At 31.8% G+C, this 144,179-nt stretch overlaps 1 protein-coding gene and 2 long non-coding RNA genes across 13 annotated transcripts; 2 read left to right on the forward strand and 1 right to left on the reverse strand.

Moving 5' to 3' along the window:
- Nucleotides 1–5,664: 5,664 nt before the first annotated feature.
- Nucleotides 5,665–76,657, forward strand: LOC145313514 (uncharacterized). The gene is made up of 9 exons (XM_080152950.1): nt 5,665–6,097; nt 16,200–16,287; nt 17,264–17,290; nt 18,738–18,840; nt 44,877–44,956; nt 72,558–72,669; nt 73,307–73,366; nt 75,362–75,500; nt 75,917–76,657. Exons 1-9 carry the CDS (start codon nt 6,058–6,060, stop codon nt 76,372–76,374), a joined length of 1,107 nt encoding a protein of 368 aa, XP_080009076.1. The 5' UTR covers nt 5,665–6,057; the 3' UTR covers nt 76,375–76,657.
- LOC145313511 (uncharacterized) lies at nt 23,030–23,906 on the forward strand. The gene is made up of 2 exons (XR_013877350.1): nt 23,030–23,149; nt 23,647–23,906. It is a non-coding gene; the product is annotated as an uncharacterized LOC145313511 (long non-coding RNA).
- LOC145313512 (uncharacterized) lies at nt 28,319–33,490 on the reverse strand. Of its 11 annotated transcripts, none has more exons than XR_013877359.1 (6): nt 33,390–33,490; nt 31,914–31,969; nt 31,041–31,100; nt 29,679–29,804; nt 28,819–29,056; nt 28,328–28,380 (listed from the first exon to the last, which is right to left on the reverse strand). It is a non-coding gene; the product is annotated as an uncharacterized LOC145313512 (long non-coding RNA). The 11 variants fall into 11 exon arrangements; XR_013877361.1 differs by having other exon boundaries at nt 28,329–28,380; nt 28,819–29,018; XR_013877360.1 differs by having other exon boundaries at nt 28,331–28,518; nt 28,819–29,018.
- Nucleotides 76,658–144,179: the final 67,522 nt, after the last annotated feature.

Here is a 144,179-nt window from a genome sequence, read left to right on the forward strand (position 1 = left end):
ACATGCCTACCTTGATTATGTAAAAGCTTTATTTAAAAAAATATTTCTGTATCAATTCAATATCTTAGGTATTGTTAATAAGTATTTTAATTTTACAACCTTAGGGTGTAATTCCCTTGATTAGTTGAGTGTACATTTATGAACAAGACTCATCACTCATTACCAGTCAAATACACATACAGGGTAGAGTGGGACCATTTTTGGGCTTATAGGGAAGAAATGTGGACTAAAAGTTCATTTTTCTTGCATATTTTAAAAATATAAAAAGACTGAATTTATTTTTAAAAATAGCTTATATTTGTTCCAAAGATATAGGCATAATTGTGAGTCTTTGAGACTTATTTTTTATCTGATACCCCACCTATATCCTATTGAAACCTTCGGTAGTAAGTGGGTGTTATGTTGTTTTAAGACTTTTTAAATAGCAAAGCTATTCTACAATTAATATAGACTTGCCAGATACTGTTGGAGTGTGGATGGAATGTCTACAGATAACAAAATGTCTAAATTGGACAAAAAATCTATGGTTCAGAATAAGGAAATGAAAACGGATAATCTGAAGATTTTAAGAATTTTAAATTATATACAAGGATAACAACATCCAGAAGCACAAAATAAAGGTTGCAAAAGCAATTAAAGTCAGTTTCAGAGGGTTCAGTATCATAAAGCACTTTTAACAGTTATAAATCTATCTCAACCGTAACATTTATAAATTAGTAACTACTGCTGCTTCATAACGAAATATATTTCAAAGAAAAAAATCTTCATTATCAATCGCATCTGTAATAGAAAATAACAACATAAATAAATGAAAAAAAAGCATTAAGAATTATACAAAAATAGTCAAAATGTTAAAATATATCATAAAAAATAAAAATTTTAAATTCACAGCTACTGTTTAGATCTTTACTATAAAGTATTTTATAGAAAGTAGAAAATCACAAAACTTTTTTTTCATAAAATATGTATAGGTCTTACGTAGCAGTACCGAAGGTCCAAGTAAATCAAACACTGGGTGCTCATTAGAAATGAAAATCTTCCAAAATTGTTGAGAATTTTATCTTGAATAGCAGCCAAGAATTTCAGGTTTTCACCATACCGTTTCTAACAGACAGACGGTCATTTCGAACAATAGGGTAGCTTCGCTGCAAAATTAAACTTTACAGTGCAGAAACACACTTTTAAAATTGTCATAATTTTGTTGCAAGTATTTGGCCTTGTTTTACAAGAATTAGAAATGACGAATATTTATTTTTAAATGACAAGTCTAAGAGCCATCTATCTATCTATCTGGATTGCTTTAATGAATATATCTCTTTAAAAAATTTATGGCAATGTTAAGTGTCATTCTGTTCATTTTTATGAGTATTTGTGCATTTTTAAGGCTTAAAAATATAAATATTGCATATTATTTACTTTTAGAGATTTGTCGTAATTTGTTTTCTAAAAATTGGCAATTTGCAGCTAATTTCATTTAGAATGAAAAATATTTTTTAATGGCGAAGCAACTCATTTATTAACTTTGCCTGTCCAAACACTATGGAAAATGTGGTTTGCTTGGCTGCTAATACTAATCTAATTTTTATATATACATCTACTCAATTTTTCGGTCAGTTACGAGATAACTGGACAAAGTATTTCAAAAATCAGCCACGTGACGTCATAAAATTGAGGGAAATGAGAGGAGAAGTGAGAAAGACCCCCCCCCCCCCTTCAAAAAAAGAGATATATAATTCCTCATTTTATGACGTCACATGGCTGATTTTTTAGACACTTTGTCCAGCTACGTTACGACGAATATTTCTATAAAAGAAATATAATTCACGGAAGATAATTTATGAAATTTTTATGACAAAGGTTATCTTGAACAATGAGCATATACTCTTTAACTCCTTTTATTCCGTTTCGTTGCCTGATATAGATTATTTTGGACGTCGAAACATATGAATGTGTTCAACCTTGTTTACTAGAATTGCATCCTTCTAATATAAAACTGTATACTAGGTGAAAAAAGTATAAAAAAATAAGTAAATTATAATAAAAGTTGATTGACAAGATATTAAACAGAATATCATGCATTGCATATTGTCATTTCTAAAAAAAACTTTTTTAATCTGAAAACACACTGAGTGATTTTATATCGATAACACAAGTCTGTATATCCTTTTTAATCTTTTAAATAAACAAAAAATCAAGTTAATTTATGTCTTATTCTGCTGGGTATTATGTCATACTCATTTGACTAAAGAAGGTGTATCAACTTTTTCACTTTTTATTTAAGATAGCTAGCTGGCTCTTTTAGTAAGTAGTAGATGTAAAATTTTTCATAGAATTCAGATATGCAATCGGTTTTTTTGTAGACCTCTTATTTTTGAAGTAATTTAAGTTTTTAAAAAAATAATTAAGTCGGTTTTAAGGTACTAAAACGCAACAAAATAAAAGAAGAAAATGGCCAGTATGAACAAAAATAGTAAGATCTTTAATTTGACACCTTACTTTTAAAATTCTGTTGAGTAATTATTGAAAAAATAAATTTTTTAAATCTCGGTTTAATAAAAACTTTAAACCTAAATATTTTATCAAACAGACATAAAAAATATGGGTTCATATATACCTTTAGAATCAGAAAAATATTACAAATCCATTCTAAGCGAAATTGAAAAAGTTTTAAAAAATTGTAATAAAAAAAATAAAAAGTTTATTTTAAGAATTTTAACTACTAAACTAGCCAATCACAAATCGCGAAAATTGACGAATCGCGAAGCTTAACCTATAAAGTTAACCAATAGAATTGCAAAAAAAAAAGGAGAACGTTCATACAATATATACAATAGATACTACAATAAATATAGTGATATTACAGAACATGTAAAGAATGAAAAATTATGAACAAATATGCATCAGTCTGTTTATAAACTTCAAAACAATGCAGTTGCTAATAATGTTTGCTAATGTGGTATGGGTGAGTTGCACCTGGACTGAACAGTCAACTTGTCAACTCAAGGCCAGACTCTTGGTCCTTCACCTCATACCCGTGGTACAGTACATTACAGACAACCAACTCTCTGTGATGCACGACCTTTGTCTGAGAAGTCCTAACTGTGCATGGTAACGAGTTGCGCCTGTTTTGGGCCAAGGCATTCCCCCCACTCTTTCTATTTACGTCGCGCATCTGACATAGTAGCAGTGGAAACCATTTTTAACGTCTTTAGTTATGACGCGGTGTTGGACCGAGATTCGAACCTAACACCTTCCCGACGACGAGCGGATGCGCTACGTGTTGAGCCACGGTCGCGGGTTGAAAAAACAAAAAAAAACAAAAAAAAACAATGCAGTTAAAAATACATTATTGTTTCTTGTGTTTAAAAAATATCTGCTACATTGCATTGTCTTTTGTTTAGGTTTTGTTCAGGTTTTATTCAAGCTAACCCTTTAAAGCCGAAAATTATGATTCTTGAAATAAACTTATATTTTTTATTTTAGTTTTATAAAAGTTTTTCAATTTTGCTTAGACTGGATTTGTATTATTTTTCTCATTCTAAAAGTATGTATGAACACATACTTTTTATGCCTGTGAGAGGATATTTTTAATTTCAAAGTTTTGATTAATCCGAGGTTAACAAAATAGATTTTTTCAATAATTACTTAACAGAATTTTAAAAGTAAGGTGTCAAATAAAAGATCTTACTATTTTTGTTCATACTGGCCATTTTCTTCTTTTATTTTGTTGCGTTTTAGTACCTTAAAACCGACTTAATTATTTTTTTTAAAAACTTAAATTACTTAAAAAATAAGAGGTCTACAAAGAAACCGATTGCATAACTGAATTATATGAAAAATTTTACATCTACTACTTACTAAAAGAGCCGGCTAGCTATCTTAAATAAAAAGTGAAAAAGTTGATACAACTTCTTTAAAAATATTTACACCTAAAATAAAGGCACAATTTACATGAGGGAAAATTAAATTATGCCTATAACATTAGGTTAAATGAAACAAGAACATTAAAATTTAATTTGCAATAATCTAAAGTCATGATTAATAAACTTATAATATAAACAGATTTTAGTTAAATAATTAAGAGGGAAAGGATATGATAATTTTAGAGAATCTTTGCTGCAAGCGTATACTAACTACTATTTGTATGTGTGAGTATTTTTGTATGTGAGTGTTGAAAAAGAGTTCTGTTCAAAGACTTGTGAAAACATCTTATTAAAGTAGTAAGGTTTTTTTGTTTGTCCGTTAATATCTCGCTAACCACTGCACATATTGAGTTCTTAATTTCAGGGAAGCTTGACCTAGTCATGGAATGGTCTAAATGCAATTTTACGGCCGCACAGCCGCTAGTAGTAAGGAAGTTATGCATGGTATATTTTTAGTAGAGAAGCTACTCTATAATTCACAATGTCCGTCCGTCCGTCTGTCCGTCCGTCATGAGACAGAATAGGGGAAACGTGATTTTCTCGGCTCCTATTAAAGATAGACAGCTGAAATTTTTTGACAACATATTAAGGAGCACGATTAACTATAAAACATCAAGGGCGGTCGGACCGCTTTTTGGCAGGTTTTAGGCTATTTTTGTATTTTTCACATTTTTCTCCATATCTTCAGTGTTTATGGTCCGATTTTAAATTTTTTTAATTTTTCACATTTCCACCATATCTTCAGTGTTTATGGTCCAATTTTCAAAATTTTTTCAGTTATAGATATAAGAATTAAATTTCCCGTCGTTTAAAGAAAACAACCATGACGGCCAGACTGCCTGTTTGCAGGTTTTATGCTATTTTTGTATTTTTTCACATTATTCTCCATATCTTCAGTGTTTATGGTCCGATTTTCAAACTTTTTTCAGTTATAGATATCAAAATTAAATTTCCCGTCGTTTAAAGAAAACAACCATGGCGGTCAGACTGCCTTTTATCAGGTTTTTGGCTATTTGTATATGTTTTACACATTTTCCCATATATTTGGTGTTTTTGGTCCAATTTTCAAACTTTTTTGGGATATCAGTATCAAAATATTTTTTCCCATTGTTATGAGAATCTTTTATGTAATCTACTTTGACCGTCATCATCATTAAAAATAAAACAAGGTTTCGTGTTTATTTTCTCCAATAAATCTATTCTTGTTTTTAATAAATACACTTTAAATCTACTTTTACGTATTTCCATCCACGATTTTTTGTGCTTCGCTACTTATGGATGTTGTCATCCTTGTTAAATTTTAATTTACAGCGAACACACGTCCCAAAATGATATATTAAAGCAGATACGAACATGGGGAAAAGGCTGAGATAAAATAGGAAAGGATATAAAAGGCCCAATTGATAAAAAACAGGTAAAATAAACACACTGTAAACTCATCAAAGTAAATGTAAACAAAAAGTCATTAATAACAAAAACAAACTAAAAATTCAGCTCCCCTATTTATATTTATAGCTTTTAGATTAAATTTTTGGTTTCATTATTATGAATTTACTTTTTGCAACTGTCGGAGCTTTTATATTTTAATGGTTGGTTATGAATATATTCTTTAGATTGATATATTTGTGTTTCCCGCAAGGCCACTGCCGTGACTGTACAACAATAATTCAATATTGCACACACTAACACACACACACACACACACACTTGGAGTCTGTGACTTAATATATATAATACAGTAGTTTAGGCCTTGCACCATAATATAGTTTTCTATTCATTTCTACAAGAAGATTCAGTATAAAGCTACGGCTAGCCCATAACAATACAAACAGTGACATAGTGTCTTCCGCGCAAAAATTATCAAACTCTAGAAATGCGCGAAAAGAATTGGTAAATAATAATGGCGCCAATATTTAGATAAGAAGTGAGATATATTGTGTTTATATTATAGAAAGACATCTGTTTATAATAAACATACCTTTCATATATATACATTCAGAAAGAAAAAAACATGATAAAAATCTGATAAAGTGATCATGTAAAAAAAGTTATTGAAAAAAAGTGAATCCTTATTTTGAATTGTAAAATTTAGAAGATTATTGAAGCACCCGAGAAAAAAATAAAATCTTGAACAATGTTTAAAAGTTTGCTATTTGTGATTTTTTCATCCACAGGCCAGTTTTACACACACACACACATGCATTTAATCATTTATGCAATTAGCAAAAATAAAAATACATCAACAATGGACAAGGATATTTATTCTGAAAAAAATAATCAAATTTACTTATAAATTTATTTATGTAATTTCTCCTTTTTAAGCTTCATTTTAACCCCTATCTTAAGAGACAATGGAAGATAAATTTATTTACACCCAAAATTTTTAATAAACTTCAATATTAATATAAAATTAAAAAATAGGTTTAGTATTAGATATCCATATTAAATCAATTATTTTAACCTATACTTAAGAAGGTACAGCAATGTTAGGATATTTCATAAAGCCAAAAACAAAAATACACACATATATTAATTTTTAATAAAATGCAATGTTTAAAAAGTTTTGTATTGCATTTAGCTTTCTCTACAAATAAACATATCTATATACTCCCTGTTTAACTGGAATCCGTGTATTGACATTCCATTTAGGCGACGAATTTGTATATTTTCGTTTACATTATTATCTAAATTAATAATCTGTAATACAAACATTCTATGAACAATATAAAAAGATATTTTAATGAATGTATAACATACGTGGATATTATTCAATTTAGTTTGCATTCATTGGTCAGTTTGTTCATCTAGTAGGAGGAGATGGGGTAAAGGGGGAGGCCCTATGAGTTTTACTTTATAAGTGAACAGGAAAATCTGGTGTAAGGTCCATGTAATAATTGATATTTTAGTTTTTCGATAATACATTGATATAATATCAGCAACAAAGTTTAATAGAGGTAAATGTTTAATTTGAAGGTGGATTTAAATTCAGGTAAAGTTCCCCGTTGAGTTAGTCATCCTTAATTGAAATTCATAATTTTGTTTAGATATAATCATTTATGCAGGGGTCTTAAGGGATAAGACATTGGATGCTAAATTAATGTCGACCTCCAAATTATGATAATCAAAATTACCCCCTATTTTAGTCAACGAATAAGAGATTTTGAATACAAGTCCAATGTCCCCTTCATCCCTGCATTCATGTTACTTATAAGGATAACAATATCTATAGGTAGCGCAGCAAGTTTGATGTAGTTTTATTATTTATGTTAATTTTAAGGTAAGTAATATTTATTTTAAACAAGTATATGTTCAAAATGGAAGCCCACTCCCCCTCCTTATAAAAATATCTCAATAAAGGTGGCAAGTTTGTTGTTAAAATTGGAAACGGTAAATTTGCAATGGTTTGGTGAACCTAATAATTAACTAAAATTGCCAACTTTTTACATATAAATATTTACATGATAGATTTAGAAATTTACACCAAAAAACGGTATGAACAATACTATGTCATAGTGCAATGTATTTTTTAAGTCTTTAAAATCATTTCGTTTTAGAATTATTTTATTTTGTTCTTTATTAAGATAGATACAAAATTTACAGGAAAAGATATATTTTTATCTATTTACATTTTACTTTTGGGAAAGCTAGAGGGTGAATAGTTTCCTTTTTTGATTGAATTTCCCTGTTCATTTGAGAAAAAATTTTTAAAAATGACATCAAATGAAGATGAAAATTACATTTCTTTCAACAATGTAAATAACAATCAAAAGTTATTCTATCTATATTAAATAAACTTTTATACTTTACAAGTGCGATTTTATTATTCTAGTCCTCATTCTTTCAAGTAGTTTTTAATTAGTTTCATGACAAGATTTGGTTTAATTAAAACATGTAATCTTTTTATTACTTAACACTTTTTATACAATTTGAAATAGAGAATTTGTCTGTTGAAATCAAACTGTTGAAATATTTTAAACATGTTATCTCCTTTAGGGCTCGGCAGCCGCATTTTTTTTGCCAAAGTCAACACTTGAAAATCTACGTACACCCTAGTAATCCGTCAACCACAGCAATATACCGCTAAAAAAATACATACTACTTAAACGCTGATGATATGATATCTAAATTTTATAAATGTAACCAAAGCTGCATAAATTTTCTCTAAATTTTTCAGCTGCCTGTAAATCAGCAGCTTGGACGATCAGATCGCAGCCAGAAACCGTAAAATATTGGCGGATGCCGAGCCCAGATCTCCGTGTACTTGTTGTCATGTGCTTGCAAGTATACATCTAAACTTTTTATTTTATTTTAATGGAATAATTGGCCAAATTTTCGCTAGTTGGCATATTTGCAAATATTCTTTTCTTAACGAAAATACTGAAAATTTTGCAATGTTTTAAGCAGGAAAGCAAAAAAATAATAAATTACCCTGAAGAAAAAATCATAGAATGCCACTTTACAATAAAATAAAAATGCATTTTGTCTAAATGAATATTTGTTAATTTTTGGTTGATAATTAATGTAGGATGTTACTGTTTGATTTGTTTTAGAAAAAAAAATATTTGTCACATTGACAGACAAAAATGATGGAGGCAAATTAGTTTTTTCCACAGACAATTTTACGAAAGACATTTTTACAAGTTTATTGAGTTTTCTGTACTTTAATCTATAGCTGTCCTTTTCTGTAGTTTTTGATAATAGTAATTCCAAACACTGAAAGCAAGTTTGATTGTGCATGTGCTTAACTAATTATAAAGTATTAAAGGCGTAAATAAGGAGTGGTTATATATTCATAACTTTCTTCGGCAAAATCCTTTATAAACACTGCAGTTAGTTGATATCCCACACCTAAGACCTAATACATTTTTTCTACCTAGTTAAGTTAAGTTATATTTAGCTCGACAGGCGTCTACGCATGTTTTAATGTGTTCTAAAACATCGAAACTGCCTTCATGAAACACCTTCAGAATAGGGTACAAACCAAACAGCGGTTAAGAATTTATTAGGTATTAAAGGGGGTGTAATAATTCTCTACTTGCAAAATATAAGATTTACTCGTAGCTTCTTTAAATTTGGAAACAGGATGTTTATAATAAAAGTAAATATAGACACAAATTAATTGTTGTCAAAAATTAAAGGGAGGTAAAAAAACACAGTAAATTAACATGTATCAACAAATTTATGATATCATATAATGAGACTCTTATCATACATTTATTTTGATGTCTGTGTACGTGTAATAAGATCTCAGAAACATACAAACCTAAAAGTTCACTATTTCAATCAAAGCCAAGTAATGGAATGAAGCCTCTAGAGACTGGGTGTGCAACATCTTCTTATAAGTAGCGAAGCTGATCTATAATTTAATTTGTCTGTCCTTCTGGTAGTCAGTCAGTCCGTAACGCTATGGTAGAAATGTGATTTTCTCAACTGCTATTCAAGATAGACAGCGGATTATTGTTTTTTTTTAAGAGTACCTATAACACTGAGCATCCTGTATGCAATTTACTTTGTCCGTCTGTTTGTCAGTCATGCTACAAAATATCATATATTTAAAAAATATATAAATAATTGAAAAAGTTTTCGGGTTTTTTCCCACCAATATTTTTCTATTCCTGATTTTAACAAAAGGTTCTTTAATTAAATCTCCTTGTCCACATTCCCATCTCTGATTTTTTTATGCTTCACTTTTTATGGATGTGGCCATCCTTGTGACTATCTTATGCATAACGTTGCATCATAGATATTAAAATCCTCTTTTTGTTGTTTAACTATTTATGGAAAATTTATGTCTTACTTTCAATCTAATAATTTGTTACATAGTAAAAGTTATTATTATTGCATTTCTTTTATTTTTTTTTTCTAAAAAACTACTTTTTTCTGAAAACCAATTATTTTGAAGAAAAATAATTTAATAGGTACTTTGTACAGCTATTAAAACAAATAAAAAGCAAACAAAAAAAGCAACAATTGTATTCTTGTCATTTGCACAATAGTATACATTTTAATACAAAATTAATTTATTTTTATAAAAGCGAAAATCTTCCTTGATTTTATAATTATAAAATTTGAAAATAGAATTTATTAGTTTTATGGTTTTCTAGATCTAATAGGACGTCCCCAATTATTCACACACCCGGTATTTAGAACTTCGCACTGATTTAACCCATTGTGATTTGTCCTTTCTTTATTCAGATTGCAAGGATTGATATGCAAAAATTTATTTATAGCAACTATTATTCATAGCAATCATAAATCAAACAATCAATTTTAATTTTTAGTTTTTTAGCATTTTTATTGAATTTAATTTGTCTGTATCAGATTTTATTGTTTTTATTTAAAAAATAACAAGGACAAAACTGTTAAAAGTCTACGGCATTGATTTGGTCATTAAATTTATCTCATTTGAGAGGGAAAAGATATCCTCCTCTAAAATAGTTATAAAAATAAAAGAATAGAGTGGACAGGGGTAAAATAACTGTATGTTCACGGGGTAGGGACCCTGTGCCTACTTTCATTTGGGTCTTTGAATATCAACCAATAGCGTTGAAAATATAACAACTAAGTCGCTACAAATGAGCAGAAAGTAATTTGCTAGCAGACGAGATGCTCATACATTTATTGCTCCATTAGAAAAATGAGGAATTTTACTGAGATATTTGTATCTCGTCTGCATATCTTTTGTCTAACCCCATGCTACAAAGAGAGTTTAATCAATGCAGCAAAATATTAATAATTACAATCAAAAGCATATGTCAATAATTCAAATGTAAGAAAATAAAATGAAGTTGTTGGATTAGGGTTTTATGTTATTTTTTTTGTATTTATATTGTCTTTTGTCAATTCTATCCAACTCCTCATCTATGATATAAAAATGTAAAAACAGTTCTTCTGTGGTTTTAATTTAACACCATTAGATAAAAAAAAGTTTAGCATGAATTTGTAGAAAAATTCTGTTAATGACCTGTTTACATTACTTCCACTACTTTTATTGCCTTAAATTCTTAAACAATTTTCCATTTTTAACAAAATTTATTATATTTTAGATAACCTTTGAAATATAACAGCAATTAAATATTGTGCTATTTTCATTCACTAATAGCTTCGACACTAGCCTCTCGGGGTTTAGCTCTAAAAGGACCATATAGTTTTTTTTTGGTAAATTAGGAGGATTTTCATTAAAGAGTATTTTTATCTTCGGGGCGACATTCCTAGAGGGCTTATAGTACCCCTCAGCTCCGTGAAATACCTAAATCAAAACTAAACTGTAAACCGGTACAGCCGTATGTGAGATCGTACTGAACTTAAATACATGCAAATGCACAAACAGACTGCCTAATATTGTATTTCAACTTTCATAATTTTTTCATAATTATCCATTACTAAGATTTATCATATAAATACTTAGCTTACAGAATTTGAAGTATCTATAATACAAAGTAGAACGATGTCTGTCCGTCTGTCTGTCCGTCTGTCCGTCTGAAGTTTAAGATCTCGGTAACCGCTGAACCGAATGGGCTCTACTCTTCAGGGAATGTACCTATTGGTCCTGCGGTGGTTTTAAGCTATTTTCTTGATTGGTAGGACACCCCCAACCCCCCCAAAAACAAAAAAAAATCCCCCCCCCCCATTTTTTTTTTATACAAATTTTACGAATTTTATGAATTTTACGAATTTTACGAAATTTACTAATTTTACGAATTTCGCGAATTTAATCGCAAAATGTTTTCCTGCTGGGTAGGTGCGAAAATTTGTGATCCGTTCTGCTGGGTAAGTAATAGAAGATGTAATTATACCTCTTGGGGCAAAGCCCCTAGAGGCTAGGGGCGAAGCCACTAGTTTTGTATAAAGTATCCTAAAATATTGAAAATCATTGTCAAATACTGAAACACAGAGAAATTTTTATGTAGCAAGCAAAGTTAGTGTAAATGTACTGTTTTAATTAAATATCCAGACAGACGGATGTTTAATTAGGTCAACTGGATATTTAGCAATTAAAACAGATGCAATTTTACTTAGATTGTATGTATAAAAGTCTAAGTTAAAATAATTTTTTTTAAACTTATTGTATTATTTAAAATTTAACTTAAACTCATATAACTACTATAAACCCAAAGTTTTAAAACAATGTTATCTTATTCATTGGCTCAAACAATACAGGTACTTGTGTTGAATTTGTTCAATTTGTTCTAAATAATAAGTGAACAAACTTTTCATTCAATAATCTTCATCTAGAGAAGGGGTAATTTTGTTTATTTTCATTTAGGACGTATGTTATCAATATATCTCCATTGTCTTCTCCCTCAAAATCCCTGATAGTATCAGTTACAAATTACTCTGATTCCTATCTTCCGGATTAGAATGAATACGAGAAATTGCTATATGACTAAGATAGTCCTTTAAATCTTATTAATACAGATTTACAGAATCACATTTTAATTGTAATACCTATATTTTAATGTTCTAATGTTAATAAAAAGGACTATACTTTATAGAAACCATTCTTTAATTCTGCTAATACAGTTTGTAAAATCGCCAATAGATATATAATAGATAGACTGCCCTTTAAAAACAATTGAGTTTTTGTTTTATCTGGATATTTGTAAAACATTTATTATCATTTAGTAAATAACTAAGCATTAAATTAATTGAGGGAAGTATTAAAATATTAAAAATCTTTAAAGACGTAAGTACAAAGACAGAAAACCTTTTTTTATGTGCTCTATGCCTGAATATGCTTTTCAGTCCTTTAACGTCTTTTCAGTCATCATTACTTTAAGTCTATTTTGGGTAGACTTCTGTTATAGTAGGGAGTAGTAAAGAGATTTATTAATTCGGACACGCCCTTAGACATCAACCTCATTGCCCTTTACATTAAATACATTTTAGGCCTGAATTTATCATTTTCTCAAAAATCTTCGGCCCTAGCATATAGTTTGAGGCATGCATGAATAGGTCAATTATTATAAGTGGAAAAGTCATTTAAGACTGTTTGTACTGCTGTCAGGCATCCGAAATAAAAAACTACAAAAAGAACTTCAAGTAAAAGTCGTGTAATCAAAAAAATGTTAATTTTTTAATGCTTACAGCGGCTGTGTCTGTATATTATCGAACAATAGTGCTTATTATTCGAACTTGGACAGACAATATTAGATTTTTTAGATGAAAAATCTGTTTCACAACTCTTACTCTCTGAGTCTCTTCTTTGATGTAATAATTATTTCAATATCACGATTTCTTTCAATCTAAACTGAAATTTGAGATGATTTGAAAATTGTTTGGATTACTCAGATTGAAATTATTAATACATTTAATTATTATATACAGATCAATGACATAATCTTTGTGATCAATTACAAGGTTGATCCACGTGTAATACCGTGGCCAGGAAAAACTAATCATAGTAAGAAAAAATTTAAATTAATTAAAAAAACTGCGTAGCTAATTTATTTGTATTGTATTTTTTTTCTTGGGTATTAAGAATTACATTTTACCACTTTAGTGCATTAAGTAAGTTGAAAGTGTTTCCACCGACAATGTATCATTTAATTGGTAAAATTGGTAAAACTATGACCGACAGACGAACAGATTTTATTGTAAATTGTAGAGAAAAAATTTGCCTCGAAAATACTTCTTTCCTGTTTACTTTTCTGATTCTTTTAATGATTTAACTTTTATTGAAACTCATTGTTTTGCAGTACACAGTTTCTAGGTTAGAAAAATAGACTTCCAAACAAGAATGAATGATATCAAAATACGTTAAGTTAAAACAGTATGAAAGACAGACAGCGTTATGATTGCAAAGTTTTCAAGTCGCGATTTGCATTTCTTCAGTTTGCTCATGCAAAATTGTAGGGGGTCGATACATCCCCAAGGGTTTCAAACATCTTTTTAGGGGTCTACTATGCATCCTCCTCATACGCCCTTCTGAAACAGCTTTACGGATTTTGGTTTAAGGGGGTGAAACCATGAACATGCTACTGCTCTTAAATGTACAATTTGTTATGATCTACTTTATTTCATTTTCTCGTATTCATTCGAATCCGGTGGATAGGAACCGGTTCTCATCCATACGAAAAAACTATGTCTAGCATCGTATTATATCCAGCTTTCTACGAATACAAAAATGTACAATCATAAGATTAAAACCAGTTTTTTTAGCCGGTGCCTTCGGCACCTCGGGGCTAAAAAAACTAGTTTTAAACTCATAATTGTACATTCTATATCGAAAGCCGTTTATAATACGATGCGAGAAATAATTATTCTCGTATTCATTCGAATCCGGTGGACAGGAACCGGTTCTCATCAATACGAAAAAACTATGTCTAGCATCGTATTTTAAACAGCTTTCTACGAATATAGAAATGTACAATCATAAGATTAAACAATTTTTTTAGCCCGTGCCTTCGGCACCTCGGGGCTAAAAAAACTGGTTTTAATCTAATAATTGTACATTCTATAGCCGCGGAAAGCAGTTTATAATACGATGAAAGAAATAACTATTATTCCCTTAATATTATTGTAATTATTTAATGTTGTTAATAAAATGACGTGGAAAGTAAAGTAATTGTGAAACAAACACACACCATGACCTTTTCTAATGTTATTACAACGAACTATTTTACACAAATTGAAAGTGGAGAGGAAAAAATGAAAATAAAAGGAGATTTGCAATTGTAACAAATGCAAATACTTCCACAGAAACGAAGCATTTAAAAGTAAAATAGGCAGTATGAACAAAGAGAGAGAAATAGTTTACGGCCGTTGCTTAGATAGGGAGGGACTATTGTAGTGTAAATTACAATGGCATCCAAATTTATAACCAAGTTATCTTATTCGTTATCTCAAAAACTGTAGGTTCTTTTATTACCTATTGAAAATATAATTATACACACTTTTTAACCAATTACTTTAATCTGTTGAAGCGATAATTTCGTTTATTATCTTTGGAAATGTAAATTAATTCATCGTCGATTGCCTTATCCCTTAAGAACCGTGATTGCTTGCCACTTAATTATTTAGTGACTAAAGGCATATTAACGCATGAAGGAAGTATTTAAGAGTCAAAGAATATCAATGTATTGCTTAATAATTGAAGGAATTTAAAAAAATGCACGTTTCAAAACCTTAGCGTTACAGACAGACTGATAAACCAGGCATAGAAAAGCTTCTTATTAAAATAACATTCTATTTTTTATCTTTACTTTCATCTATTGCTATGAAAATATCAAAGCTAGGAACATATTAAGGATGTTTCTTTTTAAAGATTTATACTTAGAAATTTAAATCTTTTCCTATCCTTTCTTTACTTAAATAAACTCTATTGCAATGTACTAAATTTGAGTTTGTATATAAAGATAAACAAGTCATAAAGAAACCGCTGACCTATCAAAATATATACCGTACAATAATTCTCTAAAAGCCCAGCTACTTTTTTACTAAGGATATCTTGTATTATCAAATATGTAGATCATATTTTACACAGGGAACACTATATTACAGATATCTTTTAAAACAATCATAGAAAGCTTAAACTTTCATGAAAGATTCACATAAACAGATATCACAGTGCGCAATTGAAAAATGATATTACAAACATACATTGTACAATGTACAGTCATTTAATCTTTGATTAAGAGATCTCAACAATAATCACCCCTAACTATAAAATTTCTACACTATTTGCTAATTTCTGACCATCTTGAAAAATTGTAAATTTACAAATCCTTATTTATAAACATTTAAATGCAGGGTTTTTTTTCATTTCTTTGTTTGTCTCTAAAGTTCTAAAAGTGTGTATATGTGTGCATTTTATGATTATGACAATAGTTTATATACAAACTTTGTTTAGGAATAAAAAGATAAAACTTTATCTAAGTTTTGGTACATTTAAACTTATCCCCAAAATTTAATAAAACTTTATGATCATAACGTTATAGTATATGTATATAACAATTTTGATTTCAGAAGTAACGCTTCTTTACATGTCATCTGCTGTAGGTCAATCTTTCGGTGACTGTTTATTTATTTGTTAATTATGGACTTACAGTATTGTGCTAGTAGTTGCTTCACCTCTAGTCTCTATGGGAGGGTAGGGAAAGTCAGAAAACCCCAAATCCCAAACCCCCTCAAGATATTTTAAACCTTACCTGAAAAGTACAAAAATAAAGCTCTCTACTTTACATTTTAAGATAAAAGAAATTTTTAGAAATTGTTATCAATTGAAAAAATACACAAACCTGTTAAATGTGTGTTGTAAAACTGACTCTCTCCCAGTGACCTCTGGTCGGAGTCGACACTCAGGAGGTCATGAGTGTACACAAGAACAGCACCATCAAATGCAGACAGATTTCTCGGAATGCAGGTAAGAAAATGAACAAATTTTTTCGCACAAAATTTATCCGTGTTTATTTTCTCAGTATTGCTAACATTGGCTGTCTTAGAGGGAGTCATATCATTATCTCAGTTGATATTGAAGAAACATGTCTAATATTTCTTGTGATGAATCCCAAGACAACTTTCCTGTGCTCTTCAGCTGTCAATCTATTTCGCTGTTCTTATTTCACTCCCTATGAATATTGTTATCCTAGTCTTTCTTCTATTTCAACATTAATTTCTTACAATTTTGGCCCCACAATGTCTGTCCTTCTAGAAAATTCCATTATGCAACATATTATGAAGTCATGAATCATGTGATGAATATATAAGTATTGTATAGTGCCACATTTTTACCTGCATGTTAACAAGGATAATTACATCTAAAATATTTGAAAAGAAAAAAGAAAAATCAAACAAATTGGAGTTTTAGAAATAATACCAAAAATTCAGTATCAACATTTTAAGCCTTTTTTCACAAGATGCTGTAAGAAGGGAATAGAGTGCTAGAGAGGAAGCAAATCATAGTGCTTAATAAAAATGACATCATAGAATACAATTGACCAATGATAGGCCAATATATATTTATATTGACCAATAACAAAATGTACACTGGCCCATCATTGGTCATTTTTTATTAGGCACCATAAGCTGTTTCCTAGTTAGACACAAAAACAGGAAAGAGGAAAAGCGAGTAAGGAAGCACTATTTCTAAACATCAGAGTTCTTAGGGGATAAGACAACTGGCGGTAACTAAAGTATAAACTTGGGTTTAGTATGATATAGAGTCCAAAAATACCCCTATCAAACCTACTAACCTTATAATAGGTTCACATTTAGAAAAGTTTCGCTTCTTAAAAAAACTTTACATGTGTTTTTTGTTAATTACGCTTCTTATCCTAATTTATCAGTAACACTCTGAACACAATAAAAATTGTTAAAGAATTTAATTTGAATTTTTTCAGGGTAAACTTCAGTGACCAGTTCTATAACAGGGAACATAATATTCAGTTTTTATGTTGTTTTTTATTTTTTTATTAAATTTATAAAGATATGCTAGATTTCTATCATAAATTCATATTTCGGTCGGCAAAATAATAATTCATCAACGGATGTTCATAGAAGGTTTGATGCGAATTACTCTGAAACCTAGCTGCAATCTACATAGTTTCAAAATAGTTGGGCCTTGCAGAAGAAAATAATGGTGTTCCTCTAGCAGTTTGTAACAAAAATGCATTGAAATTTTCGGCTAGAGCTGCAAACTTTACCTTAATAAGTTTGCACATCTGCAAATTGTTGACTTACTGGCGGCTGACAGCTGCATGCTCGGCATAAAAATTAAACGAAGAATACTTTATAATAGAATATTAAAGCACATATAAAAAAAACATATCTTTGCTGAAAAAAAGAAACAGAATAATTTCATGAAGTTCTAAAAAGCTTTACTCTCTCTGCAGTGCACTTTTCTGAGCAAATTTAATTTCCTAAAATGTGTCCTATGTAGACAACAGACAAGTTTCCCTAATAGTTATTTCTTTCATCGTATTATAAACGGCATTCCGCGGATATAGAATGTACAATTCTTCGGCATCTCGGGGCTAAAAAAAACCGGTTTTAATCTTATGATTGTACATTTCTATATTCGTAGAAAACTGGATATAATAAGATGCTAGTCATAGTTTTTTCGTATGGATGAGAACCGGTTCCTATCCACCGGATTCGAATGAATATGAGAAAATTAATTAAACAGGACAAAAGAAATTTTAAATAAATAATTTTGGATATATGGCAGATTTCATTATTTATAGTCCTCCTAAACACAGCCTAACACCAGATTACCTGTCTTGTTAAAAAATTGTTTAGACAGTTTCCCTTAAAGGGCCTAGTTCAGCACAGAAATACTGTTATTTTCATTTTGAAATTACTTTTAGTCCCAAGACACTTTGAGAGAGAGCATCACTGTTTTTCAGAAAACTTATCTCTGTTCCTTTTCCTCTGTAGCAGTGTAGGGTTTCACTTTCATTAATTTTATTAAAAATGACACAAAACAAAAAAAATCAGACTTTTCAAGTTATTGCAGATATAGAAATTACATTTTTTCATTTTATGTTCTTCTATTCTACAGTTTGAAGCTTTTTTATGGGTAAGCTTTGATTTATTTGTGAATGTTCGTATCATTCAGAGAAATCTTATTATTTACCTTTACTCAGGAAATCTTTAATTTTAATTTTGATAAATATCAAAAACTTTTGCAGCCTACAGACGAAGAAAGTATTTAATTTTCTATTTAGCCACGGCATTCTTATCATAGGGATGGAATTTATGCATAATCTGGAAAAGATTCTGTAAAGCATCAAGGGACTTTGTGACATGTTTTTAAACAGCTATCACCGACTAACCCTAATCTGGAAGGATGAAATGAATATTATGTAATGACTGCAGACAGCTGAGATCTATCTGTACACTGTTAGACAAAGAATTGGAGATCTGTGCTGAAATCTGGAATCAGTGCCATGATAAACATGAAATACAACGAATGAAGGTAAAATATTTTATAGTAGCAACTTTTTAAGCATAACATTATATATAATGTTCTGACTTTAATTGATAATTGTTGAAAATAAAAAAATTTCTAATGATAATGATTACAATAACAAAAATTTATCGTTCTATTTATGTTAAATTACACTGAGCCAGAACATAGAAATAGTGTTTTCAATAGAAAAAATGAATCCCAGATATATAAAGTTAAATGTTACCGTAAAACCTTAAAATGTAGCGTTTGCTTAAGGGCGAATATAGGTTCGATATGATATGAGCTTATATGAAAGGTGCCATTTCATACTTTTAGAATATAATCTATGCCAAATTTAAAAATTCAAAAAAATCCTTAAGTAGATTTTGCAATTTTCTGTTTCAATTGAGCATATGATTGACGACAAACCATTTATTTTAGCCCTTTACAAGACTTTTTTTTGACTATTTTGCTTAAGTTTGATTGACTATTACAATGGCACACATCTTAAATGATAATTTAAATGTTTATTATTTTAGATTATATACTCTTTAATTCAATTTTTAAAAAGCGTAAAAATAATTTGCGTAAAAGTGCGCCAATAGTATTGACTAGGGTAAATAATACGTCTTAAAGTTTATTTTCTGTACAAAGATCATTGGTTAATTCTTGAAAATATAAATATCCTCAAGTACGCATTTTCAACACACACACACACGAACCTTAAAAAAACAGGGATTTGAAATCATTCTTCCTCCAAGAAAATTTTATCCATTATTTTTTTTTTACTTTTTACATTATTTGATGTTTTTTTTAACTTTTAAATATTTTACTTTATATAATTTGTATGAAGGTAGAAGATGGGTATATTTACCCCTGATTAATTGGTTTCCACGTTATTACGACTATCCTTTAACGAAAGCTTTTTAATTCAACCTTCCCACGAAGCCTTGTGTGATGCTAGGGTGTTTGAGTTCTTAGGGAACCACACTAATTACATAATATTATCTTGAGTTTGACAGGTTTTAAGCTATAAACAGACTTATACAATTAGATATGTCAATATCTTTAAGTTATATATAATCTATGGAATGGCACGATTTTTTTGAGCCCATATCATATTCAACCTATATTCGCCCTTTAGTTATGATGACCTCCACTGTCATCAAATAATTTGAAAATGTGTAAATCCTTGTAAAAACACATACAGGGCATTTTTAATCCATCCATTTGTTACAGAGAATATATTATGTCTCTGAAATCAAGAATAATTGTTTCCCACATACTTTATATATCAGGGATACAGGGATAGCACGTGTCTATAATGTATTTTTTCTTTCAATGTTCTGCTTCTTCTTCTTTATAATACAATTAACATCCTTTCATTCTCTGAATGTTTTAAATAATCTTTCCCAAGGACATCCAGGATAAAAGGTCGTTTACCACCAAAAACTTTTTTTCGAAGAAAAAAATAGTTTTTATCCTCGCTGCTAAAACTTCTAACCCCCCCCCCCCCCTCAGAAAAAAAAAATTTATAGCCTTCGTGCCTTACCCTTATTTAAAAAAGGTCTTTTTTCATTTTACTCTCAAAGTATGTGTTTTAACTCTCGTTCTCCCCCGAATTTTTTTATACATAATTTAGGGGGGGGGGTCATTCCTCGTGTTAACCCCCCCCCCCCCACCCTTCAATAAAAATTACCCATTCTATTCAGATTTTTCACCTTTACAAAAAAGCCTGGATGTCCTTGTTCTCTCACTTACATTTCTTACCCCTCATTTACTTAGTGCAACAAGGTAATCAGTGCTAGCGCAAAACATTTGGCACTTATTATCCCTAGTATTCCTGAAGTGTATTGTTGAGAGATGAAATAAAAGATTTGATCAGGTCAACTCACAGCAACACAAGCATAAATCACTCTCTTTCTGCCTTCATTGGACATTTAGTATCATAAACAAAAATGTTTATAACAGATCATAAACTAATCAAAATTTGAAACAGAAACTTAATTGAATCCAATAGAAAATTTTTACTTTATTACACTCTCAGGATTCAAACTCCCCAGGTTAATCCCTTATAAAAATGTGTTTCATTATCAATTTGTGATCTTTAATTTTTGTTTTGATTACTAGAATACATGTCGCATGTTTTATAAAGACGATAAAAGTTACTTATCTGTTTTATCTTATTTATATCAACAATGCAAGTCATATAAAGATAGGCACATTATTTACGAAAAAAACATTTTTCTGCATGAGGTCTCAGATTTTGATAAAAACTTCCAGTCCCCTTCATTTGGTCATAAAACTAAGGGCTGGGTGATTTTTAACCTTTTTAATCCATTTAAAGTCCGATTTTTTGCGCATTTTCTCATTGTGGTGTTTTCACAATGAAAAAAAGGCATTTTTTCATGATTTTCAAGTTTAAAATTTTTACATTAATTTTTAACTTACATACATGTTTTATATATCAAATTAATCACCCAGATGGGTACAATATAGAATTTGTCTTTAAAATCACAAAAATCATGAATTACAGGGTGTCCCAAGAAAAATGTCAAAACAGGTTTTTTAAACTTTTGACACTGTCAGGAAACGAAGTTTGCCCATTTCTTGCCTTGAGAGTGAATATCATCCATTTTACAACACATATGAAGTAAATTTGGCGTGGTAACTCCAAATTTGGACACCTGAGAAATTTTTGAAACACCCTGTAAAAGTGATTTTTGCGTCTGTAGAGCTAAAAATTGGTCCAAATTGATTATTTTTTTCAAATTAGCATACAAAGTATCTAAGTGTGTTAGGCCATAGTGTTTTCTGACCAGATTACAATTTTTATATTTTTTGGACACCCTGTATTTTCAAAAAAATGAGAAATTTTTTTTTTTTTTTATTTATTTTTTTTTTTTTTAAGTTACCTAAAACTGTCATATAGATACAGATTTTGACTAATAACAATAATATTTGCCTATTTTACAAAGAACCACGTACATCTTAATTTTGAAATATATATTTTCCCTAACAGGCATAGAAGTGTTTAATATAGAGGGTTATCCATACTTATTTTTCATGTAGATTTAAAATCTGAAGCCAGATTTTACAAAGGGGTTGCTGTTTTAGAGATATAAGGGGTAGTAAAATGCCCCTAAGTAAAAAAATAACGATACCGAGAAAAAGCCTTTTCATTTTCACAAGAATAAATGCTTAGTGTAAAAATAATAAAATCAATTTTATTGATTAAAAAAATTATCAACATATTTTGTGTATTTTACAAAAAGCCTTTTAATAATATTGCCAAGGAATATAGAAAGATATTTGTTTACATTATGCAAACAGCTGTTTAAATATTTGTTTTCATTATTCAAAACAGATGTTTTATAAAATAATATCTGATATGATATTTCTTGGCAATGTAATACTTAAATACGAAGGGGTACAGTAAAAGAGGAGATTGTACACTGTATGTATATCTTAAACTAAGGCTACGCTCATGAGTACACTTGACTGAAGAGGGAAAGGGGAAGTCTACCCTCAACTTTAAATTGTGTTTTAAATGAGATAAAAATGGGAGGGTTATTTTTACTTTAACAGAATACATCCCTTTTTTCTGATTTATAAAAAGCAAAAGAATTAATCGAGTATGTATCATTAGATTTACTACATCCAAGCTTACTTTCCTTGATTAGCAAGTGTGTACAGTACAATAACTTTATAAAGAATAGTGAATAAAATCAATTTTTGATTTCATCAGCGAGTACTTTATAAAAAGGCAACGTCCCTAGAAGCCTCTAGTTACCCACTCACTCCAATTCATAACTTAAGTTTAAGTAAAAAAAATATATAAATAATTTCTCTTTGAAAGGTAATGGTACCCTGCCCCAAAATGATTATAAACCTTCCCAGGACCTATAGAAAGCTACACCGTAAAGGAGAACCATATCAGTTTAGCAGTAAGTGAGATCTTTCGAACAGACAGACGCACACTCAGAGATCCTTTTACCTTTTGATAAGGACTAAGATGCGCCCCTTGCATCTAGGAAGCTCTGTATTCAATGAGGTGTAGATGTAAGACAAAAAATAGCCTTAAACCATCCCTATGATTAAATCTTAATTATAATATAAAACCACCCCGTGAATTATGTGAAGCTTCCCTATAAAGGATAACTCTTATCAGTTTAGTAGTTATTGAAATCTTAAGCTTCATACAAATAAACCTTTTTTTTAATATAACAGGATAATGTTGAATTTTAGATAAAATTAGTAAACGGGATATTTTTTATTTCAGAAGATTAAAATGTAACCTGAAACATCTCACCAACATTATCATAGAGAAGTAAAGGTAAGGTTTAAAGTTAAAACTTTAAAGCTAATTAGTTATTGAAATCTTAAGTTACAGACAAAAATTTTTTACCAATATGCACATGCATACGTCACACATATACATTTGATTGATACACTACAGCAGCAAATCTTCAGTTGTAAATAGATCAATTTTAGAATGCAAAATTTTAACTCTAAATTTTACTTAAATGTAAGTTTGTCTGTCTGTTTGTTCCTTATGATTTTGTTAACCGCCAAACCGATGGAATATAATGATAAATTAATTATCAAGGGAGTAATGATTTTTAAAATAAACCAGTTAATGCCATGCCAGACACCCATTACTTAAAAAATAAAAATACTCGTCTAAATGTGTATATGTATGTATGTGTATAGGATGTATAATTGACCGCGGATAAATATATGAGAAATTTTAGAATTAACAGATTTTTTTGTCTTGAAATGCTGAAATATTAAACAAGGATAAATGTATTAAATTATTTTTTTGTTTTTTAGGAAACCATGATGTTGCAATGCTGTACAGGAATGAGATACACCCGTAGAAACTTCTTACTTTAATACTTCATTTTGTTTTCTTTCTTTTTCTTCAAATTGGAATATGGGTCGTTTTTTGATAATTCTTATTTTTACAAAAAAAATAGTTACTGTATAAAGTGATACCACGTTTACAGGGAATTAAGGCACTATTTTTTTAGTTGTGTTATGTCCATATTTAATTGGGGTTAAACACATTTTTTGCTCAAAGAATTATAAAATCATTATTCTTTGTTCATGTAGTAAGGGGGGAGGAGTTCTGACACATTTGCGTAAACCTGGTATATAGGCTTTATCTTTGGACTGAGAGGATAGGTTATTAAAGATAAAATCATTCTTATATGATGAATTTTCCCAAGTTTTAAGATTTTTTTGATAGGCCTCCAGGTTCCGGAGCTCCAGGCCTCCAGGTGGCCTCTGGACAGGTGAAAATGAAAAAAAAAAATTTTAAGAGTTAGAGATCAACTTATAAAACAAAATATGCATCTTTTTGAATGTTATTCACATGTTTGAAGAAAAATGTGCATATTTTGTTTCATAAGTTGATCTCTAACTCTTAAAAAAAATTTTGTTTTCGTTTTTACCTGTACAGAGACCACCTGAAGGCCTGAAGCTCCGGAACCTGGAGGCCTATCCAAAAAATCTTAAAACTTGGAAAAATTCATCATATAAGAATAATTTTATCTTTAATAACCTATCCTCTCTCTCAGTCCAAAGATAAAGCCTATATACCAGGTTTACGCAAATGTGTCAGAACTCCTCCCCCCTTTGAATGTGTATCTTAATTATATGTGTTAATACGAATTATTATTATTGTAAAAATATTTGTACTGCATGAAATTAAATGTGATATAATTTCTTCAAAATGTATGAAAATTGTAACTCATATTAACAAATTATTAAAATTGTAGGTACCTTTCGAAAAATAAACCAATCTTCAGTCTATATTTCTAGTAGTTTCATAAAGGTTTTAGTCGCAAAATTACTCTATAATTAATAATTATGTGCACACTTTTATAAATGATGTTCCTTTAACTGTTTTTCTATTTTAATATGCTGCTATTTTAGTTAGTTTATTAGGCTACCAGCAGCTACGCCCTAAGGCTCTAGGGGCCTTTAAAAGGAATTCGGAACCCCTCCCACTTTCAATTTTAGTTTCAAAAAGAAAGGTGAAAATATTTGGGGTGTAGCTATTTTGTTATAATGGCGATTTCTCTTGGGAGGATGCTAGTTCCTTCCCCAACAATAGTTATATACCTTATTAGGACATATGGTACGGTACCTTTAAAGAAAGAACATGTAGGTTTAGTGATTAGCGAGATCCTTCGGTACAGAAAGACACATACAAATAAGAACTTGTTACTGTTATATAAGGATTTGAAAGTGACTGTTGGGCATCCACTTGTTGTTAATGAAGATGATAGAATCTAAACTCAGCTCAAAACCACGTCATAATTAAAGGGTTCAAATGATGCATTTGCGAGGCATAAATAGTTATAAGTATGAGTGAATGCAATGGTCTAAAACAGGCAACAAAAGGTTGATTGCCTCATTCTACCGTTTTCAAACATACAAATAGGGTCATAGTGTTTAAAGGAAAAGGCTATTTAGATCTTGTGCATTTTTATTTATTTGTATTAGAATTGTCCTATCCATTTCAAACTTTGTTGATTATTCTTACAACAGTTAGGTCCGATTTATGGAGCATATCAACACTATAATTGTTACCAGTAAGTCTGTATGTCACTTGATATTTTTTATTTTAATTCAGGCATTATGATTATTATTCTTGTCACAATAAGTACAATATAGAAAACGTAGTAACTCATTATAACAGGACATATGTTTGCCTGTGTTATGAAGGATCTTGCTAACTGCTGAACCGAATAGATTTTCAATACAGTGAAGCATCCTGTATGTCTGGTGAAGGTTATGCTAGTTTTCTGCGGAAATTGTTGCATTGTGATTCAAGGCATTTTCATTCTTATCATAGGAAAAAAACAGCTGACATATGACTCGTACGTCATATTAAAGGGGTAGTTACATGAAATGCATATAAAATTGAATTTAGTGAACTGCATATTTTTTAATGTTAAATAGCTTAAACTACATTTTTAGGCATATATTTGAAAGAATTTCAATTTTTTACCATGTAGTTTTGAAAAAATCAAGACTTTAAATTATTCTATGAAAATAGCTGGCTTTTTTTCATATAAACAGCATGATGACTAATTTAGTGATGTCTAATCGTTTGAATTTATTGTATTACGAATAGAGGGGGGGTTTATGCAACCATCTCGTAATCAATGATTAAATGGCACTTAGAATTCAAATTTTGATCTGAAATTTTTCATGTGTAATCCTTGGTAGGTCTATTTTCCCAAAATCAAAAAAAAGTTGGAAAGTAACTGCTGGTGACTCAGCCGTTTAGCCGGGTTTTTTTGCCTATTATCAGGAAAAATTAATCATTGATTATGTAGGAATCAACTTTTTAAAACATATTTTTGGTTTAATTCATGTTAAATGATAGCAATAACCATTTTTAAAATTTTTAGTACCAACAGCTACTGGCAAGAACTGCTTGATAAGGTTTTAGAGTATTATGTGGAGAGTTTCGTGACTAATTTACTCTTAAGATAGTTAAAAAATGGTAAAACGGCTGACCCGCCAGCCGTTACTTTCCCAACTTTTTGTTTGATTTAGGGAAAATTGACCTACCAAGGATTATTCATGCAAAATTTCAGATCGAAATTCGGGTGTTTTGACAGAAAAGGAGACATTTAGCTCCCCTTAGTTATCCTGCCATTGCGTTTGAGTGTCATTGACAGCATTCCCGCCCGTATGAGGTAACCCTTATTCAAGAATTAATAATGATTCCCTGACAATAACTACCAACAATAATTCAGCAGTTAATGAGATCTTAAGGTTTAAATAAACCATCTGATGAATTTGAATAGGCAAAAATATGTCCTTTACTGTAGCATACAGGTTTTACACCCCTGTTCAGTTAAGAATCTTTTTATTCAAAATGTGTCAAATGCTTTGTTGAGTTCAAATTGTGTATAATAAAATAACTGAAAAATAGAGACAAGATTTCACCAGCAATTACTTCAAATAATTTTTCTAAGGAGGTACACGTGTTAAAAAAATACTTAATGGAAATAATCAATCAAAATTCAGGTGCCAATTCTTCTTAAACTACAAAGCATTGCTATCAAATTGTAGACTGAATTAAACAAGAATAGTTTTCATGAACAGAAATGGATTCTTTTTTTTAAAAAATAGAGTCGCTGGTAAGTCAGTAGAAAATTATTTGAATAAAAAAAACAGCGGCGGTACCACGGCTCCTGCCGTCTAACGCCGCCGCCAAATTGCCTAATTCAGCGAGAAATTCATTATTTTTTTTTTGGCGGCAGCTGAAAATGGCGGCGGACGGCAGGAGCGGCGTTACCTCTGCCATTTTTTATTTAAATCTTTTTTACTGACCTACCACAAAGATTTTGTTTCAATATCTTTAAAAGCACAGGAGTAGCACTGAATTTAAGAAATACCTTGATAAACACGAATTTGAAAAAAATGACTAAGTTGCAGGGTTGCTTTTAAGGGGAAAATTTTTTGAAAATAAGCATGGTCTCAAATGATTCCAAATTGCCTAATTCGGCGAGAAATACATTAAAAAAAAAGTTTTTTTTGGCGGCCGCGGAAACCGGGGGTGGACGGCGAAAGCGGCGGTACAGCCGCCATTTTTTATTCCAATATTTTTACTAACCTACCTAAAAAGATTTTGTATCAATATCTTTAAAAGCACAGAAGAGGCACTGAATGTAAGATATACCATGATAAACACGAATTTGAAAAAAATGACCAAGTTGCAGGGTTGCTTGTAAGGGGAAATTTTTTTAGAAAAAAATAACATGGACTCAAATGATTCCAAATTGCCCAATTCGGCGAGAAATGCAATAAAAAAAAACGGAAAACGGCGGTACTGCCGCCATCTTTTATTCAAATATTTTTTACTGATCTACCTAAAAAGATTTTGTTTCAATATCTTAAAAGCACAGTAGAGGCACTGAATGTAAGATATACCTTGATAAACGAGAATTTTAAAAATATGACCAAGTTGCAGGGTTGCTTGTAAAGAGAAAAATTTTTGAAAAAAATAACATGGTCTTAAATGATTCCAAATTGCCCAATTTGGCAAGAAATTTAATACAAATTTTTTTTTTGATGGCGGCGGAAAACGGCGGCAGACGGCGGGAGCGGCGGTACCGTCGCCATTTTTTATTCAAATATTTTTTACTGACCTATCTAAAATGATTTTGTTTCAATATCTTTAAAAGCACAGGAGTAGCACTGAATTTAAGATAAACCTTGATAAACGAGAATTTGAAGAAAACAAAATTTTTATTGGTGGAAGTGAAAACTAGTAGTTTTTTCTTACAAAGGCGTTAGAATTTCTGGTGAATAAAACTAACATTGTGGAGACATGATAACCACATATGAATGATAGGAATGTTGATACAAAGTTACAACTGCCCGTCTTAACAAGTCGCCAAGAAAATCGTTTTTCCCCCATTCCAGATCAAGAACGGATGAACATTTCTAATTATAGAGTATCTTCGCTAATAAAAACAAAAAAGTCATTACTTGAATTTATTATTTAAAAGTCTGTATAACCTATAATAAAATTCTAAACTTTAATTAAATAATTAGGCAATACGTCAAATTTTTGGACCAGATTTGGATTCTTACAGAAATCCGTCCAAAAAATGGCGGATTCCCGCGGGTTCCGGATTCTTATTTTTGGCGGTTTCCAGATTCGGATTCCGAAATCTAGCAATATTTTAGAAGGCTTTTTTAAAAAAATTAAGAGCTACATATGTCCTAAAAATTATTGTTCTTGGTGTTCTCTATATTTCACTTCCGAGAATCGAACCAGATTTTAAAAGATTTTATATATAATGATGATAATCTTTGCCTTCTAAAGGGGGGAGTTGAAAGAAAAACTCAAGACGCTAATTTTAGCCTACCAATTAAGAATCCAAATCCGCTATTAAAAAACAGATTCCGGATTCGAATTCCAAAATTGACCAAAAATTGGGCGGATTCCGAATTCGGATACGGATTGCCAACCCTAATAATAATAATTATAAAATGCTAAAAACAGGATTCTTGATATCAACTTACTAACAATTAGACTTTATTAATAAACATGAATATCTCAAAACAATTTTATGCAACAGTTGAACGAGCCGCATTAATACATTCTTTTTTAAAATCTTCCTTTCTTAGTTAAATATAAATTATCTTAAAAATTGACTGAATTGTACCTACTATGCAGGTATGTAATTAATTTATGGTTAAAAGGGGACTATACACGAACGAGACCAAGTGATTCTAAGCACCTCAGCATAGAACCTTAGTATTATTTTCGTGAATAAATTAGGTTTATGTTAAATATTTTGTTTATGTTCAATATTTTGTTTATCTCACTAAGAAATTAAGAACTTGATATGGAAAAATCTTTTTAATGTTTTTTTGGTGCAATATCATCAAATGCATTTTTTGAGTTCAAAGGTCAAAATAAAAGAACACGGCAAAAATCATCAATTGCTGTAAATTGCAGAAGTACATTAATGAAACTTAAACAAGTTACCAACCTTTTTTCTAAATATACATTTTGCATCGAAATATTATACTTTGTGTCAAAGCGATTAAACAACAGTTTGAACTCAACATAGCATTTGATGATATTTTGTCAAAAATGCTTAAAATTTCAAAGTTTTTTTTCACAACAATTTGAACTAAACATAACATTTGAAGATTTTTTGTCAAAAGATGCTTATAATTTCAAAGTTTTTTTTTTCAAAAATAAACCAAATATTAAATATATAAACTACATAGTATATTCACTAAAAAAATAAGTTCAATTGGTTCAATGCTGGAAGGTGCTTTGAATCACTTTGTCTCGTTCGTGCATAGTCCCCTTTTACGATAAAAGACAAAAAAAAGACAAAAAATTTAATTCAACTCTTTTGTTTATTGAAGTTCATTTTCTTTTTGGTAGGTATGTATTCTTGACTCACAGACAAACTTTTTCCTCTTTTCTATCTTACATCCTAAAAAAAAAGAATAAAGTTTACCAAAAACAGGTGATAACAGGTTTCAGATCGTTTTTTTTTGTAAAGGGCCTTTAGAAAAGAAAATCACTTCAATTTTAGCGCTGATATTTTTTTTGGCGATTTCCGGCTAATTTTTTATGCAAAACTCACAACAAGACACCGTAACACCCTCAGGTGAAGAAAAAATATAGATTAGGTATATATTACAGACAATTTCCGTGATTATTATAATGAAAAATTATAGTGTCCCCTGGATTAGAACTGTGGCAATATCCTCTTAGAAATATTTTAAAATTTTTTCCTGGAGCCTATACATGCGATGCCAAAGGACGTCCAAGCATTTTTTTGGTATTATCCTCTTAGAAATTTTTTTTCAATTTTGAAAATTTTAGTACCCCCCCCCCCCCAACTCTGGCCGCAGCGCTCGGCTCCCTAGCCTGCCTGTATGCAGCGCTTGGCCCCCTTGCCTGCCTAGCCGCAGCGCTCGGCTCCCTAGCCTATAACCTAACCTAAACTAAAATTTGTTCGTTGTCGGGGGGGGGGAGGGAGCGGGGGTGGGGGGTACTCAAATTTTCAAAATTGAAAAAAAAATTTCTAAGGGGAAAACGCCTTTTTTTTTTGGGGGGGGGGTTAAAATATTTATATAATATACGCAAGGACGTCGTCGTCCAAGCTTTTTGTAGGGAGCGGGATAATAATTAAAAATGCATTAGGGAGGAGGGGGGTCAACCTCTTACCCCCCCCCCCCCCTTCGACGTCCCTGGCGGTGCCCAAATCCTGTAAGCCCATAATATGGAAGGGCAGAAAAATAGCCTAAATCCATACCAAGACATTTTCTTATAAAAATAAAATAGCCTAAAACCATCTTGCGACCTATAAGAAGCTTCACTGTAAAGGAGAACCATATCGGTTCAGCGGTTAGTGAGCTAACTACTTTATATAATAGGATATAATATCCCATTTTACATTAATTTTATTACTAGGTAATTGCTGTGCTTCAAGATTAGTAAATTATTGACGTTTTTTATCTGTAGCTTAAAATTTAGAAAAGTACTGAATTGAATAAGTTCTCCGTGATCGAGAAGCTTCACGTAGGTCCAAAGGTAGATTAAAGCTATTATATTTTATACATTTAATTATTAGAATGGTCCAAGGCTATTTTCTTTTTTTTCTTTACCCCTTTCAATCCATTAAATACTAGGGGCGCATCCGCTTGTATTATATATACTTTACCTAGATCCATCTGTAGAAGTGTGTGTGATAAACAACGTAGCGTAATCTTGACTGATTCATCTAAAATTGTATTATTTCAATATGTTCTAAAACAACTAAATTATTTAGAAAATCATACCGAAAATCAACCATCTCGTAATCAATGTATAAATGGCACTTAGAATTCGAATTTCGATCTGAAATATTGCATGAGTAATCCTTGGTAGGTTTTTTTCCCTAAATCGAACAAAAAGTTGGAAAAGTAACAGTTGGCGGCTCAGCCGTTCAGCCATTTTGAAGGTAAATCCATCACGAAACCTATCTCCACATAATACTCTTTCCCGCTTCAACGTTTTCAAACGGTTCTAGCCGGTAGTTGCTGGTACTAGAAATCTAAAACATGATTTTTTGTATCATAAGCAAAAATATGTGCCATTTATACATTGATTACGAGATAATTGCATTAACACCCCCCCCCCCCCCCCTTAGGGTTGGTCCTTCCGAAACGTTATTTTGTACATTTTAGAATTGTCCTACATATTTTTAACTTTGCATGAGTTGAGTTATAATCGTTACCAGAAAGTCTTTAAATTAATTTAAAACCTGCAGATTTTTAAGTCTACAATCTAAGTATGATATAAAAATCATATATATCCATCTATTTTAATAAATAATGTTTCCTAGAACAACAAGGTACAATATTATTGGAGATTCGAGAAGCACCTTTAATTAAATCTTAAAAATAAAACTACGTCCTTGAACAGTATCTTGTATTTCCACAATTTTTTTTTACAAATTAATGTTCTGCTTATTAAGTTTTAACATGCGATTCTATTTAATATAATTTTGAAATCAAAGCTGTTAATAGAAGAGCCTTTAGTTTATTGTTTTTACCTGGTTATACCATTCAAGAACTTCTTTCTTTATATCTTATCTCTTGAATATTTGTTCTAAATAAGGATAGTAGTTAAATATCTTATAGTATTATTGACAGCTTTCCGCGGATAGAAAAATATAAAATTACAAGATTAACACCAGTTTTAGTAGTTCCGAGAATCCTAAGACCCGGGCTAACAAAATTATTATTTATATCTTAATATTGGCAGAAAATTATCTGTAATCCAATGCAATTCATGATTTTTTAGAACCGGTTATAATTTAGCGGATAATTATTGGTTTCGACGCCATACTGGAAAAAATTTCCTTGGTTTTCATTTCTGAATTACATAACTCCTTTTTATTTTTTAAAGCAAATATATTTTTTCAGTCAAATTCAAACATATGTATACTAGCGGTTATGCCTCTAGAGGCCTAAGAGGGGGGGAATAGTCGACTGCCCACAAAAATTGTAGTTTTAAAAAGAAAAAAATATTGCAGGGGGGAATGTATTTTTAGGATATTCCGACAAAATAGTTTAAAACCTTACCAGGACCTATGCAAAGCTACCCTGTAAAGGAGAACAATATTGGTTAAGTGGTTAAAAAGATCTATCAGTACAAAGGTAGGGGGAGGGGAAGGGAGGATCACTTTTTCTTTTCATAAGCTGAAATAAAAAATGAGGGAAAGAGTAATTCCACATACCTTAAGTGCCCCTAGAGGCATCTAGGTGGTGTTGCGGCTTGTGAAATATAAAGTAACTAGCATTTGGCATATAGCCAAAGCCAGGACTTATATGAACCTGAACTATTAAGACAACAGACCAAATAGGATATAATTGGATATGATTTTTAGTCTAAAGCTTAATACTTTGATAAATACTAAACCATAAGAGTTTTTCATTTTAGGGAAGCCTTACAAAGGTACCAGGATCGTTTACAGCTAGGTATTTATTTGTAGATTAAAGTTTTTCAATTGTTTAAGGTCATTTTCCCCTATCCTTCATATAAAGAGCCTTCACATATATAGATGCTAGGGGCGCAGCCACTAGTATGAAAGAAAACAGATTATGTGTCTATGTGTACTGAAGGATCTCGCTAACCACTGAGCCGATATGGTTCCCCTTTACAGTGTAGCTTATCATTGGTCCTGGGATGGTTTATAACTATATTTTTGGAGGCTACCTTACCCCCTCCCCCCCCCCCCCGGAAAAACATTGATTTTTTTTGTTTTGGTGTGTAAATATCCCTTTCACTTTCTGTGGAACCAATATATTTTGAGAGGATCTTTCCATAAATAAATGCCCTTTTTCGTAACCCACTGAATATGCTATAAAAATAAACAATCGATCCAATTTTATTATGAGTTTGCAGATTCTAACTAACATTGCTTGATTTAAAGAATTATATACCTAGCTTATTAAAAAACTTTGCATCATTAATTTTCGAAACTGCACAATTTTAATTTTAATGTTATTGGAATATAATAATTTACCTTGTTTTGTAAAGCTGACAGAAAATCCTGCGTTTTATTTTTTCTGGTTGATTGAATGCCATTTTTAAGTCTGTAACATAAGAATGACAGTTTTAGTTAATACTTTAATAAGCACTAGCGGCAACGCCCCTAGAGGCATCTAGGGGGAGTTAATGTGGAAGATACCCTCCACCTAAATAGTTAAAAACCTTCCCTGGACCTAAAAGAAGCCTCATTATAAAGGAGAACCATAACGGATCAGTGGTGAGCGAGATCCTTGGCTACAGACAAAAAAAGCTTATTACTTTATATAATAGGATAATTGGATGGGTGAGATAATCACAAAACCGCAGTTTTTTTTTGTTGAAGACTTTTATTCACTACTTTAACTAACATGGATGAGGAACTGAAACATTATAGTGCTTTTTTCTTAATATGCATAAATATTCGCAAATTAAAAGTGCTCTTATACAGGCAAATGTAAAAATAATATTTATTAATGTATGTAAATATAAAATATCAAAGTAGTTATCCTGTAATATATATACAAATATATATGTAATGTTAACTTAGTGTGAGGCCTGTGGGCGTAGCGTTGCGTACTCGTAGTAGGTCACTATCAAGTATCAGCTGTATCTCTGAAAGCCCCTTGAGCCTTCCATTTTCGATGAAAAAAATAAGCCTTTTCCCAAATTCTTTACCCTTCTGACATTGCAAAAGGGGAAATAAATATTGAGGTCTAGATTATAAAAGTTTTTCTGAATGACGAGCACCTTATTTAGATCTAAACCATGCTATTTACAGGCTAACAAGAATGCGTGGGTGTGTGTGTGTAAGATCTAAATAAGAAAAGTTTTTATTTGTAGGCGGGGTAAATGAAAAGGGGAAGGTTTCAGATTATAATGGCTTTATGTAACATAAACCTCGACTATATCTATAAAATATTTAATATTTATTTATATTTTATATTTATACTTAAAGTATGTGTTCCTGGTATTTATATTTTTCAAATTCCTGTTTTTTTGTTTTTTTAGCTTAGGGGCATTTTATTACCCCTGATATCTCTAAAACGGCAACTCCTATGTTAAATCTGGCTTCAAATTTCGAATCTACACTAAAAATAAGTACACTAATATTAAATATTCTATGCTTATAAGGGTAAATACATATTCCAAAATTAAGATGTACGTGGTTCTTTACACACTTTTGGGACACCCTGTGCATGTTTTTAAAAAATGGTGGTTTTTGCCCCTTTTTGGGGGGAAGGAGTCGTTTTAGGGCCAGAGACTATTTCTTCATTTTTGTACAACTTTTTAAGGCACATAATTTGTTATTAATACATCAACCGCCTCCGGTGAACCGTTTTGCCGTTATTCACCGCCAAAGGCGGAATTTTGACCTTTTTTACCGTTCACCAGGATTTAACGGGCATTTTTGGTAAGAAGGCGTTGATTTATCAAAATCACTCTGAAATACTTTTATTTAGGCTATTTTATTTACTAAATTTCATGTGAAGTAAATTTTTTTGTAAATCTAACCGTTTTTCGTCAAGATGGATTTCAATTGTTAAAACAAGTGAATGAAGTGAATATATATAATATTAATAATTGATATAACATTAGTAATAAAAGAAACATAAATCACGTCCATTTAAAATTCCTTTTGACAAAAATGGGTTGGATATACAAAAATTTTTTATTTTACATGAAATTTAGTAAATAAAATAGCCTAAATAAAAGTATTTCAGAGTGATTTTGATAAATCAATGCCTTCTTGCCAAAAATGCCCGTTAAATCCTCGTGAACGGTAAAAAAGGTCAAAATTCCGCCTTTGGCGGTGAATAACGGCAAAACGGTTCGTCGGAGGCGGTTGATGTATAAATAACAAATTATGTGCCTTGAAAAGTTGTACAAAAATGAAGAAATAGTCTCTGGCCCTAAAACGACTCCTTCCCCCCAAAAAGGGGCAAAAACCATCATTTTTTAAAAACATGCACAGGGTGTCCCAAAAGTGTGTAAATTTGTAAAATAGGCAAATATTATTGTTATTAGTCAAAATCTGTATCTATATGACAGTTTTAGGTAACTTAAAAAAACAAAAAAAAAATTTCTCATTTTTTTTGAAAATACAGGGTGTCCAAAAAATATAAAAATTGTAATCTGGTCAGAAAACACTATGGCCTAACACACTTAGATACTTTGTATGCTAATTTGAAAAAAATAATCAATTTGGACCAATTTTTAGCTCTACAGACGCAAAAATCACTTTTACAGGGTGTTTCAAAAATTTCTCAGGTGTCTAAACTTGGAGTTACCACGCCAAATTTACTTCATATGTGTTGTAAAATGGATGATATTCACTCTCAAGGCAAGAAATGGGCAAACTTCGTTTCCTGACAGTGTCAAAAGTTTAAAAAACCTGTTTTGACATTTTTCTTGGGACACCCTGTAATTCATGATTTTTGTGATTTTAAAGACAAATTCTATATTGTACCCATCTGGGTGATTAATTTGATATATAAAACATGTATATAAGTTGAAAATTAATGTAAAAATTTTAAACTTGAAAATCATGAAAAAATGCCTTTTTTCATTGTGAAAACACCACAATGAGAAAATGCGCAAAAAATCGGACTTTAAATGGATTAAAAAGGTTAAAAATCATCTAGCCCTTAGTTTTATGACCAAATGAAGGGGACTGGAAGTTTTTATCAAAATCTGAGACCTCATGCAGAAAAATGTTTTTTTCGTAAATAATGTGCCGATATCAAAGTCATTTTATTGCAATGATTTAGGAAGTAAAGCGCAAATAGTAAGTGAGAATACATTGAAATTGTAAGATTTTCTCTGGGTCAAAATAAAATTTTATCCATTAAAAGTAAATATATAGTGAATAAGTTGTAGAAATCTAGACAGATAGATATTCTTTTACTTAGGCATCAGAATAGTTTATAAGGCTTAAAAATCACCAAAACAGGCGTCTTAAATCCATTTTATAATCCCAATATTGCACACATATCTCTAGCTATTTAGATACTGACCCATTAAATACTTTAGCCGCAACTTTGCAATCCTATTAACTACATACGCCAAAAATTTTCCTTCTTACACATAATACACGCTACAATGCAGAATTCCTTCTGTAGATTATATCATTGCGCAAAAATATCAAATAAAAAGATATATATAAAAAATTATTATAAATGTAGTAGTATTTTAAAGTTAATATGTCCATCAAATAGAGGAATACCGCCAAAAAAATTTAAATACAATTTCTAGCATGGTCCATGAGTAAGAAAATTTCTTTGAAATTATTATTTTTTTTCAAATGGAAAGGAAATCTATTATTTATATCACAAGTATATATAAAAACCTATCTTGAAATTAGCCAAAAAAAAAATTATTATCAAGCAGGAAAACGTCAGGTATTGTTTTATTCTAGGAAAAGAAATATTTGCAGAGAACAATTTATTTTAAAGATGCCTAATTTTTCAATCTTTAAATATGTTATGACATAATCTTTCTACATTTGTTTATAACCTCTTTTCTATTATTACAATATAAAATATTGCATCATGTCGCAAACATGTTGCATGTCAATATTAGCATGCATTCTTGACTGCATTCTTGCATGATCATGTACTGCACTGCACATCTTGGACATGCATCAATATGCATGCCAGAATATAGAAATCTTTACAATAAAGTTAAAAATCTAATAATCCTTTATCATTTTAAATATACATTTCATTACAGCTAATTTATGGCATTTTTTAAAGTATTCTTTTTTCTGACAAGATAAACTGATTTATCTTTAGAAAAAAAATCTTTTTGAATCCAACAATAAGTATAAATTGTCAAGAGGTCTAATTGGGTATCTAATTTTCCAAATTTTATGTATTTTTTTCATGTAACAAAATCAAGTAAACAAGATTTCTGCATGCAATTATTTTAGGCTTTCTATTCCCTTTTTTAGATTTATCACGTTTCAAATTTTTAAATATTTTTGCAATTTATATTCATCCTCTTTCCCCCACATTAAATGCATACCTTTTGTGACTATATGTTATTCATATTGATTAACAACTACCACCTTGTTGAATATCTTAAAACTTATTTGACTAGTTCTAAGTCCACTTTAAAATTATTAATTGATTGATATACTTAGATACACAAACAAATGAGCTTCTTAAGATTACTCGGTTTTAAGATAAATTAACTTACTGATTGCGGTAAGTGAAAACATAAATTATTTTTTTCTTTGTTAAGAATAATTAATTTTGGGTAAAGTGTTAGAAAACTTTTCCTTGATATGTAGAAAAATGCAAAGATTTGCGTATGCTGGAATTCAAATATTTTTAATTTTACTTTTCTTTAAAATCACATGAAATACAAAATCTAAAGTGAAAAAGTAAACTCTTTCTTAATTTAACACAATTATGTCAAATATTCAGAATAAGTGACCCATACTAACTCGAGCTTCAATTTAGCGTGCTAACAAATTTCTAAACTTGTATTTTAGAAAAATTTCCTCTTTCTTGTCTGAATGTGGATGAATTTAAGTATTTCCAGTCTGGTAAACTTTAACTTTAACACATTTCAGTGAATGGATCAGAAATATCTTAAGTCAAGCAAACTTGGAATAAAATTAAATTTAGAATAGTAATCAGTCAGTTGCACATTTTTAATATATAAAGTTGTAATCCTTACATAGAAAGGATTGGATGTTTGTCTGTATTAAAGGATCTAGGTCTATATCTAGGTTTTTTCTTTTTTTAAAGCAATTTTATTTTAAAGCGGGGGGGGGGGGGGTGGAGCCAATATAGGATAGAGGCAAAGCTAGTCAATTTATACTGCAAAGTATATGATAGAAAGCTTTTTCTGTTTATGTACCATCATAGTTAAAATAATTTTTATTTCCGAGATTACATCAATGAGTATAAGTCTAAATTGTTACGTCTATTGTCTTATTTCTGGAATCCAAGTTAAATTAGTGATAAGAGATTCAAAACATTTTGTGCTTTTAAAGTTGAAACCAGAAAAGTGCAGATGAAGTATCCACCCCCCCCCCCCCCCCCGGCAATATTAATGGTGGTTGATAAACCCTCCTGGGCTTCACTACCAACACATCCCTAAACCAGCCAAGGGGGGTGTAACGTAAAAAATCACTCCCCCTGTAAGGAAATCGTGTAGACACCACTGCACCTGTTGGGAAAAAAAATGATGTAGAAAAGATAAAACGATTTTATTCAAAATAGGAATTTTTAATTTTCACATTTTTCTGTTTTAATCTATTTAATTCTATATATGTAATTAAGTAAGAGATGATTAGAAATAAACCAAACCTTTCAATGTTTATGAGAATTTTATAATCAAAATGTGTATAACTTAGTATCTCTGATTTAAGAATTTCCCATACAAGTTAAAAAGTTTTCATTTGCTAAATTAGATCAAAATTCAATAAAAGTTACACACAATGGTTTAATGTGTGGTTTTAGTTTTGTGGGTTTATATGTGTAACTATGTATGTGTAAGTTTGTGTATGTGTGTGTGTTTCTGCATTATACATTATGCACTAAGAAATTTTGCATTGTCCAATAAATATTTTAGCCCATACATTAAACACCCACCTTCAAATTTTAGAGCATTTTTATGCATGAACATTGGACAGTATGCTTACAAGTATAGGATACATTTTTGTCATGAAAAATATGAAAGTTGTTGCATCAGGTCTGGAGAAACATCATTTAAATTTTTGAAGCATATTTTTTTATTATATAGAGCATGTCCGTCCGTCTGCAGTGTGTAACATTTTTAATAAGAACCCTTGGCTTATTCTAGAAATGTTTTCTATATTGTACTCTTGTATAAAGGTGTACTCTGTATTAAGGTATATTCAGATAGTTCATATTTAATCATATGTAGCTTACAAAGACTTTGAGTTCACAGATTCATAGCTTGAGTTCACAGATTCATAGCTTGAGTTCACAGATTCATAGCTTGAGTTCACAGATTCATAGCTTGAGTTCCCAAAATCATAGCAGTTGCTTTGAAGAAGAGGGGATATTATGTTAAGATAAAAGTTAAAACAATGGAAATTATATCAAACAATATCAAAGTTTGGCAAATATATGTGCATTCCATTTAGGACAATCTATTCTTAACTTTTATCTTTGTCAGAGTTTTCTTTTCAATACATGATATCTTATATTAGGCCACTTTGTTCTTTTATAAGAATTCGAAAATGTTTTGATTTAACATTGAGAACAAATCTAATGGCTGGCGTAATATATATTAAAACTATTATTGGCTAGAAACTATTGGTTATTGAAAAGTTTGACATGACCAATCCTTTAATTGCACACTTTTTAACTGGAAGTGTTTACTATCTATAAATTCTTTGTGATTTTTTTGGTGTAAGTCATTTCTCTAACAAATCTGACAAAGCAGCAATAGAAATTCTTCCTATCCTTTTCTTTAAGGAAAGTGTCGCACATATAAAAAAAAATTAAACTATGATAAGAAAACCTAGATAATTTACTAAAGTACTTGACGTTCAGAAACTGGGCAGTCAGTTGAACCTTTCTATTTAGAGAGTAGCTGCGCTTCTTGAAATAATTCATGTGAATACTTTACAATTCATAACTTCTTTATGATAATGATATAATTTACTTTATGATAAGGAGATCCTCTTACATTCAACAATAGGGAAACGGGGATAGGACAATGGAAGATTAATTAATCCTATACATATTTTAAGGGAGAGTTTAGAGTGTAGATTAATTAAGCAGCCATAATCTTCTCTTTTCACATATCACATGGATACCTTATATTTAGATAATTGATTTAATTGTATAAACCCAAGAACCCCTTAAAACTTTAGCAATAAATTTTATAAGAGCTTAATGCACGTATTATGAATTCAGAGATATGACAATGGAAGCTAATTTGAGCAGATAAAATTAGACGTAAATTTGTTAGATTAGTTTTTGTTCCTTATACTTAGGCATCCTATTTTCGTCTGCACTTAACTTTTTAATCAACCAAAAATACTTACTGATATTGATACACTATTTTTATCTTTTTTCTCTATATTATTCTCTGTTCGAGCCTAATTTTATTGACATTTTGTTAAATATCTTAAAAATATGTTTTTGATAAACTTTCAAATTTTCAGAAAATTGTGTTGATAACTGTTTGCATAAAATTTGCATTGATTTTTAAACCTTTTGGAAATAATAGGAATTTTGGATAAACAAACTGTGCTGTTATAAAAAAATATTACGTTTAGAAAAGTTTTATTTGTAGCCAAGCTGCTCTTTCAAAAGGACATATCTGTTTGTACGTTTATTTGTGAATCTTGACCACAACTTCCTCAATTGTTACAGGTTTAGAATTACTAAAATGTCTAAAATTAAATAAGCTGTCTCAAAAATAAGTACTTATATTTATAATACTTACCAAAAGTTCTGTTTGGACTTAATTGTCCGTGTTTTCTTAAAGTTGTTAATAAGTTTATTGAGTAGTCACAGTATATATTACTCTATTAAATTGAATGCTAATATTTTAATAACCATTTTTGCCAATGCAATTTTATAAAGATATAAATTTTCTCTTTTTTTATATTACCTATAAAAATAATATTACTCTGGAAGGATTGCAATCATGCCAACTAACAAGGACGAACATAATAAAAACAGTAAAACCCTATAAAATTATGTCTAACACAGACTGATTTTTAATAAGTTGTTGTAATTGTCATGTACTTAGATAACATTTAGCTCACCTTCACTACCAGTAAGAGCATCTTAAAGGCCATCATCCTCAAAATCAAGATTTTAAAATGGATTTTTTTAACACAACAAAAAACATTTTTGTATACTTTTCAGGGTAAAACATCTTTAACATGTATTTAGCTTCATCCATAAAACTTGGGGGTCAGCAGCTGTCCTCTAAAGTGATAGTGATAGAATTTCTTTTTTTCAATTATTTTTTATTTAGAAAAATCATTAAAATCTACCTTAAACTGTTTTTCATTATAATTAATGCATAAATCCCTTAAAGAATTGTTATTTTATCAGAATCATTTTTTAAAAGTGGAGAAAAGTGCAAAACAAACATTTTCCTTTTGATTTTCTTTTGATTTGCATAATGAAGTGGATCGGTAAAAATAAAAAAATATAGATTTTGAACTTAAAAAGAATATTTTTCTTTTATCATACGTATTGCTTTAATAAATAGAAACAATGTACTGTAAATCTGTACACTTATGGACTACCGTAGACAAAATATCCAGGAAAATGTAGATTGCATAATGAAGTGGTTCTGGGTTTATTACCATGCTCCCTTTATAATTTTGGTCAAATTTTTTGGTTAAATCTGGTTTTCATTGCTTTTCAGTATAAATGTAGTTACACCCTGCTTTATATGATATTAGCCTTAAATCACTCAGCCATAGACAGATCCAAATATAATTTTTATTCTAATTAATTTTAAAACTAAAAGCAAGTAAAGACAAACTTTATTCTATTGCTTCTTGTTCTTTTCATAAGAAATTAAAACACCAATTTAGAACCGTAAACAATCAAATATGATTATGAGTATACCAATTAGCAAACTTTTTCGCAATTTTACCCTTTTTTGCTGGTGAGGTCTGTAGATTTGAATCCATAAAAGCAATGTAGACGGGTATAATGGTAAAATTATACAGTTCCTTTAGACGACTCCTACATACACACACGTAAACACACAAACACACACATACATACAAATTCAACCATTTTATACACAGAAGGGTAGATGTGTAAAACATAGTTCAAATTTTAAAAGCAAATTTTGTTTTTTTTATTTCTATTTTTAGGGAAGATTAAATTAGACTCAGACAAGGTTTTTGACTATTTAAAGGGGGGGTTGGGTTCATTGGAGATATGCCCCTTCCTCCCCCCCAGCCTAAAAAAAAATATTTGGAAGAACAAAAAATAAATTCCGATGCCTCTAAAAAAATACACACAAATATTACATGCTTAAATCTGAATAAAATGATAAACTTTCCTCTCAGAAAAACATAGAAAATTACTCCAATCTATCCTACTTATGTAAATATAGTTAGTTATAAATGCACTGAACAAAGAGTTTTAGTTTTCTATGATATTTTGCTTTAAAGATTCTTAAATTTTATTAACATTAAATTAATCTACGTTTTCCGTTCATTGTTCCCATATTATTTGATATATTTGGGAAGATATGTTTTTGAGAAGTTCATAGCTGGATCTTTAAATGTGTAGCCGTTGCCGTAGACGTAGCCGTGGCCGTAGTCGTAGCCGACGCCACTGCCAGTGCTGCCAATAAAACATGGATTTTTAAATGTTTGAAGTTTTTACGTATTATTATTATTATTTTTCTTCATATTTTTACTGAAAATTGACAATGACCAAACTGCATTACTTTTGTGCCACTTTTGATTCCTGTGACGTCATAAAATGAGGAAGTAAGAGGAGAAACCCCTGAAAAAGAGATGGAGAATATGACGTCAAACGTGGTGCAAAAGTAATGCAGTTTGGTCTTCGTCCTAATAAATTCAAAAAGTGGTTGTGATTTAAAGATCGCAAATAGCCGTGGCCACGCGTAGCCAATTTGATTTAAACATCACTATCAGGAAAATAGCTTAAAACCACCAAATACCTTTATTGAGCTTCCCTTAAAAGTTCAATCAATTCGGAACATCAATTTCTGAGATCTTAACCTACTACTTTATATTATGGAGAAGATAGAACACAGTAATAGTGTCTGACTGATTATGACGTAAGAATAAAAATTAGCCAATGAGAGGCCACTATAAATTTTACCATTGGTCAATAACGGCCTCTCATTGGCTAATTTTTTTTTGTTACGTCATAATCAGTCAGACACTATTACTGTGTTCGAGATGATATAATTTTAAATCTAAGAAATATTCTAGTGAAGCATAAAATACAATGCTGACCCTTGCATGGATTCTGGCTAAAAACCAAATAAATTTGTATTCTTAATGAATAAATACATATAAAAAAAGATTTTTTATAAGTCATCAAAAGTCTAAAAGGGCTAAATGCATTTGTAATTGACCTTTTATAACCCTTTCCACACTACAAACCAATGTACATACGAATGTATAATGCTGTGTCAAAGTGAATTAATTTTTTTCATGCATTTTTCACTTTGGACCTCGCGTAGACAAAAAAAAAAGAAAACATATTTTGCTCCCCAAGAAAGTTTCCTGTTGACATTTATAGCAATATTTATGTCGACGATATGGAATTATTCAATGGCTGTAACTGATATATTAACAACAATCTGTTATAAAGATATTTAGTTGATATTGCTACTTGAAAATTTATTCATTTGTCATTTTTTCATCAAAGTTTTACAGTTGTCATTAAAAAATTTCTCAGTATTCTCAGGTAATCATGGTTTAGTGTTTAAAAACTTTTAAAAATTTTAAGTTTTAAAATCTTTAAACCAAAAACCCAAAAATAATGCTCTTAATATTTTTTAAACTCTCAAGTTCTTAGATATTTTACTTATTGTTTAGGGAATACAAATTCTCTATTTTTAGTGTCCTACTCTAAAACAATGGCATATCCGACAGAATAAATAATAAGATTTAATTGCTATTTTTAAAAATGTACTGAAGACAGCTTATTGATAATATACTCCAAAAATCAATATTTCAACTTTTGAGTAAACTTTTCTTGATACTTGAGTGAGGAGTCATGACCACTTGAGTGTTCTGTAGTGAGCTGTCACTCATAGTGTAAGGACAGGGAATATTATTCATTAAATACTGTTTGGCGTAGATGGAAGTGGCCGAATTTTTAGCATTCAGCTGTTTTTGTTTGGCTAGAGCTAGTTCATAAATAAGCCTTTAAGATTCAATTGAAGTTTTACACTTACTATTCCCCTTTTCAACTTTCAAGTATGGTCGATTTTTTTTTCATACTCTACCTTCCCTGTCAGTGTTCATTCGGATCATGTGAAAAGAATTGTTAAAGTCACTCATCATCATTTTCAAGTGACATGGTGGGCCTGTTCAAAGGGCAGTGATATGTCACCTGTAGGAAAAAAACAGTTTTCCCTTTCTGATTGTAATTGTTAATAACAATTAATATGATTTCTCATATTAACTTCTGATTCGAAATGGTGGAAAAGTTTGAGAAAAACTGTTCTATTCCACCAAAAAACGTATATTTAGGTTAGGTTAGCAACATGCAGTAGAAAAACTCCTCCAATATTTAGGCCATTATCAATGGCTAAAGGCTCGCGTGCATTTAGAAGGTGAAATCCCGGGTGGGTGAAATTCAATTTCAAGTATTGAACAAGAAATTTTTATGATAACTATGCAAATATTTTATGTTTAAAATATTGTCGAACCAACAACGGGTCAATTTTTTTATATTGGTACACTTCCAAAAAACCAATCACCTACTTGATAAAAGATTTCATATTTATTAAACTTTTCTTATAATTTCAGGCTATGCATATAGAGAGATTTCTGGAGAGTAATAGTGATGATCCAACAATTGAGAAGTGCCAAACTGTTCTAAAGTTTAGGTCAGTGTATTTTGCAACATCATTTTCATCTATTAATCTATCTATATATATCCAGCTATTTATTTATCCTTATAACCAGCCCCAAATCTATATATCTATCTGTCTGTTTGTCATTCTGCCTGTTTGTCTATCTATCTTTATACCTATCTTTTCTATGTCTAATTAGCTATCTAACTATCTTTGCTATCTATCTATCTATCTATACATCAAAAATTTATCCATCTTTCAAACTTATCTATCTACCTATCTAAGCTCATACCAAAGGGGCAATTAGACAAAGTTAATATTATTGTTGTGTTTGTTGGTTAATGTTTTATAGCAATCAAAACCTTATTCTATACCTATATGAGCGATTACTTTTTCTGTTTTTTACCTTATGAATTATTTTCGACAGATTTTTTATAAAACGGCTTGCTTTATTGCATCAAGATCCATGACAGATCTATATAGGAAATAAAAGTCTATATATGAGCTCAAGTCTTCCAGTAGTAGAGTGTTTAATACTCAAAGTGCTCCAAAAATCCACAATAAACTCTCATTGACCAGAACTATAAGACCCATTATTTTACTCTATAAAGAATAAATTCTTTTTTTTAATTTCATGTTGCTATTTGAATTATACTAAAGTATTAAATTTCTATTCATAAAATAGAAAATTTAAATTTATAAAATAGTAAATCAAAGAAAACTTAGTTTTAAAATAATTTGATACTAGCGCTGCGTCTGTAATGTGTTCAAATATTAAACTAAATTTAACATTTAACTAAATATTTTAACCCTTTGAGGATGATAATTTAAAACAAAAAAATTCTAGGATCCTAAAATATTTTAAAGAAAGAGAGACAAAATTATAAATACGGTTTCAAATAAAAATAATGAAATTTAAAAAAGATGGAAGGAAAGGGAAGTGAGAGAGAGGGACATATAATCTCTAAAAAATCATGAAAAAACGAAACTAAAGTCGTAGTATCTTTTTAAAAAATATTTAAGTGTAGTAACTTTTTTGTAGTTGGGTTGATATTCAGTGGTCGGACAATGGAAGAAAAAGATTAATGTTCAGAGATAGGCCAATGGAAGAAAAGATTAATATTCAGAGATAGGCCAATGGAAGAAAAAGATTAAGATTCTATCTAGCCAATAGCGAGATAATTTTAGAACGCCGCCTCTAGTGATGTTATAACAATGATATATCTAAACACATAAAACAGATGTATCATAATTTTCATCTAGAAATAAGATCAGACACAATTGGTAAAAAATGTGCAAAAGTAAATAAACTAAATTGTAAAAAAACATTTCCTAAAAAAATTGCTCCACTGTAAATTATGATTTACTTGTAACATTTATATTTTATAAGTTTAATATGGATAAATAATACAATATCTTCAAGGGAAATCTTGATTCCATGATTTGATTAGATAAGACATTTGATCATCTGTGAACACAGTAATAGTGTCTGACTGATTATGACGTAACAAAAAAAAATTTGCCAATGAGAGGCCGTTATTGACCAATGGTAAAATTTATAGTGGCCTCTCATTGGCTAATTTTTTTTGTTACGTCATAATCAGTCAGACACTATTACTGTGTTCTCATCTGTTATCGAATAATGACATACGTACGGATATTAAATACTTGAAGAAAAAAAATAATATTACGTTTTACACACAAACAATATTTATAGTCCATTGTGTGTAATAAAAAAGCTAACAAGCTTTGAATTGATCCATTCATGCTCATTTCAACCATTTCATTGCCTTTTTATAAACCTTTGTAATAGGCCGACAAAAATATTTTTATGTTTTTCAATGGTATTTAATTATGGAAATTATATCCTTAAGTTGCGCAGCAATCTCAACCAGCTATCCATAATACAAAGAAAAGCGATGTCTCTCTGTATATCCGTCTGAAGCTTAAGATCTCGGTAACAACTGAACCGATTAGATACAGCATGACCCTCGAAAAAGTATTTTTAAGCATCTGCAGCCCTTATTTCTCAATGAATTATTTAAAAAATGCATATGTCCTTGTTCTCCATAGTATTCCACGTAAGTAGATATAAAAATATTTTTTTTACCTCCATTAACACCGGAGATTTTTAGAGCTAAAGTTTTGAAAAAGTGACTGAGAAAAAGAATTTTTTTTTGTTTCTCTTATTTTTTGGATGGTTATATTATGTTTTTCTGGCAATTGAATAATAAGACACAAAGAAAAACAAGTTAACTAAATATTTCTTTTTTATTCCACCAAAAATATAAATTTTTAATGGCAAAAAATACTACTGAATGAATTGATTATTTGCAAATTTTAGGTTATTTATTAACCCTTATTTATAGAAAAGGATTAATTATGACAGTTGCTCCGCCTACTTTTCTGACATCTCAATTATTTAATAAGGGGTAAATTAAGCTTTTTAGACTAAAAAATCATTATGTTTTATTTTTATTTTCTTTATAACTTTTTTGTTATTAAAGTTAGGATTGTGAAACAAAAACAATTTTCCTGCTATATTCATAGAGATTTATTTGGTTTTTTAATCTTAAACAATTTTGCCTAATAAGTAAGTTTTTCAAAATATCATTAAACTAAAAAGACTCAAAAAATATGTGTAAAAAAATGCTTTTTACTCAAAAACTAAATTTTTTATTTCATTTTTGTATAAAGTTTCTGCTAGTAACAAAAATAAAAGGATTTCTAGCTTAATTTTGCTAAAAAAGTCGTATCATGTTAAAAGTTACTTTTTCCTCAGTCACTTTTTCAAAACTTTAGCACTAAAAATCTCCGGTGTTAATGGAGGTAAAAAAAATATTTTTATATCTACTTACGTGGAATACTATGGAGAACAAGGACATATGCATTTTTTAATAATTCATTGAGAAATAAGGGCTGCAGATGCTTAAAAATACTTTTTCGAGGGTCATGCTGTATATAGGAATATATATAATGGTTCTGCGATGCTTAAGCTATTTTTTAGGAGGGGCTTAGGACACCACCACCCCACTAAATGCCGCCAACCCAATTTTTTGCTTTGTAACTCTTGGAGCAAGCCACTAGTTTTAGATATCAAGCAGAAAATGTATTTTAGCTTATAGCGAGAAAAAAATTATGTATAATTCATATACATATTATAACTCATACGAAAAATTTATAAATCTGTGATTTTAAAAATTTTTAGTAAATTTACCACAAACCATAGGCATAAACATTTAAGAACAAATCTGGTAAGCCGAGCGTTCTCGGCCCACGGGGTAACGAGTTCGGATTCAACGAGCCCTAGCCTTTAAGTATTCTACCAAACAAACAAGCAGGATTCAATCATACAGAAATTATATATTTAAACTGAATAATCTTTACAAGTTATGTTTACTATATATATACAACAAAATATGACAATGGTTAGGTTTGAAGGGGGTGTGGGGCGCTAGGGCTTAGCGCCCGACGGTAGACAGGCTGTGGGGGCAGCGGTGGTAAAAGGGGAGGCAACGCCTCCCGATTATATAAGCGCGTGAGGGACTCGTGATAGTTGCATGTTTGAGTCCCCTCCCCACATTTAGGCAGGCTAGTTTGACCGCTGGGTGCGGGGTCAACAGCGGTCATGAGATGGATGGTGATATAATAGGATTAGTGCGGGGGGTTTGTTATCATAAGTCACAGCGAAGCAACTCTGTAAACGGCCTGTCCGTCTGGGTGTCGTATTACCACAACCTCCCCTTCAAGGGTTGCGTGGCTCCTGAGCCACCAGGCCTTGAACCTGGGGATACGACAGCCTATGCCTGCGCCGGACAGGCAGTTCTTGGGGCACCGCTCGATGGAGGACAGCTCGGGCTACACAGGCTCCCTGGGACACTCGTTGCTCGGTCTGACTGTGGTTGGTGATCAGCATTGTCAGCTCCTGGTTGGCCTCTAGGCGTGGGTTGGCGACGGCCAAGCCTCGCCGCTGGAAATTTTGCCTCGTCTGCAGGATCAGTTCTGTCGCGGCTGGTAGCTGGACACGGAGGCCTAGGCAGACTCTGGTGGTTCCTAGGGGTGGAATGGTGATGGCAAAGGGTGCATAGAACTCCATGGGGGCGCCTGCTTGATTCAGGTTGCTTGGTCTCCTAGCTCCTACCCGGATGGGGATGGCTGTCATCAGCAGGGGGCACATGGCTTCTTCTTCTTCTTCTGGGGCGGCCTCTTCCATCGCAGTGGCTGGCTCTTCTCCTACAGGCTCGCTGCTGGCTGGCAGGTTCTCCATGTCCGCGTCAGGGTTCCAGATGGCATCTCTGAGTGGCTCTGGAGCGGGCGGCGGCGGTTCGTTGGGCTGCTCCTGCAGGTTCTCCTCCACTGGGTCACGATCTTGGCCGCTAGGCTGTGGGGCGGCTGCGGCTGGCTGGTGCACTGGGAGCTCTCCTGGGTTGCTAGCTGCGGGCGCCGCCGCTCCAACTGGCAGCTCGGTGGCATCCTCGTCGCCGTCCATGTCAACTTGGATGTCTTCTGGGATCTGGTGGGCAGTCACATCTCCAGTGTATTTGCGCAGTCGGCCTACATGCGCGGTAACTTCTGAGATCCCGGCTACGGGAGAGGCAGGTTTAATGACATAATGGACTTCTGTAGCTTTCCTCACTACTTTCCAGGGGCCAGTCCATCTCTTGGTAATCTTGGCTGCCTTCCCTGGCACCAGGCGGGGGGCCAGGTACCAGACCAAGTCTCCAACCTCATACTTGGCCGTGCCTTCGTAAGCTGCCGCGCTCCTCCTGATGGCTCCCTCCTCCTTCTGCTGGATGGCATCATACACTGCATAGTAGCGCTGCAAGAGAGCTTGGACGTTGGCTGGAACTGAAGCATATTCGGTCTCTGGCAGCCGTAGCACCATGTCCACCGGAAGTTTGGCCTCTCTCCCAAAGAAGGCCAGGAACGGGTGCACGCCAGTGGATCTGCAGGCCTTGGTGTTGTAGGCAAAGGCGATGGCAGGCAGGTGTGGCTCCCAGTTGTTATCGTCTCTGTCTAGGAACAGGCGCATGCCTGTGTTGAGCGTCCTATGAAACCTCTCCACTCGGTTGGACTGCGGGTTGTAGGGTGGTGGATGTGTCAGGCCAATCTCAAGCCTGGAGGCCAGTTCCTGGAATACCTGGCCGGTAAATTCCATTCCATTGTCGGAATGGATCTTCAGGGGGCATCCGAACGTGGCCAGGTGGCGGTGCAACAGGGCTTCAGCCACCGTGAGGGTGCGCTTGTTGGGGATGGCGTAGAGGCTGACAAACCGGCTGAATCCATCTTGGCAGGTGAGGATGTAGCGGTTCCCAGCTGGGGTCTCTGGCAGTGGCCCCACCAGGTCGATGAATAGGACTTGCTGTGGATACCCCTGGCGGGAGGGCACGTGGATCCCCTGCTTCAGCCTCTCCTTGGTAACTTTCTGGACACACTCAGGGCAGGTTTGTACCATCAGGCGGACGTCACGGGCCAGGTTGGGCCACCAGAAGTGCATGGCAACGCGGGCGATAGTTGCGTCCATCCCAAAGTGCCCAGCCATGGGGGTCCCATGGGCTAGAAAGAACGCGTCCTGCTGGAGGGCCGAAGGCAGCAGGTATCTTGTCCTCTCTCCTGTCAGAGTCTGGTCAGTGGTGGTGAGGCAGCCGTGCTCGTCAAGCCCCAGGGCTGGGAAGCGGCTGGTGTACTGCTGCTCGTCTCGTTCCTTGCCACGCAGCTCAGCCTTGGTTGGGGCTTTGCCATCAGCCACCCATTGGCGGACACGGAGCAGGAGGGGGTCCTGTGTCTGGGCCTCCAATACTCTAGCTGAATCCAGTCGGGCGGCAGGAGGCCGGCTAGCTGCGGCCTCCCCTAGCTGGCAAAGGTTGTGGATATACTCAGCCTGCTCTGCTAATTCTTCGGCGCTAGCCGTTGGCATGTTGTCATCTTCCCGGCGGCTGAGGGCGTCGGCGTTGGTATTCTGGGTGCCAGGCCTGTGGCAGACGGTAAAGTCTAAGGCCGCTAGCTCCTCCTGCCAGCGGGCCACCATCCCTGTGGATGTGTTCAGTGATTTCATCTGTAGCAAGGCAGAGGAATCAGTGTTGATCTGGAAGCTGCGGTAGGACAAGATGCCGTGGAATTTTCGGATCCCATACATGATGGCGGCCATCTCTCCCTTCCAGGACGGGTAGCGCGTCTCAGGGTCGGTTGTCTTGCGCCCCACGGCGGCAATCAGCCTCTCCTTGCCCTCCTGGCATTGACTCAGTATGGCAGAGATGGCGCGGCTGCTGAAATCTGTGGTGAGCTGGAACACCGCTGGCAAATCAAACCTGGGCGGCGCTCGGATGGGGGCCTTGCGGAACTTGTCCTTGAGTTGCAGCAGCTGGGCTTCCATCTCAGGCGTCCAGGTTAGGGCCTTGGCCGTCTTCTGCCGATTCATCTCGTAGGTGAGGTCTGCATACTCTGGGATGAACAGGCGGTAGTATCCAAAGAACCCCAGCAACGCCAGCAAATCCTTGGGGGTGCTAGGGGCTGGCCAGTCCAAGATACGGTCAATATAGTCCTCTTGCATGGCTATCCCCTCACGGCTGAGGGTGTGGCCCAGGTAATCCACCTTGGATCGGAACAACTTGGTCTTGGCTGGCTTGAGGCGGATCCCTCCCCTACGGTGGGCTTCCAAGACCTCTCGGAGCCTGGCCAGGTGGGCCCAGGTATCCTGGTGGAAGGTCAGGACGTCGTCAAGGTATGACTGGAGGTTGGCTGTGCCTAGTGGGTTTAGGACCCCTGCAATAAACCTGGAATAGACAGACGGTGCCGTAGCCAGGCCAAAGGGCATCCTTTTCCATTGATACAAGCCCCTGGGGGTGGTGAAGGCGGTGCAGGGCCGGCTGTCCTCGGACACACGGATGGTGTAGTATGCGGCCACAGCGTCTAGAGCACTGTAGACACGGTGCCCGCCAGCTCGTTCCACCAACTGCTGGATCCTAGGCAGGGGGTAGCTGTCCAGCTCCAGACACTTGTTGAGGGCTCTGTAGTCAACGGCCCAGCGGGTGCTCCCGTCCTTCTTCTTGATGGGCACCAGGGGGCTGCTCCAGGCGGAGTCTGACGGCTCTATAACTCCCTCCTGTAGCCAGGTGTCCAGTTGTTTCTCCAGTTCAGCCTCTTGCCGCGGGTTCAGATCCCTAAATCTCTGGCGGATCGGCTGGGTCCCTGGCTTGAGGCGCAGCTGCAACTCAACCACATCTGTGCAGCTTGGGGTAGAATTGGAGAAGACGTCCCTGTACTCTGACAACATAGTCCAGACCTCCTTCTTGAGCAAGGGGTCCTTGCGTAGGAACTCATTGTCTTCCATCTCCAGGGCCTCCCACAACTCCTGCATGTCTATAGGCTCAGCAGGTTCTTGGAACGAGTGGAGACGCGGGGGAGGCGTATCAGAGACCTCTAAAATGTCAGGTTTGACCAGCTCCCCTGCCACTGGGAGGCCAGCATCCAGCAAGAGGGGCACCTCCCCCTCATTGACCACCAGTACTCTAAACACAGTGGCAGAGCCAGGCCTGTGGGCATACAGGCCCTCTGGAATAACAAGATCCTCCCCAAACCTCTGTTCTGGGGCAGCTAGTTGAATGGCATCCTTGGTGCGATGGCCTACTAGCTCAACAGGGACCGCCATAACCCCGCGGCCAGGCAGGACCACCCGCTTGGCTGTGCGGAGCTGGGGTGGCTGGCCATCAGTTGGAGTGACAGCGCTTAGCCTATACGTGGCTGGTGCGGGGTCAGCTTTGGCTCCGGGACCCACCGGCCGCGACTTGACGGGCTCGGCTTCTGGAGGGGCTGACGTGTCGGAGCCAGGTGTGGCTCCGGGGGCGTCCGGCCACGATTTGACGGGCTCGGCGCTGGGAGAGGCCAAAGTGCTGGGTCCAGCTTTGGCTCCGTGGGCGTCCGGCCGCGACTTGACGGGCACGGCGCCGGGAGAGGCTGGGGCCTGAGAGTTGAGTGTGGCTCCGGGTACATCAGACCGCGACTTGACGGGTCTGGACTCGGGCTTGGCTGGTGGACTGGCTGGAGGTCCCAGGTAGAGGGGGCCAGGTGGACACGGCTGGCCGTTGATAAAGGTGTCGGCGGAGAAGATTGGTTCTGGAGGGCTGGCAATCTCAGGAAACGTTGTTGGCAGGCTCTCCCTTGGCACCTTGGGCACTGGGGGCAACCCCATGGCTAGCAGGTTAGCTCCCTTGTGTGCGTTGAGCTCAGCGTCCACCCAGTGTGTGCCTTTCTCAACCACACGCGGCTGCTCAGGCAGGGGGCCTGGCAGAGGCCCCTCGTAGCTTAGCTCTCTCTCGGCTGTCTCCCGGTCAATGGGGACGCCACGGAGTGGGATAAACTCCCCACGCACCCACAAGCAAGGTGGTTGCATGTCGAAACAGAGCCTTGTTCCGAACTCCTTGAGAAAATACCCTCCTAGGTTCAGAGGGTGTGAGAGATTCCGGACCACAGTCACGTGGTATAGATGGAGTATAAGAGTGTGTGAGACTGCCATATATAACTCTTTTAATTTTCCGATTACCTGGAGGGGCTGGCCTTCCTCATTAGCAGTCAGGATCTGGGTGTTGTCCGGAATCAACATGCGTTGCACCCCCATTGCGTGCATGAGGTGCTCAGAAATTACAGCAGACCCTGGTACACGGTTGCCAGAATCAATCATGGCATCAACCTGTACATGCTGGGCAGGGTCAGGAGTAGGAAACCTCACCCTGACATGGCAGGGGAAGTGGAGGTCCTGCCCTTGAGACAAGGGGGCCTCTCGTTCGGCTGGGGTTGGCAGAAACTTTGGTGGTGGCCGCACCGCAGCTATGGTGGTATCGCTTACCATGGTGGCTTAGACTGTAGCTTCGAATCACTAGAGCTTATTAATTATCACTTGGTCAACAATTTTATATTTATTTTTATCACTTGGTTGACATTTATACACACTTATGTGTTGTTATCACTAGGAGCTCTAGGTGTGATTCTGGAAGCACTGGCAGCAGGGAATGTCCGTCCTGCAAGGTTCAGAGGGGTGACGGCGGTAGGGAATGACCCGTCCTACAGCGCCGCTGGTTCGAATCCCGAAAATGGCGGCAGGGAATGGCCCGTCCTGCAGCGCCTCGGGTTCGAATCCTGGGAGGCAGCGGCAGGGAATGTCCCGTCCTGCCGTGCCTGTGGCTCAAAATCTGCTATCCGTCGCAGTGGTAGGGCTTACTTGTGTGCTGAAGCTTCGCAGCCACACATTGCCTTCTTAGGGAGACCAGCACCCAGCTGTCTGTCTCGTAGGTTTGGCCTGGGTGTCCTGGGGCTTGTCCCAGCTACACTTGCCAATTTAGACTCAGTTCTATAGCCGTCTGAGCTAAATTATCCGATTGCCGTGGCTGCGCACCTAGCGCTACTCCTACACGACACGGAAAAAGCGTCTTAACTGGCGCTTTTAGCAGGCTAAATCTGCTTGCCGTAGGCCAGAGGCCCACATATTGCGTTCAAAATGATGGAAATTCGACCTAAAAAGGCCGTCTCACGGGTCAGTTGGCGGCTGATTGTCCCCTTACTTGCCAAAGGGTCCAATCAGAGGTAGAATAGGCTAGTTTCTGTAAGGCTCGATTGAAACACGCTGACACCAAGTTCTGGTAAGCCGAGCGTTCTCGGCCCACGGGGTAACGAGTTCGGATTCAACGAGCCCTAGCCTTTAAGTATTCTACCAAACAAACAAGCAGGATTCAATCATACAGAAATTATATATTTAAACTGAATAATCTTTACAAGTTATGTTTACTATATATATACAACAAAATATGACAATGGTTAGGTTTGAAGGGGGTGTGGGGCGCTAGGGCTTAGCGCCCGACGGTAGACAGGCTGTGGGGGCAGCGGTGGTAAAAGGGGAGGCAACGCCTCCCGATTATATAAGCGCGTGAGGGACTCGTGATAGTTGCATGTTTGAGTCCCCTCCCCACATTTAGGCAGGCTAGTTTGACCGCTGGGTGCGGGGTCAACAGCGGTCATGAGATGGATGGTGATATAATAGGATTAGTGCGGGGGGTTTGTTATCATAAGTCACAGCGAAGCAACTCTGTAAACGGCCTGTCCGTCTGGGTGTCGTATTACCACACAAACAGTTCAAACAATAGAATTTATTTTAGTATTTTAATTTGTATAAAAACCTGCTGTAAAAACAATTAGAAACAAGGTCTTAAATTCTTTTATCTCAAGATAAATTGCTTGACTAAATTTAGAAATTAGTTTAATGGTGATTCAATTAAACGTTTTTTTTCCTCCTAAAAAAATTTTTAAAATCATCTGCAGACCGTTAAATTATAGGAAATTAATTAGTTTTATCAGCTGCGAGTCTTTTTACCCCCATCTTTGTTCATTAATTGTCTACAAATTTTAACTATGACCGTCTTAACGGCCAAAGGTTGAACGTTTTTTTCATGGCTTTTATTAAGGATACTGAATTCTTGTGAAGATTCTTATGGCCATACGCATAAGTCTTTTTTGTACGCAAATAGCTGCAAAATCTGTAGATGTTGCTTGCATTTAACAATTAAACACATTTCTTAATATATTATCGAAAATCTAACTAGTAGTATCGAAATTATAATAAATTCCATAACAAATTGCAAATATTTTTGTAAAACAGACATGAGCATGATGGAGCAAAACTTTATGTTTTAAATATTAATGATTGATTAATTACATTTTTGCAAAGCAATTACAAACTTTTTAAAATCAAAGTAAGAATTTAAAATTATTTTTTTATATGATATTTTCCTCAAATGCATTTTAAACACATAAGGACAGTAAGTCCCCAAAGCTTCAATAATCGTCCTAAATTTTCCCCCAAAAAAGACAATTTTTAAAAGCGAAGCTTTTCTATAAGTAGGGTCGGTCCGTCCGTTCGTTTTGATAGCTTATAGATAATCATTAACCCTTATAGATCGGGCCCCAATTCCCACCTTAATAGATCGGGGGGGGGGGGGGTCATATTGACCCCCCCCCCTCTATATCGGCTTCTGTTAGAGATAAAGACGTAAAATTTTTTTCTGGTGGTTCATGTGTATTTTTAGAGAAAATTACTTTTTCTAGTCATAGCGGTCAGGCCGCTCCTTAGCCGCTTTTTAGCCGCTAAATTTTAAACAGCTGTAGAGCGGCCAATTTTGCAGCTAGGATGACCAAATTTAAGGACGAACTTTTATTTTTCATAACAAAAAAATAATTTTTTTGATCATTGCCGAAAAACGGCAGATAACAGAAACCGCCATTTTTGGCGGTTACGGCGGTAAAACGGCGGTTGGCCGCGCCAATTAATATTTTTATCTGTTTATTGTTGCTCAAGAATTTACCAAAAAAAATTAAAGGTCTCTAGCTGTATAAGAAGCCACAATATTCATGATAGTCTGTAGTAAAAGCCGGACAAAAATCGGTCATAAAGTCGGTCAGGGTGCGGTCAAACGGTCAAAACCCCTTTTTTTCTCATAAGGTCAATGATATCTCAGTATTCACAAAAAAATTTTTAGGTTTCTACCTTATACACAAAAGTCATAATGTAGAAATTGAGATTTATTTAGAATTTTTTTTTAATTTTGGTGCTACCCAACCGACTTTGACCGGACACCACGACCGACACAGACCAGATATCCTAATAAAATCAATTCTTGCCGACGCATAATTACTAAACTTAAAAAGTCATGAAGTCACAGCTCTTCATCTTACCTACAAAAAAAATGACATTGAAAAACTAGAGGGGGGGGGGGGTCAATAAGGGTTAAAAGAATGTCCGTACGTCCATTTTAAACATGTTGTTTTTTTTCTTTTTTATCAACAAATTTTTATGTGATCTAATTATCCGATTGATCTGTTTTCTGGTATATTGATTCCTGGGACACCAAAGTATAATGCGAAGCAACTCTATAATCAAGTCCTAGAAATATAAGTATGTCCATAAACATTATCCTGTATCAAGCAGTTTTTCAACAAATTTACTTACAATTTTGCTTCGACTCTTATACATTTATATTCTGATTATTCAGTTCTGACACTATACAAGTGTTAATGTCCGTTTGTCTTACCGTTTCAGTGCTTCATTTTTATGAATGTTGTCATCCTTGTTTTATTAAAAATTTATTTAGTCTAATCATATGTACATTTATTATATTCCTAATTTTACACCTTTTTGTCTTTTTTTTAGCTTTCAGTTAAACATAGAGTATTAATTAAAGAAAATATTTCCCTAAATACATTTTAATTAAGCAACATAATTTTTTTTAATTGGCATACACAGAAAACCATCTGGTATTTAAAATCCTTTACTTTTCAGTAATTTTCAAGTTTAAATCATTTTTACAATGTTGACATACGGTGCAGGATTATGAAATTATTTCTTAACATGAAAAAAATATACATATTCACATGTAATCAAAATGTTTAGCAATTTTTTTGCATATTTTTTGCAAAACTTAAATTAAGATGTCTCAATGAAAGAAATTAGACATATTTTTCATTGAAAATTTGAATTTTTAAAGCAAATCATAATAATTTAAGAATTAGTTTTTAGAAGCTATATCGAGATATTATAAAAAAATAAGTTAAAAGGACTTTTAAAACAACAAATTAACAACTTGAAATCTAACAGTAAAGTTACTTTTTATGACATTGAAAATAGATCTCACAATTTAAAATTTACGTTAGGAATATATAATTGATTTTTTTAACATGATTTATGATTTAAGTCGCACCGAAGATTTCAAGGAGAATGGATTGCTAAAGAATATATATGTAAAATCTTCATTTTATCTGTTACATTGCTTATGAGAATTATTGTCCTCGTTTATTAAATATCTAGCAATAAAATTATAATGTACTTTTAAAAATGCTTAAGAAATATATTTTTAACAAACATCTCTTGTTATTTTCTGAATTATTTAAAGTTTAGCATAATTAGTTATGCTCAATATAAGCCTTGCCTACATAGTTTTTGCGTCTCAAAACAACTAACAAGAGAGCTTTACTTTATCAAAGCTGTAAAACGCGAGAATTTTCTTAAATTAAGTATCGCTTTTAAGTAGCGAAGCTGCTCTTAAGCTAATTTTTATGAGTGGAGGGTGTTCCAACCAACAGATAAATATTTTTAACCCATGTTTACCTATTTCTTAAATAGAAGAGCCAAATCAATTCAGCAGTTACCAAGATCTTAAGCTTCATCCGTAGAGACAGAAACTGTTCTAATCCCAACTAAAGTACATGTTTAATATTTATATTTATATTTTTCCATAATATTATGTAATATGTATGCATGGATACACTTAGAAGCTAAAACAAGTACAATGTTTTTATAATGAGCGCAGCAATGATAAATGTTTTATTAGATAAGATTTTCTACCATGGCTGTCCGTCTTCATACAAAAGTTTGGTGTTTTATATCAGTCCTTAATTCTTTCACTATCTCTACATTCTATCCTTTATTATACAGGGTGTTTTTTTTTAATAAGACAAAAATATTACTTCTTATATTACTTCTTATTTTCTCTTTTTTCCCTTTTTTCTTTCTTTATTTTTCCATTTCTCTCACTCTCCCTCGAAGTCTCTCGCTTTCTTTCGCTCTATCTCCCTCTGATAATAAATGTAAATTATCCATTTTTTATTTAAAATGAGTTTGGCAAATATAAAAACAACCTGCACCCCTGCTTACAATTAAAATACAGACAATGCAAGATTATAGAGTTATAGAGAATCTTCACGTACAAAGAACAGATAAAGAATAAAAAAAACCACTATTTGCTGTCTCTGTGTTTTTGCATGTTTATATAATTTTAGCAGACATTTAAACTCGTACTCAATCAATGTAAAGTCTCTTTTGACATGTATTTTAGGGGAACTTAATACATGCTTCTTAAAAGCGGGGACATTTTTTCTATTCTGCCTGTACGTCTATAAGTCATTCTGTACTTCCAAAAAGGTTAAGAAGTTCCCTTACCTAAAATCTAAAATGCTATTCCTTTTATCTATTAATGTATGCCCTAATATTTTTAATAGTTTTATATCCCCCGATTTATTCCAAGCCTGTTCTTGCTGCGCTGCAAATAGACATAGTTTCCTTGTTATTATGACTTGTATCCACTAAAGAAGATCCCCTTGATGTATGTTGCATTTAATACAACTATTTCTCAAAGTCTAGCTTATATTTTCATTTATAAATATTCAGGAATCAAGGTATACTGAATAATTAATTTGATTAAATGTAATAATTGATTTATAAACTTTGATTGTCCGTGATTAAAGATCTTAAAACTGCCAGACCACCGTGTCTACAATTTTCAGGGAGGCTTTACAGTGTTTGTTAGAATTTGTCATTTCTTTATTTCTTTATTTTTGTTTAAAGTGCATTTTTGTGTGTTCTAGCTTCTGTGACGCAACTTTTAATTTTTCAAGCTTTTTCAATTTTGCTTTTAAAAGAAGAAAATTGAACAGACAATTTTTATTGTTTTTTTCCTCTTAAAATTTTTATGAATTAATTATTTACCTTTTAAATTTCGAAACGTTCTATCGATTTCAAACCATGTATAAATATTCTTTTTAATATAAGAGAATCTCTTTAAACGTAAAAATCTTATGTAAGAGAATCTCTTTTAACGTAAAAAATCTTACATAAGGAAGAACGCACACATTAAGTATTGGCTATTTTTAAGCTAAGTTTTGACGACAAAAAATCCTCGTTTTCATTTGATACTTAAAATGAAGATTCCTAGGCTTATTAGGCGCTATATTATAGGAGTAGCTTATAACCAAGACTTAACAGTTGAGCTTCTTGCTTCTTTGGATTCCAAATATATATTTTAAAAGTTTCAGATAAAGACTTCACTTTTTGCTCCTCTATAAATTCATTAAGTCGACTCGCGATAAAATGATAAGATGAACTTTTTGCCGAGTTATGTAGGTCCAGTCAAACAAGAATTGTTATGTTCATAAGAAACACAGCAAAACTGTTTGGTACTATTACTGAAGTTAGAAGACAATAGAAAGCATTTGCAGTTGCTATGAAAAACTCACAGGCAAAATATACTGAAGGACAATCAACTTATAAAGTGACTACACTACTAAAAATAATGGGAGTTGTAGAGCAATAAAGATTAGATTTAGTAGCAAATTAATTAAGATATTTTACCTCTTGTTAGCAGCAAAATTACTCTATAACTATTGTATTTAATTATTAGTTGTTCATCTATATATATTTTATTGTCATAATTTTGCAAGAATCAAGCTCCCAAATTTGAATTATCTGAAGTCTTTTTTTTATGTCTGAATGAAAAGATATACTTGTATTATGTGCAAAAAATGATAATTTAGGACAGCTGAATCAATTTTATTTTCTAATTTTATGTTACAAAATGCGTTATGTAAATCGATATGATTGACTGGTTATCAGTCAGTTATGCAAGAGTTTAAACTTTAGTGGTTTTAATGTTTTGCTTTTATAAATAATTCTTTTAAGCTGGCCCTAAGAGGACCATGTTAAGCTATGAGAATAGTACCCGCGTCAGTTATCATTAGAGTAGAAATGCTTTGACCACTTAACAGCACAAATCAAAATCTTACTGAATTTTAACTTGCAATCATTCGAAAAGTTGTTTGTCTGGTGGATCTAAAGAGCCTGTAGAAATGACAGCCAGATTTTTGAAGTATGTGTTTATATAACATAGATTTCAGAATTTATTCGGATTGTCTTAAACTACCCTCATCAGATTAAAGAGTTTAGATTATAATCTGGAATGATAAATTTGGACAAGCAAACATGAGGCAGATACTGTGGGACAGGAATAAATAATCTGCTGCTATCAGTTGTGCCCCTATCATAGTAAATATAGCAGAAAAGCCTTGGCTAACAAACAGAGATACCCAGACATAGGTCGTGTAATCAAAAAGATGGTTGTGATTTTGGAGTTTCACCTAAGATAGGGTTTAAGTACACTAAACTAAAATTGTGTCTTATCTGTTCATTAATTAACATTAAAGAATATGTTTTTCTTGGCCGATATTAAAGATAGATTCTAAATGTTCTTCAAATAAGACCAATTAGCATCTCTTTGGGCCATAAAATATCGGTTGTTATTTTTTATCTTTAAACATCGTACTTATGGCTTTTGTTTTTACTTTTTCTGTTCCCAACCGTGTAAGCAGCATCTTTGAAAGAAGCTAAACTAGCAAATCAAGAGACAACAAGAATAAATAATTTTTCCTACAGACAGACACTACTTCAATTTATCAGGGATAAAGGAATAACAGAAGACATATATTTTTTTCTACACACCGCCACAAAATTTAACTTTCTTTGTCAGGGATTAAAGATTAATATAAGTTTAATGAAATCTATATTATTTATCATCTATTAAATAACTAAACTATTGATATTTATTCATATTTACTTAACCTATTATCCCTGAAAAAATGGCTTTTATTGTACTAGTGGTCATGTTATTTGCAAATAAAGTCTTTTCAAAAGAAGATACAAAAACCAGCCAACATGATATATAGGCCATTTTTCTTTGACAGTACTCCATGGTCAATTTTTATTTCTAGAATTTAAGGCACAAAATATTATGGTCGATCTTTTTGTCTGTTTAATGGCATGTTTCTCAGTAAATATATAAAGATTTTTTTTGTTAAATAAAAGCCAAAATCCAGGGATCCTAGGTGCTAGGACAATAGGACGAACCCCAATCTATGCTACTTTGAGAAAGACGATTCCAGTGACATCAACGTTTCGGGAAAGAAAAAGGGAGAAAAGGGAAGAGATTTTCTTCCCCCCTTCCCTTTTTCTTTCCCGAAATGTATATGACGTCACTGGAATCGTCTTTCTCAAAGTAGGACAGATTGGGGTTCGTTGGACAATAGACATTAAAAAAATCTTAAACTTACTTCTATATATGTTAAGATATTTATTATGTGTATAGCTTAAAAGAGAGGATTAAAAATTTACATTATCTATTATTGATAAAGACAATTAAAAGAGATATAAATTTCAATGACAGAAATGTTAAATGAAAATTAAATAAATATCCCTAACTGATTATAGTTGAAATGTATCTTATTTACTGTATGCAAATTTTCTAAAAATAGTTGATTTATTTACACTATTTATATTATTTAGATGAATGTTTGAGGAAAGGTTACCTACTTTTGCTTGTCTTAAATAAAGGGACCAATCCTAATATATAAAGTAGTAAGCGTTTTTGTCTGTAGCGAAGGATCTAGCTAACCGCTAACCGATATGGTACTCCTTTACAGTGAAATTACTTATTGGTCTCAGGATGGTTTTAGGGTATTTTATTTTTATAAAATGACCGAGTAGGTATGGTTTTAGGCTATTTTTCTACCCTTCAATATTTCTTCGTATATTAAGCCCCTAGATGCTAGGGGCTTAGCCGCTAGTATTCTATAAAGTAATAGTAGAACAAAGCATATATGGGTTTAATGCGCAATATTAGAAATTACAGACGTTGTCTTAAATGTTTTTCGCTCCATATAATATCATGTAATACTTTAAATTATGATTTTAAGACCTTTGTCTCGAAGTCCTCATTTTTCATGCAAATGAGTTACACATCAATATGATCCTTTCATTTTATATACTCTAGTTGTGCTATATATAATCACTAGCAGCTACGTCCCTAGAGGCCTCTAGTGGCACTTTAAATGTTTTTATTTTTTAAATAATACGATACCTTGCAATGTTACGTTGGAGTCTCTATCAAGATTCTACGATACCGTGCAATGTTACGTAGGAGTCTCTATTCGAGAGAAAAAATTTCGATTTATTGTGATTTCTCTAGGAAGGGTGGTAGCACCCTCCCCCAAAATAGTTATAAACCTTCCCGGGACCTATGAGAATCTACCCTGTTAAGGAGAACCCGATCGGTTCAGTGGTAAGCGAGATCCCTCGGTACAAACACACAGACAGACAAACAGACATCCTGTTACTTGAGTATAAGGATTAATTAGAAATCTTAATGTCCTTAGTCATGACAAGTTTTATGATGATTCTAGTAACCTGAGAAGGCCAGGGGGGGGGGGGTTGCCACTATTTACCCACAATTTACTTTTAAATTGAAATGTCTGTGTCTGTAAACAAATCCCTTGGCGAATTATTACCTAACACTTGGCTGTATTTATGAGGATGTAGAGGCATTTAAGCCAATTTACCTAATACTCATGTATTAAACAACAATTTTTAAAATGTAAAGTAGTCTTTTTTGCATTCGATATGAGACGGTTTCCTCATATCGCAAATGGACCACAGACAAGCCTTTTGAAAAAAGAGAGCCCTTTTTATTTGCGGAAAAGCTAAAGGAGCTGTGTCTGTCGTAAATAATTATGTTAAAGTTGATAATAGATACCCATTAAGAGATTTATTCAGATTATTTAGTTTGTAATTTTGTTTTTGGTAAGCTGTAAATGTTTGGGAGGAAAATGGTTGTAGATTAATTTAACCCTTAATATTCCCTTCCTTCTTGAAAACTATCTAATATTAAAGATGCAAAAGATATATTTCAGTGTTTTACATCTATAGAGCTAAATGTTATTGCACAAATAATTACCCGGTTAATTAGCTAAATATTTACTAAAACAAGGATGATTTATCTTGGAAATGTGGAGGTACCCTCTCTCAAAATATTTGTAAACTTTCCCTGGACCTATGAGGAGCTTCACTGTAAACAAGAACCATATTAGTTCAGTGGTTAGCTAGTTCCTTTGCTACACACATGCAGTAAGATATCCTGTTACTTTTGTATAATTCTAATATGGTATCTGAGCTCCTCTAGACATCCAAGGATTGGAGCTAGTAACCATTTTGTGTGAAAGTAAAGCTGTAGAGATGCTGCGCTTCTATAGACATAAAAAAATTGGCGGTAATAGTTATTTTGTGTAAATGCAGAGTATTTTTGCTCCTATAAACATTATAAAATTTTGACCAGTGACTGTTTTGGAGATGCAGAGTACCTACTTACCTATAGACAACATAAAGTAGCTCGCCTAACTGATATTAATAAAATTAAAAGCTATAGAATAGCTGCACTCCTGCACACATCCTAAAATTGGCTCGCCTGACTGTTTTGTGTCACAGAATTGAATGCTTTTCTATGCAGAACAAATGGCAGTTTAGGGAAAGTTCAAATATTGGAAAAACAAGAACAATAATGTACACAAGTAGGGAAGCAATAACAAGCCAAAAAATGATAATCTACACCTTAGATGAAGTATTGCCATTTCTTTCAACTTATTTTTAAAAGGTGAATTGAACCTATTGTACTAAATGTATAGATACTTTATAATGAAACCCACAGGGGCTCTGGTAGGAAATTGACAACATATTTATATGTGCTGTACTAAATCAATCATTACTTGGACTAATTTAACCAAATTAGGTTTTTTTTAGGTTTTTGATAATTCATACAACCCCCTTAAGTTATTCATTACAATAGAATACAATTTTAAAATTTATTTACTGTGTAAATAAGCATAAATATGACGTTTTTACTGACAATTAGGTTGATTTTTACTCAAAGCATATTTCTTGTAGACAATAAAATGATTATAACTTTCGTTCTATTTACGATAAATTGATGAAATAAAAAGTATATTCAATTTTATTATGCTGAGAAGTCACTTATTGATTTTAAGAAATAATAAACCCCTTTGAGTGGGGGAGGGGGGGGGGCGTTGAGTATTGAAATAAGAAACTAATATAAATTTCTTTTCTATTGTGGGTTTTAATGATTCATATAGCAGCCAAACTGTTCTTAGGCAGTACCCATTTGTCTGTCTGTCCCTCTGTCTGTCTGTCCTTTTGTCTGTCTGTCCACCCACTTGTCTGTCTATCTGTCTAACTGCCTCTCTTTTGGATTTCAATGAATCATCTAGCATAGCCTAATTGTAATTTATTAATGCCTCAAAGACAGTCTGTTACTATTTACCTGTCCTTCTGTCTGTCTGTCTGTCCGTCTGTCTGTCCGTCTGTCTGTCCGTCTGTCTGTCCGTCTGTCTGTCCGTCTGTCTGTCCGTCTGTCTGTCCGTCTGTCTGTCCGTCTGTCTGTCCGTCTGTCTGTCTGTCCGTCTGTCTGTCCATCTGTCTGTCCGTCTGTCTGTCTATCTTTCCGTCTGTCTGATTATTCACAGGTTCTCTATTGGATTTTATCTAATTAATTGTCTATTATAGTCAAACTTTGATAATTCTTCTTGCCTGTCTGTCTGTCTATCTGCTGAGTTTCTACCCTTGGTCTAACAGAATGATTCACTTAATTTATAAAAAATTAGATTTAACTAATGATATGGTGGTATCTTGTACCAAGAGATACAACTAAATTTTTTGACACCCCACTTATGACTTTTAACAGCCCCATTTAACTAAAATCAAGGGTGATTTTATTAAGATTTTACCAAAACTACTTTACATAAGAAATTTATTACATTTTAAAAATTTTTTATAAAAAGAGGATTGGGATATTTATCCCTCCCAACATTAACTTTGAGCACTATTGTAAAATATATTAAAAGTTATAAACATATATCTATCAAGATCATTAAAGGAATTAACTCAAGTTTAAGGGGGGGGGGGTTAATGCAACCATCTCATAATCAATGCGCAAATTGCACTTAGAATTCGAATTTCATTACAAAACTTGGCATCAGTAATCCTTGGTATATCTATTTTCCCAAAATGAAACAAAAAATTGACAGCTGGCAGCTTAGTCGTTTAGCAGTTTTTGGGATATATTCAGGGCAAAACTATCATTAATTACATAGGAATCAACTTTTTGAAACATATTTTTGCTTTAAATATCCATTCTTAAAATTTCTTGTACCAGCTGCTAAATGGCTAGAACTGGCTGAAAATGGCTGGGAGTGGCTAAGAGTATGAAGAGTAGATAGGGCTTGTGACATGTCTAGGGGTAGGTTTTAATTGGTACTGAGCTCAAAAATACTACTATAAATAGTGGAGGTCCATCCATTTGGCAGCTGGGGCTGTTACACAGACTGTTAAAAACCTACAAAGAGACATGTCACAAGCCCTATCTACTCATTCTACTCTTGGCCTCTCCCAGCTGAGCTGTGGCCGTTAGCAAGCTGCCATATGGTATTTGTGGTATTTTTTGTGGTATTTTTGAGCTCAGCACCCATAAAAACCTACCCTTAGACACATCAAAAGCCCTATCTACTCATCATACTCTTGGCCACTCCCAGCTGTTTTCAGTCAGTTCTAGCTGGTAAGTGGGTGGTACTGAAAATTAAAATATGGTTATTGGTATAATTTAACATACATTAAAGCATAAGTACGTTTTTGAAAAAACCTACCCTAGACATGTCACATCTTCCCAAGTCAAAATGGCATACATATATAGTACAATATTTGAGGTCATAATTTACTATACATATTAACACTATCTGTGTAAAAACTTTGAGGGAAACCCTAAATAAAATTAATGGTCTTCTTATCAATAAAGGGGGGGGGGTTATCATTTTTTGCTTAAATCAACCACATTTTTGCTGGGGGCAAAACTTTTATCAAACTTTTTTTTTCAGGGCAGGATGATTTAATGTACGATATATACTTTTGGCTGTTGACAGCTGTTCTCATCCATTTTTGGCAGTTTTCAGCTGTTATGACAGCGAAATCTAGAAATTAAAAAAGTGTTTTTAGTAATATGTCCATGACATAAAATTATAATGTTAATTAAGAAAATTTTAATTCCATGGAAAAATTCAATTTTTTTTATATCCTTATAAGCCATTACCCAGCTGCTACTATTTTTGTTAGTATTTTTCAGCTCAGCACCCATTAAAACCTATCCCTAATGGATGATTCCTACGTAATCATTGATGGATTTGCCCTGAAAATAGCCCAAAAACGGCTAAACAGCTGAGCAAACAGCCATTAGCTATTACTTTTCCAACTTTTTGTTCCATTTTGGGAAAATAGATCTACCAAGGATTACTCATGCCAAGTTTTGTAATGAAATTCGAATTCCAAGTGCCATTTGTGCATTGATTACGTGATGGTTGCCTTAACCCCCCCCCCCCCCTTCAGCTTAACTTTTTGTTAAATTTTGAAAAACAGACCTACCAAGGAATACACATGCCAATTTTCATAACAAAATTTGGATTAATTGATTATGGGATGGTTGCATTAACTCCCCACCACCAATTAAAAGTTGTACAGTACAGTTGTACAGAATATTGCAAGATTTTTTTAGTAAAGTCTGGTAATTAATTAATCTAAAAATAGATAGCATAGAATTATCTGAATCTGTGACTTGCTTATATACACCCTCCTTAAAGGGCGAATATAGGTTGAATATGATATTAGCTTAAATAAAAGGTGCCATTCCATTGATTATAAATAACTTAAAGATATTGACATATTCAATTGTATAAGTCTATTTATAGCCTAAAACCTGGATGGCTCAAAATAATATTACATAAAAAGTGTGGTTCCCTAAGACCTCCAAACACCCTAGCATCACACAAGGCTTAATCGGAAGGTTGAATTAAAAAGCTTTCGTTCATTGATCGTCGTGGTAAAGTTGAAACCAGTTACCAATAGTTACCAATGGATATTATATGTTTTCTTCCTTAACAAAATATTCCCCAACAATATAAAAAGTATGTGAATTTTATTTTTAAAAAAACTTTATAGGAGAAATTTTATTTCATGTAAGTATGAAAAATATATGGTAATTGTTATATTATAATTAATTTTAAGGGGACAAAAATAATAAATGAACATTATTTCTTTTTTCCTATATTTTATCTGGAGAAAGTTTGAGTGTGTGTGTGTGTGTGCTAGAGGGTCAATATTTCACAAGGTATTAATCAGAGATCCTTATAGAGAAAATAAATTTTAAACATATTAGTTACCCTTGACGCTATATTTGACGCACTCTTGCGTAAAATATTTTGACTGATATTAAAAATTAAATAAAATAGTATTTAATTAAAAAAAATAAACATTTGAATTATCTTATAAGATGCATGCCAATATAACAATCAATTAAACTTAAGAAAAATAGTCAAAACAAGTCTTGTAAAGGGCTAAAATAAACGATTTTGTTGACTATCTGGTTTATCATATGTTGAAGTAAACGCAAAAATTGCAAAATCTACTTAAGGATTTTTTTGAATTTTTAAATTTAGCATAGATATTTTAAAAGTATGTAATTGCACCTTTCATATAAGCTCATATCATATTGAACCTATATTCGCCCTTTAAACACCCCCAACCCCACTTTATTTTAAGGGGTGTAAATTTATTTCCTTTACACCTCCTTGGAATTTATAGAGGGGTGTATCTGAGGGTGTAGGCTCTTGTCAAGAGGGTGGACACCTAGGGAGGTGTATCCATCCCCCTTAATCTTACAAGGGTGGTGTAAACAACCCCTATACCAACCTTTTGCACGCCTTTGATCTTAACTATACTTTCAGAGTACATAAAGATGTAAATTCTGTAATTATTCTACAAAAATTATCTTCCTAAATTGATATATAATTTTCGGGGTGAGGTGGGGTGGACTAAACATTAAAATTTTATGGAAAAAAAGATATCTTTAGAACATTCATGACTTGAAATTATCCCCCCTTTGTACTCAATACGCATTTTTTATTCTAAGTGCGTTAATTTTGCGTCTAAAGATACCCTTAGTTTAAGCATTAATTTCTCCAAAAAATGATGAAAAAAGATAATTTTTTTTTGATAAAATGATAAAAGTATATGTAAAATAAAATAACCAGCAAAAAAATTACAATATTACGTTAATTAGAACGAAAATTAGAGCGTTTTCTATGCCTTATAAAATGCGTATTTCTCATGAAAATTGTAATGATTTTGTATGTTGAGTAAAACTTTTATAAGTTTCCCATTTCTATAAGTGAGCGAGCCGCGGTGAACCATATTGTTCTAGAAATCTCTAAACAAGGTTTAGATTAAATAGAACGATTTAAACAAGCCTCATGTTATTTTTACGCCATGAAAACGAACTGACAAACGAGACAAGTAAAAAAGCTTGGCTTTGAAAAGTAATACATTGCAATTCATGAATGACTATTTAGCCTTTTTTTTGACCCTAACATAAATATTTGAAATGTGCTTTTTTTTAAATAAAAAGAGGCCACATCCCCCCAGAAAAAATAGCAAGAAGTAAGCCGTTACGAAAATGTATTAAATTGCTCTTTCTAAATCTGTTATTAACAAAGATCTTTTAAAATAGATTAGAACATTAAATTACTACATAAGCGTTTTTAGTACTTCATATTTTGAAACCTTTCAGTTTTATACCTAAGATACTAAAGTTGGAATTTTGCGTATAAAAGTTAGTGTAAGATTGTTCCATCATCCATTGTCCTATCCCTGTATCCCTGTTGTTCCTGGTTATTTGCACCTCTAAATCCAGAATTTCGTTGCTAATGAACATTTTTTCCACTAATCTTCTCTACGGCCTTTGTCTAGCCACACAAAGCTACTATTCCCTAAACATCTACAAAAACCTAAAAAATGTTTTTTTTTATTTTAACGTCTACATAAAAGAAGGCAAATATAGGTAAGAAATGCGCTAAAGAAATATGTCTTTATTAAGAATAAATATTACTCTATAAGATTTTAAATTGTATGTACGTTTGTCCACTAAGATCTCTAAATCCTCTAGACTGATTGCTTTATAAATTACAGATTTACAAGTAAGCTAAGTATTGGTTATTGAAAAGTTAAGGCTAGTTGGTGAAAGTAGACTTCAACCCCACTCCCCAATAATATTTACATTTAGCTTCATACAAGCCCATAATCTTTTTTACAAAGGGGTTGGCCGAAAAAGTTTTATTTTCAAGAAAAAGGTTTAAAATTTTCATATAACTAACTAAGACATTTTGTGAATAGGTGGAGTGTTGACTAATCACTTTCATTGTGTGCGAGTGTTACAATAGAATTAAACAATATTTTACTTTTATTTTGCTACATTTAAAATATTTTTTTTGTACATTTTGAACAGTTTTTTTTGTTTCCTTATTGGTAGCAGTAAAAGAGTAAAAAGTGTTTGCTTTGTTTTATAATGTGGTATAATCTTTTATCCAATTGACCCTCTCATTGGTCTCTGATAAACCTTGTATAAGCTAAAATACACTAAATAGACATCTCAAATGCAATTTATTTTTCTAAAATGAAGTATTTCATAGTCTATTTAAAGAAATATTTATTGTCTGTATATGGATGTTTTTTAGTTGATTGCAAATTAGATCTATAGCAAGCATAAAGTTTCGGCCATACTTTTCTATCCTTAAACTAAAACGTAGAACACTTTTGAAACAAAATTTGTTGTTTCATAATTAGTGATAATCTACAAACTTTGACAATTTAGCTTTCAGTAAATTTATTATTGGCGTAGCTTCAATATAAATAATATACATTCGTTCTAAAGAGTATTTTTTCTCGTATTAATTCGAAACCGATTAATAACCGGTGGATTAGAACCGGTCCTAATCCATACTGAAAAATCAATTATAGCATCAAATTACAGACAATTTTCCATTAATATCAAAATAGGTACCATAAACAAATAACCGAACAGCCAAAAGCTGGTTTTGATCTAATAATTTTACATATTAATATCCACGGAAATCTGTTTATAATGCGCTGCGATGTATAACTATTCTTTAATTAGAAGTTACCATGAAATTGAACAAGGACGTTTACGAACAATATTTGTAAAACTGTTATTAGTGCAGCTACTCTTAAACTAGAGTATGACCGAGCCAATCATATGTTTCTAAAAGGTTATACGCTTGTAATTAATTTTACTGGGTTTTTAAACTTTATATATATATTGGAAGGAAATAGGTTAAAGAACAATAAAAATATAAAAGCACTGTTTTTGTCAAACAAAGGAGAATTGTAAAGAGAATCCTCGCTGCAATATAAAAAAGCAAAGGTTTGCTAAATTTTGCTCCGCAAATATTTTCCATTTTCTCCGTTGACCTTGAGTCGAGTTTTGTATGATTGCACTTTTCTGTGTAAAATTTGTGTGCGTGTGTGTGTATTTGTATGGGTGTGTGTTAGTGTGTGGATGTTGGTGGGTGGGTGCTGTGTGTGTTATTGCAGAGCCCAGCTGGAATGGAGGGTAATATCCTTAGCATTTCAATTTAGACCATTCTATTATCCCCCCTAAAAAATTAATTTTCAAGAAGTTTTATAAAAAAATAATTGATAATCAATAAATGTAAATAATGGTTGTATCTAATTACAAATTTAAATTACATAGGTTTATTTATCTACAAAATAGGTGTATAAAAAAAGTAGGAGCTTATGTTCTTTTAGTTGGTATACCTATTTTTTAAAATAATATACCTAAAATGATTTTAAACAAAAGAATGGAAATTGAAGCTGAGGCCTGCATGAGTTAATCGTGTTTTTACAACAATATATGCTTTTACTACTTTTATATGAGTCAAAGCTTTTCCTCATTTTTATTTATTTTCTGCATTTTTACTTTCATTCTCTTTCTCTCTCTATCCTTTAAGGTCTTTTTTTATTTGTTTTAATTTTTTTTCTATCCTATTATATAAAGTAGTAAGCGTTTTTTGTCTGTCCTGAAGAATCTCGCTAACTGCTAAACCGATATTGTTCTCCTTTACTGTGAAGCTTCTTATAGGTCCTGGGAAGGTTTTGAACTATTTTTGGAGAGGGTTTCTTTACCCCCCTCCCCCCAAAAATATTTTTTAACTCTTTTTAAACGCAAATTTCCCCCTCCTACCAGTGCCCCTAGAGGCTTCTAGGGGTGTAGCCGCTAGTATAATTTAATATAAAACTACAGTGACAACTCATTAGAGTAGCAAAGCACAGGAGTACAAATAAAATGTTGCATATTTAGAATACTGCTCATTGGCCAATAATTCTTAGAATGCATTAAAAATTGTATCTAATAGACGAAGACGTCACTTATATTCTAATTCATAAGGACGGACGCAAGATTAAGCTCATCTTCGCTACTAAAAACTGCAAATTTCTAAGTAAACATATTAAGAAACAAGAATGCAATTTTATACCCAATAGTTCATAAAGAACCTCTAGAAGTCATTTTATCATCTACAAAATTCTGATTCATGAAAAATTAGTTTCTATGCGGTGCGTTCCTAGCACAACTTTTTTGTGTTATTTCAAACTAGAGGCTACCCCTGTAGAAGCCTCTAGGTGCAATTTAGGTAAGGGGGTGGGGGAAGTCGGGAAATTTTTGTCGTATTTTCCTTTTGCTAGTTTAGAATTAATATTTAGAAAAAAAATACTTTATACATTTAAACACCTTGTTGGTTCTTCGCTTTTTGGTTATTACTTTGTATTTTTTCATAAAAGTTATTTTTATAAAAACAATGAATATGGCTGTTCTAGATTGAAAATTTATGAGGAAATTTACGACACAAATGCTCTTTACTAAAAACTTTTAACATTTAAACTTAATATTTTTTTTCTATTTTTTAACAACTTTTGATTTCATTCATCCGCTTAAAATAGCATATAATGCAGTTATTAACATTTGGAATCAATAAAAATATTATTTAACTTTTTTTAAATGCAAAATTTTAAAATGTCCTTTTTTAGGAAATCTAATATGATGGGACCAAACATGGTAGAAGAGTCAGCTTGTTCTGATGCAGAAAATGCTGCGGCCATGGATGGTTTTACTACCTGTACACACAATATTCTCATGGAGGTAAGCTATAGATGGTTTTACTACCTGTACACATAATATTCTCATGGAGGTAAGCTATGGATGGTTTTACTACCTGTACCCACAATATTCTCATGGAGGTAAGCTGTAGATGGTTTTACTACCTGTACACATAATATTCTCATGGAGGTAAGCTATGGATGGTTTTACTACCTGTACCCACAATATTCTCATAGAGGTAAGCTATAGATGGTTTTACTACCTGTACACATAATATTCTCATGGAGGTAAGCTATAGATGGTTTTACTACCTGTACCCACAATATTCTCATGGAGGTAAACTATGGATGGTTTTACTACCTGTACACACAATATTCTTATGGAGGTATTGTTAGTTTCATTACTTTACAAAAGTTGTCTCTAATATAGCATGTACATGATATATTTATTATCTCATATTTAATTCGTAACAAGGATTGACTCTATTGCAAACTTCTCTAGATGGTTTAATCATTTATTATCCTAATAGGGGTACTTTTAGTTTAGATTTCTCTCACTAGGTTTCTTGGTTTGTTATTTGGAAATAAACCTCAATTCTGGAATATTTTTAAATTCACATACCAACAGTATCCTAGTTAAGAGATCAAAATCAAAGTTTCATATTTTTGTTTTGTTTCAGGTTTATGAGGAGACTCAAGGGCTTACTTCCCCAACAAAAATGATTGTCATGTATTGCATGGTAAGGACTCTTTATTGACATAATAGTTATAGAGTAGCTGTACTACTAAGAATATGTCATGTGTATCTACATAAACATAATAGTTATAAAGTAGCTGTACTACTAAGAATATGTCATGTGTATCCCCATAAACATAATAGTTATAGAGTAGCTGTACTACTAAGAATATGTCATGTGTATCTACATAAACATAATAGTTATAAAGTAGCTGTACTACTAAGAATATGTCATGTGTATCTACATAAACATAATAGTTATAGAGTAGCTGTACTACTAAGAATGTGTCATGTGTATCTACATAAACATAATAGTTATAGAGTAGCTGTACTACTAAGAATATGTCATGTGTATCTACATAAACATAATAGCTATAGAGTAGCTGTACTACTAAGAATATGTCATGTGTATCTACATAAACATAATAGTTATAGAGTAGCTGTACTACTAAGAATATGTCATGTGTATCTACATAAACATAATAGTTATAGAGTAGCTGTACTACTAAGAATATGTCATGTGTATCTACATAAACATAATAGTTATAGAGTAGCTGTACTACTAAGAATATGTCATGTGTATCTACATAAACATAATAGTTATAGAGTAGCTGTACTACTAAGAATATGTCATGTGTATCTACATAAACATAATAGTTATAGAGTAGCTGTACTACTAAGAATATGTCATGTGTATCTACATAAACATAATAGTTATAGAGTAGCTGTACTACTAAGAATATGTCATGTGTATCTATATAAACATAATAGTTATAGAGTAGCTGTACTACTAAGAATATGTCATGTGTATCTACATAAACATAATAGTTATAGAGTAGCTGTACTACTAAGAATATGTCATGTGTATCTACATAAACATAATAGTTATAGAGTAGCTGTACTACTAAGAATATGTTATGTGTATTTTCATAAACATAATACACTTAATTAACCTTGAAAGCTTAAGTAAACATTCTTATAACTCGGACATTTCTTTACAGAAGTAGCACAACAATATGAAATCATAATTCCTTTGTTGGCAAAGAATAGTAAAGTATTATACAAAGATATTTCAAAATCATGCCAATTTTATGAAAATATTTATGCTTATTCTTAAAATCAATTTATTTGAACTAAGATCTATGTATAGATTTTAAATATAAAAATATAGAAGTCAAAAATAACGTAGCTTTGTCAGACTAAAGTACAAAAGTTGTTTTTTTTTAGCTGCGCAAATAACAGTAATATTTTGTTTTTAATGCACCAAGAAAAACATTTTCTTTTGCCTACATATAATAACTCTTGTGTTTTTATATCTACAATATCTTTTGATTTATTTACATATTTGTTACTATTAATAAATTGAACTTCTTTATAATAAAACTAGCGGTTTCGCCCCTAGCCTCTAGGGGCTGTGCCCCAAGAGGTTTTTTAAACCAATTTTTCGTAATTTAGATTTTAAAAATAAATCTAAAAAAAAATTTTCTTTCCGGGGGGTGGGGGAATTAGTAGTCGACCCCACTATTTTAATTTTAGTTTTAAAAAGAAAATTTTTTTTTTTTGGGGGGGGGTATATTTTTGTGGGGGGGGGGGGGTTCGGGGTGTCCCACCCCCCAAGAAAATAGTTATAAACCTTTCCGGGACCTATGAGAAGCTACCCTGTAAAGGAGAACCCGATCGGTTCAGCGGTTAGCGAGATCCTTCGGTACAAACAAACAGACAAACAGACACACAGACAAACAGACAGACATCGTTCTACTTTGTATTATAGATTATTAGTCTGTAAGGAAGCAGCAAATAGTGTCTAATAAAAAATGACGTCATACAATACAAAAAAACAGTGATAGGCCAACATATCTTTAACATTGGTCAATATAAATGTATACTGACCTATCTTTGGTCGTTTGTATTGTATGACGTCATTTTTATTAGGTACTATTTGCAGCTTCGTCTATGAGTTAAATTGAAAATAAGTATTAATTGATATTTTTTGTTTTAGGCATTAGGTAAGATTTCCTCGCAATGTGTGCATCATTGGGAGCCCTGCTTTGCTCCAGGTGACCAGAGGAAGATGTTGGAGCTGGAGATGGAGAACAAGAAGGTTTACCTGGCCTCTCTGTCCAATGGTCTTGTCACTAAGGAATTTCAATTGAATCTTACCATTTTGATGATTATATAGCAGAAATTATTTTTATCTTTAATACAAAGTAGTAAAATGTCTGTCTGTCTGAAGCTTAAGATCTCGGTTTGTGCTTCACTTGTCATATGATGGTTTTAAATTTAAGCTATGTTCTGGGAGGAAGGTGGGTGGAATCTCCCTTGCATCTGTAGTAGCGACGTCCCTAAACGTTAGAGACGAAGCCACTAATATTATATTGAACTGCATTCTTTTAACTTCATCTTAGTAAAAGTTTGCTGTTCTTGCGCTGCTGCTTATGGGTATAATAATCATTTGATGTCATGTTCAAATCTTTACATATTCTGTCTAAAATTTGAAAAAATAGGTAAAAATAAAATGTCTAACAAAATGCTAAGATTCAAATTTAATAAAATCAGGAGTCTCTAAGTGAATGTGACCAGAAGTTGCAGGATAAATCCATAGTATCTCCCTCAGTGAGGGATGTGTCCCCCACAGAACCTCCCCTCCATCCTCTACCTACGGATGCTCCGGCTGTTTCTCTGCCTTATGATCAAGTCGATGATTATGAGTATAATTATGATAATGAATATGGACGTGATACCAGCAAGAATAATCATAATAATGTGCAGCTAGATGAAAAAGATAATATTGAAAATGATTTATCTACTGGTTATGATAAGCTGAAGCACTTACTGCAACACGAAGAAACCACATCTGAAGATAACACAATTGCGCTGCCAAAAACTGATGATACTCACCGACCTGCCGGTGTGCCGGCTGTCGCTAGTGTTGAGGACGGCAGTGGGAATAGCGGCAGCAGTCCGGCAGCTGCCCTCTCACTTGTTATCATTCTATCCGCGTATCTGCTTTGAAAACGGCTGTGATTTTGTTTCATTTTTATGAACTTTTGTTATTAGAATTATTGCTTAAAATGAGTGTTTTTTTTCTCTTCTGAAAACAGACATTAAAAAATGCTAAGAAAATTGACCAAAGTGAGAAATAGACAAAATACATTTCAGTGATTTTAATTTTGAATTGAAAACATGGTAGCTTTGATGTTTATAGATTTTTCTTGTTGTCGTTGTTCAAAGTAAAAGTGAAGAAATAATTGTATTCTACATGTAAAATTTAAAAAATACAATCGCTATATTTTTATAAGCAAATTTAAATTTTTTATGACTAAAATTGCTTTTTGAGCTTCTTAAAAATAAGAAATTTCCGTCTAATAAATAACTAAAAACAATCTTTTTAGGCAATATTTGTAAAAGTGGTTTTTATTGTAAGTGTATAATTGTTAAAAAATAGTACACTCAAAAACTGCATAAGAACTTTTAATTTTATTAATTTGCATTCCAGTTATTATATCATAAGTGTTTTAAGCAATTGTATGGTTGATATTTTTGTTACAGATTTAATTAAAGTTTTTAAATAGTTTTATCATTTTCAAATTTGAAACGGGCGATTGTCCATTTGCTTAAAGTAAAAGTGTAATTTTATCTAAACGCCTTTTAAGTCGGAAATGAAAAATTTGGTATGTTTGCTAGTTTTTATCGGTAAAAACTTATATGATTAGCCAACCAAAAGATAAATTTTTATCCCAAGTTTAAATATACCTTTTGTCGACCTCCATAAAGTGGTAAAGATATATAACTTTATATTTTTATAATTTTATTTAAGGAATACAATTGTTTGGCTACTTAAATAGATCATCAGTTTCAACTTTATTTCTTTTTTAAGTTAATTACAGAAGAAATAGTAAACTTAAATGTATTTCCTCATTTAAGACTTTCTAACCTCCAAATTAAGATAAATATAAATTTACCCATTAAAATCCTTTTTTGAATATCCCCTATATGCCCACGTCTTCCTAGATTATGTAAGAGATAGATAGATAGATGTATTTCAACATAAGCATACAAAATGATAATAATATTTCTTACACATATTTACAAAATTTTATGCATAGTTTGGTACTTTCATAACCTGGGTTGGCCGTTGCAAAAGCTGAAAGTACCGATTTAAGACAAACATATTCAAATGATTTTTTAATGTTTCTAGCTACATAGAAATTTTAATCAGATAATTAAATTGGATATATACATATAACATATAAATAGGTTTAAATAGTATAAATAAATAGTAAGGTATTAATGATGCTATTTACACTATGATACAATGGGGTTAGAGAAATTAAAATTTTTATAGTAAATTAAGGCAAATTTTAATTATTTTTACAGACAAAACATTTTTGCTTATTACAATTAAAACTCTTATATTTATCTAAAGCTTTCTTTTTGATGAGATTTTTAGTGGAATTTTTAGTTTCAGCACACCTTATAGCAGTGTCTAGGTTGTTCCATATTTTAACAAAGCAAACATTAGGAAAAGTTTCTAGAGCTTTATGTTTAGGTAAAGGTACTTTTAATTTCATTACTCTGTTGGATAACATTGGTTCAAAAATATTATTGAATGAGTCTGGCATTTGTCCTGCAAGGAAACTTTTTACAAAGCTACCTATATTAACAGTCATAATATCTTCAAGTTTAAGTAAATCAAGTTTTTCAAGTAATGGATCTACATGAGCATTGTACTTTGCATTAGCGACATATCTCACAGATTGCTTTTGTTTTAATAATGATCTATTCATTCCCTCACATTTAGCATTACCCCATGTTATAATAGAAAATTCCAAGTGCGATTTTACAAGGGAATTATATATAAATTTACGAATTTTAGTTGGTGCAAACTTTTTCAATTGATAACTGTTAATTGTTAATAACTGAGTTTATATGGTGTTCCCACGTTATAAACTCATCTAGATGAACACCTACAAATTTAAAAGATTTAATATTACAATCATTCCCAATTCTTTCAATCTTTTCACCACCAATTTTTATGACTAGAGAATCTTGGACACACTGCATTTGTTTGGTTCTAAAAACCATAAACTTAGTTTTGGCAACATTAAGTGAAAGTTTATTTGCTTGAAACCAAAGTTTAGCTTTTTCTAGTTCAATGTTAACCCTCTCCTCTAATCTTTTTAAATTGCTATCACTGTGTGCAAAAATTGTGTCATCAGCAAAAAGTGAAGAAAATATATCAATTGCATTTGGCAAGTCATTTATTATAATAAAAACAGTATAGGACCCAGAACACTACCCTGTGGGACTCCATGGGTTATGTTTTGAATAGATGATTTGACACCATTTATTTCTACATATTGAGAACGATTATTTAAATAAGAATGAAACCATTTATTTGATAAACCTTTAAAACCATAATGGTTTAGCTTGGTTAAAAGAATTTGGACATTGCAAGTATCAAATGCCTTTTTTAAGTCAATGAAGCACCCCAGTGTGTATTCTGGTGTTTGAGAATCAAGACCTTGGTATATTTTATTCAATAATTGAATTAAGGGCTGTGTTGTGTTGTGCTTGGGTCTAAATCCATACTGATGTTTATAAAGAATATTGAACTTATTTAAGTATTTAAACATTTGACAGGCAACTATTTTTTCCAGTAGTTTAGAAAAGGCATTTAATATACTAATAGGTCTATAGTTATCAAATGAATTATTCCTTCCTGATTTAAAGATTGGCAAAATTTTAGCGCATTTATAATTCTTTGGAACAAAGCCATGTTTAAATGAAAGATTAAATAGGTGAACAACAGGATCTATAATACTTGGCATAATTTCTTTTAAAAGTTTAGTAGAAATATTGTCAGGTCCACAACTTAGTTTAGGTTTTAACTTATTGAGAGTAGAAAAAATTATTTGAGGGGTGATTTTTTGAAAGACAAAATTTTCATTTACTGGAACCCCAAGGTAGTCATTAAAATCATTTTCGCAAAATTGAATTTCATCTGCTAGGCTGGGACCAACATTAATAAAAAAATTGTTAAAACCCTCACAAATATCTTGAAAGTTTTCATAAGATCTGTTATCATCAGTAAAAAGATTTGGGATAGAATGCGTTTTTTTATTCTTGTTAATAAGTTGATTAATTGTAGACCAAGTTTTTTTCATGTTAGATGAAAATTCATTGAATTTAGAAAAATAGTAATCTTTTTTGGCTTTCCTAACTGCAGATTTATAAATATTATTTGCAATGACAAATTTTCTATTGCTATCAACGGTTTTATCCTTAAATTTTTGTCTTAATAACATTTCTTTTTTCTTTCTTAGGTTTAGTAAAGCTGGTGACATCCAGGGATTTTTGGGGATAACTCTTTTGTTGGGTTTTATAGTTTTAAAAGGGAAACATTTTTCAAAGTTTTCATTGATAACATTAGAAAAGTTTTCAAAAGCACTCTCTGGATTAGAATCTGTAGTTATGTCAGACCAATCAAAAGAGGATAAGGATTGCTTAAATATTTCAGTATTTTCATTAGACATATTTCTTTTTTGTAAAAAAGAATCTTTGTTTTGCTTAGGATTACTAACATTTAAGTAAAATATTGGGAGATGGTCAGATAGACTTGAGTAAATAAGTCCGGCATTGTAATTATCCATCCTTTTATTTGTAAAAATGTTATCAATCAAAGTGGCACTTGTTGGTGTAATTCTGCTAGGTAATGTAATAACTGGTAAAAAAGAATGAGAGATTAAAATATTTAAAAAGTCGTTGGTTGGAGAATGTTCATTATATTTAAGCAGATTAATATTTAAGTCAGAGCAAAGAATTATTTCTTCTGCATTCATAATTTTGAGAGAAGTTAGGGTTGTGTTAAGCCAATCAGAAAAAAATTGTATATTGCTATTAGGTATTCTATAAATATTTGCGATTATCTTAAACTTGTTTCTTGAAATGTAAACTTTAATTATTAGAGATTCAAAATTGTCATTAAAGCACGAGAATTCTTTGATAATTTCATAGTTTTTTAAGTTAGATAAATAAATAGCCAAACCCCCTCCCCGGGCCTCTTTACTTCCCTATCTTTTGAGATTAGATTATAATTATTTAGACAGACTAAATCTTGATTTTTGATTCCCCACGTCTCTTGAACACATAAACAAGAAAAATTAAAGTCTTTGTTTTTGGTTTCATCTATCAAGTCTCTAAGATCATTTGATTTATTTGAAATACTGCGAATATTTAAGCTTAAAACGGAAAAATTTTCACTTTTATTACTAACTAGCGATTTAAATTCATTTTGATCAACATACTTACAACTATGCCCAAAATCACTATTCAATATAAGCTCATTCAGACCATTACTTGAAATTAAATCTATATCATCGTCAAAGCCCTATAATAACAGATAAGTTTAAATTTTACAATTAAAAAGTGCCAATTTGGAAAATTAATTTTATAAGTTATACTATTAAACCCCAAAATAGTAAACTTGATTATCATATAGTAAGAGATTAGTGACATACAATAGAGATAAAGTGTAGAGTGGTGACGTTAGTTTAGACATATATTAGATTTGATATCAGAGAATGATTTTTGAATTTAGAATCAATTTAATTCTTTTTCACATATTTTGGCTTTATATCAGATTTAACACCAACATGTTTAGGCAGATAGCTGTCGATATCACTTATGGTGTAAGTAAATGAATTTTCACTTTTGGGATAGTAAGTTAGCCAAACGGGTTTTTCGCCTTCTTTGACAGTCATGTTGATGTCTCCATTTTGGTTTGTATCAAATTTGTGAATGGATCCTTTTTTCTTTAGAAATTTGATATGACCTAAAATCTTATAACGATTTTTAGTTAGTTGGAAGTTTATGAAGAACCTTTGTCTGGGAATGTATGACTTTACCTTCGGTCCAGGATGTGAAGAGTCACATTTCTTGGTCATATCCTCCCCCTCCCCCTCCTTCTGGTCCCCATACCCCTCATTCTTGACCCCCTCCCCACGCATATCCCCGCCTCCATTTTTCGGTATATCTGACTTCTTTACTCCTCCTCTTTTGACAGCGGAAACCAAATCAAAATAGGGTGACCCATTTTTTCTGTTCCAAATTTTTAGCAGGACTGAGTTGTTTTTTAGTTCATGTACTGCTGTTATGTCAGATTCAGGAATTCTGACTCCGTAGCACTCCTGGACAAGATCTAATGTCCTTTCTGTCAGAGTTCTTGTGTCCTGTTCATCATGGGGTTCAAAGAGACTTTTCCATCCTTTTTCAACATTAGGCGGGCTAGTAAGTATAAAGTTGCCCTTAAGATTACGTTGCAATGAGTAATCTGCCGTATTCAACGCTTCTTTAGCCTCAGCCTTAGCAGTCTTCACATCATCCTTCAGATTTGTGCATTTGCCATCTTTGCCAACAGTTTTCCACTCTGATCCACTAGTGGAAATTATGTGCTGGCAAACAATAAATAGGTAGTTTAAAAGTGCTTTGTTGTTATTAACATCGACTTCACACTTTTCTCTTCCTATTTTCTTCAATACATCTTTCACTACCTCGACATCAACTTTCTTGGCCATTTTTTTAGAAATAAAAATTTTGTGTCACCCTACTAGTTTAACTGTAATTCACATGAATAGGATTATAGCGGTCAAACTAATTATGTGTTGCTTGCTTGAGAACTAGAACACAACTGAGAACTGTCACTTCCGCATTTATTTACATCTGCAAAGTGTTTTATTATCGCAAAAAGACACAATAAATTCAAGGGGATTTTAAAATTACAATGTAAACTTGTGAAAGTTTGGGATGATTTGCGATTTTGACCATTTAATATTGTTATGCAATTAGCGGAGGTAATGGTACACTCTTATTGAATTGAATAAAATATGAAACCTGAAACTTTATGTTATTACATTATTATATGTTATCAGAGAAGGTGTAATAAAATTAACTTTTAATACAATCAATAGTAAAATTCAACAAAGGACGAAAACTTGCATAACAATTAATACTTTAAGAAATATATACCTATGTGGGGTCACAAAAACGCATATTTTTAGCCTACTTCTTTTACACTAATCAATAATTATATCTATGTAATAACATAATAATGTTATTACTTGGTAAAATATATATTCCTATGCAACGAATTGGTTGGTTTAAAGAGTAGCTTTGCTACTTTAAACACTTATTGTTCTGACGACTTTGTACAAAGATTCATACAGTATGACTATGCAGCATATTCAACTATTGTTTTATCATTTGCAATCATGTTCGAATCCCTTTTCTTTATTTTTTAAAACTTTTATTTTCTTATCAATCAGAATCATTTGCTGGATTCCCACCAATGTTTTTTTTTAACTTTTATTCTAAGATATTATTTATATTTAAAAACTAAGTAAAAACGGCTTTCCATTCAAAAAAAAACTAAAGAAAATAATAAATTTGATAAAATATAATACAATCAAATGCTTATGAGATGCTGTATACTATACCCGGTATTATTGAAATAATATTTTATTAGTTGAAATTTAATAAAGTGTGGGATTTGATTGTATTACTGTGTGTTTGATCGTAAAAAGTACCATTTTCTTTAAATTATAAACTTAATGTTGAAATATATTTTATTAGGCCTTTGATAAAATAGATCTTAGGGAAACTTGTTATGTCTTTTTTTCATGTAACATAAAAAAAGAGTTTAGTGGCTTATCTACACAAGTACACAGTTTATAACTCAAATTCCTCACTAAATGATGTAAATGTTATATTAGTGAAATAAATATTAAAATGTAATATGATCATGCTTATTATTGAATATATTCATTTAGACCTTATACAAACAATTAAGTCTGTTAAAATTTGGGCAGCTGGTTTTGTAATTTTACTTTTATTTAACAGTAGGATAAAAGGATAGGTCAATTTGAAATAAATTAATCTCTCCCCTATCTTTTAAAGGACCAGTATTCCACAAGAAGCAAGAATTATGAGAAAACTTAAAAATATTTGTCAAGACAAAAGTTAGAATTTTCACTTGGTAAAAAAAGATATTTTTACACATTTTTCTTTAATATTTTTTTTATAATACTTGTCCTTAAATTTATCTGAAATTCACATTAAAATGTGCCTTTTAAATCTTCAAAAAGCTTTCCAAAGATTTTTGTATTAATTGTTTTCACAAGTAAAACAAAAATTTGTACAATGTACATAAATAGAATTTTAAATTTGATGTAAACTGTTATTTTTAAATGGCGTAGAACTATAGTGCCTATCATTTTTTAAGAGCTCGACAGCCGTTATTAAAGCAGCCAACTAGCCGCTATAAATGGCAGTTCAGTATTTAATTGTGATAAAAATGCTTTATCATTAATGTAAATTTCTAAGTGTTGAACGGCAATTCATGGCAGCTTTTTGGCGGTTTCTGGTCGACTGTTAAACGCTCTTTTTTCTGAAAGTATATGTAACCTTGTATATGTTTCTGTCCAAAATGTTTATAAATGTGAATTTCTGTAAATGTTCTCCATAGATTTTATTTCAAATATAAGGTATTATAAAGTCTTCAAATTAATACGAAATAGATATCAATAAATGGTGCAAAATGTGGTAAAGCAACAACAAGTCAACAACGTTTTAGAAAAAAATGCTTTTAGAATAAATGGACGCTATAACATTCTTAACAATAGATAAGTAACAAGTAAAACGATAATGGGTATAGAATTTAAGTGGATGTTATGACAGGAGAAAATTTGTCGTCGATCATTTATTGCCCAATTCGTTCATCCAGTAGGGGGGAGAAGATGGTATAAGGGGAGAATCGTTATTATAGCCAGCTACGAGTTTATTAGAGAAAATGGAAATCTGGTGCAAAATCCAAGTTATAATAAATCCATTGAAAAGATAGACGAACAGAAAATCTTGAACTTCAGTGACAATAATATAAGGTAAATATATCATAGATCTTTATTTCTTTGAAACCTGTCAATAAATAAGACATTAAAGCCCTTAATTCGAAAATTTGGAAAGACTTTCTTGGTATTGTACAAACGTAAAAGTTGTATAAAGAAGAATAAATATGTAAAATACAAACAAATATGCAGTGCAGGGCTAGTTCAAAATATCTTCAACATTTAAATGCAAAACTGTACAAGAACATTTTTGGTCTTAAGTACCGCAGCTTAGAATCTATATATTACCTATATGTATTTATTATTATCTACTCGCCCTTTATATTTTTAGAAAAAGACCTAATTGGTCCAACGGTTAGTGAGATACTTACAGACAGAAAGACATCCTACCACTCTTTTAAGTAAGGATTAAAAATATTATCATTTTTGATTTTCAATGAAATTTACTAGATCTTAAGAGCATTTTTGCTGATACACAAATCCAACTAGAATAAGCATATGTACTTGCACTTCTTTGTGACAAACATACATGAACATTTATAAAGAAGCTTTGCTTGGAAATTATTTGTATTTTGGGCACTCCTGTTTATGAATCTAGTGATCTAATGTTGTCATAAAGATGCAGTAAACTATCTTGTCCAGCTTTTACTTAAAACTATAAATGGACCACTGAGTCGCTTAAACCCTCCTCTTAATTTTTCAAGGTTTCCAGCCCTTGCGGTGGTTATAACCCTGTGGGACCCTATACATAAGTGATACTACCTATACGGGACTTTTTTCATCTCTTTATTAAACAATACTAACCTTAAATATGCATAAAAATTGACTATAAGACCATAATAACATTCATAAGTAACAAATTCGTGCGATGTTAGACAGTAAAAAAGTTTTGGTAGATACTGTCAAAATATTACCTTATTGCCATTTCATTTAACAACTTATTTAGTTTTCATCAGGTTGAGATTTAATTTTTAGCTGTAGATTATCCAAACATAGATTTTTAGCTTTACAATTGCTGTTTATAACTATTTTGAGAGGGTACCACCACCTTCCAAGAGATATTACCTATAGAAAAAAATTAATAGAAAACTTTTTCTTTTTAAAACTAAATTTGAAAATGGGCAGTAGTCGATCCGAAACTCCACTCCCTCATCACCTCAAGTGCCCCTAGAGGCCTCTGTAAGGCGTATCCGCTAGTAAAGTATAAAGAGAACAAGGGTTGGGATATTTTACTTAAAATTAAATAGACTCCAAAACCCATTCTGACAATCTTTGGCTTAAAAACTTTTGGGTTCTGATAAATTTATAATTAGTAATATTGTCTAAAGTTTTCCATCAATAAGTCTGATCTAGGACCCAGTACAATTATGTTAATCTGAATAGGGGGTTAATTCATAATTGTGACTATTGTCTCATCCGCTAATGTTATATAATTCTTGTAGAGTATATTCACACACGATTTTATTACATGATAATTTTCTACTGCATCAGATTTTAGGATTTATTCTTATTCTGTTTGAATAAAATATGCTAATTAAATGAAATTCTATCTCGAATTCGGCTTGATATGTGTGTCTGTGTGTTTTAAATTCAGAGATTTGGCTATTTAGAATCTATTTAAAATCATAAAAAATGTTTTAAAAAATATGACCCAAGATAAGCTTTTCAATTTTAAGATGAGTATGAAAGAAGTGGTTAAACCTACAAAAACATTCCAATATACAAATAGAAGTGACTACATCCATTAATAAAAGTAACGGGATCTGTAGACTGTGTCTGTCTGTACCGAAGAATCTCGCTAACCACTCAACCAATATAGTTCATCTATACAATTTAGCTTCTCATGGGTCCTGGAAAGTTTTATAGCTATTTTGGGTAGGGTACTACCTCCCTACCAAGAGAAATCGCAAAAACATTGTTTTCACTGTACTGGACTATCCTATCCACAGGGCCCCTAGAGTAATGTAGCCGCTAGTATATTTAAAACATCAAAAGGTAAATAATCATAACAACTTGACGTTAATGTAGCGAAGATAAAAGTTATGCCCGTTTTAAAAAGCCTTTTATTAGAATTTAAAATTGAGGAAAAAAAATTGCAATGGAGACCTTTAACCTGAAACTGAAATATGGTAAAAAGAATAAAAAATAATAAAAATTTCAAAAAGCTAAATCCCTTTATTATCTGCTTATCATGTTGTATTACATAAGCAAGTATATATTACAATTTCATCTTTCAAGGCATTGCAGTGCAAAATCTTATTAGATTATTTTATAATTCTGATTGGGTTCAGGTTGGTTTTATGCTATTTCTTTTTCAGATTTAAGTCTTGGGATGGTTTCAAGCTATTATTCACCACTTCTAAATATTGAGCTCCTAGATGCTAGGTGCGCAACCGCTATAAAAAATGGGGTATTTCTATAATATAAATTAGAATGTCGAATAAAACAGGGTCGTTTAATTGAAGATTATCTGAAATATCTAGAAAATCCGCGAAACCCCCATTGTTACCTTACCCTGCATTTGAAAGTGATTATTTATTATTAGCGCGGCTACTCCATATTAAGGTAATATATGTGCGTCCGTCTGTTTGTATGGTTTTCTTGTTTGTTCAGAATTTCCAAATCTTATATTTTTACTGCATAGTGTATAATACTGCATTTTTTTCTTTTTTATTATGTTGTTATTTCTGCGCCACCAAACTATCCAAATGTTCTTGTATATAGATGCATATTTGATTTTACCTTTCTATTTTGCCTCAAATATTTTGACATTTACAATGCTATATTTTTCACATTTATAGACTGTCTATGAAAAGCCCATATTTTAGAAGCAAAGCTTTTCGCATGATTGAAGGCTGTCACTTAATAACGAAAAGCCTTTTTTTCTATGTGGTCCAAAAGTACTTACTTATGCAATACTACGTCTTTAGAGGCCTCTAGGAGCACTTGAGAAAAAAAGATACCCTTTGAGAAGCTTCATAGTGAAGGAAAATTATATCAGATTAACGTTTACCGAAATTCTTCGCTTAACACATGCACAATCACATACACAGACATCTAGTTACTTTTATAAAAAAAAAATAATGTGATGCTTTTGTTTATTCATTTTACAAGGATCTAAAGAGATAAAACAATGACCGATAGATTTCACCCCCATTAATATAATCAAGTAACTAAAGTTTTGAGTCAACAAATGCAAGATCTTGTTTATAAAACATTTGATACCAGTATATTTTACAACCCAACGTACCTTCCTTACCTTGAATTTTATCATTCTTGAATCTGTTTGTAAAATATATATGAACTATCCACTATATTTGATCAAATAGAGCGCCTATTTTGGGGGTAAAGAATGCATTTTGTAAGCTTTGTCAAATATCTGTTCAAACATCCAAATATAACAATCCATGTTTTATTAGCTTTAGGTGCATTTTGTTCTATTAAAACAAGGATGATAGCATCCATAAAAGCAAAACTCTGAAACGTTAGGACAAACGAACATTAATAAATGTCAGAACTGAATAATCATAAGATATATGTATATAAATGTCGAAGCAAAATTGTAAGTAAATTTGTTGAAAAACTGCTTAAATACAGGATAATATTTAAAGACATACTTACAGTTTAGGACTTGATTATAGACATGCTTTGCTCACATCATTGTACTTTGTTGTCCTAGGAATCAGGATTCCAAAATCAAATCAATTGGGTAATTATTATACATAAATTTTTTTGTTAAAAAATTTTAAAAAACATGTTTAAATTGGACGTACGGACATTCTGGTAACGATTATAGAGTTGCTGCGCTTTCGAAATCGTACCTAACTATAACACCATGAAAAGTTTAAAAACGATAGGACAATTTCAACATGCCTAAATTAACGGAAAAAAGCTAACCGATACGGACGGACGGACCGATCCTAATAATAGAAAAGTTTCGCTTATAAAATTGACTTTTACAAGGGGAAACAACATCATTTTATACAAACATGGGTTAGGTCAATTTAAGAGTCATTTGTTTGTCTGTCTGCCTGTACGTTTGTCTGTTAGGCTCTAGTGTTTCCTCTATATTAACTTTTATCGAATCGTATTGTAGATAGCTTTCCTCGGTTATTAAAATAAAAAATGTAAGATTTAAACTAGATGTATTAGCTCCGCTAATTAGAACTGGTTCTGCGCCATACTCGGGCTAACAAAACTGGTTTTAATCTTATATTTTTTTTCATATTGTACGTGGAATAATTTCTTGCTGAGAGCCGGTTCTAATCTAGTGGATATTAATTGGTGTAAAAAAATATATTAAAATAGGTGTAATTCATAGGACTTATAGACAAAGGTCGTGTTATCAAAATATTTTTATGCTACAAAAAAAAATACATCGATTAGCAAAAGAAAAAGTATCATTAATTTTCTTATGCCTTTTCTTATTTCAAGAAATTAAATTTTGAATATTTTTAAAAACTTATGAAATGAATAATCATAAAAGAAAAATGATGATAAAAACCTAAATAAATAAAGATTACTCTATGAATATTGTTTTTTATATTTTTTTACATAAGTGTTATTTTTCCTTGTAAAGAAGATACCACTACCTATAGTGTATATTAGATTAAAGTCAGGGGCAAGGGAGTAATTATTTATCGCATCGTATTTCCGCTGATATAAAAATGTACAAGTATAAGATTAAAACCATTTTTAAAGCCCCAAGATGCCTATTTATTCTTCTAAATATTTACCAGGTATCAAAGATAGCATCTTATACATAACAATTAGAAAGCAGACAAATTAATTGTACATTGTCCTATCCCAATATCCCTGATTATATCTTATTAAATGCATACAATTTGCATATTAAAGCAGCGACACAACCTTATATAAACACATGAGACTTATTACTTAAGAATAATTATTAACAGAACTATTATTCTTATCTCATGATTTATTTTTTAATTTTTCTTTGTTTTATAATTCTTTCTCTTTTAATTAGGTCTTTTATTTATAGGCGAATGGTTGGGGTTCGTTATAACCCTCCTCAAAAACAAAATTAAAGAGACCTAATTTTATTTTTTATCACCCCATCAAAGATTACAACCCCCTGATAAAGTCCTGTTCACCTGATTTGTACAAAATAATTAAATGCTTTATTATTGTCATAAGTGTCACTAATTTTTGTAACATAAGATTTTTGTTATGCACTAATGAATCTGATTATCTTGCGTAATTTTTCTTATTTATTATTGCAATAAAACCTCTAAAAATGCTCTAATATCCGGCACTATATGTAGCTTGAGATGGGTGTGTATATCATTTTATCAAAGTTAAGTACATTTTTTTTACAAGCCAGGCCTTTTCGGATATATCAATCCGTCTGGGGCCACAAGAATATAAAAAAGTAAATTTTTCAAAACAAGTGTTATAATTGTAATCTCTAATACAAAGTAGAATGATGTCTATATATCTGTTTGTAACGAACAATCTCGCTAACCGCTAAACCGATCGCGTTCTCCATTACAGGGTTGCTTCTCATAGGTCCCGGGAAGATTTATAACTAAATGCGAAAAATTAGGTTCATCAAACCTCTTGGGGCAAAGCCCCTAGAGGCTAGGGGCAAAGCCACTAGTAAGATTATAATGTAAGTGTAACATATCCGGGACTATATCAAATCTTCTCTGTAAATTTTAGACCTTTGGTTCTAGATGTTCAAAATGATTTGAGTCAAATACAAACTACTTTGATAATCATTTAGGTTTTTGGAAATTGATGTTTTAGTGATCCTTTCAGGCTTTCTTATTTTAGCAAAAAAATATAACCTACAGACTAAATTAGTTTTAAAGAAGCTGCACTTTCTAAATAGTGCAAATCATTCTTTCTTTTCAATTAAGATTTTGCAACTAGATGTGAAATGATCTGCTTCAAAATTAACATGCCATCTTACTTATAGTAAGAGAGTACTCTGTTTTTCAAATTTGTTTCTGGTTAGTTCTAATAAAGAGCGATGTGAAGCCGTCATTTTTTAAGTAGGCTCTACTTCTACTTATTAAAAATAGTCTGTCTTTTCGCCTAAAGCTTAAGATTTCTGTAACCTCAAAAATATTAATAAACACTATCTAATTGAATAATGATATAAAGAATCAGTTTAATATGGCAATTTACATTGGCCTTTTAAAGTATTCAACAATAAAAAATATAATATTTGTTACAAGAAACTTATCATCCAGAGTTTACTTTTAAATATAGTTTAAGTTAAATTTTGACAGACAATGTGACAGACAGACAATGCGCAGCTACACTATAATTTGGGTTATTGTTCATACATCCATTATTTAATGATTATTCGTTACCTTCATATGAACATTGCACAGCCTTATACCTTCTAAATGAAATCATAGAAAGCCTTAAATTAAATGAGCTTTTTAAAAAAAATTTATACCTAAACTTACCATATGGTATTTGCTATTTTTATCATCAATGTTTTTTTTTATTATTTTAGCTCCACTACTTATGGACATATTTAAAATATGTTTTTTTTTTTTCTCAATCTTCTTTTGATGCAAGCATTCAAATTTGTCAAACAAGGCATCTAAATCTAATTTTTTATATACTTAAACGAAAGAACTTTTTAGTAACTCAGCTCATTTTAGATTTTTTAAAATTTAATTTAAGTGAGTAAAGAGAAATTACTGATTTTTGTCTGCACTATAATATATTGTTAAATCATCCTTTATCCCTGATATTAGTCTGATAGTTGTACTATAATATATTGTTAAATACTCCTTTATCCCTGATATTAGTCTGATAGTTGTACTATAATATATTGTTAAATACTCCTTTATCCCTAATATTAGTCTGATAGTTGTACTATAATATATTGTTAAATACTCCTTTATCCCTGATATTAGTATGATAGTTGTACTATAATATATTGTTAAATACTCCTTTATCCCTAATATTAGTCTGATAGTTGTACTATAATATATTGTTAAATAATCCTTTATCCCTGATATTAGTCTGATAGTTGTACTATAATATATTGTTAAATACTCCTTTATCCCTGATATTAGTCTGATAGTTGTACTATAATATACTGTTAAATCCTCCTTTATCCCTGATATTAGTCTGATAGTTGTACTATAATATATTGTTAAATACTCCTTTATCCCTGATATTAGTCTGATAGTTGTACTATAATACATTGTTAAATCCTCCTTTATCCCTGATATTAGTCTGATAGTTGTACTATAATACACTGTTAAATACTCCTTTATCCCTGATATTAGTCTGATAGTTGTACTATAATACATTGTTAAATCCTCCTTTATCCCTGATATTAGTCTGATAGTTGTACTATAATACATTGTTAAATCCTCCTTTATCCCTGATATTAGTCTGATAGTTGTACTATAATACACTGTTAAATACTCCTTTATCCCTGATATTAGTCTGATAGTTGTACTATAATACATTGTTAAATCCTCCTTTATCCCTGATATTAGTCTGATAGTTGTACTATAATACACTGTTAAATCCTCCTTTATCCCTGAGATTAGTCTGATAGTTGTACTATGATATATTTTTATATACTCCTTTATCCTTGATATTAGTCTGATAGTTGTACTATAATATATTGTTAAATCATCCTTTATCCCTGATATTAGTCTGATAGTTGTACTATAATATATTGTTAAATCATCCTTTATCCCTGAGATTAGTCTGAATGTTGCACACGTGCTAATATGTTGTTAAAGCGCAAACACGCGCCTAAAAAAGTCTTGTCTCTAGGCGCTCACAAAGGGATAAGTATTCTGAAAATAATGAATTTAATTTTGTTATTTGTACATCAGACTTAAGTTTTTAGTGAAATAGTTAGCGGTTTCTCATGCAACGCCAGACCAAAAACTCACTCTATATGCTTATTGTATGTTAGGTTAGGTTAAGTAAAGGTTAGAAAATGACATAATGTTATAGCCTCCGTGGGGAATAGATATATATTTTATTTTTTCGAATATCATAATTAGGGGAGGGGTTTAGTTGTTAAGAATCACACTTAGATTTAAAAACTAAATAGTTTTAGCTTATTGTTGATGCGCGCATTGTTTATAAATGTTAATGTCTATTTATTCCTATTTTAACTTTTCTGAATGTGTGATCCTATCCTATGTGCGCGTATGGATAGATTAATCAATTTGAAACCTTACTCACGACCAAGGAATCCTTCATTCATGAACATAGGATTAACAAACATCATGGACGTATACATGAGGGGTGTCATCAGTAAAATTTCACCCCAAACTGAATCAAGAAAATCAAGAAGTCTTTTGGCTTTGCACAATGAAGACGAAGAAAGTCGCTCAAAAAAAATTCTAACGTAATAAAAATGAGGGATGAGTAGAGGAGGAGTGGGAAAGAAAACTCCTAAAAAAGAGATGGATAATCCCTCATTTTTATGACGTCACATTAACCGACTTTTTTCGTCTTCTTTCACAATTTCTTGAAAAACTCTGTGCACGCGCAATTTCTAAAAGAAGGTCTGAATTTATAGGTGAGAAGGTACAGAAAAATAACCTGAAACCATCTTAAGATCTTAAGGAACAATAGCTAAAACCTTACTACTTTGAATGCGAATATATTTTTAACACTTTGCAAGATTTTTCCAAGATTTAGCCAATCCTTTTTTTCCATGAAAAGGCTCGCGACGCAATTTACGCCTTTTAACTTCTTAACCTTTTTGTGAATCAAATTATGAGAACAAACCTTCATAATACGACTATAAAAGTATAATGAATTTCCACAAAAATAAATCTTTAGGATGCTTTTTAGTTTTACTCTCCTTAATCCTTAAATCAAAATTTGAAATACCTGCACAGTTTTTGGAGTTTTGATATTCTTCTAGTTTTTTGGGGTATTTTTTAGGGTAATGTGTATGTTTGATAATTCAATGATATTTGTTTTTCTTTAGCATGTAATAAATTTAGTTTTATTTCTTTAGGGATCGTTATGGTGTGTTATACAAGAATATTTCATACTAAGTACATTTATTTGGATGTATGTAAATAATCTAGAAAATCAATTAAAATATTAAGGAAGCTTTCATTGATTCTTGTCACATTTAAAACTTTTTTGTAGTAGATAGAATATCAAATTTATTTGATGATACTATCCACCTTACGTCTATAGACAATGCCTTTATAGGCTAAAGGCGAAGCATCTAGTCAACCAAGTTAAGAACAATTTCTATCTCAAATCTTAATTATAACGCCTTGAAATCAGCAAATTAATATAAAAAAATCTTCGACAGCGTTCTAATTTGCAAATCAATTAAATTGTATTTGAAACCTCTCAAGTTTCAAATCATTTAAATCAATGTTTCTTAATTCACAACACAACCCTAAAGATAAACACGAGTATTTGCTTTTTGCAGATGGTTCAATCCTTTTTTATATTACGATTAACTAAAATTTTTAAAAAATTACATAATACCTTTTCTACTTTAAGCCATTTTAAAATCTTTATGGACATTTAGTTCAGACAACTAAGTTTATATGAATACAAGATAGCTTGGAAATAAAATTTGTATGTTTCCCTTTGTAATTGTATGTATGTTTGCATATTAAGTATAATATTATCCTCCCATTTTCCAAATATGGGTGCACACATCAAGTACAGAGAAAAGTAGAAAGATTTTTTTTAGTTTTATTCTTCACAATTTGTGTAAGTCTTTTATCATAAGTCATAATATAAATACAATTTCCCCACCAAATTCATTTATAGATTACGTTTATGCAAATGTGCTAATAGATAGAAAGCGACAAAAATACAATTGAATGAAATGGCTAAAATGGAAGTTCATTTCGCGCCGTTTTACCCTTCCAATCAATCGAATCTATCCCCCTCCCCCTATAGACTTTCCTCACTCCCAGCCCCCAAAAAATTTTTGGACGTCCTCGATGGCTGAAATTGCTACTTTAAAACTTAATTTGTATTTATTATTAAAAGTGAATGCTCTTGTTTGTTAATTTTAAGTAGCTATAAAATAATTTAATAATATTAATAAAAACTAATTGCCATTTACATTTCTCTTTATTTCTGTATGAAATATGATTTAATTGAATCTACATTTCAAGATTAGCAAAAAACATGCAAATTTTAGCCAATTTCAAAGCTTCAACTTTGAACTCTGTACAATAAATTTAATTGTTGGGGATTATGTACAAATTTTCCTTTAGATTTTAATTGATTTAGAGTTTTTTTATTGGGGGGGGGGGGCGGGGGGGAGTTGCATAGCATCTCAATAATTCACCTTTGAAAGAAAAGTATTTTTTGCTTCATTTGTCTAACAATGTCTCTATCTTTTTGTAGTAAAGCTACTCTATAATTCACTTTGTATGTCCGTAGTCAGTCATTTAGAAATTAACAAAGCAATATTCTGCCATACTCTTATATATTTAGAAAATTTACTTTAACAAAACCTATTACTATGAAAAAAATAAGTATGAAGCAAGTTTCGGAAGGATATCATTTACACTAATGATTGGCTTTAGGCGAAAATTGGTTTTTGAGACCAAAATTATGGTTTCTAATTAAGTTATTGCATGCATTATATGTTTTTATAACACATTATATCATTTTCACACTTACAAATAAAATATATTAACCATTAACACCCAAATAATGTTGATATATTTTTACAATACCCACTAGACCCTTAGATTGATTTTCAGAGAAGCATAGTGTGTGTCCTTAGCTAATTTTAAAGAAATTTTAATATCTTAGAACGAAATTTTCACAAGCTCGTTTTTATGAAAAGAATCAAAAAAATTTTTAAATTGTTAAACTTCAAAAAAATTAACATAAAATATTTTTGAATATTACATGAAAACTTTCAATAATGACAAATAACAACATTACTTTATCAATGGTTATAATAGTATTATTACTATTAGGAGTAGTATATGGAGAAATCAAAAGCACAACTGAAAAATGGAATGCTAGAAAAAAAATATAAAGATCTATTAAAACAAAAACAATTATTGCATCCATTTATAATAGTTTTACTAAAAAAATATCAAAGGAATATTAAAAAATACTTCAAAACATTTGTAGTAAAATACAAACCTAAGGCAAAATGTTGAATGAAAACAATGTAAATTCTTTCTTTTATTTACATTAAGAATTAGTAAACACAAAACATTTTTTGAATTTATGAGTCTGACTCAGGAAATGAAATATAAACAAAAGATAATATTCAACCCTTTACTGTTTCTAAAAAATATTGATTATTATTTTAACTCTCATGCATCATGTGTCATGGTATTGGATACATAAAGGCTATAATTTGTGTCACCCATTTAACATAACAGAAGTAGGAACTAAGTTTGAATCAATACTAGACCTCTTCACTTGAAGTGAACTAGCAGAAGCAGAAACTAGTTTGTACAGATTAGGTAAAGAATTAATTCTTAGCTGAATTCCCTCATATTACATCTGGACCACAAACGATTATTTTGAAAGAAAAAAGTAATTTTTATTAAGACCATGACAGGCAAAATAATGGTAAGAAGAACCAACCAGTTTATACCTCCCACAGGGCCAGAAATATGTTGTTTGAAATTGAAAATATTGGGAGGGGGTTGATGTTCAAGAAATAAGATTATAGAAGGACCTAATTTTTTTTATATGAGAACTATAATTTAAAGGTATTTCATAAAAACTTTTTCTTGTGGTAATCAAACTCACACGTACTGCCAAACATAAAAACACATACACAGAAAAAAGGGCTGGAAAGGACAATTACGCTAAAATTAATGTTAAACCTTTCTTTCCCCAATAATTTTCAAAAGCTACAATAGAAAATGAGCGTGATATTATTTTATTATCCATTGCCATATCCCTGGATCCCTGCAAATATAAACATTGCAGTGCAAAATTTGACTCGTTTTTTTGTAGTTTTTAAATTATGTTATGAGCTCAAGCTTTAAATATCTTCACCTTGAAACTCAATTTTACTCCGAAAAAGAGAAAAAAAAGAGTGTGAAAGAGAAACAAGAATGACAACACCCATTTAAAGATTGAGTTAAACAGATGAGTATTTAGGATTAAAAGAATAAAAAAAGACACATTAAAAGATGTTTAAATCTTTGATTATGTTATGTATACGTGTGTAAACGAATTTTCTCGTATTCATTCGAATCCGGTGGATAAGAACCGGTTCTCATCCATACGAAAAAACTATGTCTAGCATCGTATTATATCCAGCTTTCTACGAATATAAAAATGTACAATCATAACATTAAAACCAGTTTTTTTAGCCCGTGCCTTCTGTCAGTTAAGGACAGATGGGGAGGTTAAAATGATTGCATTTCTTGAAGAACAGATTCGTTAAAAAAAATGAAAGAATAATTTGAAGTTAGTTAAAACTCCTAAAAAGAAACGGGGTATGATTAACTCTTTTTATACTAATTTACAACAATGTGAGATTCTAAAATATTTTGTATCTAAAAATTGCTTCAATTAAAATGCTTTCATACTTCTTTAAAAAGAGTCAAATAAAAAGAAATAAGGACAATGGCGAATTAAAATTGGAGCAAATTATTTTGTGTAAAATAAAGGAGCACAAAAATGGCCTTTTGTAAACTAGTTTCATGCGCAGCTACTATATAACTACGGCCTATCTGTACAATTGTCAATACATATGTCAATTCATAAAAATAAAACCCAAATAACTTGATGACTCTTTATTAAATTTTGCAAGAAAGTGTAAAACCATTTATTTATATTTTCCAATTGTTGTTATGTTTGTTATAGCTACGCTACTTATGAATTTAGAAGTTATTATTGGACTTTAAATGAAGAAAAGAAACCATATATTTTAAAACTGTTAAAACGAGAAACTTAGGAATTTAAGTTAAAATTAAAGTGAGTAATTTATCAAGGCTCGATACCCGCAGTCATGCTCTGCTCAACTACAATTCTTCCAAAAAGTTTTGCCGAAACTTTTGACATAAAGAGGCAGCTTCTATCGCCTTACATTCGCGATCAGCTGCCCTAAAATTAACGGCTGTCGAGCCCTTTAATTAAGCCCGACAAATTGATTTCTTTACAACAGGAAATGAATTTCGCAGTGAAAATTAAAGTTAAACGAGTATATATTTCATTCTTTCTTGTTTGTAGATTATAGTTCATTTATTTAGCAAGATATTTAAAGAGCGAAGCACATTAAAATAAGGACGGAAAAACGGACAAAGTGAATTATAGAATATATATTCATTAAATATACATATAAAGTTAAAACATTTTTTTATTATCCGACGGAAAAAGTAAATTTATTGCTCATTTGTACAGGGAATCATCATATGCTTATCTTGAACAACAGACGAGAAAATCATATTTCCCTTACGTAATGACGGACAGACACAAAGACAAAGTGAATAATAGAGTAATAATAAAAAAAAACGGATATAGTCCCTTTCGTAACATCGCACCTTATGGGGCGATTCTTCTTATTTTTCACAGTAGCTTTTCTCCTATTTCTAGCCCCTGCGGGGCCAATTACCTAACCTTGTGGGGCAATCACCTAACCCAATATAACCTAACCTAACCTAAAATAACCTATTAAAAGCCATTTTGAAAATACGACGAATCGCCCCTTATGGGGCGATGTTACGAAAGGGACTATTCCCAAAAAAAACTTTATAAAAATTTAAGTATGAGGAAATGATATTTTACTAACCCTCCAAATGAGAATCAGAAATTTGCTTCGCTACTTGCGGAGGTTTTTGTTCTTGACTTCATTAAATTTCTCAAAATATTGATATTGAAGGGGTAAATTATTGGTAGATTTTTTTAAGCCAAAGCAATATAGAATATCATATTTCTTTGAAATTATTTTATATAACTATTAATCTTTCCATTTTTTGGACAACTAATGATTCTTTAAAAGGTTCTTGTTTTACTGAAATATAAACCATATTTATTAAAGAAAAAACATGTAACAGTATATTTGTTTTTAAGAGAATACTTTTCACGCTTGGACGCTCAGATGTCAAAACTTTATTTTAGTGTTTGGCCAAAATGACTTAGCAATTGTATCTGTAAGTACGTCTAATAACACCCTTTGCTATTTTTAAAATCCTAGAAAATTTTTTTTGCAAGAAAATTGCATAAATTCGCAACCTTTTTTAGAACCACTACATAACTTGAGTTTTAAAACTTTTTATATAAAATCCTTTTTACAAAAAATATCAATAATTACCCTAAATTAAACCTGAAAGAAAAAAAATCTCATTACACGTGTTAATTTGCATGTTTTAGGTCTTTTTTTGAGGAAAGTATAACTTCCACATTTTTGACAATAATATATTTTTTTAACATTTCAAAGTAAAATATAATAAAACTTAAACGATTTTTCTTGAATTATCAGTTGAAAATTTCATCAAACATGCAATTTAAGTGATGAAAATTTAATAAAATCATTTTTTGAATGTTTAGAATTACCAATTTTCTACATTTAAAACAAAATGTTAACAAAATTTAAAAACATTCTAATATATAACTTTAAAAATCAATAACATTTTATAAAATGATGTTTTAAAAAATAAATCATTAAAAGGTATTAAAATGCATTTTAAGTTGCTTAAAATTAAAACGAGAATATCTTTTTACACTTTATTCTTTGTAATAGAGATTAATCGTCATTTGCTGAAAATGAAACATTTAATAAACTAATTGAATCTTTTTGTGACCATGTTTAAACTTTTTAATTTTTACACTAAGGTGTTTTTTAATGAAAATCTTTGTTGAATTCTCTTTTGCGACAAAAAAAGAAAGGGAATTTTTTACTATTTCTAGGTTATCTTATGTAATTTAAACTGTATAATATGAAATAATTTTTAATTGTCTTTCTTTTGAGCCACAAAACACTGTAAAATGTAACATATATGCAAAAATAACAATTTTTTTAATGAATATTATAATATCCTTATATGACATTGCGTCAGAGCTTATTCTTTAGATCATATGTTCATGAAAAGTAGTCATAAACTTGGAGGGTTGCGCTATTTATTAGAATATTAAATAAACTTGAATGGTAAAAATATAAGCATAGTCTTTGTCAATTTAAATGCTTTAGGTATATTATTCGGAAAGTTAGTTAAAAAAGAGAGAATTTGCTGTGTATACTGTTGAAAGACTTTCAAAAATGTAAATTACAAAGCAATCCTAAAAGATCGGGTCGTAGGCGAGTCTTAGTCGGGGGTTTTCTGATAGCAAATATTGCGTTATTGGTATACAATGTAAAAAAAAAACATTTTAAAGAAATTCTTTAAATAAAACCCAACATGTATTGGCAGTACAAACATCTTAATGCTAGCAGACATATGTTTATCAACATTTGCAGAAAACTATTTCCACAAGAAAAATTATTCAGGTTTCTACTTCACAATTTTAAATATTTCTTTCTGATAAAATGTTTGACATATATCGTATAATCATTTACCAAAAAAAATATTTTGATAATTTAGATTTCAGAGAAGATTAATCCTTTCAAAAAACTAAGACGACATTTTGCATCTTCTGTCATGACATTTTAGAAAAAAATATAAAAAACCTAAATTTAGTATGAAAACTATTTTTATCGATTTTTCTGAAGGTATTATCGTATTCTGTGGCTTTGTTATTATCATTTACTTATATCGAAAGTGCCAAACATTGTACCCTAACTTATTCATTTAATAAAAAACCAGCCGTGTTTTATAATTCTTTTTATTCTTTATGTACTAAAATCATTTTTCTTGCTTTCTATCACTAATTGTCCATTCCAGAAGCTTAAAACTCCCACTCTTGCAGTTGCAGAGATGATAGGCTTCATCAGAATGGACGGACGGACAGACATCGCTCTAGTTTGGATTATAGTGCTTTCTGTACCTCTATGGTTCTTCTATCCTGTTTTTACTAGAGGGAGAGGACCATGGCGATTTAACACATCTACAAGCATTTCCAGACCATAAATACTATACAAAGACGTCCAAATGTTACCCCTGAGTAAAAAATTTTAGGGATAAAATTTGTTTCGCGTGCTTTAACCTTCCCCCCAAAAAATAGCTTAAACGTCATGGATACTATTAACTACAAAAGACAATAAATTAATAACTATGATTTATTTATTATTATTCATTGTCTTATCCCTGTCCTCATTCTTCTTTTCTTTCTATTTTGAATGGATATAAATAAAGATATCCTGAGTTTCTGCAGAATCTAAAGGCTGTGTGTGGCTCTGTAGGCTGCAGACAATAAATTGTGCAATTTAATGTGCCTTGTCATTAGGCTTCTTACGAATTAATCTTTTAGTAGGATATAAGTTGTTTTTGCAGAGTTGCTTAGAATTTAAAGAAAGTAAAAATAGTTTAATTTTCGGCTGAGTTTTACAGGACATTGGGAAGCAGCTTCTAGTGCCTAATAAAAAATGACTTCATACAATACAAATGACCAATGATAGATCAGTATACAATTAATTATTGGTCAATTAAATGTATACAGGCCTATCATTGGTCATTTGTATTGTATGATGTCATTTTTATAAGCTTCTTCAGAGATTGGAGTTTAATTTGACTCACAAAACATTTTCTTTTCTAGAATACCGCAATATTCGCAAGAAGCCTAATAATTTAGAAGAAACCCGACAGTATAGTAGTGTTGAACAAAGGAACCCTCATGTAGTCATTAGCAACATCATAAAATACTACACAAACTATCTACACAAAAGTAGTTTTTAACATGTATATTACACTGAAAATGCGTACAGACCATAAAGACAAAATATTTACATAAAGCTTTTTTATATATAGGGTCAGTCGACAAAGGTGAATATTGGAAGATATGTACATTCCAACACCAGTCAAATGTAGACAAATTTTCTAAATAATTACATTTTCATTTTGGCCAACATTAAACACTAATACTAGAAACTAATATCTGCAATGTTGCACAATTTTGATAATAAACCAAATCCTACAAAAGTTCTTCAGTTAGTCAGCTAGGTTTCCTAAGTCTTACTAATAATTCTGTTTTTCTCCACCCACTGAATTCATTTATTAACTTCAATAGACTAACTTTTATTCTATTTTTGAATTGAAATATCTATGTAAATTAAATCATCAAAAGAGTTTTTTTCTTTCTCATAGATCCAAATACTTCAGTTTTTTTTGGATATTTTTGATTTTTATAACCCAATGAATTTTAATAATTAGAATTTTGTGGATTTCAAATTTTGGCAATAAAAATTTGCATTTTAAATGGCAAAACAATTAAATACCATTATGATTTTTATTTTATCTTTTTCAAATTCTCAAATAAAGATTTTTTTATATAAATAATAAATGCATTTCCAGCCGATAGTCTGTCGCCCATTTTTTGGACTATTAGCAGCTGCAGCCGAGAGGACCTTAAAATTTACTGCAACAGAATTAAATTTTTTCTGGATGTAATGTCTAGGTTACTGAAAGTGAGGGGTTTGAACCTTTGGATGCAGACGCGTGACATTAGAAATAGTAGAGGAAATTCTTGATCAATGGCCACTTTTTTACTTTCTTACTAGCAAAGACAAGATAAAATCATTTTCAACTTATAAGATGTTATGTGATTTCCACATAAATTTTTTGTCATAGAAAGAAAAAACTTTGTGGATATATCACATGGGACACATCTCTGAGAAGTAAGAGGAGATGGGACCCCTCCAAATACCTTGAAACTGCCCTAGACTTCTTCAATATAGCTTTTCTGAAAAAAAAGATCTAGCAAGCCTTTGAAGTGATTTAGTAGGCATAGTGGCCAAGTAGTACCGCAAAATTATCATCCAAAAAGATGTATTTATCTTGTATTAAACATTAACAAAAGGTAAATTAGTTTGCTTTCCCATTCTCCCTGAGATGTTTTAAAAAGGCGCCAAAATTTCCATAAAGTTGCAATTCTTGGCATCTGGGCAGTGTATCAGGGATAAATAGAATCATTAATGTAGAATGAAATAATCATTCCCATATAATTACAACCCCTTAAATAGTGGATGTAAATATTCATTTATTTCCCTGGTATCTCATTTATATCCCTGGTATCATGTTTAGAAGATTTTAAATTTTTTTTGGAAGATTTTATAATTCTTATTAATTACTAAAAGAAAGAAAAATGATACCAGAGAAATAAATGAAATTTAAAAACCAAAATTAAACCACATTTTAGCATAAAAATTATTTTTTATTTAAATGAGAATGATATTCATTCCTAAACAAAAAACTGGATAGGAATACCCCATTTCCACTAGTCAAATTTGTCCCTTGGAAAATCAAAACCGTAGCCTATCTGTAGCCTCCTTTTGGCGAATTTATTATATCCCGCTTCCTAGTTATAGGGAAAGAAATAGTATAGTATTATTGTTCCCTTTTCTCTGGCTGTTTGACCATCTATTATAAGCTCAACAATACCAATAGTCAGGGACAAAGATGATAAGTCAGATAATCTATTTGCTAAAATTCAAAAGCGCTTTCTTAAAGTTCTGAACTATATCCCCCTTCCCTTCCAATCCTTACTTTTAAATTAAATTCAAAAAAAGAAGGGAATGGTTTTTGTTTGTTTCTTTAAATCAGGTTAGTTGATGTTACATTGGGTACTGGGTAACCTGGCCCGCTGTTAAAGAGAGAGGGTTATAACAGCGCTTTTGGATATCTGTGTAAATATTTTGGGAGAAAATAATTTTTTTTAAAGATTTTTCTATAAAGCATCCCAAAGCATATGAAAGGCATAATAGAGTGGAAAGTAAAAGTTATGCAAATAAGATTTATAAAATAAAACGAAAGTGCAGGTTTTTACATTTATGATATCCAAAGTATCTTTATATCTTTTGTCTTGTTGTTTTCAGTCACGAAAGGTATCTTTTTTAAGGGATTGAAAAAAAAACATCTTTAAACTTATTAACAAAACAATTGAAAATAAATATACAAACTTTTGAAGGATTGATAAACTTATCAAAGAGATTGGTTATCTTAAATTTTACATCATTTTTCAAAATTTCATGAAAAAGCCAATCATAGTCTTACTGACTATCCTTTTTAATCCAAGTCTGATTTTGAAATTATATGCTACTGTCCTGTATAATAATGCCCTTTTAGTCATTTTATAAATCTATAGTTATTGTACCTACAGTCTTCAGATGGTGCAAAAGGAACGCATAAAATTTAGCATAAATTTTAAAGTGTATTTTTAACGGGGTAAAGTTTTGATTTTCCTGGGTGGTTGAGATTAATTTCCTATACAAAGCTCTCCTAAAAACTGTGATTCCAGTGCAGTGGTTGGTTTAAGATCTAACTAGAAATACATACATCCTACTTCTTAAATATATATGATGGTTGCTATTTTTATAACCTTCCAAATTATACATTAAGATGATTTGATGGTTTAACAGCCTTATAATTTTCAATTCTTAAGCAGGCAGTTGTTGTCTGGAATATAAAAATCATCCTTTTAATATTAAAGCTACTCTCTAAGTCCTCTGAATAGATGGTTTTATCCTTTTATAAATGCTACAAAAGATATAATTAGGAAAATGAAAATAGAAAAAAGAGTATACTTCCAAAATCTTCTTTAATGTTACAAAAGCCATTTTATGAAGGTATAAACATCATATTCTCTATTTTTATTGAATTTAAACTAATTTAAAAATCTCATAATGGTATGAATATTTTGAATAATAAAGCATAACAGAAAACATTTAAGTATTGCCAATTCTATAATTTAGTATGCCATATGAAAAGTAAAACCAGTAATCAAGTCCTCATTTCAAATTCAGACAAGTATAAAAAAAATTTAAAAGCACAGCAAAACAACAAAGGACAACGAAAATACTTTATTGACATAATGTGATATTGATCTTAAGAACAATCTTTTTATAAACAAGGGAATAAAATGATTCTTTATTAATTAGGTCACAAAATAGCTGATAACAAACTGTGGATGTACAGACCTTCCAAGATAAAATTATAGAGTTGATTAACTCTTTACATTTTTCCTTATCATTTTAGGAAACTTCAAATTAGGCTTGAAATAGAATGACCATAGATGTCTAACAGGTAGACGTATAGATGTTCACACCCTAAATGTGGAAAAGATTCCCCATTGAAAAAGTGGTGTTTAAATGTGTTTAAATGATGCTGAAGCTGTCAATTATGATAAGTATTCTAAGAAAATATGAAGCATTGGGCGAAAGTACTTACAAGGAATACAGGGATAGGTAAATATAAGATTAATATATCTTTACCATTAACTTTAACTAAGAATTTGTATCATTTTATTTTATTGATAGCATTGTATGTGAGTCAGGTACAGAACAATATTTGGCAATGTTTTGGATAATAGTAATCCCCTACATCTTTATTAACATATGCTACGCGTCTACGGGCACTTGAGGTGGGGAAGTAGGGAAGTCTAATTTCCCCTCCCTATTTTTCAATTTAGTAAAACAAAAGAAAATAATCTCTTTTTTTCGGGGGGGGGGGGGGGGGGTCGGTGGTACTCTGCCCAAAAATAGTTTTAAACATTCCAGGAACCTATGAGAAGCTACCTTGTAAAGGAAACTAGGTTCAGCGGTTTGCGAGATCCTTCAGTACACAGCAGGAATAGGCACACACAGACAAACAAACACACACACACAAAGACACCATGTTGCTTTTGTACAAAGTATTGAGTATCTCGGGATTCCCTGAAGTATCGCGTATGCCAGTAATTTGAATATTTTTATTGAATTTTTGCACGTAATGAAAATTATTTAATACACATAAAAGAATTTGAGCCGTTTTTTTCAAATAAATTTGGACACCTTTTACAATATTTTGCTAACTAATATATAATTCAATTTGACTGTCCGTCCGTCAGTCTGTTAGTACCTAACACTATGGTAGAACATGTTTTTTTTTGCGGACGCTATTGTTGTGCTTCGATGTTTTTCATCCTTGTTTTTATGCATTCTATCTTAGATCAGTTTTGAATTGTTCCTTCAGATCTCATAAACAGCTGCAACGATAAGTCTAAAAAATTTAAATCTTTTTTTGACATTAAAAAATAAGCATAAAAATCATGTCAGCATTCAGCAAAATCTTCACAAAATAATCAAACAACTATCTTAAAAAGCAAAAGAGAAAACGCTTCCCCCTATATAGATTTAATGTCCTCAAGCACATTACAGACATATTGGCCAGAAGAATCGTCATACAAAAAAAATCATTAACCTTTAATATATGGTTGTAGTCGAGAAAAAAATTTAAACAATTTAATGTCCGTAGTAGCGTCAATAGAATAGGAACCTAGAAAATCACGAATACATCGATTTGTGAAGTAGCTTCACTTTTAAAAAGTAAAAGGGGTGATTTAAAGATAAGAGCAAACCTTTTACTTGCAGAAACAGTTTAAAATATGTTTTACACCTTTTTTCTAATCTTTTAATCCCTATACCACCTTTAGGCTTGCAATGTTGTTAAAAAGGTTTAGTAATTAGTTCCTTACAATTATATTAAATTTTTTCTCTCTATTATAATCATATTTTAATGAGTATTGTGTATTCTTTTAATGAGTGACCTAAAACTAAAACAATTTTTCTGACAATTTTTTTTATATGAAAGGGGAACCCATATTCTACTCTTCTACACCTAATATTTCATACATGCATAATTTCTGATTTTTAGTAGCGAAGCTACTCTATAATTCACTTTGTCCGTCAGTCAGTCCGTCAGTCAGTCAGTCCGTAACGCTATGGGGGAAATGGGATTTACTCAGCTCCTATAAAAGATAGAATGCTGAAATTTTTTGACAACATTCCTATTAATAAGGAGCACAATTAACTATAAAACATCAATGGCGGTCGGACCGCTTTTTAGCAGGTTTTAGGCTATTTTTGTATTTTTCACATTTTTCTCCATATCTTTGGTGTTTATGGTCCGATTTCCAAAAATTTTTTTAGTTATAGAAATCAAAATTAAATTTACTGTCTTTTAAAGAACACAACTATGACGGTCAGACTACATTTAAACAGGTTTTAGGCTATTTTTATATTTTTTACATTTTTCTCCATATCTTTGGTGTTTATGGTCCGATTTCCAAAATTTTTTCAGTTATAGAAATCAAAATTAAATTTACTGTCTTTTAAAGAACACAACTATGACGGTCAGACTACATTTAAACAGGTTTTAGGCTATTTTTATATTTTTCACATTTTTCTCCATATCTTTGGTGTTTATGGTCCGATTTCCAAAATTTTTTCAGTTATAGAAATCAAAATTAAATTTCCTGTCTTTTAAAGAACACAACTATGACGGTCAGACTACCTTTAAACAGGTTTTAGGCTTTTTTTTGTATTTTTTTACATTTTTCTCCATATCTTTGGTGTTTATGGTCCGATTTCCAAAATTTTTTCAGTTATAGAAATCAAAATTAAATTTACTGTCTTTTAAAGAACACAACTATGACGGTCAGACTACATTTAAACAGGTTTTAGGCTATTTTTATATTTTTCACATTTTTCTCCATATCTTTGGTGTTTATGGTCCGATTTCCAAATTTTTTTCAGTTATAGAAATCAAAATTAAATTTCCTGTCGTTTAAAGAAAACAACCATGACAGTCAGACTGCCTTTTTACAGGTTTTTGGCTATTTTTAATTTTTTCCTTATTTTTCCATTTCTCTTATGTATATGTGCGATTTTCCAAATTTTTTAAGTTAAGGATATATAAATTAAATTTCCTGTCGTTTTAAGAAAACAACCGTATTCCCATCCATGAATTTTTGGGCTTCGCTACTAATGGATGTTGTCATCCTTGTTATTTTCTAGTTCAGTTAGGTTAGGTATAGCCCATCTTACAGGGTTAGAGCCTTTCCCATCCTGCGGGGAAGTTCTCACTAACAATGGTATTCTAACAGTGGGGGCTTCAAAGGAACAAGGATGACAACATCCATAAAAGCGAAGCTCTGAAACGGTAGGACAAACGGACATTAACACTTGTATAATGTCAGAACTGAATAATCAGAATGCGAATGTATAAGAGTCAAAGCAAAATTGTAAGTAAATTTGTTGAAAAACTGCTTGATACAGGATAATGTTTATGGACATACTTACATTTTTAGGACTTGATTATAGAGTTGCTTCGCTTATAAAATTGTACTTTGTTGTCCCAGGAATCAGTATACCAAAAATCAGACCAATCGGATAATTAGGTCAAATACAAATTTGTTGTTAAAAATGTAAAAAAAATCAACATGTTTAAAATGGACGTACGGACATTCTGGTAATGATTATAGAGTTGCTACGCTTTCTAACTCGTACCTAACTATTACAGGAATCACCATGCAAAATTTGAAATCGATAGGACAATTCTAACATGCCTTGATTAACGAAAAAAGCTATTTAAAAAAGAAAAAACAATCAATATGTTAAAAATGGACGTACGGACATTTTGGTAATGATTATAGAGATGCTACGCTTTCTAAATCGTACCTAACTACTAAAGGAATGACCATGCAAAATTTGAAATCGATAGTACAATTCTAACATGTCTAAATTAACGAAAAAAGCTATCCGTTACGGACGGACGGACGGACGGACGGACCGACCCTAATTATAGAATAGCTTCGCTTTTAAAAATGCTGGATTTTACATTTAGCCTAAGACAACCCCATTTCATTGTCTACTTTTACATCTTAAATGTATATTTTCTGTTTGGTAGGATTTTTATTGTATTGTGGTGGATATATTTATGGTTGTAGTATAGGATGCAGTAAAATAACAAAATGGAAATAAACCAGTTTACAAACATAGAAAAGTATAATTCTACAGAATAAGAATTTAAGAAATAGGCAGTTTTAAGCAAAGATGTTTTATAATGAATGATTATACCTGAAATTAAGTTTACAAGGATAACAACATACATAAAAGAGAAGCTCTTAAATCAGAAAGTATTAAACGAACATTCAGTATCAGAAGTTAAGTATGAATTTATAAGTCTCAACAAAACGTAAGTAAATTAATGCAAAATTACTTATATACAATATACTGTTTAAAGACACACATTTATCTTAAAACTTGATTATACTGATGGTTTGCTTATGCCAATGTACATTGTTGTCTAGAAATTATTATTCCAAAAATCTGAAGGATAATTGTATCATCTAAAAACTTTGGTGTCGCTAATTGAGTTGCCATCATTTAAAATAGATAGGGCAATTCACTTGTGCTATTCCTAATAGTTAGTCCCTTTGTTTACGATGACTTCCATGTTCCAAATATTTGAAAAGTAGACACTTTTTTCGGCTAGACAGATATTTTCAATAAAAATAGAAGAAATTATCCCCCTTAAAATTAAACTTCTAGGAAACCGAATATATAATATAAAAAATGAAAATCATAATTTTGAGTTTCGGTTTATTCGATTTAAAAACAAAATATTGTGAAAATCCCTAACATTTTTGTAAATTGTAAGAATTTGTAATTGTAGAATTGATTATAACTTAGTATCACAGGAATTTACAGTTAGACCCTAATCGTAGAGTAGTTACGCTGAAAAGAGTTTAAATGATGACAGAGAATAAAATATGATTAAAAGCATCATTAACAGAATAAAAATAATTAATAAAATGAATTAAAAAATTATCAAGCGTTAAATGATGTAAAGCTTTCAGAACCTTTTTTAACAGTTGACATGAAATAGTTTGGTTTTCAAAGATACATTGATAAACCATAAATATGTTTGGGGAAGGTTTTCATAGGGGGTGTTAAACAAATCCTAAGTCCTTATACTCTAGTAGAATATAGCCCCCCCCCCCCCTCAAAAAAAAAAAAAAAAAAAAAACAGTTTAACCAGTTTGTCTTAAGTTTTTTTTAAATTCCTTTACGTTTTTGGTAAGCTTTTTAATGGTCTTGGTTCCACTTAATGTTGAACTTTACTTTAAAAGAAAATTAAAAATTTTCCCCTTAAACGCTTAAATAGCCTATTATATAAAGTAGCAAGATTTGTGTGTAGATTAAGATTTTAAAAGCTATTCAACCGATTGAGTTTTCCATTTTAGCGAAGCTTCACATTGGTCCCGGCATGGTTTTAGGATATTCTATTTATATTTTTAATCTTTGGATGTTTTAGGCTATTATCTTACATCCATACCCCTTCTAATACAGAGCTCCTAAATGTTAGGGGCGCAGCTGTTAGTGTTATCAAAAAGTCTTTCAAAACCTAAATATAAAACAGACAGCGATGCAACCGAGAGAAAAAAAGGGGTATTTTTAGATTGTCTGATATGATATGTAAGCTGTTAAAATTTACATCCTTTTTAGGTGCTAATATTTTTTTTAATTTCCTGCGATTTGGGGGTTTGATAAGAATATTGCAATTTGTGTTTATTCATCATTCTGCCTTTTGAATTATTGAATTTCATGAGCAAATCAGATTATAGTCTTTTCAAAAGCAAGGCTTTTTATGATTTGGGTCGATCCGTAAGTCCGTCATAGATAGCTCTTATCGTTAGAATTGGCTTATAAACTTTAAACTTTGCAAACTTTGACAGTTAGGTAGGATTTAGAAATCGTAGTAACACTATAATCGATACCAGAAAATACAAACGTCTATTAAACATGCAAATTTTTAATTTTTTGACAGCAATTTATGGTACATTTATTTTTAGGCTGAAGTTACATCAATTTTAGCAAAGCATCTCTTTAATCATGTCTTGAAAATGTAAGTGTTTAATGTATTTATGCAATATTGCAAAAAATTATTTACAATTTTGTTTAGACTTACAAATTAATATTATCTTTATTTAGTTCTCTCACTAATTCGTAATTGTTCGTTTGTTCTAAAGTCTTATTTTAGAGCTTCATCATGAATTAAAACTCAACTATCGATCCAGGCTCAATCAAGAACACTAAAGTTAATTATTGATTTATATAAATAAAATTATATGTATGTAAATTTATATGCTCTTTCAACGGTACATTTGTGGAACTTTAGAACTAAAGAATAAACAAAGTATTTGCAATATATCCGATATCAATAAAAACACACTCAACTTTTGTTTTAGAAAAATGCATTTCCTACTAAGAATATCCAAATGTCATGGCAGCCAAAAGTAATTTTATTTCATTTTCCATAATTTTCATATCAACATATACCACTTTTTTTATTATTAGATTATTAGTGCAGCTGCTATATATCTAGGATATGAGTTATGTATGTTAACGCCCATAACTTTGCATGCCTATGTAACTCATCAATGACCTCATACGGGCGGGGATGCTGTCCATGACTTGACAAACGCCAGGTCGAACAACCCAGGATATTTAAGGAGAGCCAAATGTCTCCTATTCTATCCAAATACCCGGGGTATTAGGTTAGGTAACACCCATCAGACAACCAACTCTTTAAATGCACGACCTTTGACTGAGAATTTCCAACTGAGCATGGTAATGAGTTGTGCCTATTTTGGGCCAAAACATACCCTTACTCTAACTATTAATGTCGCACACCTAACATAGTAGCAGTAGGAACCATTTTTAACGTCTTTAGTTATGACGTGGTGTTAAGCTGAGATTCGAACCTATCGCCTCCCAGACAACGAGCGGATGATATACGTGTTAAGCTACGGTTGCGGGTTTTTCCACTATGTAGAGGTTATTTACAATTTGTGCCTTTGCCCCCAGCCACTAAGTTTATTTTTTGTACAAAAAGGTGGAAAGGAAGAATGAGGTTTTTTTCTAGGGGCTAATTCTCAAAAAATAGTTTCAAAAACCTTCCAGGAACCAAGAAGAGGCTTACCGGTGAAGGAGGGTTATTTTAGTTCAGAGGTTAACGAGTATATAGACATCATATTACTTTTATCATAGGATACCTGCCATAAATAAGGGGAGTTTTTTTCTGAAATACAATGTTAATCTCAGTGGATATTGAATTATTTAATTTCTTGCTAAATCTATTTACAAAAAATCAATTCAAATTTTCAGTTTAAACAGTTAGGAATTGGAAAGATATTTTAAGTACAAGAAATATGCCATTCTCTCTCAAAGACTGAAGACATTTTACAAACAACTCGAAATAATACGAACATAAAGCATTATTCTAACCAATAGTTTTGGTCTACAGAAGAGATAATTTTAAATATCATCATTGGAGATGTACATGATTTTATAATCAATTATCTCTAATTCTTCACCTATAAGGTTGGTTTCAAACTCCTAACTGCATAAATTCCAAGTAGACCTCTTACAGAAAAAGACTTGTAAATAAACAAAACTCAAACTCATGTAAACAACATTTTCGGTCGAATGCAAAATTTTTAATGTTTTTGCAAATTTTCTTTTTGTGCGTTGAAATGTCAAGTTATCATATCTCACATTTTTATAGCACAGCTTTAAAAAAAAATTTCCATCCGTCTATAACAGCTTAGCCAGTTTAGGCATGTTTGAATAGTCCTATCGATTAGAAAATCTACAAGCAAAATTCCTAAAATAGGAGGTACAATTTTAATATTATTTTCACGATTATTTAACTTTTTCAGAATCTTTAAAGAAATGGTGGTTCATAGTACGATTAGGCTTGTTATGGTTGTAGCATTTGTTTCCAAGTATTTAAATATTTACAAACATTTATAGCTTTTTGTTCGCTTTTACTCATTCTTAAACTTATAACATTTCGCTTTAATGAATATGTCATCCTTCTTAAATTAATCCGTTAAACAACTTTGATGTTTTAAAGAAGACAGTTAGTCTACAGAATAAGAATAGTTATTTCTCGTATCGTATTGTAAACGGCTTTCCGCGGATATAGAATGTACAATTATAAGATTAAAACTAGTTTTTTTAGCCCCGAGGTGCCGGAGGCACCGGCTAAAAAAACTGGTTTTAATCTTATGATTGTACATTTCTATATTCGTAGAAAACTGGATATAATATGATGCTAGACATAGTTTTTTCGTATGGATGAGAACCGGTTCCTATCCACCGGATTCGAATGAATACGAGAAAAGATATTATTTCATTGTCAAATCAAAGCTTTATCAACTAAACACTTTTTCATTGGCAAATTATTAAAAACTCATTTTTTCAGTATGTTAACCTTTCAATGAAGTAGTAAGGTTTTAAGATCTCGCAAACCACTTTACGGATTAAAAATTATTTTAAGGTTTATTATTTTTTTTTCTTTTTCAAATTGAAGTCTCAAAATGTATTTGCTAAGGTGCAGTAGCCACATTTATATATCAAATAAAATAGTTTTTAAGGATATAGTGTCTGAAAAAAACTTCAAAATGAAATATGCTACTATTGCTGTCTTTGGCAAAAGAGTTTTAAGTTATTTAACTAAAAAACTTTGAACTTTACCATTCTTGTAAAAACAGCTCATTACTTTTTTCATCCCTTGTTTGCTGGACGTAATCGTCATTGTTAAAGAGTTACTTAGCTACTAAGTTTTGAATTTTACTTTTTTTTAACTAAAAAAAATATTTGAAAAGTTATGGAAAAAAGTGTGATGAGACAGGTGGTATTAATTTATTTAGTCTGATGACACACTGTGATAATGCATAATAATGGATATATTATTAATTGGATCTTACAATAGATTATTATGTACTCTAATTAAGTAAAACTAGCAGTGGGCTAAAATAACGATACCCTAATCCAACCCCTTTTCCACATCCCCTCCCTGAACGAACGGATCAATAAATGAGTTCAATGTTAGCAACCTAAATTTTCAACAAACCTCTATGTCAAAATATCCACGTGTATTCTATATCCATTTACATAATACAAACTAGGTCTTTATTATGTCCTAGCTTTTATTGCTTTTTACAGCTAACTTTTACTTTTTATAAGTAAGTAGAAGCTCTGCGTTTCTACTTCTTAACTAAAATTAGCTAAGTTCTAAAAAGTTAAAAATTCTTTTTTGCAAATAAAAATAACCCATAAGGCTAAAAGCGAAGGCAATACATTTTAATTAATAAAAACTTAATTGCTTGTAATAAGCTACACCTTTTAGGGATGTTGCAATAAATATCAAATCAATATCTATTACTAAATATAAAGTACATAAAAAGTTTGTTTTATATTTGATAAATAGTTTGTCTGTATAAGTCTAGATCTAGTAGATAGATTCAAAATATAGATTAAACAAGGATAATTGAATTTGGATCATGGAAAGAAAACGCAGTAGCGGGTTTGGTCGTGTTTTACAGTAGCTTTGATAGGTTAATTTAGGTCAGGTAAATGTTAATGATTTTCCCGCAGGGTTAGAGCCCCCTGCGGTGTCTAGAAATAGGAAAAAAGCTACAGTGAAAATACGACGAAACCCGCTACTTCGTTTTCTCTCCATAATCCCAAACTATACAATTAAAGAACCTTTTTGCTTGATAAACAGCCCTTAATTAAATACATAGTTTTTTAAAGAAGTTAAGCTAATAAAAGTACTTGACAAAAGTAATTTAGGAGATGCTTCGCTACAATAAAATGCATTCAAGAATTATTAATTGTTTGCTATCAGAATGAAATATTGATTTCTTTGTGAAGAACGTCTTACATTATTTAAGCACATTTATTATATACCGCAAAAGGATTTCAAAGTAGGGGAGCTACTCTATATCCGTCCTTGCGTCGTTCTTGCTTTTCAAAGTACATCTCTAAAAAGGATTTGAGTTATTATTTATTTTTTGAACCCACACACTTAAAATGAAAACATAAAATAAAAAAATATTTTCTATATATTTTCTGAATATACAAAAAGGTTTATAAACGATGATAATATTGGCGAAAAATATGACTACTCCCAAAATCCTGCCCATTGCTTGTTATAAACTTTGGTCAAAAAGGCGGATTGTAAAGTATAAGTAAGCCGCGCCGCTTATGGACATAAATGGCCTTGTAGCATTAATGATTTTAATCTATTTGCATAACTCACAGTTGGGTGTCTTTAATTAACGCACGACCTGAGACAACTTGAACGATGTTTTTACCCATTTTTGTTTATAAATTTGAAATCCTTTTGTGTATATTGGCTTCGCCCCATGATAAAGGGATAAGTTGACAGTAACAAATATACAACAAATACACAGCAACTAAAATATGTTGGTGTTTTTTCTTGAGATTTTTTAAACTTTTACAATTGAAATAAATCTTCCTTTTTTTATACTAGCTGATGTCTTTTTTTCCTAAAAAATTTAATATTATTCAATTCAGTGCACAAAAAAAACTTTCCTTCATTTTAAATAGTTTAAAATCCTGTTTTATTAAAATTTAAAATGGTTTAATTTATGTAAAGTGTTATAAGATAAAATCTTAGAATTATTTAAGCAAAACTGTTGTTAGTCCTGCTTGCCACCTATAAAATGGAATCCAGTGTTCTGAAACAATAATAATTCATCTATGCACCTCTACAGCTATATTCTTGCCCCAAAGGTAGGTTAGAGGTAAACATCACAAACATGCTTTTTTTAACAGGAAAAATAAATAGATTTTTTAGGGCAAAGAAAAACTATACAAAAAGGATCTATACAAAGCTTCCCTTTACATTTGCCGATTAAGATATCTTAAAAGCAAGATATACAGACAACCATTGAATTACTTACGCTCATTGACTATTTACTTTTTTTATCTATTTTCTATAAGCAATGTCCCTATCCCTACCAATGAAATAAAATTTGCAAATTACAATTAACCACTTTTGCGAGAAAAATTGTTGCAAAATGTTTTGTGCTTATGAGGAGATATATATGAAAGTGGGCGATTTAGATTGACTTCTATCTACTTAAGACGTTTTCCTTTACAAAAAAAAGTATTCTGAGATAATTATTAGTTAATAAAATGTTATAAATTTAGTGTTTTTAGTCTTTACAGGCACAAAAAAATAATATAAAAAGCATCCATTATTGTATTTTTAAGACCAATAAAAAGTAACAAGTAATACGTTTTAGAGTCTCTTCTTCACAAAATATTTGTATATATCAAATATAAATCTATTTATCTGCAATTAACTGGTAACTTGGTGACTTGCGTACATAAGGAAGGGGGGTGTTTGGGGTGTCAACAACTCCCTTAAATTGAAATGAAAAAGCCCGTCTTCCCTCTTTTTAATTCCACAAAAAAAACATCCCCACCCCATGGCAAAACCCTGTGCACGTCACTTGTTGCATAACTACATAACTTATGTAATTTCAGTTATTAAATATTTATAAAAAGAGAATAGAAATTAAATTAGAACAAGCAAACAGTAGTCAATTGAAATCCAACTCTGTTGTATGACTGAGTTGATCCTTATCTTCATGATTCCAGAACTCTGGAAAAAACAGATAAAATCTTGGTGTGCCATCACTGCCGTATCATATCCTCAAAGTGTTTAATAATTGCAAACAAAAAAGGCCATTCATTAAAAGAGATGTATATTAGAATTAGAAAAAGCAATTTGTGATGAGTTAATTTGTAATTTGTAATTGTATGTGTTTATTTACCCAAAAAATTATTTTTTTGTTTAATTGTTTAACATAATCTAATATTTTTCATTCCCCTTGAAAATTTTAGGAGATCTAGATCTGTTCATTGAAAAATACCGCCAAAAACACAATTAAAAGATTATATTTTTGTTAATTTAATTATTAGCTATCAAAAATAAAAAGTCTAACTAAATATCAGCTAAGAATATTGTATTATCTAATAGTCAAATGTACAGTCAGATAGAGGGAGTCATAGAATAGCTTTTCTACTTATACTGACCTACAGGAATCATATTTAAACTTGGAATTATTTAGCTGTTAGTTTCAGATTCGACATACAGATTATAGAGTTTTTAGAGAAGAGCTGCGATTATTCCTATTCAGATTATGAGAAAGACTAAACTACATAACTTTTGTGTCACTTTTAATGAAGACGATTCCCTTTTCTCCCATCTCTTTTGAAGAGATTTTCTTCCCCCCTTCCCTTTTTCTTTTCCGAAATGTATATGACGTCACAGGAATCGTCTTCCTCAAAAGTGACACAAAGTTATGTAGTTTAGTCTTTTTCCAGATTATTATCAGAAAATATATTAGATATCATGATAATTTGTGAAGGTATCTATTTTTAAGTTTTTTGTAATGCCGTGAAAGATTATCAAACTAATGGATTATTTTAAGAGTTCAGTTGCTGAGTTAAAAAATTCACAATATTTTTTATTTATCAGGTGTACCCTTCTTTTTACCACTTTGTTAGCAGGGATGGAGGAGACCATTAAGTCCCCAAAGTTTTATAATAATGTTTTCTTTTTCGTTGGCTCATTAGAGTAAAACACTAGAGGGGGAAGGGATTAAATAACTGTAACTCCCCATCTCAGTGTCCTTATGCTGACTCTCATTTGGGTCATTTAAAATCAACCAATGGTGTTGGTTATATTAACACAGCCAAGTAGCAGAAAACAATTTGCTAGGAGACGAAAAAGGTCATTGAAAAACGGATGGAGGTATAGTAGTTATCTGCAAAGCGCGCAAAATTTTTTTGTTAGATATTTTTTATTTTGGGGGGGTTATTTACCACCTCCCCCCCTAAAATTGAGGATGTACTTTAATTTATCGGTCATTGTCTTATCCTTGCATGCTAGGATGGCAATTTCCGTCATGAAAGGGTATATCAATAAAATATGATTATTATAGTGCGTTAATATCTCACTGACTACAGAAACCGATTGGATTATTCAACTTAGGTAAGCTTCACATAGGTCTTAGTGTTATTATTTTTTGGGGTTATGTGAATTAGATAGGATAATGAAGTATTGTGCACTTATAAGCTTTTACTGCAAATCTATCTATAGATATAAATCATACAGAGTTAGTGATTTATTATGCATGCATCTTTTGGCTAGTATTTAAAAGTGATCATAACAAAGTAATAGAAAAATTGAAAAAATAAATTGAGGTGTTCTGATCTAAACTATAACCTTTAGAACCTATAATAGAATAGAAACACCTAGAAGTCTTAGAAGTTACTAGTAACTGACCCATTTATTGTAAATCCTTTGTTTAGAATTTTTAAATTTTGCGCCTATTTATGAGTTAAGGCATTAACCCAATTTTACTCATTATTACACACCCAATTACACAAGTATTATACTTGATTACTTTACAGGTAAAATTTTTGTTCTATTTTCAGTTACTTTTTAAAGTCATTTTCTACACAATTAAAGTTTGTAACACGTCTAACATAGCAAAAGCTATAGTATGTTAACTTCCTACTTGTATACAATAACTTTTGATTGTATTAAAAACTATATTAAAAATGTTGTTTACAGTCTGATATCTCAGCAGGATGTTGAGGTGTAGTTGTATCCATTCAATTTATAGAGGTAGCAATATCTTTTATTTTATACACAAGGATAATAACGTATAGTAGTGGCGTAGCTTTTAAATATATCAGCAAGTCATGGTTAATTCTTTTATAGACAGACAGACAGAAACACAGACGGGCATCCATGCTGTTACTTTTATATGAGGATATGAATGCTTATAGGTAAGGTTTTATATGCTTTTTTATCCATTACATAAAGTATTCTTATATAGGTTCAGGGAAGGTTTGGAACTATTTGGGGAGAGGGAATCTTCAACCTCCCAAAAGTAATTGTTTCTAGAATAAAATTAGTTAGGAAGGATTTTTTTGTCCATAGCATAAGATTTCTATAACTACTGAGCTGGTTTTAGGTTATTTTCTGAATTAAAAAGCATATAATGGTGTTGACAAATCATTTGATGTTATCTTTGTGTGTTTTATGCGGTGAATAATGTTACAACAACTCGTAGACCGATTTTTTGCAGTTTTTTTATTATTTCAAATATCGAGTTCTAAATTTTGTATGTTTTATGTTTAAAATGAAAACATTTTCTTTTTAACTCTAAAGTTTGAAAGGGAATCATTCAATGGAAAACGTGAAAAGTTTCTAGCCATTATTTCTGTTGTGAAAGATAATAAATAAATAAAATATGAATAGAAGTGCCTTTTTGAATTACTTGTAATGACTGTTTTAGTATGTATTGTATATGTATATTTCAGATTTTTCCCTAGTAAGGCATAGATAAATTGCTTGTAAAATTGAGCTCACTTCTTAAATGGGATTATTTTAAAATTTATGTTGTTTAGCTTCCCTATACTAAATTGACTCAACCTATATCCTATTAATACAAAGTAGTAAGGTTTTTTATCTGTCGATTTCGATAACTACTGAACCAATTTGATTATATCTTTAAAGGAAGCTTTATGTAGGTCTCAGGATGGTTTTAGACTTTTTTGCCCTTCCCTACCTAATCTTATATAAAATTCCTGGATGATAGGGGCAAAACCTCTTGTATAATTATAATGTATATGAAAGGAAGGAAAAGAGATATATTTCCATCGATTTTAACTTTTGATTCAAATCATAGTCATCAACTATGTCATAAAATAAATTTTGGACAAAACTATTACATAAGTCGTTGCAACCTCGACAGATTTAAATTGTCAAATCTGTATCTCTGTCTCTAGTAAAAGGGTGTTGATTGTCTGTATGAATATCTTGTCTATAAGTAAATGTAAATGAATAACAAACCAGGAAGGGATATTTCATCCAAAGAAAAATATATTGCCTCAAACTTCAAAATCCTTGTAAAAAAGTAACAGGATGTCTATTTGTCTGCTGTCTGATTGTATGTACCAAAGGATCTCGCTACCCGCTGAACCGATCGGGTTCTCCTTAACATGGTAACATCTCATAGGTCTCGGGAAGGTTTGTAAATATTTGGGGGGAGGGTACCACCACCCTCCCAAGAGGATCGCAAAATAGATAGGTATCGTAGAGACTTCAACCAAAAAAAAAAACATTTAAGGTGCCACTAGAGGCCTCTAGGAGCGTAACCGCCAGTAGTAATAATAGTAATATTGATGATTTCTAAAAAAAAATATTATTAAAAGTTTGGATGCAACAACTTTTTTGGGATATAATATTTCTTCCCTTGAGAACACACCTTAGTTATGTCTGTCTAGTCAATAATATCAAAATTTAGGACAATTCAACTTGTTCAGTATTTAACAATAAAAATGGAGTTTAGAAAAACAATTGTTTACTAGATTTATTACCAGGTAAACATAAATAATTTTGTGAGATGTATGCAACTGTATTTGGATCCAGTGGCGTGCACAGGGTTTTGCTAGAGAGCATAAACTTTAAAGTGGGTAGTAAACTGAGAAGACAGACTTCCCTATTCAAATTTTAAGGTGGGTGTTAACGCTATATCCTACACCTTCTCCTGCACCTGAAAATTTAAAACAGATTTCCTTTCTGAGAAATTTCACAAAAAATTTGCATGGGAAGGTTTTAAGCTATAAAATTGTAGTATGTGTCAACTATTTTGTCCGAAATGACCTGCTAAAAAAGGCAATAGTAACTCATAACTTTCTTATTCAATTATATTCTTTAAGTATTTACTGTATGGTTAAATAAATAGATTTATTACACAAAAGATAGTCAACCAGACACAATAAACTGTTCAAATTACAAAGAAATATCTATCAAATGAGGAGTATTTAAAAACATATGATTCAATTTCATATTACAAGAGACAAATATTTGACAATAGAATTTCATAAGGCAAAACTTTATGGTTAGAAATTCAACTGTAATGCAATTGGTCCAATTATGGGAATGTTCATCTAGACTTTTTATATCTATTGGTTAAATCTTGCACATTTATCATCCCTGAATAAGTTGGCAAATATTAACAGTGATTTTACTCTATTTTGATTATGGAATGTTATGTGTTTGATTTTTCTAATTTTCAATAAACTTTTTAAATTACCACAAAATTTCAAAATGAATGTTAAATGATTTAAATCTATATGAATTTGTATACTTTTGGATTAAAGTGCAACTCTTTAATTGGGCCCTTTCTCTTATACTTCGTATAGGTTATACCCCTCTGTTATAAGCCCTATTTTTTATACGAAGATTCTGTGAAATCTAGATATCACACAATCTAACCGATCATTAAACTTGCACAACCACAGCTAACTATTTTTTTGATGATTACCTAGCGGCTACTCTCCTAGCATCTTAGGGCTCTGTGTTCAAAGTAGAAGGGAAAAAAATATCCTAAGACTATCCTAAAGCTTCCCTGAAATCAAGAACCCATTCGGTTTTGTAGTCTTAAACTACAGACAAAAAATAACCTTACCACTTTGTATATTAGGATAAATGATATAAGTCAGGAGAAAAGTAATCAAAACATTAATTTGTGTAGCAAACCAATTTTAATGACTTCATAATGAAATCAATTTAGACCTATTATCTATAAATAGCTCAAAAGAAAAATGATAAAATGTTCTAATTTTTGGTTAATTACATTCGATTTAGTTGATTGATAATATCCATTTATGATTATTTTGGACCGATAATTTCAAAATATAAACTAACTCACAAAAAGGAGGCTTTTTGTGGGCTCATGTGTTAAAATAAGGAAAATATCATAAAGTTTTTGCTTGGGTTTAATTAAGACCATCTTGACGCTTTTTACTTAGAGTTAAATATTTGATAAGATATTAAATATTTGTATCACAGATAAATATAACAAAGAACAAGGAACAAGAAAGCATCTAAAGATAGCAAAACACAATAAAAATATGAATGGACAAACAGGCGAGTAAAGTGGCAAGAAAAAAGAACAGACATTGAAAAAGAATTAAAATGATGATGATTAAAAGAAAAACAGCCGTCTATCTTAAATTATGGGTAAATACAATTTACTACATAGTGTTGAGGACAAAGTGAGTTAGAGAGTAGTTTCAGATTTGAAAATATTACAAAGAATATATCTAAACAGGATTGTGAAATCTAGCGTAGACAGGCTATAAAGTTAGGTAAATTGAAAATAATTCCGCTCTGATTAAAGATAATTAAAGAAATGCTGAATGAAGACTTACTACTTCCCCATAAGCAATTTGAGAAAAGCAATCATTATTATTTTAACCGACCTATTTTTTTAATAGTAAGGGAAATGTATTTTAAATTTGTTTATATAAATTATTCCGGCACCTGTTTTATTTCAGGCCTTTCTATATTCCTATCAGACTTTTGTGTTAGTATTATATCAACATAAGTATGCATGCATTTGGGAGTTATAGTTTTATGATATTAGTGCCCTAATAGTCACGAGGTTAATTCAAAAAATCATTCATTTAAACGACACGTCAATAATGTATCAGCCTCGACCCCTAATATTAGGCCACAGTAAAAGTGTCTGACTATGACGTCAGAAAAAATTAACAATTGACCAATGAGAAGCCAGTATTCACAATGGTAAAATATATAGCGGCCTCTCATTGGTTAGTTGTTAATTTTTTCTGACGTCATAGTCAGACACTTTTACTGTGGCCCTAATATTATCGACATAAGTTGAATGTCAATACAATACTTCCAGGTTTCACAGGGTTACTTCTTAGTTCTGTGTAGAGATTAATTGTAAACTATATCTTTCAATTTTTAACGTTGTTTACATGAAAAGGACACTCCGCTAGTCTATTCTTGTTATAAGCTAGGACATTCTTCGCATATCTGTATAATTAATTTCACTCCGTTTGTATTCCTCATTTTAGTTTTGCTGGGCAAACCGCAGCTTATACCAACAACGAAATTAATTTGGGAAAGAATCAATACACCTGTTGGGGGGGGGGGGGGCAACACATAGGACAATTGGCGACCTTTTTATCTGCCCTCAAATATTATTTTAGATTTTTTTTCGCTAGTTGGCTATACTTAATTCCTGGGTAAACCGTCTTCTTCACATTTTAAGTATATCAAGCTAAAAAGTTGTATATATCATCATTAATTGTTGATTTACTTTATTGAATTTTCCTTTTATTTTTTGTTAAGTTCTTTGCTGTTTATTTTTAACCCCTGTAATAGTTAAATGTTCTATTTCTTAGCAAGCTATAACTTTCTACTTTATGATATCCTAAGTGAAAGTTCATGATTTGCTTCGGTATTTTTTTTTTAATTTGGGAGTGTCCTTTCAAAGTTATATAAAGATACAGTCCTGTCTCAATATCAGAGAAGTTTACATTTATTTATTTCTCATCGTTTAAAAAAAATATCAAAGGTTAATGAACTTTTAAAATAGTTTTTTGATAAGATTCTTAACATCCAGATTATAAATTTAAGTTTTAAACATTACAAATTATATAAAAGTATTTTTTAAGTCCTCAAAGTTTATCTTTTTAATTCATACAAGATAAACTACAGTAAAGTTACAATTAATAATACACAGCTAAAATGAATCATTAACTATTAGTTTTAATCAACAGCATAGTTGAACTTTTTTATCAAGAATTAGAAGGTAAATGAAGGGTTAAATCACAATTTCTTTTTAAACCTCTAAATGTTCTATCTGAATTTAGCATAAAAATATGGTGTGGGAAGGTGGTTTATGTTTTCCTAATTGGTTTAATCCTTTCACTAACAAAATTGAAAAAAAATCCTCCCATTTAACATTATGTTTTATACTAAGAGCAGTTTATAAGAAAACTAGTGGCTTCACCCCTAGCCTCTAGGGGCTTTGCCACAAGAGGTATAACAATTACATCTTCTATTACTTACCCAGCAGAACGGATCGCAAATTTTCGCACCTACCCAGCAGGAAAAAATTTTTGCGATTAAAAAACGAATTCGCAAAATTCTTTAAAAAAAAAAAAAATGGGGGGGGATTTTTTTGTTTTGGGGGGGTCCCACCCTCCCCCCCCCCAAAAAAAAAAAAAAAAATAGCCTAAAACCACCACAGGACCAGTAGTTATATTCCCTGAAGAGTAGAATCCGATCGGTTCAGTGGTTACCGAGATCTTAAGCTTCAGACGGACGGACAGACAGACATCAAGCTACTTTGTATTATAGATAATCTTACCTTTACTATTAAAAATGTCCTTTATATATTTCAAAATTTCATATTTTATAAAATTACATACATGTAAGTAAACTATCGTTCTCCCAAAATATGTATGAGACGATTATATAACATTATGATTTTAGCAAATCATATATTTTTAATCGTTGAATGCATTTTCTATTAAGCTTATTTTCTTGAAATTAAAAATTGCAATTTTGATGCATATTTCTTAAATTACATTTATTGATGGATTATTGTAGAAAAATCAATTTATATCAATTTGAATATCAGGGTTTTTTACAATATGTGTATATGCTGTAAAAAAATAGAATGCATCACTTAATTCTATAAACTAAAGTAACAGAATGTCTATGTGTCTATATGTCTGTGCATAACTATTTTGGGGGAGAAATCGCCCATAGAAAACACACCCACGCCCATTTTTTTTGTTTTTAGAACTTAAATTGAAAGTTTGGTGAATCGACTTCCTCCCCCCACCCTCAAGTGCCCCTAGAGGCCTTTATACTTACTCTCCAGTATAGGTTAGTTAAAACCCGACACAGAAAACATCTATACTTAACAACCTAAATATGGTAGGACGCACAGACACTTCCTAAATGTAAAAAACGATTACGCTTTAACCATAACCAAATATTGTTTCAAATTATTAATTTTTTTCAACAACATAAAATATCTTCTTGAAAAATTAAAGTTGACACGATGTTCTCATAATTACATGCTACTTCAATCTTTATCAAATGATCAAGTAGCAGATAAAAATGTTTGCCATCTTTGGTCATTTAAACTTAGTACCTAAAATATGAACGGGGACAATCTTTTTCATCAGTCTTACTATATTTTACATTTTAAATATCCATATGTAAACTTTAATAAAGTAAAATAAAATAAATTTATATTTTGAATCATTAATTTGTAATTGTACAAACACAGTATCTTTCTTTGCTACGTAATAGTTTAAATGTGTTATTAGGTTAGTACATTTATGTGCCAGAACGGTTCAAAGTCGACAGACTGTGTAGAGACTGTATTTTCTTAGACTGACAGACAGACGGAAAAACCTATCTAAAGCATATTTACGGCATTTGAAATCAACCGGATATCCGGTATCCGGCCAAAAAAGTATCAGGACCAACGCTACTTATAATATTATATTTTTTTGTACAAGGAATCATAATTCCAAAATATGATAATTAAATTATACTGCGCTTTCTTAATCAAAAAAAACTTCGCTTTTATAATTTTATGTAAATGAAAAATAACAATAATTTCCTTAAATAGAAAGTGCATTTCTGACTAATAAGTTAAATAATCTTGGCCATTGAAATTTTGTAGTAAATCTTCATAACTTTTATTGCAGGAATAAATTATAGTGATGGAAGATTAAATTTAGTGCACAATCTTGATATTTCATGATGTCATTCTTAAGTCCTTTTCAATTAGTTCGAAAGATATCACAAAAATCAAGGATAAATTAATAGATAAATTGGCCAATTTATATGTTTACAAGATTTTATTTGCAAGGCTTTTCTATAAATATGACACATTGGATAGCTTGTAAGCAATGAACTGTTAGATATTGTAAATAATTGTAGAAATAAAAGAAAATTACTTTATAAAAAAAAACTAATAGGTCATTTATAGATGAAATAACTTTCTTCTTTTGAATAACAATAAATATCTTTTTACTTATTCAACTTTCCTTTTTCCTCTGTGTATTGATTGACATGATTTGGCAAGAATTGCAAAATTATCTCATCTCAATAGCTTTACAAATATAGGTTTATCAATATTTTGGGTTGGTTTTTAAAAAAACGATTTTATTCAAAAATATCAAATAGTATTTGCGTATCTAAAAATTATAAAAATCTAATCATGTTTTTGCGTAATTTATGAACATGTACAATTGAAATAGGAATTTTTTTCTTGCGAAGAAGTTTGTTGCAGAAAACATTTTCTTCGTGTGCCATATTCTTTTTCTTCCCGGATTTGATTTAGTTTCTTCTTGAAGATTTGTCTCTAAATTCTTAGTTAACTTGATGTTTGAAGTAAATAAGTTACTCACTGCCTCTATGCGTCAGCGAATGAAATATGCACACTAATAATAGTACAAACAAAGTACAAAGTGTACACACACCCGTATCTAATGACAGAGGCAGAGAGTGGGGCCTGAAGTGCACCCCTTGGCACCCCCGGAGGGGCAGCTGCGGGGCTGCTATGCACTCAGACCCCGGAGGGGTTAATCACAACTCTGGATGGTGGTTGGTTGGATTAATATGGTTGGTGTCCTCTAGCAAGAAAACCGGAGGACAAAAAGCGAAGTAAGCACATTCTTAAATTTTTTATGTCGATTTATAATTGTTATTTGTTTCCAGTTGATGAAGTATCCCATCATTGTGGCAGTTATTACAACTAAATCATTTGACAGGATTGATGATAGAAGACCTCTAGAGCAGGCCACTGTTGAAACAGTGCTTCTCCAAGATGCAGCGACAGTTGACTGTGCTGATACTGAATAATGCCCTTGCTTTTATACACATTCAAAATTTCGTAGATTTTCTTATCAATTATTATTTGACGTGCATGGTGAAATTATTTCAACTGTTTTAAAACAAGAATTACTTTTTTTCACAAAGTAAAGCTTTACAAAAAATTTATGCTGCTTGAATAAAAAGATAGATTTCCAACATTTTCCTAAGATTTATGTTTACGTTCCAGTGGACAATTTCTATAGAACATTGAAAGTATGCCATAAAAATTGCGTTGTAAAATAATTTCAATAAACCTTTTACAGTATGGCATCGAAACCGATTTATATCCGCTGGATTAGAACAGATTCCCAACCATACTGAAAATTCATGTGTAGCATCGTATTACAGCAATTTTATTATTAAAACAAAAATCATTAAATTAATACCAATTTTGTTAGCCCGTGCCTTTTGTTTTAATATCTACAAAAAAACTGTCTATAATAAATTCGATAAATAATTATCATTGTTTTTACTCAGTAAATGATATAGAGTAGACATACTTTTCCCAATATTTGAGGCCATTAATAAATCATGAATGCATAGTGAAATAATTTTTACATTGACTACGTTGACGTCATTTATAGATAAGAAATGAAATTATTGCAACATGACAAATTTTTTTGGAGGGGTGGGGGGGAGAGGAGGTTTAACAAGAATATCCAGGGGAAAGATGTAATTCCCCCCTCCCTCAAATTTTTTTGTTGAAAATATTTTATATTTTTTCCCCCATAAAAAATTTACCCCCAAGTTGAGTGGTATAATCCATCAAACCAAAACAAACACATAACAAAAAATTATCTATAATTAATTTCTTACAAATAAAACAAGGATGACAACATCCATAAAAGCGAAGCACTGAAACGGTAGGACAAACGGACATTAACACTTGTATAGTTTCAGAACTGAATAATCAGAATATAAATGTAAATATAAGAGTCAAAGCAAAATTGTAAGTAAATTTGTTGAAAAACTGCTTGATACAGGATAATGTTTATGGACATACGAACATTTTTAAGACTTGATTAAAGAGTTGCTTCGCTTATAATATTGTACTTTGTTGTTCCAGGAATCAATATACCAAAAATCAGATCAATCGGATAATTTGATCACATAAAAATTTGTTGTTAAAAAAGTAAAAAATACAACATGTTTAAAATGGATGTACGGACATTTGGGTAATATTGATAGAGTTGCTACGCTTTCTAAATCGTACCCAACTACTACAGGAATCACCATGCAAAGTTTTAAATCTATAGGACAATTCTATCATGCCTAAATCAACGAAAAACGCTATCCGTCTCAGACGTACGGACGGACCGACCCTAATTATAGAAAAGCTTCGCTTTTAAAAATTATGAAAACTGTCATACTTGTATTAACAGTTTCTATAATAATGGAACATATCGATTAGTTGTGGTTGTTAAAATCTTTTCCAATATGACTTCGATTAATGTCCGCTGTATAAGAACCGGTTCTCATCCTCAATGAAAAATCTTTTAGCCAAGGCATTTGGCCTCTCCAGGCTAACAAAAATCGTCTTTAACTTTTTATTTTAAATTCCGCGGAAAACTGTCTGTAATGAGACTACCACCTTAAAACTAATAAAAAATTATATAAAAATTTCCCCTATAAAAGTGTTTTCTATCCCATTCATACTTTTTTCGACGACTTTTGACGGCTTGTGCATTTTTGACATAATTTCCTGTATTAATTTGTTAATTTTCACTTGATGATTTAAAACAAGGATAACAATCAACATGAAGGATGCGGCATGTATTTTAAAGATTTTAAAAGGTATAATTTGGTTAATACCATATATGCTGCAAAATTAAAATTTTGCGGCTAACAGCTGGATGTGGCTGATTTGACTGAAGGCGACTGAGAATAGCTGCAGCTGCAGCATAGAGTGACTTCTTCTTTCTCGATAACAATGGGTTTAAAGCTACAGATTTTCTACAGTGTTGTTCTTTTTCCTTTCTTTAAAACCTATTCGGAGAGGCAACTAAATATCCATGTTCCGGTTATTACTCCCCCCACCTTGAAATCCTTATTTCGGAAGGGGGGGGGGGCTTTGCAAGCACACCTTCCTCCTGAATAGAGTTGCCAAACATTTTCAAAAGAAGCATTACTTTTGACTACTTTATACTGATAGAGTTTTCCGTTCTAACAAATCAAGTAGTATCATTAAATTTTCACCCCTTTGGAAATTTCAAATTTTTAAGTTTGCATAATTTGGGGCAAATAAAAACACTATAAAGGAAGTAAAAGTCAAAATATATTTTGAAATAGTGAAGATAAAATCTTATCACAAATTTTACCTAAAAATTAAAACCCCCCCTTATCAAGATCTTCATACGACTTTAAAAGTTAACATTTTTAGATTAGAATGGAATAGAATTTATTTAAATAAAACAATAAAGAATTATTTTACTTTTTTAATGGTTTACCGAACAAGGATATCTTTAGCCATAAAAGCGATTTAGCAATTCAATGATTACCTTTAGCAAGGACGTCCAAGTTTTTTTCTTTTTTTTTGGGGGGGGGGGGGGGTACAAAATGGATAGTTGGTAATTCACTGAAGAGGTGGGGATTAAAACAGGAGAAAGGTAACTCTCCCTAACTATTTTTGGTGTGAAAAAATTCACCTGATTTTAACAAGCTCAAACAAATTTTTTGAGGGGTGAGGGTTTCAGACATTTGAAGGGGTATTTTCCCCTATAGTTTCTATATCAGGACCAAAACAAGCAAGTTCAGTTTTTTTTACAAAAATATTTATTTAATCATATCTGTAGGGGAAATTCAGAAGTGTTAAGTATTTTATACATTTAATTCACCCTAAATTTAAAGTTCCAATATTTGCTTAAAAATATAAACAAATGTAAAATCTTTACCTTTCAATCTTGTAAAAGAAAATATTTTTAGACAGTTTGTTTTTTAGCGTAATATTGATTAGGGTTTTTTTCAGTTGTCTTTATCTGGGCAACAGATTATTGTTGTATTTTAAATGTGTTTTTTTTAGAAGAGCGTCTTCTTTATAAATATTACGCGGATCTGCATCTATAATCGAAACGTTAGTAATAAAACTTGCATGTCTTTTTTTTTAAATATAAAACAGCGATATCAACCAGCCTTTAAAACATTTTGATATGACTCCATATTCAACTTATTTTTTATGCCATCTTTAGTGCTCGTTTTAATGAATGAAATTAAATTCTTTCTTGTCATTAATAAATTTACTAAAGTCATTGTTGAAAGTAAAAGAATAAAAGAAAGAAATTTCATAATTAATTAGCTTTATTCTAATACGTGATGATACGATTTATTCAGCACTAGTGGCTGCGCCCTTAATCCTTTAGGGTCAAAGTTACATTGGAAGGTTGGAGGTGAAAAAGTTTAAACTTTTAATTTTCTTAGATTATAGGGCGAAGGGTTTTTTCCATACAGATGTAAATCTGAATAGATTCAATTACAAGCTTCTTCAAAAATAAAAACAAATTGGTCAAGTGGTTTGTATTGTTTGTATTTTGTTGTCTCTGTAGATCTTAGAAAGATAACTTTGTAGATAAGGAAATCTATTTAGGGGGAGACTTCATAATGATTTGAAGAATCTATCCCCTCTCTCTCTCTCTACTCAAAAACTTATTTATTCTAAATGTAATCTAGAATTTAAGGCAGTGTCCTTAAGCTAGGGTTGCAGCTTTTAGCATTGTATAATGTGCTTTATAAGATCTCAAGTTATATTTACTTTATCTTGGGTTTCCGGCTAAAAGTTAAAAGGGTAAACATTAAGCCAAGCCAATCATTGACAGGATTCTACAAATTACTTTTTTAACTTTTTGTTGTTTTAACCACTAAATATACGAGTAGACTGAATTTACTTAACCACCTTTTTTAGTAGCGAAGCTACTCTATAATTAACTTTGTCCGTTAGTAGCGAAGCTACTCTATTATTCACTTTGTCCGTCCGTCAGTCCGTCCGTAACGCTATGGGGGAAATGGAATTTACTCAGCTCCTATAAAAGATAGAATGCTGAAATTTTTGACAACATTCCCATCATTAAGGAGCACAATTAAGTATAAAACATCGATGGCGGTAGGACCGCTTTTTAGCAGGTTTTAGGCTATTTTTGTATTTTTCACATTTTTCTCCATATCTTCAGTGTTTATGGTGCGATTTTCAAAATTTTTTCATTTATAGATATCTAAATTAAATTTCCAGTCGTTTAAAGAAAACAACTATGACGGTCAGACTGCCTTTTAGCAGGTTTTAGGCAATTTTTGTATTTTTTGTATCCATTATTTTATTTTTTATGCTTCGCTACTTATGGATGTTGTTAATCCTATATTGAACAAGGATGACAACATCCATAAGTAGCGAAGCACAAAAAATCGTAGATGGGAATACGTACAAATAGATTTAAAAGGTTTTTACTAAAATCAAGAATATATTTATTGGATAAAATAAACATGAAACCTTGTTTTATTTTGTATGATGACGATGGTCAAAGTAAATTATATTAAAGATGCTCATAACAATGGGAAAAATTATTTTGATACTGATATCCCATAAAAGTTTGAAAATTGGATCAAAATAAACAAAGATATGGGGAAATATGTAAAACATATAAAAATAGCAAAAAACCTGAAAAAAGGTAGTCTGGCCGCCATGGTTGTTTTCTTAAAACGACAAAAAAAATAAATTTTTAAATCCTTAACTTAAAAAATTTGGAAAATCGGACCATATACACTGAAGATATGGAGAAAAGTTTTAAATATATAAAAATAGCCTAAAACCTGCCAAAAAGACAGTCTGGCCGTCATGGTTATTTTCTTTAAAAGACGGGAAATTGAATTTTAATATCTATAACTAAAAAAAATTTTGAAAATCGGACTATAAACACTGAAAATATGGAGAAAAATGTTAAAAATATAAAAAAACAGCCTAAAACCTGCTAAAAAGGCAGTCTGGCCGTCATGGTTGTTTTCTTTAAAAGACGAAAATTTAATTTTGATATCTATAACTGAAAAAATTTTGAAAATCGGACCATAAACACTGAAGATATGGAGAAAAATGTGAAAAATATAAAAAATAGCCTAAAACCTGCAAAAATAAGGCAGTCTGGCCTTCATGGTTGTATCTTTAAACGACGGGAAATTTAATTTTGATATCTGTAACTGAAAAAATTTTGAAAATCGTACCATAAACACTGAAGATATGGAGAAAAATGTGAAAAATATAAAAATAGCCTAAAACCTGCTAAAATCGGTCCGACCGCTAATGATGTTTTATAGTCAATTGTGCTCCTTAATGATGGGAATGTTGTCAAAAAATTTCAGCATTCTATCTTTTATAGGAGCTGAGTAAATCCCATTTCCCCCATAGCGTTACGGACGGACTGGCGGACTGACGGACAAAGTGAATTATAGAGTAGCTTCGCTACTAAAAACTAGTAAAATTTTGTGTCTCAAGTTAAAGATCACGTAAAGTTACTTTACATATAAGTACTATAGGTGTAATGCTCATTTATCTTTATTTGTCTCATACTTGAATCCCTTATTGGAAGTAAATTCCTTCTTTTCGACACTTTGTAACCCCTACCCACATATAATACTCTTCACGCTTTTGATTCAAACTATTATGAATTTATCACTAAAATCAGTGAGGTAGGGGACATTGGACTGTTTATTACACTAGTCCCTAAAGTCTCATAATGTTATTTTCTTATTCGTTGGCTTAACAATCTTGGGGACTTTAATAAAATTTTGATTGGTTTGTTCTTTTAGTTTAGTGTCATAACGTTTCAACACTTATTGTAATCTACAGTAGGGGTTATTTTGTGTAACATCATCGGGGATGTGCACCTTTTTATCGGCCTTTGTCCTATTCTTTTAGATTCCTGAATAAAACTACTAGACAGACAAAAGTAATAAATAAAAAAGTTGAGTTAATTTAATCAGTGAACACATAACACTATTTGTTCATTCACTCTTTAAAATATGTTTGTTCAAAACATCCCAATATTTCACATCCAGTTACCATGATTATTGTATTAGCAATAAGAGGTGTGTTGTATAATATAAACAGTTGAAAACTGATTTGATTTAAAGGAGTTCAAGAGTAACTGTGTCGGTTAAAAAGTTATATTTTAAAGCTTTTTATCAGTTATAGCAACTGTTTAAATCACACAAAAGCAGAAAAATATTTAAGTTGCTGTTTTGTGAAATGTCCATCTAACGCGGTATGACTACCATTTGTAATCTAAACAAACATTTTCAACCTTTTTTGGACTGAGAACACATTTATCAGTAGATAATGAATTCTTTACTGCTACAGGGAGATGTGTTCTGAAAAAAAATTTAAACAAAATAGGAAAATACTGTCAACGTCTTTTCTTACTCTGCCATTTAAAAGATTTGGACTATAGTTGACTGTAATTGATCTTATTCTGTCATATATACATATATAAATATATCTTCCCCTATAATAGATTATACAATAAATCTGTATTTGTTGGATAAAGAGGAAGATTATTTAGCCACCATCTTCATGTTTCCTTGCCCCTAAACCAATATTAATTACATGACCATGCCTGAAGGCAATTGCTTCTAAACTCTGACCAATGACCATAAATTGAATATCTTTGAGTACTGCTTTTCCCTGTCCTTGATAGTTAAAAAACCTTGCTTTATCATGAATGGACTATGAACCCTTCATGACTGATTTAAAGGGACATTCTAAGCCAACTTAAATATTGTTTCAATCATTAAAGATATGTCTTTTGATCTTGCTAGCATCATGTATTGTACCAACTTTGGCTCGGGAGCAACAAATACGTTCAGGTACATCAGAAGCCGACTAACAGCAGACAATCATTTTGTACAACCCGCAGTAGAAGCTATTTAAATGGGGGATAAATTAGTAGTACTTTAAACATGTTTGTACTTGTTATATTTACATAATGCACATCAAAATCCTTGAATATGCCATCTTCTTATTGATAATGCATCATCTAGCTATACAAGTGCATTCAAAATATTTTAAAATTTAAGTTTTTGTTATTTTTTTCGTGGAAAACTTAGTAAGTTATCTATGTATAAGTATGTTAATGAGAATCCCAAATAAGTTCCTAGCTATCATCCTCTCAACCCCCATCCCAACATACAAAATTTCTACCCTGGATATAAAATGTAAATTTGTGGGTGTTCATTTTAGCCATCACCCCTGAATGATGGTGCATGAATTGACTCAAACTAACCTGACTTTAAAAAAACTAAGGGTCCTTATTTATGGGGGGGGGGGAGAGCGGGTTGTATTACAAACCCCTCCCACCGTGTTCCAGAAAAGCCAAAAAATGACAAAAAATCATAGAGAGTGGATATTTTAAAATTTTGATGAAATTTTATTTAAATAGCAATAAGTATCTATATATCTTTCAATATAATGGCGAAATTTAAAATATCTCCATCCTGGCTGGCACAGGATGCCAGCAAACCTGGCAGGGTCATACAGGTAAAGAGCAAAAATATTTTGTTTGCCTTAAACTAAGCAATTTAAGTTACCAAGTACTAAAATATCCTATACCAGTACATACCAATATCAAATTTAAGTCAATTTCAGGGTCCAGGTATGATCCTGCAGGTCCTGAACCCTCAGAAATCTTTAAACAGCTCTTGAGACCGCAATTTTTGACCTATAGACTTCAAACTTTAAACATAAGCTTTTCTAACAAGTATGTATGACCTACTGAAATCATATGAAAATCTGCCGTCGTTTTCCCGCCAACCGCCGCCGCCGATATTTATATTTTGAGATTTCTAATCTAAAGTTGACATACAGATGATTTTCTGTGTGTATATGTAGGGAGGGAGAGGACAATGGGCTGTTTATTATAATATTCCCCAAATTCACCAAATAGCGTTTTCTTATTTGTGGGCATAACAATTTGTGGGACTTTTATTGAATTTTGATTGGTTGGTTTATTAGTTGAGTGTTCAAACGTTTCAATCACTAACTGTAATTTATAGAAGGGGCAATTTTGTGTATTAGCATTGGGAATGTACATTGATTTCTCGGCCATTGTCTGATCCCTATAAATCTCTGATATGAAAGACTTTCATTTTATTTTCAATTTACTTGAAAGGAAGCATTTTCTATCTTAAACAATACAAATTCTACTTGTCTTTTTTAATAAGTATGAAAGCACCTTTGGAAAAAGGTTGCTTAATAAAAGGGTGAAGGGAGTAAATAATGCCAACGAATTAAATAAGAATATATATTTGAACTAGGAAACCACATAAAATTTTTTTAACTTCTAGCTTTAATGGGTTCAGATGTGGTAAGTGGGGCGTTGCCCCCCCCCCTCTCCCCCCAATAAAAAGGTAAAATGGTTCAGATAAGAGCCTAGACAATTAGAGATAATCTTTATTTAAAACTTTTCTTTACTTTTAGTTTAAATGAATATGTGTTTTAAATAAGTAGAAAATAAATTACTTTTATATCTTAAAAAATTTTTATTTTTTGATAGACCCAGTATCTTTAGGGCTTAAAAAAACAAACTTCGCATACCTTCGCATACACAGGGTAAAGTTCTCTGATATTATACATACATCTAATATCACCATGTAAGAGGATTTGCTTGCGCTCTTTTGCGCTTAAGAGATCTGGAACCAAACGTAAAATTTTCATTAGAAGAAAATTGTCTATTTTACAGAAATCGGGTATGCTAAGAAAACCATCTACAATTACATCAAAAAATGGAGATTTGACTTATTTTAAAGGCTTAACGTATAAATTATTACATACTGATTCCAAATATATATAATACTTAAAAATAGCTTTAAAAATAAAGGGTCCACACTGATTTGAAATGTAGTTTAGTTGACCTTAAAAATAGTTGTTAACAATGATGAAAAGGAACTTAATTCCATACCTCTGGTATAATTACACATAAAATTCTTATTTTTCATAGTAAAGAGCTAATTCTTTCGGCTTTATTTCCAAAAATTTGTGTATATTACTAAACAATTGTTTAAAAGTGTATATTCTAAAATGTAAAAAACGATTATTTGTCACTCGCTGGAACATAGTGCCTCCTCCTTGGACGTCTTTGACTTCTTACTTTTTGATAATCATAAATAGAAAGTTTGAAGGAAATTCAGTTTTTCTTTCATTGTCCTATGTTTTATGCATTAGATTGTTGGTTTTATGTTTTAAATTCCAATACTATTATTATAAATTAAATTTTGTCAATTAGAATTAATGTCATTGTGCCATGTCCTATTATGCTTAATACAAAATAATTAATGGATGACTTTTAAAATTAAATGATATAAAACTCTCTTTTTTATCTAAATGCACTTTTAGGCTTTAAAGATCTTTTGATATGTATTCAGTATAAGAGAGAAAATTGTAAAAATAAATTTTATTGATTTTGATTTGGAAGAAGCTATCATAATGTAATGATCGTGAAATAAATTTTGAATTGACAGCAAGCAAACCAGTGGTGTTTCTCTTTTCAAGTGGAATATGTAGCCCTGTCCAAAGATGTCTTTTCAAGGTTCAATACTTACTGTTTATTTGATAAAAGTTTAGCATACCATTCCAATGTCCTTTTTTGCTGTAGTATATTTGAAGAGCTCATTTTCTTATCAAAACTGCTCAAACAATCGTTGATTGTCATATCAGTGTTTTTACAGTACATGGAATTAAGAGTTATTTGGGAGGATCTATTATATACTCACGATTTTTGCAAAAAAAAATAAGTACTTTTAAGTGGGTGGCTATCTTTGAAGGTAAAAAAATCTTAAAAGTCATGTAAAAAATGCAAAAAAATTATGACAAAAATCCATTATAGATAAAATGATTTAATTTATGTTTTGTTTGAACGCCATGATTGACAACAATGGATTTGAGTAAAGAGATAAAGCATTGGTTTTATTTCAAACATAAAACTACAGACTAAATATAAATTGATAAACATATAAATTAGAAAATAAACATTAAACAGTCAAATAGATACACAAGTTGGTCTGATTAGGGAAGAGGGAAGCTTAATTTTGAATAAAAGTAGGTTTAAGACCTGTAAAATAGTGGTGTAAAATAAATAAATGTTAATTATTTTTTTTTTAAAGATTTACTGTGTAGAGGTTCCTACATTTCGACCTCTCTCTTAGGGGCGAGCCTGATACATAACGTAGTACGGGTTTTTGTCTATTTATCCGTTAAGATCTCGCTGAAAATAGATCCAAGGAAGTTTTAAACTATTTTCTGCCACCCTCTCCCGCATTAGATGTCAGAGCCAATAGATGCTAGGTTCGCAGCTGCTAGTTATTTTAAAAAGCAACAACATACTTTTTCTTGGGTTTGGTTGGGTTGGTAAGTTTGACGGACTGAATCTAATCAAAAGATTGTTTCTGCACATTTCTTAACCCTTTGTCAGACAGCTATACCATTTTAGTATACTACAATTTATAGGCAGCGAGCTATTCTAAGATTAAGGCGTGTCCGTTTGTCCTTCTGACGGAAACGTGAGTTACTCCAAATATATTATATAGATACATAACTCATTTACACTGCTACAAATTAGATAATAATAAAAGGGGTATAAATATTCTTATATTATTTAATCTAAAATCAATTATTAAAATACTGATTTACGAAGGGTTAGATTAGGAATCTTGTTCAAGTAAAGAATTAATTTATAAGGCCTAGCTTCTCAATTCAATTTGAACAAGTTTTTAGGATTATGTTCATTTTTAGAAGTCGTAGTAATATTAAATTAAGTAGTAACGGACATACCGACATTCAAAACCTTGACTAGATAGAAGTTACGCTTTCAAATGACATATATAGATAAAAAGAAACTTTTCCACCATATTGAAAGAAAAAAGGACAAAATGCAAGAGAAAACAAAATTAAGCTTTCATTAATGACCAGCAAAAAAGTAAACGACAACGCAGGTTTCAATAGAGTTGGAATATCCCTGCCAAGGAAATATTTGGCTGACGTCATCTTGCTTTCACTACAAATAGTCTTCATTTCAGTATTCACAACAAGAACAAAAAGCTTCCAAATTGCGCTTTTCTAGAATCATCCTGGTTCTGAGCCGTTTAAAAAAAACATATTTAAATTACATTAATTCGCAGAAACGTTTAGGTACATTTTTATTTCATACACTTATATGACTGGGGAAAAGTATCCCTGAGGAAAAGTACAACCAAAAAATATATATAAAATAAATCTTGGTACATCAAATGTACAAAAGTTTTGCAAAAATATTAAACTTTGTAAAAAAGGATTGGAACTAAAAACATGAAAAGACATATTTAAAAAGTATATGAAGATGGAACCAAAAGAATAGTAAATAATAAGATGGTTTGCCTAAGTTCAAAAAGTCCCTTGTTGATGTAATTGACTATAAGAAAAGAACTTTCTTTCTGATTTATCAAAAGTTGCATAACATAATCATTGATCGTCCTTATTATACTTTCTTTTAACATTAAAAAAATCTTGATAAATCGTTGTCTGATAATCTCCTATTAACTTTCCCTGTTCCATGGTATAGAGAACTGATTTTAACAAATGAGTAATGTGCTGCTCCATAAATTTTAGTCTACACACAGAATGAAACTTTTGCAACATCCATTCAATATTTTTTGGATGTCTCAAAAGATGTTATACAAAAAATATAATTAAATTGATAAACACAAAATGGAAAGGTTGAATATTAAGGGTAAGAAATTTATTCTGCATCTTTCCTTTTTATATTGGTGGGTGGTTAAGTGGTTATGCTAAAAGTAATAAAGCTCTAGATACACACTTTGGAAAGTTGTAAAATCATATAAGAAACATGAGGAAAGAGAAAAAGGAAAATCATACCAGAAAAAAATAAGAAGCAATGATAAAAAAGAACAATGTGGATGTTGCAAAATTACCTTTCAACATTGGTGAGCATCCGTCTGTTTTATGAGTTTAGATTCAAGGAAGATGCCGCGTTCTGTTTTTTTTAACATGAATAATAATATCAAGACAGCGGGGTTGCTTATTCATTATTCATGGTATACTTTATGTTTTTATCATAGGCACTTATAACACATATTAAAAAATAGGAATTAATCGAAAACAGTAAAAGTGTCGAACTATGACGTCAGAAAAAATTAACAATTAACCAATGAGAGGCCGCTATATATTTTACCACAGTGAATACTGGCTTCTTATTGGTTAATTGTTAATTTTTTCTGACGTCATAGTTCGACACTTTTACTGCTTTCAATTAATCTTAAAAACGTCTGCTAAACCATTAGATATGTTCTTTACAGAAAGGCTTTTTATCAGTCCTTTAGTAATTTTAAGCTATTACCTGTTTCTTTTGAAGAACAAAAATACTTTTGACAGGATCTTGAAAAAATCTAACACCGAGAGTAATATGCTATCGTTAGGTTTAAATCCTTTTATAAAAGAAACAGGATCTGTGTGTACTGAAGGATCTCGGTAACCACTGAACCTATATTGTTCTCCTTTATAATGTAGCTTCTCATACCTAACGTAACGTTTATAACTCTTTTGGGGGAGGGTTCCAACACCCTCCAAGGAGAAATCGACCCTAGAAAAAATGACCCACCGAAGGAAAAGGCATAACTATTTGCCCTTCAATAACTACTTTCAAAAATTGAAAAAAAGTTTCTCATTAAACAAGACAAATTTTCAGACTTTCTAGGAAATTGTGTATCTGATTACAATTATAATTGCTCAGATTTTCTGATGTCTAGTAAGTGTTCTCTTTTTATAATATCTCTAGTAGCGAAGCTACTGTAAAATATTTTGCCTGTGTGCTTGCAATAGCACTTTAAAATGTAGGGCCTTCAGTGTTACAATCCACCTTAGAAAATGTAAAAGTGAAAAGTTTTCAAGTAACCAAACAAATTTGTTTAAAATTATATACTTATTTTTTCATGTTATATTAAAATGAAATAAAATCTTTCTTGTTTGTTTCAAATTTTAAATTTTTTTGCAAAGACTAAGTAAATTTAGAATTTAATTGTATTATTTATGACCAGCATAACTAAATAAAGTATGTTAAAAACATAGAAATACAATAAAAACTTTTCATTGTGAAGCATCTATATAATTATCCTTTTATGTACTCTGATTGCGTTGTCTCCTATTTTTTTCAGTTTTGTTTTTTTTTATTTGACCCTTATTTATTTTTAAATGATTTGCCTAAGTCAAAACCTAACTTTGCTTAAGCAGTAAGTTTTTTTGTCTGAAGCTTAAGCTAATAAACTGATTGAGTTCTTCTAATTAGGTAAGCTTCACATAAGTCATGAAATATTTTTGGGCTATTTCAATAGTAGGTTTTAGCCTTGATATGGTTTTAGGCTATTTTTCTGCCCTCACCTTTCCACGTTGAATGCAGAGTTTTATAGAAAGTACTATTAAAATTTGAATTTAATTTGTATAACTTTATATATAAAAAAAAAGTAGCGGCTTCGCCCCTAGCCTCTAGAAGCTTTGCCCCATGAAAAAAATAAAAAATAAAAAATCTGGTGCTGCGCCCATAATTTTTATTTTTTTTGGGGGGGGGGAATTTTCATTTTGGGAGGGGTTGGGGGTGTCCCACCCACCAAGAAAATAGCTTAAAACCACCACAGAGTATAACCTAAAGAGTAGAATCCGATCGGTTCAGTGGTTACCGATATCTTAAGGGACAGACGGACGGACGGACATCGTTCTACTTTGTATTATAGATATAATATACGAGTACCTACTGAACTTAAACATTGCCGAATAGCTTTAATCATTTATTTCACCTAAAAAGTCCCCCAACTAACTTATTGACAGAAAGTTAACAGGTATTATGGTTCAGCAGCCGCAAAGACATAATTATCCGCTTAATTCACTTTCATAGCCGCAACAGATTTTCATATGGTATTTTTTAACCAAGTTTGGCGGCTGTTTGTCAAAAATAACATTTTTCTAAAATTTGTAACTTTACAAAGTGTCTCAAAAATCAGTCATGTAACGTTATAAAAATGAGGTAGATGAGAGGAGAAGTGGGAAAGAAAACCTCCCATAAAGAGATGGATAATCCCTCATTTTTATGACGTCACATGGCTGATTTTTGAGACACATTGTAAAGTTACCAAATTTTCTGTTATGGCTATGGATACAATTTTTCATTAAACTATTCAGCCCGTTTAAGGTAACCGCTGGAGCTTTATGCTCTTCCAGCCGCAAAAATAAAATTTGCCACTATCCAGCCGTTCTAAATATTGGCAGTTGTCAGCCCTTAAGAGGTACTGTACAGGATTTCCTACATATCTTATTTCAAGATACAAGTCTTAACAAAACATTTACAAATGTTGATTTTTCTTGTTAAAAAAACTACTTACATTCAATTGTCACTTGTAGCCTTAATTCCCCCTACAAAAATATTTTTTAAACTTTTAAAATGAGCATTTTGTTATTATTGGTTGAAATTCATGGAAAATTTATACATAATAGAATCGTCGTTGCGATTTTAAACCTTACTAATGTTAAGGTAGGGTATAAAACAATTATTTACAACTTATTTTATATGAACACCTAACAAAATAAAAATGATTTGGTGATTCCCAAGCAAAATTGGCCCAAAACGGTCCAAATCTATCAAAATATATATTGTAATCAAATATACATACATATATGTAAAACTACATGCTCATTGCAAAACCTAGAAAGTCAAGCCGAAAGTTTTTGGGTAAACAAATGTGAACAGGGCTATTTTATTAGGATATTCTGTCGGGTAGGGGATATGTCATACGAGAAGAAACTATTTTAATTTATATGATCAGATTTAACTCCTCCATCCAATTATATAAAGTAGTAAGCTTTTTGTCTTAAGCGAAGGATCTCGCCAACCACTGTACCGATATGTTTCTCCTTTCCAATTCAGATCTAAAAAAGTTACAGCTGAACTTTATTGGGTGTTTTGGTTCATGTTTATACATATAGGATGTAATCATTATCAACAAAGAAAGTAAAAAGAAAAATTTTTTTGGCGAAAAAAATTATATGCAATTAAATATATTGTCTTCTTTGGCGAATCATATTAATTCCAAAGAAATCGACTTCATTGATTGACAAAAACATTGCATTACTTTTTTGCCTATTTAACTGGCCAATTGAAGAAAGAATTGATTGTCAAAAGGAAAAAAACTTTTACTTTTAGTAACATGATCATGTTGAGCAAACTGTATGCAAGAGAGAGAAAAGTATTTATAAAAAGTTAGATATTTTGTTTACAAGTAGCGCAACAACTACAAATTGTCAATATTTACAATTGGCAATAGAAAGTACATTGGACTGTAAATTATAATAGTATTCAAAGTTGTACAAACACAATCACTCATTCGTTGTCCTAAACTCTTTGTGTACTTTCATTAAATCTTGATTTGTTGGTTCAACTAGTGTTAGATACTGTAGACATCGTAGAAGCTGTAGTTTCAAGATGATTCAAATAATGTTAAAAAAAAATTTCTACTAAAAGTTTTTTTCCTAACTACAATTATTTTCAAGTGATTAACTTTTTAATGAAAAACATGACTAAGGATTTTAATTACGAAATCTTTTTACTACATAATCAAATCAAATTTTTCTTATAGGCAAAGTCTCAAAAACAAATGTCAAAAATATAATATACATCGTTATTGTTGTGGAAAGTTAAGGACCGTAAAATTTTTACTCATTTAAACTAATTGACTTAGAGTAATAAATGATTTGTGTACGTTTCAATTAATTCGGTATCTGTAATCAAAATAATGTTTACAAGCGTACAGACAGAATGGAATGATAGAGTAGCTGCCCTACGCCTACATACACACACCCCACAAAAACGTATGGAAAGCATTAATATTTGACTGAAAACATTGTAAAGGATATAAAAGTCAAAACATATTTTCACAACTCTGTGATAAAAATGGTGTGAGTATGGATATAAAAAGTTTTGTTTTTAAAGCTTTTTATGGGCAGCACATGTGGAATATTCTAATGAGCATTTTATGTGTATCAAATTGGGGAATTTCTAGAATTTCTTTCATGCAAATTGTGTTCCAAATTTTTTAGGATCTTTAATGTACGTTAGACTTTGAAATAGCAGATTGGTAAAAATGTAGCTGCTAATGATAATTTTCAATACTTGCCGGGGATTATAGAACAATTTGGAGGCTACAGTTCAACGTTTTACTTTCTTCTACGAACAGCCACTACCTTTGGTGGCTGCGGCGACTGCAGATTGACTAAAAGTTGTAAGAATTAGCTGTTCTTCCTGTTAGTGTGGTATCCGCCGAGGATAAATGGCAGACACCGGAGTTCAATTAGATTACGGCAGTGTGACAGACGTGGACACCTTACTATAGAGAAGCTACGCTTCTCTAGCATTCACTAGATAATGATCAACATCTATTTCAGTTGTCACTTTATTGAAGGTTTAAAGGATACTAAAGCTATATACAACAAACAATACTTACATGGATAGGAATAAATAATCATAACATAAAAGCAGCATAATACATATACAATGGTCAGTTTGGGCAATAATGATCCCCCATCCCTGAAAAGGGTGGGGGAGAATTAAGAATACAGTTAACCATAATAAACATGACAGATTCAATCATTAATTTTAAGCACAGGGAGGGGGTCGCTAGACCCCTTCCCCAGGACTCGGGGGAGGGCCATTGACCCTCCACCGAACCCTAGATCAGGGGTGCCATAGGCATGGCTCACGGTTGCCGAATACCACAACTCTCCCCTCGGAAGGCTGGGAGATGATTTCCCTACCAGACTTCCGACAGTGGTTGAGGCCTTCGGTCCGCTCCTTAGGGCTAAGATATATATACAAACGATAATGATTCAATGGAATCCTAGTGGTGAGTGTCTTCTTAGGGTTGATGGGCTCCCAATGTGGGATAGAAAGCAGAGGCTGGCTTGGGTTGGACACGTTGGTCAGCGCCGGCAGGTATCAGGTTTGCTGGTGGCCCAGTTGTTGCTGGAACGGTCAGCAGTGGGGCCTGCTGGTTGTTGTTGGCAGCGGCTGGGGCGCTGGCTGCCAGGTTGATCATCTGAGTAGCGGCCTGTCCTCCTGAGGGGCCGCGGGGTCTGCCAGAGGGCGGTCCTGGCCTACCTGGGCGGTCATGCCCGCTGTCAGTTGATTTCATAGACACCATTTCCTCGGCTGCTTCCCTGCCGATGGGAATGGCATCCCAGTCCACTGAAAAGTCCTGGGACTTGGCATGGTTGAGCCTGGCTCTAGCCAGCGCTTTCCTATACAAAGCTGGATGGTACAGGAACACTTGTGATATCGCATTCAGGGCTGCCCGGACTCCTCCTTGTGCTGCTGCCAGGGAAATGATGGTTAGGTCCCCCAGCAGTTTGAGGATCAACAACAGCAAACACAGTATGGCTGCGCCATCTCCCCACTCGTGGATGGCTTGTCTAAATCCAGCCCAGACATCCAGGGCTGCCTCTCCTTCCTCCGCCAGTCGGTCAATGTTGTAGGACACTATCCCATGGTCTCCTGTGGCCGAACAGCTGCCTTGCTGAACGCAGGAGCCATAGGATAGGCCGGTCAGCATGGCACTCTTGTATGCTGGGAACGCCAGCAGTTGTTGCCAGTCGTTCAACTCAGCCTGCGAATACAAGCCACCTGAACTGAAGTCATCTAAGGGCTCTGTCAACAATTGCTTAGGCGTATCCAGCGGGGGTGGCCTTTTCTTGGGAGCGGGGGTTAACTCTATCCAGCCTTCCTCCGCGTGCACAGTCAGGGGGTAGGTGGAGGAGCAGGGAATCTTGGTGGCGTGTTCACTATATACCCGTGTCACAGCGTCTACAAAACCTGTGGGCTCTACTGGCACTTTGTCCCAACACTCCTTGTGTTCGCGGACAACGTATTTATGGCGTTGGCAGGTCAGCTGTAGCAGGATGTCTCCCCTCAGTACCGAGAACGTGCTCCCCTGGACACGCACCGGGTGGGCCGGGTCTAGTTGCTGGAGCTTCCAGCAGTTGGCCGCTACTTCTTCTGCTGCGGTGCTTTTCATGCGCGTTTCCAGGGTAAACCCAATATAACCTGCATGTATTTGGGCTTGAAGGGGAACGTCAACATCCCTGGCCGACACTCTGGGCAGCGCAGCCGCGGCTGGGTCAGCTGCCACGAACAACGCTGGATGGTTTGTGGCATGGGCCTCGAAGTCGCAGTTCACAATCGAGGTGGGGTTGGTCATGTTGATGAAAAACTGGGCCTGATGGTCAACCAGATATGCATCCATCACCAGGCTGGGCTGGAGGCTGCGGATCAGCCTCAAGGGGCAATCTCTTCCCAGGTGGTCCCACACGTAGGTTGCTTCCCCAGTGATGCAGGACAGCTCAGAATGGGGACACTCTAGGGTCAGGTGGTCAGACTGGGACTCCACCCGT

Source organism: Acartia tonsa, chromosome 3, assembly GCF_053477335.1.
Source record: "Acartia tonsa isolate MP-2025a chromosome 3, ASM5347733v1, whole genome shotgun sequence".
NCBI classification, from domain to species: Eukaryota; Metazoa; Arthropoda; class Copepoda; order Calanoida; family Acartiidae; genus Acartia; species Acartia tonsa.

Excerpts from the sequence above, each read along its gene's own strand:
- LOC145313514 (XM_080152950.1), top strand. The coding sequence starts at position 6,058 with ATGTTTAAAAGTTTGCTATTTGTGATTTTTTCATCCACAG. Across the intron at positions 16,288-17,263 it reads ACAGATTTCTCGGAATGCAG|GGTAAACTTCAGTGACCAGT; the intron begins GTAAGAAAATGA and ends GAATTTTTTCAG. Across the intron at positions 17,291-18,737 it reads TTCAGTGACCAGTTCTATAA|CAGACAGCTGAGATCTATCT; the intron begins CAGGGAACATAA and ends ATGTAATGACTG.